Source organism: Chroicocephalus ridibundus, chromosome 2 (genome assembly GCF_963924245.1).
Source record: "Chroicocephalus ridibundus chromosome 2, bChrRid1.1, whole genome shotgun sequence".
Taxonomy (NCBI): Eukaryota; Metazoa; Chordata; class Aves; order Charadriiformes; family Laridae; genus Chroicocephalus; species Chroicocephalus ridibundus.
The window spans coordinates 158,986,614-159,118,338 of record NC_086285.1 but is presented as its reverse complement, the minus strand read 5'-3'; the positions used below and the strand labels follow the sequence as shown (position 1 = coordinate 159,118,338).

The following is a 131,725-nucleotide window of genomic DNA, read 5'->3' as shown; positions in this document are numbered from 1 at the left end:
GAAAGAGCTATCAGCATGCTAAAGCGGACAGTATAGCTGCAAATAATTTGAACCCAGGGGCATGGTAAACCTGAGCCTGCACTAAGGCGTGTTTACCCAAGGAAGTGCCAACATAACCTAGGAGAACATACCATAAAATTGCACCACACTGTCCCTCCCTTGCGCTATCACGGAAAACAGATGCCAGGATAGAAAAACACCAGGAGCTGAATAAAAAAGCTTCAAGTGTCAGAGAGTCCTGCTCAGCCCTACCTTCTGCTGCAGGCCATCTCTGCTTCCCAGCATTCCCTGGTCTCTTGCCAATTCCCATCAACAGCTGTGGTTTGTGGTTGTAATGCTCAGCATTTGTCTCCTCTTTCTCCTAGCAGACCTGCATCAAAGCTAGATGTGCAGCATGTAGCAGTTTGGGAGTCCCAGAACTGGCCTCCAAGCACGAAATCAAATCCTTCTTTACTCCTTTATCTTCCCCAAGGTCTGACACACCGCAAGTGTGGGTTTGGAAGTCTTCTGGGCCCTTCTGATGGAGTTTGTGAGAAAAGGTTATAACAAAGAGCTTTGTAACACATTGTTTTGTTTCTTTTAAAGAACAAGAAGGTGCCGGTAGTAAATCCAAAGTTGGATTGACAGCCCAGAAGCAGCCTAGTTACTGGTTTTAGCAGATAAAGCATTCACTCTACCGTGCTTATTCCCAGTTTCTGTGTGTATGTATTACTGCGGAGACTGCAGTTTGAGTAGGAGTGGCTCCAAGATGTAAGTGCGTGCCTGTTAGGAATCCCGCTCCTTGTTTCAGGAGGCCCCAGAAGTTCATTAGATGTTTAATAGCTTCCAGTCACTGCTGTGCTGGATGGACCTGAACTGGTGACCGAGAGGGGAAAGGTTCTCTCGCACATTTACAAACCCTGAGGCATCTGTTCCCCAGACACAGATTTGTCTAATTTCCCTAAACCACTGATGACCTGCCCTGAAATGATACTCTTATTCCCTTAGGAAATCTCTTGGGTTGATATCAAGTAGATAGTTATTTTTGGGTTCTTTCCCAGAGAGAGTGCACTGTATTGCTCTGAACCCTCCACACCAAATAAATACATCATCGGATTGTAGTAAAGGTCCAAAAAGCTTTATTGAAGGGGAAACAGATTATTAATAATTAAGGGTGGTTCACTGTATTGTTTTTGAGCCAAGTAAAGCTAATAGAGTTTTTTTATAGCAGAGATAAAAGTGTAGAATATGGAGACTGAATTGATTGCAACATTTAATGGCCGCATAAAAGTCAATTAATGAATTGCAATGGTTAACTCTGCATTAAAGTGAAGCATGCAGCTCACAAGCAATGTATTAAGCATTTTTAGAGACTACAAAAAGCAAACAGTCAAAAAAAAACCATACCCAAACCCCTTATTAACTAGTAAATGCCTATATTATTTTCTTTCCTGAGATGGAAACTCACATGACCATGTTTTTAATTCATTTATCGCAGAGCTCTGAGTGCATGTATGTGCGTGTGCGCTTTTCCCTTAGAACCTTTCAGGATTAAATAAAGCCTTTACATGAAGTCGATCAGTGATTAATTCTAACAACATTCTCTCAGGGCTGCCTGCGATTTCTCGTGGCAGGGAGGACGGTAGCGCAGAGAGAACAGGCTTCGACAGATGCCTTTGTAAGAAAGGTTCTAAACGAGGAGAGTTCCAAACTGCTATGTGTTTCAACTGCCCCATGTTGTTTATTATCTACCCAATTACAGTTTCCTAATTTAAAAGTATATTTTCTATTTCTCTGCACTAACAGAAGAATGTAACATTGAAAAGAGAAGACAGAATCATTGGGTGGAATAGCTGTACTTCTGGAGGATGAGGAAGGTTTTAAAATGTTCGTCACCGAACAAATTATTGCAGAATAAACCTGCAGCCATTCCTTCTCACCAACGGTCATTATATTGCAATGTCGTCCCTTTGCAGCCTTCCCCAAACCATCCATTTCTTTGGAAACCTTTGTCCAAGCCTCAGTCTGACACAAGGTCTTTTCCTGCACTGCAGTCTCCTACTCCGCCTTATTTCATGGGAGCCTTTCAGTCTTCCAGTGGGGACACATGCCCCCTCTTTGCCATCTGGCCACATTCAGGTCCTCCGAGTGCAGTCCCCTCTGCGCTAACCCCAAGCATGTCACACTCATCTGCAAAACCTTTCACGAGCTCAAGGCCAGAGTCTGTCATCCGAATGGTAGTGTGTTATGCCTTAGGACAGAGGTGACCCCATTAAAACCATTTAGAAGCGTGCGTACTTAGGACTGTCTCGCTGCGCTTATGTTTCTCTCTGCTCCCGTGTGGTTCCCCAGGCCCTTTCATATCCCTGCTTAAGCTGGTCGTCTTTGAGCAAACCACAGAAATGTTACATTCACTACATCTGCCGCTACCGTCCTTTTAAAGTAAAATTCAACAGATAAAAAAATTAAGATTTAACTAATAATGGGAACATAAGGGGAGCCTGAAGAAGCAGGTACCATTTGCCTGTTCTTGGAAGAGAAGATATAATTTAAAAATATAGAGTTCTGTGAACAGTGTAACTAATGAAGCCTAATTTTCTCCTGATTTGGGTTCTGTGCGTTCTGCATTTCCCACTGGAGCTTTCTCGGTGCAAAACCTCCAGGTTCTCCCTGTTCCCAGCTCTCCTCTCCCCTGCCATGCTCCCAGTGCCTCTGCTGCAGCTCCCCCCCACCCCCACAAGTCTCTCTCTTGCATCTTGCCAGCTGGGCAAGAGATGGTGTGCAGGTTATGCATGCTGGTTAGTGTCCAGCATCGTAAACCAGATTTCCAGGGGAAAGCGGGCTCTACGTCCTGGGCCAGGGAGAATTGCTACCTGGCACAGGCCAAGGGCTCACAGGCAAGCTAGAGCCTGCTCTGAATGATCAGCCTACAGGGGAGCAGGCAGTGGAGATGCTGAACTGCTTCGGCTTTTGTACTCAGATTAGATGGTTTAAGACTAGCGTGGTGACTGCTGCAGGACATTGCATTTTGCCACGTGGAGACACCTCACTACAGTGGTAGAAAACCAATGTGTGCAACTGATACCAGTATTTGTGTTTTCCTCTCGTCTTTGACTTAGGCTGGGAGCTGCTCAGAGCGGGAATTGCCCCAGTGTTTCTGTGAAGCACCATACAAATCTTGCCAACTTAGTTTTTTATGTATGAAGTTATTGAAGTTTGACATTATCACTTTAGGCACTTAGAAATTATCAGAATGGGAGGTACCACTGACAGGCTACCTAGTCTTCTTAGCATCATACAAGAAGTCCAAGGTCAAAAACATGGTCTGAGCTTCTCTGAGGTACAGCTTAGGACCTCACAAGAGAAGATTATTTTGCTTCTTTCCGCTTTTTAGCTTGTTCACTGTCTGAGATAGGAATCATTTAGAATATGGATTATTATTAAGGAGTATATAACCATATATTAAAAAAAACCAAAACAACACTGGCTTGTGATGCGTTCCTGTAGAGGCAGCATGGTCACAGTGGGAAGCTGCTTGTTCTAGTCCTACCATTAATATAATACACACCTAAGCTCTGACTCCAGGAACCCAGATGTCTCAACTGGGACTGTATCCAGGTTGGTGTAAATAAGCACAGAATGTTTCCCAGCTCATGCATGGGGTTTATCAGCTGGACATAAAAATACTATCTTTTAATCAGTCGAGTAAGCTCAGAATAAGTTTAAGTAATTGCAATGTGTAATGTCAGCTTCGCTCCTTTTTCTTGCTAACTGAATATTAAACAGCTGCATCTGGTGCTAGATTTAGTCCTAGGTGCCATATTCACGTGCAGGAAAAAGGATGAGAAAGGCGTCTGGCGTGCAGTGTTTCAGTTGCTCAGCAAAGGAAGTGTCTAAGTGCACGCCTAAACGCGCTGTTTTATGGCAGCCTTCATCTGCACCCAGTCTGTCCCTCGCAGATTACAGCATGGGGAAAAGTCCTGCCTTTCCATTTCCTCTTCTAGCAAACTCTTCTTTGCAGTTAGAGAGACGTTTGCTTACGCAGTAAGGGCTCTGTTTCTGTCCTTCTAGCTACCCAGGCTTCTTAAAATGATCACTCCCAAAGACTTCACTTTGGAAACCAAATATACCTACCATGCGGGTGGTGGGTGACTGGGAATTTCTTAGCCCACAGAAAAAAAGTGCTACATACACCCTTCATATGTGGTCGCTGGATGGTCTACAAGAAAATGTGTGTTCTGATGGGGAAGGGTTTCTTCAAAGTTCTTTACATTCAGCAATGGGGTGCACTAAAATTGTTGTAATATCTGCTGCTCTTTGGAGCATATTGATGGAATTGCATGAAGGTAACAGTATAATGGGATACAGCAGATGACTCTATCATAACAGTGTTATTTTAAAGAGGTAGATATAGTTGGTGAGCCAACAGCTAAATCATAGTCTTATTTTTCTCATTATTCAGTAGCTTCAACATCACTTAGATCACAAAGAAAGATGAATTTGGTTTATAGTTGTTCAGTGAATGTTGCAAAACGAGCGCAAGTTTTGATCAGCTAAACTGAATTCTGGTTTTCGGATGGGAACAAACGGCCAGGTCCTTTCAAACCGAACTAGTGGCGCAAGGACAGAACAGTGGCACCAGTGACGCTGCAGCCCTGTGGGGTGTTGAGTACCCTTGCCTCACCGTCGTCCCACCAGAGACTGAGGAACACATCCTATGGGATGCAGCCCCAGGGCTCGGCTTGTCCTTGCTCATGTCTCATCCAGTGATGCCTAACACTGCTGTTCTGTGAAGTCCGTGTTTGTTCACTGAATTTTGAAATTGTCCCGAGACTGACACTCTCCAGAGCCCTTCCCTGAGGTGCTTTAATTAACTTACCTATTCCCCCACTGAAAGATTGCAATATCCCCTGTGATCTGAAGAGGAAACTAAGTACCGCCGTAGCAAAGGAAACAGCTGAGACAAAGTGAAATGGTCTCTTGACAATGTCCCTTGGCAACACCTAGACACAGCCCAAAAATCACTTATGAGCCGAATGCTATTATGAGGGTTTCTAATAAATGAATTAGGCACTTTGGGGAAAAAAAGGAAAAAAATAAGCAATAAACAAAAATCCTCCAATGATTGCATCTCTACAAATGATGTGATCAAAGTAAAATACCAGTCTCATGCTCCTGAGGTAGGCAGAATTCTCAATGAAATCGATGAATATTTGTTTGCATCAAGGCAGCACAATTGCATTTGCTCAAAAAAAAAACCCAAACCCAAAACAAACAAAAAAAAATTGGGTTCTCTTCCAGAGAGTAATGAAACAGTCTAGCCCTCTTAAATATTGCCTGCCCTCTTCTCTGAAACATTGATTCTGTCCATTAACTGGAAAACTATCATGCTGCTGATTGATCTGAATCATTTTTGGCGGGGAGGGAAGAGCTTGTGAGAATGAGAAAGTTCCAGTTCAGATATATGGTTTATTCTCCTACTGTGCTCCTGGTGGTTTAGTTTTATAAACTGTCTTGGCTGAGGGCTAATGGGGGGTGAAGCGAAACTCCTGCCACTCTGCATTGCCCCCCGATTCTGCAGCCTCCCCTGACTTAGTGAAGCCCTTACTGAAATGCACCAGCTGCTACCCGGAGTAAGTAAATCCAGTGACACTGAGGAGCTTTGGGGACGAAAGGTGCCTTTCATAGGAGCAGAGGTGATGACCCAGCACCTGCTGAAACGATGGCAGCTTTTCCGCGACACTGAGGCAACCTCTGCCGAGGAATGGCTGTATCTTGGGCTTTTCCTCACCCGAGTGCCATGAATTCGGAAGCACAGCCTGTGGCCATGACCTCCTGAATTTGGGAATGCTGGATTATTTCGCTCGCTTAGCAGGCCGCTCACCTCTTTGCTAGCAGCATAGGTTTTACCGCTGCAGTTGCTCAAAGTACTTCTCAGTGCTGTGGCGTCCACACTGTGGTTGCTGAAGAAATTCTGTATTTCACAAACTTTAATACGCGGCTTAAAGATCTCGGTGTCTAATACCATGTGCTGCTCTATTCTGTAACAGGTCTACTACTCTAATTTATCTTTCTGTTTTCCAGTAGCGATAAAATATGATTAAAATAGCTGTAGTTCCTCTTTCCACCTTCCCTTATGCTTACTGGTCTACAGTCTTCTTTCTAATGCAGGCTTAACACCTGCCATTTTCTCTTTATTCCTCTTTTTGCTTCCCCATCTCATACGGGCGAGCTGTACTGTTGAGGAAAGGCAGCAAAATGTGAAAACAAAAGAGCTTTATATTGTAAAACCACCATTATCTTTGATCACCCTCCAACACTGAACCCTCCTGCGTCATTTGACTTGGAAGAAGCGTTCCATAATGGAAAGCGTGCTGCATCTATTAGCAGCGACGCCCCATGTGAAGCGGCCATGCCGGTCGTTTGCAGGGAGCAATTGCATCAACAGATGAGCGAACTCGAAAATAATCTCAGACTTTGTAGTGGCAGAAGAGGAGATGACTAATGTAATTAGTCACGTGAAGTGACTGGGGCACGGCACGAGGAGACGGCAGACTTTCACCAGGTCTCTCAGAGTAAAAGAATGAATTTATGGAACACCTCAGTTTCCCCTCTGGCCACCTAAATATCAAAATGACCTTTTTTAGGGGGGAGGGGAAAAGGAATTTTGAGATTGCGAGTGCCTGTCTCCATGCAAGTATAAAACATTGTAATTGTTTGGCATTATGGTATCTGGAAGCACTTCAGGCATCCTTGTAAGCATCCAGGGATTTGACCTTGGCTTTTTGTTTTGTCTGCGCTTTTGGAAATTTATGTAGATCATTCGTATTTTGTTGCAACTGTTTATATTTCTGAAGAGCTGTATTTATATCAGAGGATTTGTACTATTGAAAATGAAAGCCCTAAAGGGCACTGTAGTGTGAATGTGACTGCCTCTGCAATCCCTCATCTCCTAGCCGTGCTCTCGAGAAGGTGGAGAAATCTGGAAGGGCGAGGGCAAAGCCTGCTCTTAGCTTTATCCGAACTGAAAGGTGCCGTGAACCACAACAGTGGAACAAGGGATCTCTGCAAAGCTGCCTCTCTTTCCCGTTCTTGAAATTTTGCTGTAAGAAATCTCCTCTCTTTAGAAATTAAAAAAAATATATTTAAATAAATCTTTGGGTGTAGGATGCTTACTTTCTATTTTCATCCATGTAATGGAAAAGTTGGTGGTGTCCTCCCCCCCAAGACAAACAAGGCTGTTGTCAGTGGAGAGTGCGCCCCATTGTCCCCACGAAGTACAAATGGGAGAGGATGAGGATGACTCCCTTTCCTCTTTTGACTTTCTCCCCTAGGCTACCATTAAGCTTAAAAGTAGCCCAAGTACTCTAACTGTGCATGGCACCTAAGGGCGGGTTTGCTTCTGTGGTTTTATTTACCTGTCTGGCCATCTAGATATAAAATAAAGTCATCTTTTGTCACTGGTATATACGCACATGTATACAGTAGGTATACATCCAATAGTACATTTGGAGCTTAATAATCTTTGCTCTATGAAAATGCTGTGACCTGTTTTCTTTCCTTGGTGTCAGCTATACCTACCTGGTACCAATATTCCTACTAACAAAACAATCCACAGGCATTTAGCAGCCTAAGAGCAGTTCTGTTCTGTTACCACTCCTTTATTTTATGACACTAGCTGGCAAATATAATCTCTAATTTTGTTTTCTGTCTTTATCGCAGTAATAATCTGGTAAAATAATTTTCTATTCAGAAGAAGCAATTAAGAAATTAAACGTGAAGGCAGAACTAATAGAAAATTGGTGGGTTTTTTAGTCATGCAGCATTTTCCAGAGTGTTCCATAATTTTTTATGCTTCAATTATTATGTGGGATGTGGATGTCTTAGTACGCAGCTGCTGTGAAAGCACCGGTGATGCTCTAGGTCTGGGCGTTCTTACTTCTGCTTCTGAGAGACGAGAGATCCAGATCCCTGGTACCTTACAATTTTGGAAAGCCCTAAAGAGTAAATATTATTATAAACCTGCTTATGGTTTCAGTAGGAAATTTTCCTTGTCTCACCCCAAGCAGTTTATAATGTTATGAACATCAAAGATCGTTGATCCCCGAGGCTGGTTGTGTGGTTTCCTTAGCTCTGTGTAACAGGACCAAGTTCTGTAGTACGGAGGTGAGAGCCCCCAGGTTTGTCTTAAGCCCACACGAGTAATTCAGTAAACTCAGAGCGCAATTCTGCTTCCCTGGAATTCAGTTCAGTGGGACCTGGATCACTTCCTGCCTGGCACATGGACTTTCAAAAGCCTGCAACTTCGGAGAAGGAGATGTGGTAGTGACCTGCCATCATCTCAGGTTCATCAATCTACAGTTCAAGATTTGTATCTCCTAGTTGCAAAAAATCCTTTCCGCAGCAGAAGTGGGAAGTCATGTCAGGCACTGAAGTTCAGCCAACCCACTTACACAAATCAAGCACAGGCAGAACTGGGACTTCTTCTGCCGTTCTGCCCAAGCTGCTTTTGTGAAGACCTCGTTTTGTATCTTCTTGGACATCTCCCCTATTTGCTCCAATCTACACAAACCTCTGGGAGCCTCCCAGGCTTTCCTGAGCATCCCCCTTCCCTCCCGAGCTGAGGGCAGCAGACTGTTTGGTACGTGGTGTTCCAGCCCTGCTCTTGCCTGGATGTCACCCAAGGACCAAAACTAAAATGTGGTGGCTTCCCTTGAGTTCACCAAGCAGGTTTTGCAGCTGAACTAGATTTGCAAATGGCTTCTTTTATATACCCGGATATTCTTTTTATCTAGAATACTTTAAAGTTATTAGTGCAGTGAATCCATATATCTTGAATCCTACCACGTTACAAGAGGAACTAAGTTCATCACTTTAAGTCAACATATATACAGGTATGAAAATAAAAAGAAGAGAAATATGTTGACATATAAATAAAACTCTGAGGTCCTTTCCATTTTCATTCTTTGTCTCAAAGTGGCTTTGGGGGAACTTGGTATTCACTAATATTTGTCAGGGATCAAGCTGGTGTTTGGCCTCTGAAGAGAAAGCAGGAGAAGTGGTCATACTTTCAGTTGGTTGCTTTACCTCTTTCAGATTGAATAATCACTTTTGCCAATGGTAACGCTCTACAGCTTGAGGCTGTGAGGAGTTCTGGTTTGGCTGTATCTGTATGGTCCTGCCCGGCTACTGTCCCGCACGGTCTGTGAGCCCTCCTCAGGCAACCCCCCGCCACGGGGTGCCAGCCACCCCTCGGCTGCAGAAGAACCGTTCCACAGGAGGGCCAGGCGAGACCTCATGGCGAAACATTGAAAATCGCTGCCTAGATTCCAGGTTACTTTAAGAACAAAACAAGCAGAACTTTTAATGTTTTCTTTCTCTGTGTATGTATAATTTTACAAAAGAAGCCAGCCCCAAACAGAGTTATTTGTGCTATCCCTCTGCTTTGGCAAATATCTCCATTCCAGGAGTTCAGGGTGTGCGAAGGGGCAGCGTCATGATGCCAAAATCTGGGAGTTACGATACAGGTGAGGAAGAGGTGAAACTGTCATCAATAGGGCGTGCACGCGGAGAGGAAAGTAAAGTCTATGAGATGCCCTTAAAATATCATTTGGTGTTTCTTAACACATTTTGCATATCTCGTACACATTCGGGGGGATGGTGAGCTGCCCCGGCTGCCAGAGCAGCAGGACGTGCTTCCCACCGGGGGCTCTGGCAGCACAGGGCTCACCAAGGGATGCAACTTCCCTTTTTTTTTTTTTTTTAAATTTTGCTTGGATCTTGCAACATGATCCACCTGGAAAGAGATTTATGGGCGACTTTCAGCCAGCCCTGCGTTCCGCAAAGAAGGAGCCTCATTTTCTTTCCCATGGCGGCTTTGCCAAGAGCAAACATTTAAAAACCCTGAACCAGGCCTTAAAAAAAATATATATATATACACATATATAAAAATCACACAACTGGCTTAAACAGCGACCCATAATGGTATGTTAGTGGGTTTATTGAATTGGTAAGGAAGGCTGGGGAGGCGGCAGAAAAATGGCCGCCCCCTCCCCGGCCGCCCCTTTAAGTAGCCTCACCCCCTCGCCATCTCACTCGCCCGCCCGCCCGCCTCTGTTTCGCTCCCCCGCCCCTGCCTGAGACACTGGGAGTCGAAGCAGGTGCATGCGCAGTGCGCTGGCAGCCCGGCGCGCTTGCGCAGTCACCTGCCGGCCGCCCCCCCGCCGGTACATCCGGGTCACCACACGCCCGCCCGCACGGCCGGTTCCCCCGCCTCCCCCCTCCCCCGGCGCGGGCGGCTCCGGCGCTGTCGCCATCCGCGCCCTCCCCTGCCGGGGTCCGGCCGCGCTGCTGCTGTCCCTGCCTCCGGCCCAGCGGGGGGAGCCGGCCGGCGGCTCCGGCTCCCGCTCCCGTCCGCATCGCCCTCCGCGGGGCTGCTCGGTGAGTGTCAGCTGCGGGGGGGCCGGGCGGGGTCCACTCAGTGCCGGCGGCGCGACCCCCCTTCCGCCGCCCCGTTCCCCCCGGGGCCCGGCCTGCCCCTGAGGGGACGGGGCTCCGCCGCCCCGGCTCCCATCTGTTGCTCTCCCCGGGCCGAGCCTCCCCTCAGCCCTCCGCAACTTCTCCGCCCTCCCCGTCCCCCCGCGGCGCCCGGCGGGGTGAGGAGCGGGCTGCCCGCCGCCTTGGGGCCGGGGGAGAAGCGGCGGCCGCTGCCTCCCTCGCCTGGGCGAACCACGCCGATTGCCTGGGACCTGCCCTCTGCTAAACACCCTCCTCCGGGTTTCCCCCGCTTCCCCTCACGGCGGCCGGCCGGAGGCGGAGGATCCGGTTTGCTCCCCCGGTGCAAGTGCAGGCGACTGCCCCGGCCACCGCGGCTCCACCGGCTTGTGGTGGTGGCCCGAGGAACGCGTCCCCCCTCCGCCGGGCTGCAGCCGACCTCCCGTGGGGCAGCCCCGAGCCCCCGGCCCCGGCGGCATGCAGGTGGTGGTTGGGGACGGGGGAGAGTCGGAGTGACAGTGTTAATGGTTAACCGGGGGGAGGGAACCTCCCGAAGGGACATCTGTGGTCCTTCAGACTGCAGCGAGTTAAGCAGAATACACAGATCGCTGCAAATTTGGCGTAGTTAGGGTGTATCCCGCAGTTTTGTGAGCTGTAGCTGTGATGCTGGGACTGTGATTCCAGGTGGGGTTCAGCAGCTGTAACGGGAGGGTGTTGTTTCTAACCTATTCATTAGGTAGCTGATAAAAATCAAATTTTAATTGGATTTTAATTCTCTCCTGTGCAATTCAAGAATAAGGACGCGTGCAACTCAGTTCTATTTTCTTGCTTTTTAATCTGGTATCATATCTTACGTGGTAATAAAATACAAGAAGTTTCTTCACAGAAACATTTCAGATATCAGAGCAAACAAGAGAGTGTGTGTTATGAAGCTTCTTGAAGGGTTTTTCTTTTTTCTTTTCCTGTTCCATTGCATCAGCATCCTGGATCCCAATGTCAGTGGCAGTATGACAGCTGTCTTTCTGCTGTGGTAGTGGAGTCGTACGAACATTTAGAATCTGTCATTCTGCATTTCTGATAACATAGTGCGGAAGTGCAAGTGCTGATTAGCATGTATATTAATCCTCACACCAGTAAAACATTGTCTAGATTGATTGAATAATCCGTGTTTTCCCCTATTTCCTCCTATTCTATTCTTATAAACTGCAAAGTCTGTTTTGTTCAAACTTTTTTTTCCTACTTACACAGGCAGTTTTCTTTCTTTGTGCTCTGACTGCTTGGACTTTAAATGTACTTGTCAATTAATTTTGTATAGTAGGTTCTGGCAGATAGGGGTATTGGACAGGAGACACTTAGTAATTAACCTGAGGCTGCTACTGTCAAGGTTGGAATCTGAGTCCAAACATAGAAGGTTCCACCTGACAGATGTCTTTGCTTAGCAAGGTATGTTGTTAGACTTCGCAAAACATACCTTCAGTTCTGTGTGGCAAGTTTAACAGTGAAAACCTAAACTGTGTGAATAAGATACTGCTCTTTGAAATAGGAATGATTTTTGTCTGGCATACAGAGTACTCCACTGTTGAAACAGAAGTAGAAGAGTAGATAGCTTTTTATCCAAGTCAAACTGTCAGCTTTCGTATTGCATACGTTACCTGTCAGAGAGTAGGGGCCATAGGGAGAAGTGATCCCAGAATCTGTTTTAAAATATCACTATTAAGAAGTACCATGGTTGAATGAAAGTAAGGAATGGATTTGATCTGTTTGTTACACAACTTCCATTTGTCATCAGGTGCTCTAGATTTTCTTCATTGTTTGGAATTTAGCTGGGGCCACCTGAGGTGAGGATTATTGAAGAGATTGTCTTTGAAATTCTCTGCCTCTTCATATAAAACCTTTCCTGGGAGAACCTTGTTGACTGTGGAAACATGATGTTAGCTGGTTCTGTTCTTGCATACATAACTGTCCTGACCCCTTATCTGAGTTTTGTGGGAGTCTTAGTGTCTGGATAAAGAGCAGAAGGAAATTATTTTTTATTGTATCTTAGCAGAATGATTAATTTTGAAATTAATTGAATGCGAGAGCTAAAATGGTTTAAGGACAGTTATGTGGGGAGCTTAATTCAAGGTGTCTGTCACCAGACTTTTAATGGTGGTTACTATACACCTGGAGAGAGACAGAAGGGTAGGGAATATTTATATTGCTAACTGCTGACTTAGTGAGTAATACAGGAACAGAAATTGGCTCTGTCATTTGGAAAAGCATATGTAGGGGCCACTTTGGATCTGTGTAGCTGCTTAAGCATGGTAAACGTAAATGCAGTTTTTTTCCTCTCGCTGTGTATCTAGAATAGAGATACACAAACAGCCTGCAGTACTTCTTTTTCTTTTGTTATTGCCTGCCAGCTGGGGCATAGATGGAACTAATGCATACCCTGTAGTAGAGACAGGCAAAATTAAACGTTGTGTGCAAGAAGTCAGATTTGGTTTTTAAGCAGTCATGTTTGCTTGTGTGTGTTGTTTCTGTGTTTTGGTTGTTTTCTGGTTTGGGTTTCTTTGTTTTTGTTGTTTTTTTTTTTTTTTTTTTAAGAAATGGTGCTACTGTAAGTCAAGGTTACCACCTTTGCCTGTTCTTCTGAAAAGCTTGCTTTTTTATAATTACACTGAGAGTTTTATTCATTGATGTAGATTGGCTTAAGTTGAGAAGAATGACTCCTGTCTCTCAAGGTAAAGTTAACTACCCTAAAGTATATTATAAATCAATTTTGTGAGACTTACTCATCATAAAAAATGTTTGAAACTACATCTTCAAAGCCAAAATATTTTGAGTGTTGTCAAATTGCATCTCATGGACTATCAGCTGTCAAGCAAATGTGCTACAGGCTCCCAAGTGAATACATGTACTGAATCCACACAAGGTTTGAATGTCAGTGCTAACTCCTGTGCTTAGTACCAGGATGCAGAGAGTCATCCTGGTAGTCATTTTGGTCCAACTGAGTCCCTCCAAGTCTATCAGCGTGGCTTCAGAGGTGATGAGAGCAAGGGGACTGGGAATATGAAGGAAGCTGTGCTTGGATTGGAAAGAGTTAAGTGCTGGGGAACACGAAGCATCGGCACTGCTTACTAGCTGTGGCACCTGAAATACATGCATCAATTAGACAAAGATTTATTTCAAATAATTCTCCAGCTGTAAATGATGGCCAGTTGTATACACCTTTTGACATCTCTTCTACTCCCATTCATTTGCATGTATCAAGAACAGTTTTAAATAAATGGATGGTCCTCTTGCATACCTTGTAAGTCTTCCTTTAATATTAATCTATGGACATAAACTCTTTACTTAAGTGTATTAGTATTTTCTTCCCTGTGATTGTGGAAAATTTAACATCTCTACCCAATGTGGAGAACTCTACTTTTCATGTGTATGAAGACAGGGGCTTATCTGATTGCCTTTAATTTCAGGATCTCTTCTAAATTCACCTCAATTTTCTCCCCTTCTGTGATTCAGGAATGTTCTCTCAAGTACCACAAGTTGGCTGCCGCAGCTGGCAGAGCGTTTCAAACTGTCTAAAATTTGCTGAGAGTAATAGGCTCATATAGGCGCTGTTCTACATTTGCAATTCCAGTGCTTACTGGAGGTATATGCACTGCCATTATATAAACAGCAGAGCTTAACAAAACCCAAAACCAAACAATGATCAGTTTTAGAACTGACTAGGTAAAGCTGAAAGTATTTTTAGTTACAGTACTCTCTCCTGTGTTCCCCGTCTCCTGTGGTTTTAATTGCATTTTCCTTTTTAGTAACGGCATTTTATCTTCTCTGTCATGTGAAAGCCTGATGCACAGAAAATACGTTCACTGTGGGAATAGTGAAACTGGTTACAGACAGCATATTGAAAGGTGAAGTAAAATGGTGCATTCTTTTGCCTTTCACTCATGATAATTTGAATTTCAAGGTAGTTGTAAGACAGTCGTAGATGTGAGTTAAAGGCTGACAATGTCTTAGCTTGTATGTGGCTTATGAACTCTTGCATCTGTTGTTACAGCCTTTGTCATCTGGTTATATTACCGTCTTCAGGTGAAACGTGTAGTGATTTATTTCTGGTTAATTCTGGAAATGTTAAATACTGTCCATGAAATTGATTTGTAAAAGGACTTTTGGTACCCGACTTCTTTCTGAGTGTTCTTTTACATTAGTTTTCAGCACCCACAGAAACAATTTTTACATTTCTAGTACATAGACAAGTATTGGCTAGTTTGTGTGTATCAGGAAGGATGGTTGTTTGCCTTATTTGCAAAAGCCTAAAGTTCTAGTATTTCATTTGGGGAAATACTAAACCAAACCCGGTATTCTTTTTACTACACAGAATTGTTATGGGCCTGTACGAAAAATTGGACATGAAGTATCTCTATACTTATGTACAATCTTCAAGTGTATAAAACTAGTTTCCTCTAATAATGTTTGTATGGGAAGGTTTATTTTTATTCTTTTACTCCTGTTCAGTGGAAAAGCTCTATGGTTTGTGGTCTTGTTTACTAAGTGTTTGGCTGATTCACTGGTTTATATCTACAGCACTTGGGATTCCCAGGTGGTCCCTGTGCAAATAGTATAATTGGGTCTGGGACAGCTTAGCTTGTGAGATTGAGAGCGTTCGGTTTGGTGTGGCTGTAGCTACAGAAATAGCATGCCTTGCAAAACAGCCCTTCCGTCTGCCACCCACACCAAAACCTAAAGCTTGATCCTGTAGGCAGTTAATACCTCTGTCTGGAAGGCTGATTCCCATCAGCAAGCGCTTTACCTGAATCGGTGACCACCAGGCAAAAAAAAAGTTTTGTGTCAGTAATCACTTTATAAGTAAGAAAGCGCAGCAGAGCACTGTCCCAGATACATTTTTAAAAGCACTTTTTACTTCAGGCTGCGGGGCGTAACCGTTCCTGGTGGCAGGAGGCTGTTCTGTGAGCAAATTCTATTTAACTGGCACAGTTCAAAAGACTTAAATTCAGCCATGAGGCAATTCTGGTTCTCCTTCAGTACTAGATGATTAAATTAAATGGAGTGTTAGCGTGAGTAACTTTTTCTGGTGTGCTATGCAAGGTAATAGATGAGTTCCTAGGAGCCCTAGTTGTAAATTAGCTGACTGGAAAGCCCTGTTTCTGTGACTAGTGGCTCTAGCAGTTGTATAACTTCAAAAGTTAGATCTAATTGTGTATGCTTCCAGTCAGGTGTGGCACTGGATGATGGCTGCTTCTCTTTTTTATTGTAGCAGTCTTGAGGGTAGCATCCTCACACGGGAAGGGAATTCTTGTGTTTTTGTGTTGTACAGCAAAGGTGTTTGTTCTGTCTTTTGAAGCACAAATCAGTTTGACCTTTCTACTGAAAAAAAAAATAAATGTAGTTTTCTGAATTCTAGCACTGCTAGTCTGGAAGAAAAAAGCTGTAAGAATAAGAAATTGATTCATAGCTCTCGTTTTTTAAAAACAAAGCCTTCCTGTTTAGTGCCCCTGAAAGTGAAACTTCTCAGGTGACGTGCATTCTGGGCATGAAAAGGCAGTTCATTTCTTTTTGTTATATTTGCACCTTTTATGTGCTGAGGCATACGGTTATATCCTTCCTATTTAAGAAGGAACGGAACTGTTCCTTCTTAATGTGGAAGTGAAATATGTAACCACCAGAATGCATGAAGTTTCATCTCAAAGATAAAATTGCTGACCTTTTATATCAATGAAGATCATACAGACAAGGCAGAGTGTTATGTAAGGCTTGCTTCTGGATAGCAGTTAATTGATTTAGAGTTGAGATTTCCTGCTTGTGTTTAGAAGTCTTACATGGGGAGATGTGGGTTTGTCAGCTGAACAGGCAATTGAATTGTAATGACAGTTTTGAAGCTTTTTTTGCCCTGGTACTTCTTGTAGAAGGTCACTTGCTGCATGTTCCCATGTATAACTGGCTCGTCGTATTCTCCCAAATGCTAAAACAGTACTTCAGATGCTTTATCTGTTCCTGCCTTTGCATCTCGGAGTTCAGAGATGAATTAATTTCTTAGCAGTAGTAACAGAATAACAGGACCTAGTTGATATCTCCTAGCTTGAAGTTCAGGGGATGATCTTACAAGAGCTTTTAACTAGTCTAACAAAAGACAAGTTGTTTTCTTATCTTTTCTGAAGTTTCTGGTTTTAGCCACATTCAAACTTGTTATGGAGAAACTCTCAGTTGTTCTGTAACTGTGACTTCTTAATAAACACTGGGTAGAATCATGTTCCCTGTGGGGAACTTCCTGTAGGTGGGGCTGGCAGTAAAGTCTGGTAAATAGCAGCGTAAGTAAGAGACTATTGATTAAGATCTAATACTTTGAGCAAATAATGTTATATAATATTGATGTTAATATTGTGTCAGATTTTCAAAAGAATTTCAGTCAAACTACTTCAGTAGCTGCCAAAAGTGAGACTTGGGAACAGATGTTGTAACTGTAGTCTTAAAATTTTTTGACAGCTCTTCAAATAGCTCTGGTGTGTCTCAGCTTTACAGCAGAGTGTTTTTGCAGGGCTAATGCCTCTTGCTTTGCTTCTCTCTCTGTCCCTAGTCCAGAATGGGCCTCAGTTTGACCCCATTTCAGTCCTATGAAAACTCATGCTCTAATAAACATGTATCCAGCCAGGCGGCATGGGAGAAAAAACAGGTTTGGATGGAAATGACAGCTGAGGTGAGGAGTGATGGTAATTAACTAGGAGGAGGAGCAGCTTACTTTGAGCTGAAAGCAGGGAACAATATTAATTAGAATCTGGGACTGAATTGGGGACAAGTTGTTAAAAAACTATCAGGGCGGTTGGGAGCCTGTTGGCTGTGTGGAGAGTATCGGTCAGGTACTGAGGGAGCGTGTCGGAATGGTGCTGCCTCTCACCCAGCATCTCGGCGACATCAAGGGAAATGGGGTCTTGCTGGACAAAGAAAATATGGGGGAGAGAGCTGACAGGGGAGAAGGCTGGACAGAAGTAAGAGCAGAAGCTGGGATTTTGTAAAGAAGGCAGACAGGGCGGTTGCACAAGGAAGTTGGGATGGTAAAAGTAGAGTCAGAAAAACCGTAAGGAAGGGACTAGAGTGAAATAAAACATTCTGAGTTTTGTCCGTTGCCATTAGTAGCCATCATGTCTTCACTGCTGTAGCTTAATGTGTATCTCTAAGTGGTAGAAATGGGTGTCATGAGCAAATGGTTCTGATTCTGGTGATATGCCATGTAGCTATGAGGATGGAGTGTCTGGGCTTATTTCCTAGTTAAGAGTTTATACTTGTTTTTTTCTGTTAGGCTGCGAAGCAGTGCTTAGAAGTAAAGAAACTGCAGAAAGAAAACAGCCTTGAATATTTAATTGTATATGCCGTTTCTTCCATTAGGACCCTTGCTTTATCCTCAGGAAGAAGTGGCTGGTGCTAGTTTAATGAATAGGTACTTGGTAATTTGTCTTTGTTGCCTAATACCTTACCATGTGCTTGCTAGATTGCTCCAGAGATGCAATTAATTTCCTCTTGGATAGTCTGGTACTGCTTTCTGTGCAGCTATTTGTTATCAGAATGGTCTGGTGAGATGAGGAAATGGTTTGCTTCCTATTTTACACATGAGGAGCAAAGGCATGAAGAAGAGAAGTTCAGCTAGTTTTGCATAGTTAGAAATGACTGGAACCTGAGTCTTTTTAGACTAGTTTACATATTGCAGCCACATCCCCATTGAACTTGCTGCTTTTTTCTTACTATTGCTCCATTTTAATACTATATTTTAACTTCACAGTTGTTTCTTATGTGGGTTTGCAGTCTCTTTGGACGTGTAGCTACCATAACTGAATTGGAGAACATGGCAATACTCAAGGTCGTTCTGTTTATCACGGCATTTCATTTTTGTTAAAAAGGCAAAGTTATTTCTGGTTTCTTCTTGTATAAATATGTTACTTGTTCAGAGAAATGAGGAAGGATTAATTCTGGCACTGTGCGACTCTCAAGAACTCATACTCTGCTATTAGTAACGCCCGCAAACTTTTGGTATTGATGTAGATGGTGTTTCCTGCATTCCTTAGCTGTGCTGCATTCACACAGCTTTAAGGCCAAACTAAAAGGGCCAAACTGCCACATGTTGTAAAAAGACACCTATTTTTAGTGTTTAAATCTTATTCATAAGTCGAAGGGGTGGTGCAGCTTTATTAGTGGAATTGTGGGCAATGAATTCCTTTCCCTCCGTTATGGTGAAGGAAGAAGGAATGAGCTGATTTTTATTTTTCAGTTGGGACTCTCCCAAGTGTCCACATTGCTCTGATTAGCCATTTCATTTGACTGATAGTTCTGTCCTGCTGTAGCCACTGGAAGGGAGGAACCATAAGCTCTTTCTGTTTTGTGGAGCCTTGTGGCTTCTCAAGTTTCTCTTCTAAAGAGAAACCATTTCAACCACTCTAAGAAGTATAAAGCTGCTGTTTCTTCTGTCATTGGAAGGAGGGGTAAAAAGCCTTTGCTACTCCATTGGATTTTTTTTTTGAGGGTTTCTTTTTTTAATCCTCTTACTAGCTCATCACTCAAAGTTTTTCTTGGGACCTTCTGTTCAAGAGATACCATGAATGAGGCTTGTGCTGGTTAGAAAACTGTATAGTATTTAAAAAAAGAAAAGAGTGTTTACTCCTGGGTAAAGAAAAGAACAGCAGCCTCTGCTGATGGAGCTGTGGTTTTTTGCCTTTTCTTGCCAGGCCTACTGTGCTGGCTTATGTTCAGTTAATATTTGGCTGATAACTGTGCAGCTAGCAGCACTAGGAACACTTTTGCTCTAGATTAAATTTGGTGGAAACTTGCTTTCTCTTGGAAGCTTTGCATTCATTGGTAGCAAATCTCTTTTCGGGTTTTAAGGTAGAAATTTTTCTCCCGTGCTAGGGAGGGGGAATGATCACAGGAGTGCTTTCAATCTGAAAAGCCAGTCTGTAATCTGGGTTCCTTAGAAGTACAGCTGGCTTCTGATGTGGTACTGGGTATGTGACAAACACTGCTGTTCAGGCTTGAGGAACTTGCACATGGAAAAGGACACATAAACAAAGATTTTAAACAGCGAGAGCCTCAGGTGCTGTTTTCTGGCCTTATGTAGGCTTTTTATGTGTTTAGTTATGTGATCTGCCAGCTCTGCCCACCTTTACTTTGGTGGGTGGATTTATGCAATTAAAGTATCTCCAGTTCAAGTAAGAATTGTAGTGACACTTCATAAAAGAACATGAAGTGCAACATGCTGAAGCATAGTTACGTGTGGGTGAGTCAGGAGTAGCAGCACTAAAAAAAAAAAAGGAAGTACAGTCATGATAAAACTTTGTTTAAAAAGGAGAAAAAAAAAAAAACAAACAAAAAACCAACAACCAAACACCAGCAAACCAACAACCATCTGTCTCCAGAGGATGGGAATGCAATACGGTGATATAGTTTGTATCTTATAATTGCTCTCTGTGTGTATAGATTTTATATGTGTTAGTGTATGTATCCATAAAAACACATCTCCGCCCACGTACTTGCATGTGTGTCCACGCACTGTTGAGTATAGTTGGCTATATCATATCTCAGTACAGTACTCACGTAGGGCAGTTTGTATCCCAAGCAAACTTGAGCTGTTGTAGAATCCACATGTATTCTTAGGAAACTAGTATTTTAATTGCTGGCCAAAATACCGAAATGATTTTCAAGCCTCTATTTTGGTATACCAGTGATACAGGCTTTGCTTATGCTCTTGTTCCATCTGTTGAGGGCAGATTCTCTCTGCCAGGGGACAAGCACACATGCACTTGCTCATCAGGGCACGCTATGTGCTGCTGACAGTTGTCAGGAAATAAAAAATGCCGAGTACAATATAGTTCACTTTCCACAATGTGTTGGCTTTACAGCACTGCCAGAATGAGTCAATGCTGCTTAATTTTCTGCTGTTGATGTATATGCAATAGCTTCAGAAAAAGAATTAAAAATCTCACTTACTAACTTCAAGTAACTTGTGTTTAGCTCCACAATTATATAGCTTTAACTTCCTCAGAGAACATGTTGTCTTCGTTCTTAGTATTTTTGCATGTTAAAAAAAAATTGCAAGCCAAATGCTTTCTTTAAAATGAAAAGCACAATTGTTGCGCTTAAAATTGGTCTGTTTCCTGGTTCTGAATTGGAGTGTTAGAAAAAGACAACTAAATGTATTTACTGTAGTCCTGGTAAAATGCTGTTCTTGGCAGAAGGATTGCATGTTTCACTTTTATCATGTGTTGTAAATAAGCACAGATTTGATTTAACAGGTGAAGATATTTCTTAATAACACAATCATAAGAAAAATAAGCTATTTTATGTTTGTACTTAAGTGCATTTTTTTCCAAGGACGGTGTTCAGTCTTAATTTGAGCTTGTGCTACAGCTCATCTTTGGAAGTTCAGAGAAGGGGGGGGAAAAAAAAAATGAAGACAGTGAGTGAAAGCCTTGTTAGATATGCCTGAATAGTTGTCTTCGTATTTTAGAAATACCCTGATTCTTTAAAGTACTTGTGTTCTTGCGTAGTTTTTTTGTTTGATTCAAAGCTGGTTTAGTTAAGGTATTCTTTTTTTCCCACTTGCCTTAGGAGGCCCGAGAGTACCGATTTCTACACTTCATCTGCTGCCCTTCACTGAAGGAGGGCACCTCATAAAAGTATCTTTTTCTCTCATCAACCAGTTATTGTGTGTAACATCATCTCTTCCTTACTACTGTCAGCTGTGCTCTGCTTCGTAAATTGCTGAGACTGCTATTACAGGATGAGCTTGTAACGGAAACACGAAGGCTGTGTCCTGCCTGTGAATGCTGTAATAGAAGTCACTGGAAGGTAGGGTTCATGCTCTTGTTCTATGTCTGATCAGATAGTTTTGCTCTTACTGTTCTGTCCTTTCTAATCCTCTTTTATTTGGCATTTATGTAGAAAGCTCTTCTTGCTCGAACTACAGGAAATACCTGGCATAGGTAACATTCTTTGTGTTTTCTTTTGTTTTGACCAGCCATACTTTTCTCTGCTTTATTCTCCCCTGAATACTGGCAAAACGAAAATGTTTAGAGTAACCGCTACTGGTAGCGTCTAATTCGGTAGTACAACAGCTCTGGTTGTTATCCTAATGCTTCTTTCATTTAGCATCATTAATACTTGTAATCATCTCTACAAAGCTGAGGCTAGAACTGCCTGAAAAGGAAATTGTTTGAATTTTCTCTCTGGATTTTCCTTTTTTCTTTATTCCTCCCCCCACCCCTCCTCTTGATGGAGCAGGCTGAGGGATCCTGAAAGCATGTTCCTTAGGGGTTGTTCTTCAGCTCTGAATGTGGGGCCAGTTGGGCCAAAAGTCCAGGTTTCATTTGAACTCCGCTTTGGAATTGGAGATGGCTTGTTGAACAGGACATGGTGCTTTTTTTTGCCTGTTTTTTTCCCGCCCTTTATGTTGTGGTTCTCAGGGTTTCTCAGTACTTGTAATTGGACCAGGCTGCGTGCCTGTAGTAGTTTGGTTTTCTGACAGGTCCTGCTTTTGGGTGTGAGTAAAGTTTACAGTGCAGAAGCAAACCTTTACTCTTTGTGAAGAGCCATGAGCACTACTTTTATCCTTTTCAAAACAGTGCTTCCAGAAAAAAGCATAAAAATCTCACTTTTTCAGTGAAACTGATCTTCAAGGTCAATACTTTAAGCTTTTCTACTATCATTTGAGCAGAAGTCGTAAATTCAACAGCTCCTGTTTTGTTTTTTTTTTTTTTGTTAACTAGGATGAGTAGTGTTTATCATAGGCTGAAGATAATAGCTGCTGAAAGATGCAGCTCTCATTTGTCATTGTCTGTTACTGCCTGAGACTTTTAATGGCATACATTTCTTAATTATATGGGAGTAATTCTGAAAATATGACTTGGCTTCTGTAGTTTGTCTTGAACAAGTTTGAAAAAGGTGACCTTCTTTTCTCAGACCAGGGGGGTTCCCCTCCTCCTCCCCCTCCCCTCCAAATCTTATAGGTTAATTATGAAAAGAAAACCTTTTGGGGAAGTTTCTCTGACATGGTAGCTGTGTCCTCAGCACACAAACTTAGCTATTAGGTCCTCCTTTGCTCTGTCACCTGTGCCAAATAGTTTACTCTATGTACCTTGCAAAATGGCACTGATTTAATCTTTACATAGAAATAGTATGGTCATGGTTTTTAAATATGCTGCATTGTTGTTTTGATAGTTAGCTAGACTTCAAAGAAACAATTTTGGAAAATATTCCTGAAAGCTACAGCCTCAGAACTGTCCCATGCTTAATGAGATTTGCACCTTTTACAGTTGACTTACGTGGATTAGTTTTATCTAAACCTGTGTTTATATAAAACTACAGTACGTATTGAGATTAAAACAGTCTGTCAGGACCTTTAGCCTATCCAGAGCGGAAAGGATGAACGTGTGTTGTCTAGTCTGTTTGCCTGATAGCAGGGGATCAGTTCTGTCTGCTTATCATAAGAGAATTACTACATTTGCATTTGTCTCATTGCCCAGCTTCTGACTCAATATTAAATACTGCATGCTACATGAGTTGATGTTTGTTTCGGAATCTGATGGACGGAGTATGCAGTTGAAAGCTGCACTGACAAAACAACTGTACTGGCAGATCTGGGATGTTGTTTCATTATCTTCGACTGAGGTGCTCTAATTCCAATTGCTTAATTGATCTGATCATATAAATGTATAACGTAGATGATTTGAAGAGGTCCATCCATTTCAATGTGACGAAATGAACTATAGTAGTATGTTGCTTAAGTAGAGGTGCCTATCTAAAGCTCGAACTTACTTGTTTTAAGTTTTGCCTGTCCCAGCCTGGGTACTGGCTGGGCTGTGCGAAACAGACTTGGGAAACAGGTCCTGATTTCAAACAACTTGTGGGGTTATAATAGTTTTAACCAGGGAACTTACCCATGTTAACCCAGTTAGTACAACAGAGGAAATAAGGCAAGAACTGTTTCTTCTGCTGACAGTCATGGCTCAAAATATAATAGGATAAAAGCTTAATTTTATTTAAAGTGCTAGAGAGACCAAAGGAAACAAATACAGATCTTAATTTTATACTGAACTTGCTCTTTAGGAAAGCATTGTCTTTAAAGTTAGTTGAACTTCCTGCTTTCTCCCATGTGTGAGGGCTTGGGGTTTTTTAATACAGTAATTTCAAGGATTTGCTTGCACTTATTCACTCCTCATAAATGTTAAAGCCTTTCATTTATCTCTGAAATCCTTTGACAAAGTTGTCTGGCTGCAAAGAGCACCAGATTTTGCTTCTAAGAGGAAAAGAGGTGTGCTGTTCTCTTCTCTGTCAGGGCAGAAGATGAGCCAAAGAATTGAACTGTGGCCTGTGTCAGTGCTGTATGTTCTCTTGAATGCGAGGCTTCTCTGTTAAAGATTTTTTTTTTTTCTTTTAACATGGTTTGTTAGCTTTCTAAAAGGAGACCTAAGGATGTGACTCAACCTTGCAGAAGGAAGGAAACATGAAATGTAGGCTGTTCTCCTGTTCTGGACTTACAGAAAACCTTTGTGGAGGGCTCATATTGTTGTTAAGTAAATGTAGAACCACTGTACCCTGCATGGAAAATAGGGAAAATATAACTATGAGTGAGTGTTCTTGCCTTTATGAAAAAGGCATTGTGGTTAATGACATCTTGTGTGTAAGTAAAACAAAAAAGCAACCTACGTCCTAATTTAAATAATTTAAATCCAAGGGAGTGCGAAGTCCTATTCTTCCCTTCCCCCCCCCCTTTCTTAGGATGTGGGAACAAAATGCTGTGTATCCGTGTTCATATGGGATGGGAGTTTGAGATGGTGGAGTCAGGTTTGCTGACGCTGGTGTAAAAACAAGTGTTCTCCATTTTCATAGCTGCTTGTATTGTTTTGTCATTTATAGGTCTGAATATGATGGTTTCTACCATTTCTTGATGCAAAATGGATTTGTGCTCAGTACAAATTCAGAAATTGAAGTGGTGAGCATCAATATTAAACTACTTGGTTTATGGTAGTCCTTTTTGTCTCAAAGTAGTGGGCTAGCTAAGGAATAGAGGACGCAGCAGCCAAACATTTTTGTCTTTTTTTCTATTTGTTATACAGTTAGTGTTTTCTATATTCATACAAAGATATCTTCTTAATCATCATACAGGAAGGGTGAGGTATTTTCCCCAGACAGGTGTATGGGCAGTCTAATGAACTAAAATTTATAACAAGTAAAAACCAAACAACAACAACCTAAACAAATGCCCAAAACTGACACCCACCCACATGAAAAAACAAGAGTAAAAGATGTCATGAAAACTATTATAATACCTAATACATACATAAATAAATATTATTTATAATATTTTTAATAGTTATATTAATTATATAATTTAATATATTTCGAATCCTTATCTAAATACTAAAATATATTATAATACCTCCCCCCAACTACACCCCCACTTCCTACTGTACCCCTCCCGTCTCTAGCTCACCCCTGCTGTGGGTTTAATCCCATTTTCCCACCCTAGTGCTGACTGCGAGAGCCCTTCGCTTGCTGGGTGGGTTTGGAAAGGTGCTCTTTCACTTTTCCCCCCGCTTTCCGAGTCTGCCAGGCTGGGGCGATGCTAAGCCGGTCCCCACATCCCACCATGGCTCCTGGGGCCCCATCCCGATGGTGTTGAACTGCTGGAGGCTCAGGAGTGCGTTGGAGGTCTCGGGGATGCTGTAATCAGGGCTCAGCAGCTCTGCCGGCAGGGAGAGCGAGCCGATGTTGCAGGAGATGGCTCCGCCGGTGCCACCAGGGTACCCGGGCATGGGGACGCAGCTGGGCCCAAGCTGGGTGACCAAGGAGCGATCCACTGGCATCTCCTCAGACAGTGGAAGGTCAGCTGCTGGGTGCCGCATGGCTGTGGTGTGGGCGTCAGCAGAGCGGCTGAGGACATGGGTGCCTGGGGGAGCGTTGGTGCCCGCGGCAGCGGTGGTGTCGGAGAGGCTCAGCTGAGCAAACTGCCTCACCATATCCTCGTACCTGGGAAGCATGGTGGCAGCACCGGCGGGGCTGGGGCCACCGCTCTCCCCTGCAGGGTGGATGGGGCAGCACCCAGCAGAGATGGAACGCCGTGGCCAAGCGTGGTGGTGGCCGGTGGAGACAAGCTGGTGGTTGTCCACGGGATATGGGAGACATGGGGATGGAAGCAGCAGCCACATGGAGCCACCTGCAGACCTGCATGGGTGAGTGGGAGTCACGCTGTGCTGGGGGGACCCTCCAGAGGCACCCGCCAAGGTGGCCCTGATCACTGATGTCCCCCAGCTCTGTGGCAGGCACTCCCTGTGGGGTGAGCTGCTGTGCCAGGGGGACAGGGTTGCAGACGGGGTAGGAGACTCCCTTCTAGGAGGTGAAATGGGACAGATGGCCCCAAGTATTTGGGAAATTCTCTGTAAATTGTGTTTACTGGGCACGCGTCACCCAGGGGCAGGACACAGATGCTGGCACAGGATTGCTGAACCCTCGAGCCAAAAACGCCGGGGGGCAGGAGGTGCTGGGGATGCTGAAGGTGCCGTACCTGTTGGGGACGCCGGGGGTGCCCGGGCCGCAGGGAAGGGCTGCTGCTGCCCAGACAGTCGGCACAGGTTCTCTGAGCCTGAAAGAGAGACGGGAGCGATGGCCAGTGGTCACCTCTGCTCTTGGCCCAAGCGCATCCCCAGGCTGCAGGGGTCGGGGTCGATCCTTACCTTGAGGGTAGAAGGTTTTGGGCTGGAGAAAAGGCTGCAGCAAGCAGGGCATTGGTGGGGCTCGGGTGCTGTGCAGTGGGAGCCGCAGTGCTGGCTGCTTCGTGGCCCGTTAGGTCTGTTGCCTGCTGAGGACGGAGGTTGCTGGCTGTGGCCTTTTGTTTGGGGATCTCCTAGGAGGTGCTCCCAGTGTTCCACCCTGCCCCGACCAGGCTCCCCAGTGCCTCATGGGAAGGGGAAGGGTTAAGGGGGGCTGGGGTGTCCCCTGCCCCTCCAGGCAGCTCTCGGGTGCTGTGGTTGCAAACGCCCTTGGTCAGTTCCCAGGGCTGTGGTCTCCTTGGTGTCAGTGAGACTTGGTGGCATGAGTCCCGCAGCCCGAGTGCTGGGATGGAGGGCTGCAGGCTCTTGAGGAGCCTGGGGGAGGCAGGAGAGGTGGAGGTGTTGCACTAGCTGGAAGGGAGAGGTTTGATTGCACGGCCCTTACAGTTAGGGGTGATGTGGTTGGGAGCCTGTAGGTGAGGATGAGGGGGATGGAAAACAAAGGAGATGGTGTAATGGGTGTCTATTACTGATTGCCCAGCCAGGATGCTGGCACTGAGGAGTTCCTGTGTAGGCAGTTTAGAGCAACCTCTGGATCGGTAGCCCTTGTCCTCAGGGGAGATTTCAACTTCCCAGACATCCCCTGGGAATACCACACTGCTGTGACAAGCAGGCCAGGGAAACACTTGAAGTTCGTGGAAGACGATTTCTTGTCACAAGTACTCAGTGAGCCCATGAGGAAAGATGCCCTGTGAGACTTGCCGTTTGTAAATGGAGAAGGGCTCCACGGTCCCCCACAACATCGTTCTCTCTAAAATGGAGAGTTGGATGCGATGGGTGGAGTATTTGGTGGATAAGGACTCGGCTGCAGGGTTGCATCCAGAGAGTAGTGGTCAATGGCTCAATGTCCGGGTGGAGATCCATGATGAGTGGTGTCCCTCAGGGGCCTGTATTGGGACCAGTGCTGTTTAGTATCTTCATCAGTGACACAGACAGCGGGGTTGGGCGCACCTTCAGCAAGTCTGCGGACGACACCAAGCTGAGTGCTGCGGTTGACATGCTTGAGAAGTGGGTCCCTGTGAGCCTCATGAGGTTCAGCAAGGCCAAGTGCAGGGTCCTGCACCTGGGTCTGGGCAAGCCCCGGTATCAATACAGGCTGTGGGCCAAAGGGATTGAGAGCAGCCCTGCCGAGAAGGACTTGGGTGTATCCATGGATGAAATACGGGACACGAGCCAGCAGTGTGCACTTGCAGCCCAGAAAGCCAAGCGTATCCTGGGCTGCATCAAAAGAAGCGTGGCCAGCAGGTCAAGGGTGGTGATTCTGCCCCTCTACTCCACTCTGGTGAGACCCCTCCTGGAGCACTGCATCCAGGTCTGGAACCCTGAGCACAGGAGAGACCTGGACCTGTTGGTGTGAGTCCAGAGAATGGCCACAAAGGTGATGAGAGGGCTGGAGCACCTCTGCTATGAGGACAGGCTGAGAGAGTTGGGGTTGTTCAGCCTGGAGAAGAGAAGGCTCTGGGGAGACCTTGTTGTGGCCTTTCAGTACTTAAAGGGAGCTTATATGACAGATGGGGACAGATCTTCTAGCAGGGCCTGTTGCAATAGGACAAGGGGTAATGGTTTTAAACTAGGAAAAAAAAATAAAAGGTTGATTGAGACTATAAATATAAGGAAGAAATCTCTTATGATGATGGTGGTGAAACACTGGAACAGGTTGCCCAGAGTGGTGGTAGACGCCCCATCCCTAGACACATTCAAGGTCAGGTTGGATGGGGCTCTGAGCAGCCTGATGTAGTGGACGATGTCCGTTGCAGGGGGATTGGACTAGATGACCTTTAAAGGTCCCTTGCAACCTTTACCATTCTGCGACACTCATTGGTAAGTGATGGGTTGGGAAAAACCTGTTTTCAGATGTTTTTCTGGTCTGGTGGCTTATAGTCGTTATTTAAGACCTTGTTTTACTAACCTGTTGTCTCAAAGCAAACTTGCGATAAGTACTAGCATCCCCAAATAGTTCCGACAGACTGTTTTGTTTAAAGATAATTGGGAGGCCTATCTTCATAGTGGCTTTGTATTCACAAAGAAACCCAAACCAAAACTCTAAACCCTATCTTAGTTTAAAACTGACATAAATTGTGTATGTAATTGAAACAGTAATTTGGAAAAAGTATTTGTTAATGACTTTTTCTATAATTTAAAAGAATTTCTATTGCTGAGCAGCAACTCTTTGTGCGTATGTGTAAAGATGAGCAGGAAATGGTTGCTGTTCCAACTGTACAGCGGATTATTGTGCTAGCTACTGTTAAAATAACTGGTGTAGCACTATAAATGGTATCTGGGGAAATGAAAAAAATTTTACATATTCCAGCAAATTCTTTTTGCCGTTATCTCTGTTGTACACTGAGAAAGTTTTTTTTTTTCTTTTGTATCTCATTATTCATTAAGCACCATTTGATTAGATCTGACTTTAGATGGCTACATTTACAATTATCTCATGAGAGTGGACAGTATTTTTCTTCCCATGATATAGCTGGAAGCTATGTTAAGTAGGAGGACTAGGCTAAGCTGTATGAAAGATAGGGTGGAAGGTTTAAAAAAAAAAACCCAAAACAAAAAACAAAACTCACTGATAAATCTCTGGTCTGTAAACTCAAAAGATAAGATGGTCTCGTCGCATGAGCATCATGTTCCTGGTGACAGAACTGAGTTTTCTGGGAAACTTCTGGATACTTAACGATCTTGGTGCTGTTACAGTCTTTAAAGGATAAGGCGAATGGGAGATAAATCTTTGTTTATTCTTAGGAGTTGGGAATGTTGAATAAGAATGCAAAGCAAAACTGAAATCTGTTTGAGTATATAACAGTAATGTGTTGACTGACTGTCATGCTTTGAGTTGAGGGCTGTGCATTCTTGGGATTGGAGTTACTCTGGAGCACGATTATTTGTAAAAATGGTAAAACCTTCAGAGTAAGAGAAGGTTGTTGAAAGTCATAGTTGTGACTCTAACATGCCAACAAGAAAGTTGAGATTATTTTTAATGGTTAGATGGAGGAAAGCTGTAAGAGTATATGAATATTAAATCCTGCGAGTCCTTGACAAGCAGAATTCCTCTGTTGTAACACAGAAGTTGATGGAAGTTTTACTCCAGTAAGAGGGCAGGCTGCTACCCAACCCATAACTACAGCTGCTTTATAAGAACCAGTTACAATTCTCATTTATAGTGTGGCTCTGTATTCGTGGCACAACAGCCTTCCCCCCCTCCCAATTTTTATAATGTTGATTTTTTTTTTTATTTCCTTTCTTGCAGCTACCGTTTTTGTGTTTTACAGCAGTAAAAGATATGTCTTCCTGTCTCCCCCTGGGAGATAATGGGGACAGGTGATAAAGTGGTTAATATTACCTCCTACCACTACCTCTGTCTAGTAGCTGCTTCTAAGCTTAAATAAATTTGTAGCAATTCTTGTCAATGGTTATAGTTCATTATGTTCACTTTCAATTTCAGTTTTTTAAGTGTGTATATCAAGGCTTTTCTTCTGAGGGTATCAGGCTTGTGAAGAAGCAGCAATAATTCTTACTAATCCAACTTCGATAAACTGCCGTCACTGACAAGTTACTCACGGGGGGCCTGAAAGTCTTACGTCCGTACCTGTCTTATGAAATTCCAGCATCTTTCCTGCTTTTACATGGTGTCTAAGGGGGGAGAAAAAAAGCTGGTAATTCATGCCAACTGATATTTCTTTTCTGGGAAGGGGAGGGGAAATAGGCATTTTCAGGTCTCATAACAGAACGGATCTTTAAGCTAGGAACCACTTACTGTCTTGCAAATACCTTTTAAAGGATGCCCTCCCATCAAAGTTGTGAGGGCAAATGCTTTAAATAAAAAGTTTGGAGATAAATACAATCCTGTGATCTTTGTCACAAGCAATCTCTGCTGTCAGTATGAATTCAGAAGTAACATGGGATTGATTGCCTTGATGCCTGCCTTTGAATTCTGTGCATTTGTGCCAGTTTACTTAATATTAGTTTTGTATGCACTTTAGGATATAATGGGACACTCCCCTCCACCTACAAGGAGGTATTTCATTCACCCTTTTTCTTTGCAGATGCTTGTTCATATATGTACAACAAAATTGCTGTTACAGTTTGTATGCTGTCTCAATGTTGAAAGCATCCAGGAATGGCATGTCTTGATTTTTTTATCTCCTTTCTGCCATGGAAAGGAACAAACTGCCAAGACTTCTCTGCCAGTAAAGAATACTTTTCTGCATTTCTTTGAGGACAGCTATACAGAGACTGTGTAAATTAAAGAATGCTTTAAAACCAGAAGTACGTTATTCTAGATGGATGGCGCAGATATTAGGTCTTGCTGAACTTCCCCTTTTAGGCTGAAAGCCTGCCTGCACTTAATCTTAATACAATACAGCTATATAAATTAACGTTTTCAATAGTTCTGAGTTTGGAGATTTATAAAAACAGGGGTGGTAGCTGCAGCTACTTCATTCTCCCTAGCACCTCAGGTAAGGTCATAGTTGACCTCATATTTGAATAATTTGCCCACGAGGCTTTGAAGAAGGACTCGCTTCCATATGCGGAGATTTATCCCAGAATTGTGTTATTTTGGCTTGGTGTCTTTTCCTCAAATAATTGTAGGACTGTTTTTTGTTTCCTAACTAAACCGAGCCTCTGAAACTGTTTGCGCTCTGCCTTCAGAAATGGAAAAAAAAATAATCTATGCATGGGGACAGGTTTTGGTTTCTCTAACTTATAATAGTGTCTGTTTTAGTCTCTGAGTATCTATTTTGTAAATAGGGAAAAGTAGACTTGTTTAGAATTTTGGAAAGCAGAAACAAAGTCTTGAAGGTCAGTCACTTCAAAAGTGTTCATTTTTCCTTAAAATATCCAGTTACGCATTTTTAAAGGGTAAACAGGCTAGAAGTAAGTTTTTATTCTTCAGCACAGGGCTTCAGGCTAAGGAAAAGACTAAAAGCTACAAATTTGCTTGCTGGGATTGGTGTTTATAGTAGTGACTTTGGACTGTGTTGCAACACTTCTGACTTCTTTACTGATTTGAATATTTCTGATAACAACGCTTGCACATCAGAGAAGCCTGTGGAGGGTAAGTGTGCGACTTGATGGCAGATGAGATTTGCTGTTGACAGGTTCAAAATTGTGAACAGTGACACAATATAACATTAAAACCGCTGCTAATTCTTAAGCTTTCAAAACATTTTATTAAAAAAAACTTGTGGAACTGATTTCTGATAAAATGCAGTGATAATTTTTTTTGATTAAAACACTAAACTATTATGATCACAGAATCGTAGGGGTTGGAAGGGACCTTCAGAGATCATCCAGTCCAACCCCCTCTGCCAAAGCAGGTTCACCCAGAGCAGGCTGAACAGAAACATATTTAGATTAATTTTGTGTAAAGAGAGATGGAGTTGTGTAGGGTTCTTTGCTTCACATTTTATTTCTCCATTGGAAATATCTGAAGTGGTGTAAGATTGGAAATGCGTGTCCCATATTTAAGCATTTTATTTACTTACACAGTTGTAGCACACAACTGAACTTTGCACATAAAATTGATAGTATGAAATATTAATTTATTTGAACCCAGGAATTTCAGAGCACTTTTGTGTGTGTGAGGCAGCGGCTTTGTGGGAGCCCTGGGTACTCTAGAGTACAGTGACTGTATTGAAAACCTTTTCATCAACAGAAGCATTCAGAAGAGTAGAATAGCTCAGGTATACCCATCAGCGGACTGGTCTAGCTCAGGTATACCCATCAGCGGACTGGTCTAGCTCAGGTATACCCATCAGCGGACTGATCTGTCTCTCTTTTTTTTTTTTTTTTTTTTTTTGGTCCCTGCCGGGACTTCAGTACACTTCTCCTTTTCACCTGTGTGCCTTTTGAATGTCTATGTCATTCTGTGTAAACATGATTTAATTCTACTTGAGTTGGGGGTTTGGGTGCTGGGAAATGATCCCTTTTTCCATCTTCTTGCTCTTACCAGTGACATAGAGGTCTGAAAGAAAGCAAAGTGTGAGTATTCTGCCTTTGGCCTGAGAAGTGTGGGCTTATGACAAAGTAGAAATAGCTGCAGTTGGGAGGAAGTTGGGAGTCACTGCCTTTAGGTAGTAGCTTTTATTGCTAGTAGAAAGGTTATAACTGTTTCCTGAAATAAATCTGTTTCAGTGGCTTGGCCCTGCCCCAGTGTACCTTTTTGGAACAGTGATCTTGACATAAGTGAGGGCTGAAGCAGCTCTTGCCTATTATGGGCAGAGAGCGCAATGGCAGAAACTAAATGTCTGTAAAATACTGTTTCATAATTCCTTATGATAATCAAAATTTGACAGTATGCGTACGGGTTTTATGGTAACAAAGACATTGTTTCCTTATAGCTTAATTTTCTACTGTGTGTTGGTTTTGTATATGTGGAAAAGCAGGGAATGAGGCTCGGAAAACTGCCTTACAAATTCAGCGTTTCTCAAAACTAGCATGAATTTGTTCCTGTCAGTGTCCTTTGTGTTCGGTGCAGTTTTCCAATATCAGTAGAGGATGTGATGTCATCTAGGGAAAGTTCTATATCCCTAAAGTTACGAGTTTTGAAGCCCCTTCATTGCAGAATGGTACGTTTTATTTGGAGGTTTCAAAGTTGGCAAAGAAAGTGCAGCTGGTAATGGTCTCTGCTATCTATTAAGAATGTGACATGGAACCCAGAGTTAGAGAGAGAACACCTTTCTGAGCTAGGCTTGTTTCCCTGCCTAGCTTCTTGAGAAAAGTATTTTTCCGTGTTTTTATAAATTGCTTGGTAACTTCTCTGTTACTGTATGCGTTGTCAGTTGTGTCACAAGTGTGGTGTTCGTGATCTTGGAGAGTACTCTGGCTGACCAACAAACCAAGAAGCTGGTTGTACCCTTCCAGGGGTGGTTTATTCTTCAGACTCTTAGTATATAAGACAGGATGGAATTTGTGGATCCTGTTAATGGCTTGAGTCTAGCTCTACATCGTCATCAACACCACAAATTTATCTTTAAATCTAAGGTGTCCCATGAGAGCAGTTTTTTCTACAGATTTAAGTACACTTAGAGAATGAAAATTGTACTCTTACATTCATTTTTCATCTTAGAAGGTTGTCCTAATGTAAGTTCATGTTGTTTTTTAATGAGTACGTAACTACATTATGTCTTGTGATGCTCCTGTATAATACTCCATCAATAACCAGTGTTGCAGTTGGTTGACCCGAATGAAACTTGTTCTCGTTTCCTCAAGCATGTTGTGTTTAATGTGTGTATCTTTTCCTTTTATTATGTTTACTTGTAACCTCTGTGAAAGGATGACTTGATCAGCAATTTGGGACATCTGCATGATGTTTTTTTGAATCAAAATAGTCCTAATAAAGGATTTTATGGGTAGAATTACAATGCAGATATTGAAGTGAAGTTACGGTTTGTTATGTCCAGGATTAGACCAGACTATCTCAAATGAGTAGTTGGGCCTTACAGATAATAAGACATTAAGAAGCTTAGGTTTTCAGCAGTAAAACAATAGCATCCATTATTTTTCAGGTTGAGGCATGAGAGTTTAACATGAATATCTTTGCCAGATGGGAATGGCGTATCCAATTTTTGGAGTCTGCAGTGCTTCAGCCACTTCTGTTTGTAATGTGAAGTAGTGCAGACATTTCAGAGACATGCTGCGTGTGTGCTTCACCCAGCGTACCCTCACCCATTGCCTGGAGGGTCGCTAAAAGGCCTCGTCTAGGCTTATCTCCTTCAAGACTGATCCAGTGCCACCCTTACTGACTCTTGCTGGAGCAGAATTCAGAGACTACACGCCTAGCTAAAGTCCTGCCATGCTTAGTGTTGCATGTCTTGTCTCATTGCAGATAAGAAATTGAGGTACAGCTGTGTTAATTACCTGAAAGCAAATAGGAAGTCTGTAGTTAAAAACAAGGATCAAATGTGCGTTTCTCCAGTTACTGCAACATTAGACTGAGTTTCTGTGGTTGCGTAACTGCTAATAAAACATGATTGTAAGATAGCAGCAAGGTTAGTAATTCCCTGTGAAATTCCCTCCTTTAGTTTTTCTGCAATGATACAGTGACTGAAAGTGTATCCAAGTGAAAACCTTCCTTTCTTTCAGATCTGGTAGATCTCAGTCTGAGGTTTTTCTAAATACTGTTTTTGCTGATATCTGTATTTTTAAGCAAATAACTGAATTTCCACAAAAATATGGGAGGAAGACACTCAGAAGGCCAACATCCATTTCTAATTTGGGTGATAAGACGTTGGGTAAGTTAATGTTTGTCTTGTTATTAAATCTTTGAAAGCCAGATTAATTTTTATTGAAAGAAAAAAAAAAAGCCTCTTGGTCAGCCAGAGGGGTTTTGCATTGTTCTTTATGAAATTGGCTTGCCCGTTTTAGTATGCTTTCTGTGCTGTTTGTGACAGTACCATAAGGCAAAAGTGATTTTCTGGTTTAGCCACAGTGACAAGCGTATCTTTATTAATGAAATATATTGTTATGTAAGTAGTCTCACTTCCTCTGTCTTGTTTTTGTCATATTCCGATATTCAAAGTTTGCTGGCAAATGTCTGCTGTGGTGGAAAGTTCCTGCTATAGGAGGTTCTGCTGTAAGAACACCCATAAATCATCCAGTTCTTTGTCAGTGTCTTTGCTACATGAGATGTCCCTGATAAATTCCAGAAGTTCATGAATGGCAATGCAAATAACGCCATAGTAGGTAATGTTTGTTCTAGCCCGTGCTAGGCATGACAAGTCTCGAACTAAACCCTGTCTCTCGTGGAAGTTAACCACCTTCACGTACTCTGAGACTCCTGACAATGGAGATGACACAAAAGACTTCTGGAGTTGCACTGGGCGAATCTGAGGCCAAGAAGGCTTTAATCAATCCTGTTGTAGCAGATGATTTAACATCTCTGAGTGCTCTTAATTGTGTGTGTGTATAGCCTTTTCCTGTCAGCAGCCAGACACGTATGCGGTGTACAATTAATCTGTCCATCTGTACTAAATCCAACACGCCCTGTAGGCACTGAATCATAGTCCTTGTACAGCTCTGTAGGCACTGAATCATAGTCCTTGAAGAGATGAGTACTATGGCACCACGTGATAGATCCAGCTTCTTCCTAGAAGGCAGGTATCTATGGTGCATGTGCTCACGCTGCACTTTATACCTCTTGCTGAGATGGAGCTTGATTTTTTTTTTCTTTTGGGGGGGGGGGGGTTCGGTTACACAATTCATGTAATGCTTTCTGAAATGCTTGGGAGTCTCTGCATTTCGTTTTGTTGGACCTCATATGTGGCACTGCCTATGCTCTGGTTGCATGCTGTGGTAAGGGCCCTGTGGGTTTCTCATGAAGAAGCAGCCTAAAGCACGCTCCACCTGTAGAGCAACTCTCTTGTCACATGGTTTGAAAGCACTTTGCTGATGGAGTCCCTGATCTAAATGTGGAGATTGCAGGATCCAGGCACCTTAATTTCAAGTCTAGTTACACTTACTAGGACCACTTATGACTGTTATTCTATTACTCTTGAATATTACTCCTCCATAGGGCTGGAGCACCTCTCCTGTGAAGACAGGCTGAGTGAGTTGGGGTTGTTTCAGCCTGGAGAAGAGATGGCTCCAGGGAGACTTTATAGCAGCCTTCCAGTACCTAAAGGGGGCCTACAGGAAGGATGGGGAGGGACTCTTTGTCAGGGAGTATAGTGATAGGATGAGGGGTAACGGTTTTAAACTGAAAGAGGAGAGATGTAGATTGGATATTAGGAAGAAATTTTTTATGATGAGAGTGGTGAGACACTGGAACAGGTTGCCCAGACAAGTTGTGATGCAACCTGGTCTAGTGGGAGGTGTCCCTGCCCATGGCAGGGGGGTTGGAACAAGATGATCTTTAAGGTCCTTTCCAACCCAGACCGTTCCATGATTGGTCCTATGACTTTGTCTTAATGCCTGCAGGTAGGTGCAGTGCTTGCACTGAAGATACTCTGTTTGCCTGTGCTTGCATTCCCTTGCAAACGTGATGGTGAGTGGATGAAGGGAAGCTGTTGTGTACGCATGTCTCTTGTTGGAGTCTTACTTACGTACAGCAACTTCGTCTACTGGAATTGTGCTGGGCATGATTCTACAATGTGAATTTTATATTATTATGTGGACTTCATGTAATACAGTGCATCATGTATGTATTTAACTTCATTTTTGTGACTGCATTTCTTCATGGAAAATGGTACTGCAGAATCTGTTAGTCTTCCAAGTAAGTCTTTGTACTGTTACAGTAGCAACAAACCTTTGGAGTGTGACAAGTCTGTAGATAAAAGTAGGGGTTTTCCTACTTGACTGCTGTTCCAGGGTAAAGTTTGATTTGTAGAGGATGAACTGACTCCCTTGTTGCACTCTCTAGAACATGTATGTGACTATTTGAATGTTGGTGTTTGTTATTTCACTTCAGCAGAAAAATATAAGACTTGTTCTTAAATGCTTCGTTACTCCAAATATAGGGTAATATAGGAAAAAAATGTTGTGCTCCTGTTTTGACTGAGGTTGTAATATGCACATTAAATGTAGGGAAAAATGCCTCTGGAGATGATGGCATCTGCAAGTACGCTTTGAACAAAGATCTTGTGCTTTCTCAATGCAGACCTAAATGGGAGGATGTGGGAGTGTAAGAATGGCTTAAAGTTCATCAGATTTCCTGTGTAAAAATAGGAGTCCAGTTGCCTTTAATGTCTCTGTAGTGAGAAGCGGATGTAAAAGCTGAGATAGTCTGCAGACAACCTTCTGGGGGTGAGACTTCCTACTCAAGGTCTCAGACATAAGCTCTGCAGTATCTTTTTTTTTTTTAAGTAAATATTGGATCCTAAAAAGATCATTCAGACTCTTTAAGCTAAGAGCTTAAGCTATTTACACATCAGATAGAGAAAGTTAGGTACTGTAAACATGGCTAAGAGCTAGAAGTAATGCCTGCCTCTCTGTGGGCTAGATAACAAGCTTGTCTAAATCCAGCTGATTAGGAAACGGGGAAAAAAAAAAAGGATATATTGACCAACTCTGCAGATCCAGAGCTTCTGTCTTCTCCCCCTTCAGAGTTTTTAAATGTCAGACTCTTTGGCATAATAACCTACTGATTGCAGCATAAGGGAAACTTAAGGCTAATCTCTGTTTGAGGAGTCTTGAATTCAACATCTACTTGTGAGCCAGGCTGGTGCCTTGCTCAGCTGAAGCTGGGACACTATGAATAGGGGCTTAAGGGGTGGATCCAGGAAAGACTTAAGCACAGAAGAACCTGGTGAGAAGGAATTTGTATGGAGTGGGAAAGTCTTTATGTTTAGTCTTTGCTTACAATAGATCTTTGTCCAATTGAAACCTTAAACTGTTCTTGGAGTTGGGATGTGCAACTTCTGTCCTCTCGTTACAAGCCTTAACTTATTGAGGAGTTCATGTAGATGGCTTATGCCTTTAGCCATTAAAGTAGGCTCTTTGAAAGCAGTCCTGCTGGTCTGCTCGCTCTGGTCATGCAGGGACCTTCTTTTGTTATGCCTCTGTAGAGAGCAGAAAAATCAGGTGTGGTGCGATGTTCATTCCATGGGTTAATTCCTCGTTTCTACAATGGAACTCAGTCCCTTGGTCAGGTGTTGTGTATCCAAGGAGCAAACATATATATTGACAGAAATCTAGGGGCTAAAGATAAGTGGCATCTGTACTTCAGAATGAAGAAATCTTCCAAGTTGTGCCCGTTTCGCTATATGGCTAAAAGTTTTTGAGTCAAAGCATACCTACCAGTAACTTGCTCCTGACATAACGATTGCCAGAATTACCGGAGCTCTTGCAAGGATTGTGCATTTCTGACCAGCTTTTTCTAAGTTACGTGTTCTAAACTTAATTGCCTTCCTCCTTTGTATTGTGTCAAGAGTACCCTCTCATCAGGAGTAGGAAAAGATTACTCCTACTTCAGTCTGTGTGTAACTGTTTGTACCTGCCCTTTTCACCCTGCTGTGGAAACCTGTACCATAACTGATCTGGAGAACATCATCTGTGTCCTGCCTCTTCATCGCTGTGTTGAGTCACTCTGAGGACTTGAGTCACTTTCTGAGGAGTAGCTCTAAGGAACTGAAGAAAATATTGGTTATGTTTTTTTTTTTTTTCAGTCCTGCCTCAAGTATATTCTTGTCTATCCATAGTTAAACAGTCTGTCTTATATTAGAGTATTCAAATGATGGGCATCATTACAGTTCCACTTCCACGTTTGCCTTTGAAACAGAGGAATATGCTCGTTGTATGGTTAAACGGAATAGGTATTTAGCAGTTTCAGGTTTTTTTGGTTTATACAAGAGCTACATTCTTCGTACTGCTGCATTTACAGTAAATGTAGGCATAGGTTAAAGCTCTAAGAAGCTAGGTAAATGAAGGCTTGAAGGTAAGAAATGGTCTGATGGTAGTCAGAACTTCTGAAGTGTGAGCAAACTCCCCTGGATCTAGAGCACACACTATTACCAATTGTAATTAATAAATAATAATTGAAAAAAGCTGATAAGGTAGTCATCTTCTGTGATTCAGTCCTTCTGTAATACTTAAAGTTATCTTGAAAACCTGCGTTTTTAACAAAAGTTGCTAACCCGTGCAACACTACTGAGCTCAAAATGTCAAGTCCAGTGTTTGAAAACTGAGATACGGCACGAACAGGAGAAAGTGTTCACAGTTGGAAATCCTTTCTGTGACTTTGGAGTAATTAACAAAGGTGAGGGTGACAGAGCACTGGAACAGGCTGCCCAGGGAGGTTGTGGAGTCCCCTTCTTTGGAGACTTTCAAGACCCACCTGGATGCAGTCCTGAGTAATGTGCTCTAGGCAATCCTGCTTTAGCAGGGGAGTTGGACTAGATGATCTCTAGAGGTCCCTTCCAACTCTGAAGATTCTGTGAAAAGCTGGTCAGTGTTCTGTTTGGGAAATTACACTTCAGTTAATGCATTGTTTTTGGACTGGTAATACTTGAAACCTGTGCCAAATGTTTACTGTGGGGACAAGGGAAGGTTGTGAGTGAGTCTTTTCCATCTCTGTCTTTGCATCTCTTAACTGGACAATATTCATGTACACACAAAATTAGCTTCTACTGCATGAACGTGTTTTGTTGTTTTTGAGCTCGAACTTGTAAAGAATATCATATTTAAGTCCTTGTAACTGATGTTGTTCGGGTGAATGAAGAAAAGTAATGATTTGATGTTGCAAATGGTCTGGGTATCTCTTGAGTGCTATGATGTTACCTGGAGACACAGCTGGGTGGTCTTCTGGAAGCAAATACTTTTAACTTTTGTAATGTGTTGTAGCATCATTGCGATTAACTGTATGATGTATAGTTGAAGCTCGAACTATTGAGTTTTAGTATCATTATTCTGATCTTGAACACTCAGTTTCATTGCTGTTCTGAAAATAAAGGAATGAGAACTTACTTCTTCAGCTGTCTAGAATAATTACTGGGGATTTTTTAATAGTTCTCTGACCACCAATTCCTCAAATCACAGGAGAATTTCTTCTTTCAATTGAAAACTAAAGTATTGGCAATATATGTTGGTAAGGGGAGGGGGGGGGAGTAGTAGGTATCATTTTAGTGAGGATAAAATTCTCAAACAAGTATTTTTGTTTTGTTTTTTTGACATGGAGCTATCTGTGAATTCTGATATTTATAGGTTTTCCTGTCTTTGTAGGACACTGGATGTGTTGCTTTCTGCCTCTTTTTTTCATTGCTGCCTTACTATGAAGAATAGCCTGGCAGAAGCTCTGCAGGGATTACTTTGCGCAATTTGTGTACTGTCTTCTGTCTGGCAACAGAATTCTTCATAAGCTACCATAAGCCTTCTGACACTTAGTTATCTTTATGATTTTTTTTGTGTACTTGTTTTGTATACTCCGCTTTTCAGATCTGTCTTAACCTGTTGATGGGCTGTTGTCGCTAGTGTTCTGTTGCAGTCTGTGTTGGGGAGGAAACATCACCTTAAATCCCCATTGCTGTCTTTTCTCTGCTTTCTAGGCTTTGCTAAACACAGGCAGAGATGATGTGTGTAACGTGACATTTTAAATGCAGTTCATATCTGTACAGCAGTGTTGGGTATATAGGCTCCGTAGAGCTACTCCTAAAGGTACTTTAGACAAAGCTTTTGAGTGGAAATAACTTGCGTATAAAGTTGTGAAATCTACATTTCTCTGGGCTTTTGAAGAAGCTGAGTTACCTATCACAGAGGAAATGAAACGGCATCTCGGACCACCCCAGATGGTCGCCTTGGTAGCGTCCCTGGGAGGCGAGTGTCCGACTGGGGTGATGCAGAGAACTGGAGCGCAGGATATTGGGTCGGCAGTCGAGGGCTTATGCAGAATTTAAGGAAATGCTTTGACCTTCGTTTCCCTCTCCATCTCAGCTGGGATTTATCCCTGTTACCTGCTGGTGAAGATTTACAGCCAGGTCCAAGCCGGGGCTAACCTGGGCTGTGAGTGGCAGTTTTGCTTTAATGGTGGGAAAGGATGGAAAATTCCTTAAGATAACTTGAAGCCCCTACCTAGAAACTTTTGTATCTGGCAATAACGACCCATTTGCCACAGTGTTTCAGCAAACTGTCTTGCATGGAGTATACTGACTCTCTCAGTAAAACCTGTGAAGCTCTGTGTCACTGGCTTTGCCACTCTTTGCTGAGAACGTAGCTGTTAATAAATTTCTCAGGAGTGTTCTTCCTTGTAGCTTAAATGAGTGCAAAACTTGTAGGCTTGGGAAGCAGCGACTGTGATTCTGCCTGTTGAAACTTGTACAGTAGAGAAAAATGAAGACCGTGCGATTCACAGAAGACTCTTTATGTCTTTATGGCTAATATTTTTCTTGAGCATGAATTTTACACGGAGAACAAGATTTAATCAGGTGCTATACTTCAGAGTTTAATTCCACCTTCCCCTTAAGTGACAAAACTAATGAAGTAAGGGATGGTTGCTTAAATGAATAGCTGAAGTCTCCCTAATTTACTGGGAACAAGTAGGTTTATTGTCTGCTTCCTTCTTTTGAACTCATCATCCTACAAAGCTATGCCAACACAGCGTGTGGAGGGCAAGCAAGGATATCTTCTGAGAATGAGCTTACTCTTCGTTGTTTACCTGCTATTCTCATTAGCCTGTCAAAGAAACAGTGTTAATTTACTCCACAAACGCCTATTGAAGTAAAGAAATGTAATATTTGAACAAATATTGACTGAAAGCTAAGTTGGCAGCTACTTAGTTTTTCTCAGCTGTGTTATTTATACTGTAGGTTACAATTTAGGGATCTGTTATTTAAAAAGAAAGAAGAAAAAAAAGTTCCCATGACAGGTTTTGTCAACTGAACCGGATTAATCTAGATCACGTATAAGGAATTGTTGCTTTCAAAGCTGGGGAGATCTTCCAAAGGGACCACAAGTCTGCAGCTTTCTGCATGTGCCCCCACTTGGGCACCCCTGTCCTCTCGACGTCTAGTGCTGCCCGGTGGCTCCTGGCCAGTGCCTCGGCAGCAGCCCAGTTCCTCTCCAGTTCTTCCTGTCACACCAGACGTTATTCTTTGCCCAGCGCTGGCAGATCACATAGTTCCTCTGCACGTGGATGTTTCCACGATCCCTCCAGCCCACTGTACCTACTGCTGTGTTGCCACATTGACTTTTCCCATCCAGAATTGCTACGCAGCTGTAGCTGCTGGCACTCGCTTCCCTTTCTTACTTGAAGGCTATTCTGCAGGATGTCAGGGAGGAACTACAGCATGGGAGATGCTGAGCAGCCGGGAGAGGGAGCAAGGCAGAGCAGCGTGGGGCTGGAAGGGCAGAAGTGTCTCCAGCAGGTTTAGACACCGCTTTCAGTGAAACAAAATCCTGCATGCAACTTCAGGTAGTTATGAGGAAACTTAAACATTCAAATTTGGCAACAAGGTGATAATGTGAGTTGGTGCAGTGAAAGTGCGGCACAAGTTTTCTGTTTAATGAAATGATCAATCATGCTTGAAAATCATCTGTTCTCTGGTACTGAGTAGGAAGCTTTTCGTACTGTAGCGTAGCAGGGTAGAAGGAAGTATTTTTGTTGAGCGTGTTGAAGGAAATTGCACATGTTGCAATTGCATAAATGGTCACTCAGCCAGCAGAACTTTCAAATCCTGTTACCGGGCTGCAGACAGTGATGGTGCTGCTGCTCAGCAGCTCACCAAGCCGCGTGTGAGTGTGACACCTTATGGCTTCCATTCAGAACGTTTTAACCGAATCCTTAACATTATACAGTTGCTTGGCAGGAGGACCATGAGTGAAAGGGACTGAAACAGTGTAGTGGAACAATTGTTAAAACAAAGCCTGGGCTTTACCAAAGTGAATTCACTTTACCAAACTGAATAAGATGCCTTGGATGTTTTTTAGATTTCCCTATGTGCAAGAGAGTAGTAGTGCTTCACACAACAACATTTGCAGGAAAAACACCCCAACATTAATTTGCCAGGCGCCTGCTTATCTTTAGATACTGCCTTGAGACAAATTGGCAAAAGTTACTGTTGACTAACATCACTTTTTTTTGTTTTTATTTTTTAACTGTTGCAACTGTTTGCTTCAGTGTAGCTGCAAATAGGATCCCTTAATTTTATTTTATTGATTTTATCAGTAATTCTTATGGGTCCCTTCCAACATGAGATCTTCTATATTCAACTTGTCAATTAAATTTTGCATAAAAACTCATAGTCCTTGACTTTTCCTCTCCTAGCTGTGCTCTTCAGGTCGCAAGGTTCTCTTTTTGTTTTGGGGGGGAATGGGTGGTATCTTTTGATGATAGTTTTCGCTGTGACTAAAATCCCCCCCAACCTTGATACTGCATAGCTCATCCCCTTCCCTCCACTTTTCTCAAGCTGGAGCAAATAAGTAATACCGTGGCCTTTGTGATTAGAAATTTCACTGCAAAGCAGCATATTTTTGTTAAATGCTTGTTAATCAGGATTATCTGATGCAAGAGGAGCTGCTGAGAGCTGATTGAATACAAATTAACACTGAATATTTCATGCCTCTGGCTGGATCTGCAAATATCCTTAACATGACAAGGTTTTTATATTTCTAAACCAAGTTTGTGCTAAAAACAGATGCGTTGCAGAATGTGCTTGACTCTGCTGTAGAAGCAGAAAGAAAATTGTAGTACAAAATGGGAAGATCAACTTCTTTTAAAAGAACCCTTGAGATGTGACAGATTGACAGGGTGGATTCTGGTACCAGGAACAATACTTGAAGTAGGAACAACAGTGGTTTTACTGGAGACAGGTTAAGTGACGACACTCAAGTATTTAAATCAGCCAAAATCCCTGAAACAGAAGCCGCCTACAAAACCCCCAAATGGAAAAGGCTTATGGACCTTTTACCACAATAGAAATGTGTCACTTTGGGCCAGTTCATCATCCTATTACTATACAAAAAAAGGTTTGCTCTATAAACCTGCTCCAAATGAATGCCTTCAAATGCTTGCAGTAGATCTCAGTGCCACGTTTCCGTAGGAAATACTGTTCTGTCTGACCACACAAGTACTAATTTGCTAAACAAGAAACTTAGTTTTGAAGCAGGAAATCTAAGTAATCCTAGAGTAAGTTCAAAAAGGTAAAAACTGCCATTGGCCAAATTTGTCTTTAACTGATGAAAGCTGCAGCAATTAAGCATTTTTCCCTGTGCGCAATAGATATGACACTGTAAATAAAACTTGGACTGAGACCTACTTTTTCTGCTGCAACTGTTTGTAATTTGTCTCAGTAATGCAGAGATGTAATGCTCTATTTTTATTTTTTTTTTTGGTGCTATAACTGTGTAACTTAACTCAGTAACGCTGAGATGCAATGCTCTGTTTCTGATGCTTGTGATCATGGATAGCTGATGGCCTTGCTGACTCACAGAAGAGTTTGTAAGGATGCCTCTCCGCTTGCTTGTAATGTCACTTCCATAAAATCACAAGTGTGTTTGAAATCTGCATGTTTTATTTGCATTCCTAAAGAACTATGTAGGTTCCTTATCACTGCAGGATTAACTTTGACTTACCCCTGGTACTGGCTTGTGTGATTGAAATACTGTGTGGTGTTTATGTCTAATGGGATTCTTATGTTTGTTCAGATTCTGAAGACGAGCTGCGACATCAGCAATCTGAGGAAGGGAGTTCTCTGTTAAGACTGCAAGAAGATACTACCAACTGGTAAACAATTCCTTAGGTGTCTTTGATTTTAGAATGCTTCTTTTCCATGATGTTTTAGGCCAAGGAGTAGAAAGTATTTTGATCTGTTGAAAGCAAGAAGTAGTTCACGCAATAATTTTAGGGTTTTTTTAATTAACCGTAGCTTGCCAGACAAAAGGCTTGGTAGCAGTGGATAATGTGTGGGTATTTAAATTGGAATACAAAGTGATTAAATTTCTGCTCTCACAGTAGGGAAAAAAAAGACTAGCCTTTTTTCTGTAGTGGGACCTTAAACATTGTCTATTTGCCTTTTCTACCAAGATTAATACAACATGTCTGTACCTCTTACTATATAAAGACTATTGGAAGTCTGATTGTGTGAACACTGAAACTTTAAATCTGATTCTTCAGGGCCTGGAAAGAGAGAGAAAAAAGGAAACTAACGAAATCTAGTTTAAAAGTTGAATGTGGCGAAGCATACTAATTTGAGTGTGCAGGTGCTTTGGAGGATGCTTGTAATTATTCTATGGGTGTTTGAGGCATAATTTTCCCTGAAGATAATATGTGATGCTAAAACTGAGTTGTATCATAATTTACAGGCGTTTAAAGTTATCTGTAGGTTGCCTGTAGGTTTAGAATGGTAAAAGGATCGTCAGTGAAGAGCTATGACGACTTAAAGCAGTTTACCAGCATGTAAGTTAAGATGTTGAGCTGCACTATTACAAGGCAATCACAAGGAAACATGAGAATTTAATACATCTGAATGTGTCTTGACATAGCTAAATCATATGGCCATTGATAGTAGGTACCAGATTTACAGCTCTCTTCTCAAACACTTTGTTGTAAATGAAGTAGCAGTCTTCAGTATGGGGGAAGACATCCACAAAGCTGTAAACTAAACATGCATTTGGATTCCCTCTGTGCATTCAGATTCCCTCCGTGAATATACCTTGCTATATATTATCTATAAAGCTTGAATCCTACCCTCCTGTTTACTGCTACCATTTGAGATACAGGGCCAAGTAAACTTGTGTCAGGAGAGAGTTCTTAGCCCAGCATGGGGTTATGCACCTGGGTCCAAGGATTGTAATTATCACAATTATAACATTGTAATTACCTGATAGTAATTTTTAGGTTAATATACATGATTATGTATGATGTGAATAAATAATGTACACTTGTCACTAAATTTGAGTGCATAGCTTGCCCCGTACAGAAAACTGTAAAGCTCATTAGCTCAGTAGTGAGGGGTCCTCCGTCCATTTCCCTGCTTCAGCTTCCTTTCCCACCCCATCATCCCCCATCTCTTTTGGAGAGAGAATTTTGTCAGGATGTCCGTGCTGACTGAAACTTGGTAGTTCTAGAAAGTAGCTGTTTGTCTGCAACTTTGTGGTAAAGTATTTGTCTAAATTCAGCATTTCCTTTAGGACCAAGCAGTGCTTCTTAGCTCAGGGGTAGTGCTGCACAAACTTGCTTCCAGCATTGACTTTGGTCTGGGAAGACATCAGCTGAGAGCCCACTGAGCTCTACCATGTTTTGGACCTGACCCAGGTCTCAGCTCAGGCCCCCGACTCTGGGAATACACCGACGAGAGAATGAGACACGTGAACATCCCTTGGGGCAGAGCGTGTCCAGGTCTTGCTGAGGTAGAAATATTAAGCCAGCTGGACCTTGGTCTTAAATATGTCTTAAATAGCCATTAGGGCTTATTTTATCCAGGTGGTATTTCTTTTAGTTATAATGTTTCAGCTGTCCATTATCACAGACACTGTGATATATAACATTATATGACATTACGGGACATGTAACACTTTAGCGTTTGCCCTATTTTTCTTGTATTAGCTTTTCTTTTTCATTACGTTAACTTACTTGTATGGGATTATTTTTCCAGAGTATCAGTCATTCAGAAAAGATCTTGATAATTATCTCCTGGTTTTGCGTACAATCTCTGATAATTATTCATTCCTACTTTATAGCGTTATCTCTCATATGCAGCTTGCACTTGGCTGCATGCTTGAAGATTTAAAAATCTTTCCATACAACTTAAAATTGTTCCCTTGTAATGATGATGGGGAGAAGTTTCGAGCAAGCTGATTAACATGTTGTGGAGTCCCTGTTCCAGAACTGATATTGCAGTGTTTGTGGATTAACAGGTTTTGCACTTTGTGCTAATTTTAATAAATATGAAAACACCTTCGTTATTATGTTTGCAAAGTAGAAGTAAATGCATACCTGTCATTTTCTTATTAATTTTGAGAACGCTTTGTTGTGGCTTGTATAGCTCTTATAAGAGCTTATAAGAGTTATTTGTCTGACTGACACATCTTTAAATGTCCTCCTTCCTTACGAGGAGGATCTTTAAAATCTCTTAGCAAATCCCTTAATATGTGCTAAATTTAAAAGGAGCAAGAAAGTTTGTATCCAGTTGTCCCCGTAGCTGCCTGCCTACAAAAGGTTAGAAATGAAGGGCCTCATTGGGAAGAGATCCTGTGCTGAGTAAGGCCATGTTGTATATCTTACGGACTTCTCTATGGCTTCGACTCTCTGGGAAGTTTATGTAAAGTCAAATGTGGTGCAAGAAATATGAAGTAAGGTTCTGTTTTGTTTTGCCGAATGCTAATTGGAAGTGTTGAAGACCAGGTTAGATGGGGCTTTGAGCAGCCTGGTCTAGTGGGAGGTGTCCCTGCCCGTGGCAAGGGGGTTGGAACTAGATGACTTTTAAGGTCCCTTCCAACCCAAACCGTTCTACGATTCTATGAAACGTTTCCTCTATTAAACAAGAAAATAGGTGTTAAAAATGTGCAGCTTTTAATGCGTGCTTTCAGAGGGACTTTTTTCATTTGGGGAAACCTATATTACCAGTGTAAAAAGTGGTGAAGTTACAAATGCTTCTGAGCAACTTGAAAAGCTTTTTCTGCAGAGTCTACGAGATACCAACAGCAGGGTAATGTGGGAACCATTGAGGTAAAAGAATAATCTGTCACAGTGAGGTTGCATACTGTAAATACATGAAGAAAAATGAATGTCTTTCTGACAACTGAAACCACTTTTACTTCCCATTTGTGCCACAAATTAAAAACAATCTCTTTTGGTAGTGTTGCTCTAAATATATTGCTGTACATTTGCCTGTAAATTATATTTGCAGTTCCGCAGAGCTGCTTGAATTGATTTGTCGTCCATGTGAAAGTGGGTTTGTTGAAATGGTTCTTAGTGTATGGAGGTTAAGTACTTTTTGGGGTTTTGACACTCACTGTGAAATATTTTGGTAGAAATTCTGATCATGTTACTGATGTTCTGCCAGCGTCCGTTTATTTTGTATTAATGCTGGTATCTAAGGCAAGAAAGAGGATGAGCTGACAGGCTGGGTTTTTTAGGCCAAACTGAGCTGTCTCTCATTATGTATTTTTTGTCTTGGGGCTTGTTTAACGCGGCTGCCTGCGATAGCATGGGAATAGATTGAGGGGCTAAAAGTTTTTGTACAATCCTGTGTTTGTTAAAGTCTAATAGTATGTATTAGAAAAGAATGTAAATAATCTGCCTGTGCTGACGCAATGTAATGTGGTATCTTTTCTCTCACAGGGGACATAAAATTACTTAAAACCTTGAATGAAGATGGTAATAATCTGTAAATGATCAGTGACAGGCTTTTTTACTGAAATCAAGCAGAACTCGGTATAGAGCTCTTCCAAAATATCCTTGCTTTATATGCAGTGGTCTGACTGCAACAGTTCATAGAGTAAGTTTAAAAAGAAGCAAGTTTTGAATCCGGTTTCATGGCTCATTCAGTAAACTCTTCTGTTTGAGGCTTCAGCCGTGCCCGTTTGTTTATGAAGGTAAAGCTGCTATTTTTCTCCACCTGTAAACAGTTGCTCAGGACAACGTGAACTGTTTAATTCTGTTTGTCCAATGAGCCTTCAAATCAAAGACATTTATTTAAGGGTTGTTTTGACTTTTCAAAAAGTCACTTTTAAACAGACTAGCAAAATATGTAAACTCTTCTCATCAGAAAGACATTTGACCTGAAAATCTGTGCTTGTTGAGACAGGTGACTGGCTTTTCGTGTTATGTTTTAATGTGGTTTGTTCTATTAGGTTAATGTCAGATGTTGCGTATTTCACTTCCTGACTTGCAGAAGGACTCCTAAATACTTGGTAAAGGACGTTTCTAGGTTTTGTTGGAGTTTTTTTTGTTACTTCTAACTCTGTAGGGATTTGGACTACTAACATGTCCTTCAGATCTGGTTAATGTTCAGCTTGCTGCTTGACCACATAACTGCAGTTTTATTATTTAGATTCATAAAATATCTCAAGTTGGAAGGGACACATCAGGATCATCAAGTCCAACTCCCTGCTCCTCACAGGACTACCTAAAACTAAACCATATGACTAAGTGCGTCATTCAGATGCTCCTTAAACTCTGACAGGCTTCGTGCTGTGACCGCTTGCCGGGGGAGCCTGTTCTACTGGCCAAACACCCTCTCATTGAAGAACCTTTTCCTTACGTCCCATCTGAACTTCCCCTGATGCAGCTTGCCTCCTTTTAGCTCATTGTGGGATTAATTTTGGAAATTATCAAGCAGAAATAGTGTGCAGCTGTTGAGACAGCATCATTAAATTACAATGCAGGATTAAGACCTTGTTATATGGCTCCTGTTTTACTGTTGTTTTACCCCCCCACCCCCGACTATTGGACAAAGCTGTTGAATGCACACAGTGGTCCCCAGGAGCTGGGCCCAGACATGCCCATGGTACATCTCTTACGTTTGTTATCCTGTATTCTGTAATTTTTGTGCATGCTTCCATCTTAAATGCTACCCAATAAACACTTGAGGTCACAGGTTAAAGCAACATGGTTAGATTCTTCCTCCCTGGACAGCTAGTGATTGATCCAATTGTCTTGAGTATTTCTGTTCATCATTTTTACTGTGACATCTAATCACCCATGTTTTCCTTTGTATTAAAATAATCTCAGACTTCTGCTACTGGAGTGTTACTGTTTAGCTGGTCTGAAGAGATTCCCTTTTTTCCTTCATTGCCCCATCTCCCCCCTTTTTTTTTTTTTTTTTTAATTTTAGCTGAAATGGTTATTACAGATCTTTCTGTGTAGGTGGAGTGCAAAGCACTCCTGGTAGAGCTGGAGGTGTTTTCAAGAGCCTTAGTGCTATGTGACAGTTACTCTGGCCAAAGCAGAGGTCCTCTGATCCTTCTCAGCAGAAATTACTGCTTGTCCCAGGGCTGTGTCATGGTCACTCTGGCACAGCGTTGCCTCCTGGCTCGTGTGTGAGTTATGATTACGGAGGAACTGCCTCTTCTGAGACTGGCTGAGTGGGGTGGCCCTAGGGGCCTTGGGGGCAAGGAGTTAAAGCAAACTGCTTGGGTATCCCCTACAACTGCTCAGCCCTTGGGTCTGTGAGAAGCATGTGACAAAACTTACTGCTGTTGTTTCTGAGAAAGGGCTTTTCAGGCTTTTTAAAAGCTAGTCTGTGTTCATTGGAATCTGGAATAAACAAGCCCATTGCCTCTGAGCAGTAGAGATGCTGTCCGTGAAGCTCCTGTAGCTCTAGTCTAATCAGTGTACGTCTAGATTCATTTTGCGCTTTTACCTGTTAGCACATGAACTATGGCTTCAGCACTTAATTTCTGATACTGTTGAGGAACCAATTTATGGTTAGAACTCACTAAAACAAGTAAAAAGATGGTTTAGGTGGCACATTACTCTTCTGTGGTTGGCTTCCTTTCATGATAGAAGTTCCTCTCCGTTCACGTGACCCAGTATAGTCCAGAGGAAAGTGGTCTACCCTGAGCATAGAAATCTAGATTGTAAGAAAAAAGGACTCCTCTGTTTAAGCGTTACTGAATAGGGCTATGGGTCTTGAGGTTGCTCAGAGCTGATAATACACTACTAATAATGTTGAATGGGAAAGCCTTTTTGACCTTTTCTTGTCTTACTGTTTTTATTACGCAAGTGGTTGAGTATTGCTGCAAACTTCCTGGGGCAGGGTATGGTTTCGTTTCTGTTACGCTGATACTGAGTCAGAACACTATCTTAAACTTTGCCATATTCCTAAGAAACTATATCATTTTTGTAGCTTAGATTAAAAAAAAAAAATAAAAAAAAATGCTGCTGAATCATTTAGTTGGTATTCAGGAACACTTCACAACTGGGTGTTAACAGTGTAACATGAAAGGAAGCAGCATCAACTGCGGAAAAATATCAGTGCTAAGTAGTCATAGGGAAGTTAAACATGCAATAAGACAGCAATGTAATTTATATATTATAATGCTGTAAGGGCATGCAACATCTCTTCCTAGCTTAGGAAAACATAAGTCCTTTAAGTACTTTTTTGAGGAACGAAAACCTGAATGCTATGTAGATCTTCAAAGTTCTGTTTGTGTAATATACCCAGTACTGAATCACTTCAGGATTTAGATTTATGGAAGTTCAAAAGAAATATAGGAGATAATATCCTACCGAAATAGCAAGTTCAGTTGTTGAATAATTGACTGTTAGTCACAGGACTCTGCTTCAGTCATTCTTGCAAGCTCTTTTTTTTTTTTTTTTCTCCAGTAAAACAGGAAGTTGTGTAGCCTGGACTAAAATATCACAGTTCTCCCCCCACCAAAAAACCAAACGCCAAAACCAAAAAAAAAACACCCCCAGATGAAACAATCCAAAGAAGTCTTGTCTCTGTTTTCCTACAAGTCCTTATTTGTCTTTGGTTACCTAACACTTAATATTCTCACTTATTTTGAGAAACGGAAAAGTTATTTGGAAATATTTAAATTAACTTTCTGATTCAGTTAAAAAAACCCAACAACCTTGTACTTGGTCTTCAACTTGCAGCTTTTTTTTCCTAAGATGCAAAAATGAGGATTATGATAGTTCATTTTACTGATTCCACTAAGCCAAGGTAATGGTTTGTTGTGGAAAACTTACCTGTAAGTGGATGAAATACAAGTTTTCATGCTGCGTATTAGTCTTGTATATGTGTGAGTATCCTCTTACGCCATACAAGCTTCTCAATTATATGTGGTTTCCCCTCTTTTTTTTTTTTATGAAAGGGGTATGTGTATATAACCTTGTGCCCTTTTTGTTAATCTATAGTGCAGCATCTAAACTTCCTTGAACTATTTCCTTCAAAGCAAACCTGCTGGCTCTTTGCTACGTTCCTTTTGAAGCCAAATCTTCAGAGTAAACTTCAGAGGAACTGAAACAGAGCTTTGTGGACCTCGCTTGGAGGATGCAAGTAATTCGTTGTACTCCTAACTTAGCATGTGGAGCTAGACATCTAGCGTCGCTGGATGTTTGGATGCACAGTATGAAGACCTGTATGCCAATATAGCTGTGAAGAGTGAGAGTTATATTGGCATAAATGCATTTTAATCTGTGAATGAAAGACGAAGCATAATGTGCTTTTGGCAGGTGTCTAACACTGGTCGAGAACCGCCAAGAAATCTTTCATGTCAGATCACCCTCTCTATTGTTAATGTATAAACCTAAACCACAGGTTTGAGTGTAGCAAGTAACATGAGATATTGTAAGACAGCATTAAGAAATTATATAGGTTAGGGAAAGGCTTAATATAACAATAGACTTTTAAGGTGCAACTTAACTTCAGGAGAGTAAGTAAAAATGAATGGAGAAGAAAGATTTGAGATGAAGCTTTCTATAGCCAAAAGTAAAAAAAAAAAAAGGTGGTTTTATAGCAGGCAACCAGCAGATTTGCTTTCTTATAAAGAACTGAGGTCGCTTTGCAGTAGTGATAGACTACCTTTGCATAGACTTAGTCTAATGTTTGGTTTTTGCCATACAGATAGAGCAGAATCTTCTTTTAGAATCACTGATGTTAACGTTGGAGTTCATATCCATTTAGCATTAAACCGTGGGTTCATCTGCAGATGCCCTGAAACTTCCTTTGAAACATGATCTTAGCTACGATTTATTTTTATAGCTTAGCCATCTGTTATTGTTACTAAAGTAAAAATCAAGTTTTATTACTAAACATTTCTTAGTGTTCTTTTTTTATTACCCACAAGATGTGGGATGTATTTAACTTGTGGTTCTGTTTTGGACTGGGCTTGCTTTTTATGTTTTAATGTGTGCTTCTAAGAGTAACCAATTTCTGGAGTGGTTTCCTCAAGCTTAATTTCTAGTCTGTAACTGGAACGAGGGAGCAGGAGTGTCTAAAAACTGCCAGAGGAGTGTAGCCTTTGAGCTAGGTCCTGTGCTGTTCTGCAAAGGGCAGTTGAGATTCATGGACGGAGAACATCCACGCCGTAGCCCACCTGTGGCTGGCACAGGGTTCAAGTTGGTGATGTTTACCAAGGGAAGTCCTAGTGCAAGCTTCAACTTTGAACAAGCAATTTAAGCGTTTGCTCTTTAAAAGCGACAGAGTGCATGGTGTTTTGAAGACCACTACTAAAGCCTGGGTGCCTCATACCTCACATGGAGTAGATGAATCCTGTGCAAGCTTTCATAACGCTTACAACACTTAATGAAGGAATTCTTTTTGAAGTTCCCTGGTGAGTTGAGGTATCGATCAAGTACACAGAAAGTAATTTAGATGGGCATTGCGAAGTTGTTATCAATTCTTTCTTATTACCCAATCTTTTCTGTTCTTAATGGGCAGAAAAACCTGAGTGTTGGAAAGCTGCAGAATCACCAGTCTTGTAACAAATCCAGACTGACAGTTGCTGACAAGTCTATGCTTGTGTGTAGAGGTTTCTTAATTAGTTCAGTCAGGGTTGGGCGGAAAACACTGGTTTCGTAGTGGAAGTTAATGGTTAGTTTTTCTCTTCTGAAATCTGTTTTCATGTACTGCCGAGTTAAGCAGCATCAGTTCAATATGAGGTGGATGTTCAAAACACAGAGCTTATTCAGTGGTTAGCCAGTTATTTTATTTTTTTTCAAGTTTCGTTATGTACAATGATGCCAAGTTTACTTAGTGCATCTTTTATATTTGGGTACCATTTGACTCGTGTCAACTACAGCTTTTCCTTTGACAAACTGAACGATGCTTGGTTTTGTTGTCTTCTGAAAATGAATAGCTACAGTTTAGATGATTCACTGTCCCTCTCTAATGGCTGTAGACATCTTTCCCCATTTGTTTTCCAGCTGTTGTGACAGTTCTTTAAATTGCAGTTGTAGTTGGCCTGAGATGTTAGCGTATGCTTTTTCCTTTTTCTGCTGTGGTGAAGTTAGGCTGCGAGTGAAGGGAGGGAGTGTGTGTGTAATAGAGATTCCTGGGATGGGACACATTAATCTTTCTGCTGTTTGACTCCATAAAATGGTATAAAAAAAAGCTAAACAAAATCCGTGAGCTGTTAACCCATTGAATAAAAGGTAACTTTCCTTCCTGGAGCTGCTTTTCTTTGTAATATCATGTTAAATACTTGTCTGCCTCAGAATCACAAGCAATTGAAGAAATGCTTGGTTCTGTATTATTCAGTGTTTCACTACCTGTTAAATTATATATGTCTCCTCTTGTGCCTTTTGGTATTCTTCCTATATTGATCTGCAGATCCAAACCTTGAGAATCAGTCAGAAGGAAGCTCAGATGTTTTGCAGATCCTCTGTACTAACAGAGAGAACCCAAGTGATGCACTCTGAACCTGACAATAGGCAATTGTTCACTTAGATACTCTTACGTCTGAATTAAGGTGCATCCAGAAGTGCAAAAATTAATTGTGTAAAGAATCCAGCACATTATTAACTTCACATCTGGCACTGTTAATGATTGATTATTCCCCGCTGTCTGCCAGAGATCTGCAAGTCAATTTCTTATCTGTTTAGACAGCGTTTTATTATATTGCATAGTGCTAACCTCTAAATTTAAAATACCATGTGCTGTGCAAAAATCAAATATCTCTCAGCTTGCCGGTATAAACCAAGTCGATAGCATCAGATGTGCTCAGTCTGATCTGTTTTGCATGAAGGCGTGCTCATCGCTACTAAAAGATAGGAATCCCGTTCATGGATGTTAACACCTCTTTGCCTGTTATTGATGATAGTCCAACTGACTTATAATTCTCAGCTTTCCTGGTGGCTTCCCTTTTGCCTAATGGCTCCACTGGGCCTCTTCTCTCCTCATGCCCGTATGACAAGAGTTCTGCAAGACTTTGTTAATAATTCACTTTCATTCATTGACGCCTTCAGGACAAGCTACCTGAGCATCAGCACACACCTTTCCTGTAGGTGGTAAGCGCTTGTGATCATAAGAGTGTTCTGTCCAGAAAAATGTAAAGAGCTGTGCAGTTCTGGGCTTTTTTAAAATAATTTTATTGTCTAGAAATTTAGACTTTTCTGTTTTGTAATGAACTAATGCTGTTAGGAAACATTTTTTTAAAAAGTCCCTAGCCTTGATGCTATATCGTGTGGATTTCTTGTCTGTTACTTTCTTTTTTTTTTTTCTGTAGTCTGGTCATTCTAATGTATTTGGACTTCTCCTTTTTGTTTATAGCCCGCTGAATTAAGTTGGACTCCCACCCAAAATCAGCTTAACCAGAGCTCTTGACTACCCCCCAGAAATACCTATTTCTAGGTAGAATTTTTTAACATTCTTAAATGTTTTGCCCTATTTGATTTTTCTTTCACTTTTTTCAGGAAATCAGCTTTTTGAAGTAGTGTTGGGTCTAACTTTGGTTTCAGTTTCTCTATTTGCAGTACCAGTCATGTTCTTCCCTGACCTGCAGGGGACCAATGTTTTCCAGTCAGTGTTTGATTTTTTTTTTTGTTGTTGTTGCTTTGTCTCAAAGCACAGATTGAGCAGCCTGCAGTCATGAGGAGGGGAAAAAAACACTTTTTAAAATGTGCCTAGGAGAATGGGTGAGTTTTAGGGAAGCTACAGTAGTTTTTTACAAAGATAGTGCCGTTAACTATCTTTGTGTCCTGTGAAGTAGTTATTGTCCTGGAATACTCACTGTTCCTTACTGAAGCCAACTGGCAAAGGAAAAATAAGGTGCTACTCAAGCTTAAAGAAATCCTGGTCAAGGGGAGAAGCCTCTTTGAGAGATACATACGCTGGAAAAAATGGAGAAATAAATTTCCACAGTTGTAACAGTGTCGTCGCCTTTTTGCTTATGTTCAGTTCGGTGGGCTGCAAAGAGTCATTCTCATGAGAGTCTCCACTCTGCTGCTTGCCCGTGGTGCTGTCGATCTTCAGAGCCTTCCCAAGCTAACGTTACACTACTCTTTCCTGTGAAGCTTTATGAGATACTGTAGTACTCCGTATCTTCTCCTTTAAACTGTACTATTAACATAATTATTTAACGAGCTGTAAGATGGTGGTTAATAATGTGTATAGCAGACTGAAGCTGTCTAAGAAGGCTAGTTTTCTTCGTTAAGCAAATGGTTTTCAGTGGTGACCTGAAAGTGCCTTCTCCAGGAGGTCAGCACGCAAGCTGTGAATTTTTTCAAGAGCTAATTTGTGTGGTTGAATTAAGAGTCTTGTGTTATTCTCTTTTTTTTAAGTTTGTGTATGCAAAGTGAAATGCAAGATAAACCATTTGCCACTGGTATTTAGTGTAGCTTTGACTCTTTAGTAATTAAATTTATTGTGGGATATGTGTTCTTATGGATTATCTAACACCAGCAGCCTTCCTCCCTAGAAAAACATTTGTTGCCAAATAATGGTGTTCCCTATTTATTTTGTACACCTAGAGATAAAACACAGTTCTGCATTCTATTTTTTTAGCGTATTTTTTCAAAAGTCACTTGTGGCATGTAGATCCAGAACTACATTTATGAAGTAGATCCAGACAAGTAGTACAATGTCTAGAACAGATGCTAGTCTGCTTTTGTAAGATCACGTAGCATTACATTTAAGAACTTTGATGCAAAAGAATGAATTTTCATAATCTCTTTTTCTTTTAAAACAGCCTGGAGGCCAAGAACAGAGTGCAGCACTGGCTGTAGGTAAGAACTGAAACTTAACCTGTTTGAAAACTCTCCTGACATATAAGAAATAAAAATTTAATATGTTGAAGGGCAGAAAATGGGAGTGTGCTGAACACTAGCAGTTTTCTCTTCAAGAACTCCTTTCCCCCCATTTGCTTCTACAACTTCTGAAATTTCTAGTGTTCACTAGGAAGTCTTGATCTATAACCTAATTTATGCCTCTCTGTGGTTAAAGATGCTAAACCAGGTTGCAGCTCTTTGGTTTGTTGCTTGCACAGTACCTCACCGCACAGCCTGGTAATCACTTTGAAAACTCTTTGCTTTAGCGATGTGAAGAAGTCGCATTGTTTCAATAAAGACATTTTCAGTATGCACAGAATAGAGTAGCTTGGCCACATTTAAGAATTTGTCCCGGAAGATTACGCTTAAGCTTCTTGGAAGATTTGAATGAAGAGATAATGTTCAGGTGATTTTTTTTTTGTGTGTGTGTTTTTTTTCTTTCTCAGTCTCTTTACTAAAAAGTTACTGTGTGACTTCAAATCTTCTCTGAACCAGATGCCTTATGCCAGAAACCAGTACTCTGGACCGGCTTGTAAGTCTGAAGGGGTAGCATATGCCCATGTGAAGGTTTTAGCTTTTAGACTTATTACCTGCTAATTGTCATCTAAGCTACTACATAAAGTGTGTGGGTTAAACTTCATGTTTATTGTGCTGTGCCAGCATAGGTAACTTTCTCCTGTCAGATGGGGAAGGCAATGCTACCAAATGTGAGGTAGGATTTACTTTTCTTCTGTTTCTGATCAATCATCAAAAAGCTCTTTGAATTCTGGGGAGCTGATTAAATTGATTTGTCATCACTTTTGTTGACAGCAGTAGAAAACACTTCCAAGTGCTGTGTCCAAAACTATTAGAATACCCCATTCAGGAATTAAGAGTATGTGTCATTATAAATGTGTTACTAAAGTAATTGTCCTTTATTTTAGTGCATGATTGATGTATTAAAATACTTGTTTCACAGAATTGCTGGTTTTTGAGGTTTATATCCTATTTTGTCATTCTTAGGAGAGTTTATGGCAATGCTGGGTCAGACCAACAGTCCTTCTACCCTATGGTCTTACCTCTCTGGGGTTATGGAATGACTCTAGGAAGTGGGCAAGCATACAGCAGTACTGCCCAAATCTACAATAAACTAATGGAAGAATATCCAGTGCCAGAAGTACCTTTTCAATTTTGGTAGCCTTTACTTCCGAAGTCAAGGATAAGTGTTTAGTAAAGTTGCAATTGGAACAAGTGCAAACTTTTATTTACAGCGTTGTGTGTATTTGTGAAGGATACGTTATAAGAGTCACTAAAGTGAGTCAGACCATGGGTCCGTTTAGCCAAGCACAGTCTCCAGGACTTCTGCATGTGTGTGCTTGATTTTGCTCATCCTTTCACACCCCCTACTTATTCCTCTATTAGAATGGTGGTGCTGCTGCTGCTCAGGAAGGTGAGAGTCATCCAGAAAAGCTAGCAAAATTCAAAGGACGTTGCTGGGAATGGTACTGCCTGCAGGAGGAGGAAGGCTGTCCAGCAAACAGCTACAGCATATGGCAAGAAACTTCTGTTTTCTTTGAGGAAACTGTGAATCAACAGTAATTTGGGTATTGAAGGGAAAAGGTTTATAAACCAAGGTGGTGGTTTATCAGCCCTGAAGTTAAGGTGTCTGACTGCTTTTCACCTTCTCCAGCTGTGCTGAGACAAAGTAGCTGCCAAATGCTTAACAGCATCTTAAGCCAGCTGAGACCCACCAGTGTGAAGGGTTTGAAGGGACTGGCAAGAGCCCTAACAAAGGGCTACCCTACCAAAGCAACACTTTCAGTAGGAAAGCACCAGTAAGGTAACAATGGTAAAGATCTGGAGACTGTTGAAAACTTTGGTTAAGCTTCAAAGAATGCGGCAAAGCTAACTAGAGGTCACCTTCTGAATAAGGTGAAAACTTGAAAAAAGCTCAATATCCAATAGAACCTGAACCTTCAAACATGCACAGATGCTTAGGGAAGAGCAGGAACAGGGAGAACATGTATTGGTGGTTCTTCTAGGATGTAAGTATTTTCAGGTCAAGTTTTCTGAGTCAGATGTGATTATTAAACGTATTTAGTATTCTTTAATGGCTTTCTGTTCTGCATGTGTATATGTTGGGTTGGTTCCCCCCCCCCCCCCAGGAAGTGGTGGAAACTCCTTATGAGATGAGGTTGTAGAGTTCAGTGATGGACTGGTGCAGGAAACTAACTGCATGGTATTCTGCATACTTGCCACTGATCTTAATGAATTGTAGGTTGTATATCACTAGAGAGTAGCAAACGTTCGTCCATATTTCCAATAGGTGGATGCAAATAAACTGTCTTATGATATCTTACACTTACAGGATACCTTTAGTTTGATTTTTAAGATTAAAAGAAAATTTGAGGTGCGTTGGATGGGGTAGAAAATGAGATAAAAGATAATCAGATTTAGCACAGCTAGAGGAGTCTAGGCAAATGTGGTCTGGGTTTTTTTAATTGTACGCTTGCTTTATAACAAGAAAAACTATCCGAACTCAATAAAAGTAGTTGCTACTGTGCTTCGTGAGGTGTCTGAAGAAGTAACTGGGAATAACAAAGATGGCAATAGAAACTTGTTCTTGTAAGAAATCTCGTGTGAAACTTTAAAGAAGCAGACAACCATGTGGACACCAATTTTATCCCCCCTCCCTGCCTCGTGCCTGTCTGTTTTGTTAGTGTTCCTGATAACAGATGGGATGGGAAGGAATATCATTCTGCTCGTCATCTTCTGTTGTACCATCAGTAACTTGATGTCCTTCGTTAGCCTTCTATATTCTGCAAACACACTTTATCTGACTGGTGTCTCAGAAAAAGGAAACTCCACAGAATAATCTGCCCTTCCAGCTATGTGCTTTGGAAGGCCATGGGACTTCCTTTCCTCTTTGGTACTTCAGGGGTGGTGTGTCACTGAGTTGAATTTGCAGGTAGACAGTCAATGTCAGGTTCACACACACAAGGGTTGCAGTGTAGTACTGTGACATTCCGAAGAAATCCCTTGAGGTAGAATATGTCAGTGAGTATTGATATCATAGAATCATTTATGGAATGATTCATGGAACCTTCATAGGTTGGAAAAGACCCTTGGGATCATCGAGTCCAACCGTCAACCCCACTCTACAAAGTTCTCCCCTACGCCATATCCCTTAACACCACATCTAAACGACTCTCAAACACATTCAGGGATGGTGACTCCACCACCTCCCTGGGCAGCCTATCCCAGTGTCTGACCACTCTTTCTGGGAAGAATTTTTTCCTAATGTCCAGCCTAAACCTACCCTGCTGCAGCTTGAAGCCATTCCTTCTTGTTCTATCGCTAATTACCTGAGAGAAGAGACCAGCACCAACCTCTCTACAATGTCCTTTCAAGTAGTTGTAGAGAGCGATGAGGTCTCCCCTCAGCCTCCTCTTCCTCAGACTAAACAGTCCCAGCTCCTTCAATCGCTCCTCATAAGATTTATTCTCCAGGCCCGTCACCAGCTTCGTTGCCCTCCTCTGCACTCGCTCCAGCGCCTCGATATCTCTCTCGTATTGGGGTGCCCAGAACTGGACACAAGACTCAAGGTGTGGCCTCACCAGTGCTGAGTACAGGGGGACAATCACCTCCCTCCTTCTGCTGGTCACACTAGTTCTAATACAAGCCAGGATGCCATTGGCTTTCTTGGCCACCTGGGCACGCTGCTGGCTCATGTTCAGCCGCTTGTCAATTAGAACCCCCAGGTCCTTTTCTGCCAGGCAGCTCTCCAGCCACACTTCCCCAAGCCTGTAGCGCTGCATGGGGTTGTTGTGGCGCAAGTGCAGGACCCGGCACTTGGCCTTGTTGAAGCTCATACCATTAGCATTGGCCAATCCGTCCAATCTATCCAAGTCTCTCTGTAGAGCCTCCCTATCCTCATGCAGATCAACACTGCCGCTCAGCTTCGTGTCATCTGCAAACTTGCTGATGATACACTCTATGTCCTTATCAAGGTCATCAATAAAGATGTTAAACAGAAATGGTCTCAACACCGAGCCCTGAGGGACACCACTTGTGACCAGCCGCCAGCTGGATTTAACTCCATTGACCACCACTCTTCGGGACCGTCCATCCAGCCAGTGCTTGATCCAGCAGATGGTATGCTCATCCAGGCCATGAGCCACCAGCATATCCATCAGCCTGATGACTAGATAATTCATCATAATATTGGTAGTGTAGGATTTGCAAGCCAAGGCACTTGAAGTGGTGCGGCAGTTCAGAGCCAAACTAAAAGAAAACACTTTTTTTGAGCAGTAGAGCGCGATGCGGATGCTTGTACTCCTTGTCCTAGCACATTAGATGGCAGCATTGCCAAGGCTGTTTGTCAGAGCCTCAGTGCAGCTTCACCCAGCTGGGCTACTGAAATGTATGGGAGTCTGAGTCTTGTAGATGGGATTTCAGCTATTTTGAAAGAAAACAGGTTTCCAAATAAAACTAGGCTGGCATTTTCATGTGAAGTGCCAGCTGATCAATTGGACTAGACATTATAGGGAAGTTAAGGTTTGAAAAGATTTTTTTTTTTCCTAGCAGTTAGATAAAACTTGCAGGTTTGGGGTTTTTGTTTTGTTTTTTTGTGTTGTTTTTTTTTTCTTTACAGTGAGATGAAAACCTAACAGGAGGAGGACTTATCATACAAATCAATGTTACTGTTGGGTTGGGGTTTTTTTTTTTTTGAGATAGCAGTTTGACAGCTGTTAAATTACAGGCTGAAATGGCTGAAATTGCTGAAATATGAAACTTTCTTGGTAACATGGTAGTATAGCACAGTTTTAATAGTCACACCATCTTTTGTAGAGTAAGAAATGCTTTTGTAAAGCAGTCTGTAAATCTACTGCATCTCTTGTTAAATGCTTTTTTGCATCTTTCTGTACGTGACAAAAATAGAATGTCCTCAGCTTATTTTGAAAAAAGGCAGACTTTAGCCACTGTTTCCATGATAATGTCACAACGTCATGGACTAAATGCAGTGTTTGGGCTGGAAGGAAATTGCTGGCTGTCAGAGTTGCAGGGCACTAAGACGGGATGAACACATCTGTTACAGGCTTCCCTTTCTCTGGCAGATCAAATTGTAAGGTGGTGACCTCTGTTGGAGGATTTACAGCACTGCAAAAGGCTTTTAAGATTGAAAACTTAAAAGGAGAAAGCAAAATGTAAAATGCATTTGAATGTAAATGTCCCTGAACTAAAAAAAGTATTGTGTGGCTTGTTTTTTTTTTCTGATGGTTGCAATGTAATTGAATTAAGAGCACTATGCAGAATTAAGCTAGAAAGCATGTTGAACTTGTATCGCTCTGAAAGAGGAAAGCATATCTATTTTCTAGCCCCAGATTCACTTTTGGAAGAATTGTGCAGTTACTAGTTGAAGGGTAAATCAGAGCAGATTTTTGGACCATAGTCTCTCCCCTTTTCAATACAAGCTCTGTTTTAAAAATGAGAGTAATCCTTCCAGACAAACTGGGTTTTATTCCAGACTTGTGTGGGCACACTTAGTTATTTTATTGTAGCTCCTGTCAAATAAGTTATTCAGTGTCAGCTGCGCCACCAAAATATTCCCGAATTAACAAGGCTTTAAGACTGCCTCTTCTAAAGGAACTGTGGATTCTTCAGTGCCTTTCCCGTGATTTCCTCCAAGTGGAAAAATGGACTGAATAAACACTGACCTGACCGTACTTTACAATGCTGGTTTTGAGGAATGTAAGCCTTTTTTCACTAGACTATTTTCCCTGGCAGGCCTCCATTTTCCTGATATGACCAGTTTTGAATTCGGTTTTGTTCAGAAAGGAGACTTTATTGATGATGTGTGATCTCAAAAAAAGTAATTCCAGTTTCAACTAAAACAGTTTATTGTACCAAAGTCAGTTTAGCCAAAAAGAACTGACATCAGAGGGAGCTTTAAACAGCTTTTAAGTAGCCTGAATACTTACTTTCTGATACAAAACCATTTTCTATCTGGCAGTGTAAATTGTTCTTACACTATTCAGATAAGATATTGATGATTGAAGCCCCAGAAATTCAATGGAGTAGTATTTCTTTCTTTTTTTTGGCTTGCATATCTTTTATTATGGTTGGTTTGTAATTAGTAGTTTGTGGAAGAATAACCACTAGGTGTCAGGAGTGGAAAGCAGTGCACAGGTTTCTGCATAGGTTTAGACTGTGAAGTAAGTAGTAAAGGTGCATCTAAAAACTGATGAAATCTTACGTTTGCTAGAACAAATTGTTCAGCAATGAACGAAACGGTGTGTTTTATGCGGATCTGGTGACTGGTGTTGCACTTCGTGTATGTGTTTGATTCAGCAGTTAGATGTCAGTATGTGAACTGATTCCTTTAATATTAGCAACGTTACTACTGCTGAGTCCTGAAAATGAGACCAGCTTATCCAAAATTTGACTTGTTTAAGCTAATAGCACCGAGCGTCTCCTTCCTAAATCTGAAGCCGATAGCTTCCATGTGTTGGTCTCTCTTCCAGACTATGAGTGTAACTACTGCTTTTTTTTACTATTGCTCAATAATTATTTATTGTCTGGGCAATGTATTTTATTACTTCAGGATTTTATTTAATTGAAAGATCTTTATTAATTTAAGCACCAATATCAGTAGTAGGAACTAGAACATGTCAGAGGACATCTACGCTTCTCCAGCACTATTCAGAAGAGAAACAAATGTGCATTAGACTAGGAGAAACGCGCTTGGATGCAAGGAAAATATTACGACTTTCTGAAAAGCGTGATTCCCACAATGTAGTTTACAAGCCTGTTTCCATCTGCAGTGCTCTCCAGCTTTTAAGGCTGAGGGCAGATATATTCTCACTGCTCTTGAAGCTGAATGGCTTCGTCGGGAGAGAAAATGACACTGGATCCAATCAGCTCTTGCTCTGTGATGCCGTGTGTTGCTGAGGGCTGCCCTGGATTCAGCTGATGTGGGCAGCCACCCATTCACTGGTTTTGGTTTTTGTTTTGTTTTTTTTCTCTTTTTTTCTCCTCCCTGTCCCTGGCTAGATACTACAGGCAGAAAATGTTCAGTAAGCCTTGAAACAATTGCCAGGCTGATAGGATTGTTATTCTAGAAAAACAGTACAGGGAGACGTTCAGCTAGGGGTTTGTTTATGTAGTAACACTGTAAGTGTTATAGGGCTGTATTATTATGCTATAATGTTAGACTTTTTAATGCTATAAGTGTTCACTTACTGTTTTACCCAAATACCTCTGAATCCCAGGTTTATGCCACACGTATGTGACTGACTGAAATTTTAAAACTCAATCCCTGGAAGAAAGTGTTTGCTTTTTCATTAGGTTGAGCTTCCCATATAGTCCCATGCTTAACTTCTTCCTCCAGACTGCAGAGCGTGGATATGAGGTCTTTGTGGAGTGCAGTTTTCATACTCTGAATGTTCCCGTTCAGTCTTAAGCTTCCGGAAAAGCAGTCTTGGGAATAGTGGATGCTTTTCCAAAAGGTGAGCTGATGTTTTCGTGAAGCAGGAATTCTTCAATAGTCACAGACACATTTTTTTAATCTCTTTATTTAACTGGGTTTTTTTGGACTAGTTTGAAAGCACAATTTCTTCCGATAGAAAAAAGCAAAATTAAAAATGTCACCTGTGAACATCTTTATAGTATTTTACCTTAAACAAGAGTAAGTTTTCCAGCTACTCACCAGTTGCAAGCAAAATCCTTGTTAATGTACAGTTTTGCTTTCAGGTGCAAAGGGGGAGATTTCTTTGGTGCTTGGGTGAATTTAGTTGCATCATGTATTTCTATTAAATTTCCCCTGGGCTTAGCTTAGGAAAAAAACAAAAAACTAAAATGTGTCAGGGACGTTTTCAGCATGAGGGGCATGCGTGCAAGACTTGTTTTGAAAATATGCCTTTGCTTTCCGCTTGTCTGATCATGACACTACACGCAACATCATACAACCCCATAAGGCTGTAATGGGCCAAATCATTGTAATCAGATGTGGCATTCCGTATGTCTTCCTCTGCAAGTAGGTCAAGTTCAAACCATGTTCTTGGCTCGCACTCTGATTTCCCATAACCTGCTCCACGTGGCTTCGTGTATTGTGCTGGAGTACAGAGCATGCCAGGAGGGATTTTGGGCAGCTTCACAGGGACAGGCAGTTTTTGCACAGAGACTGGGGGGGGCGGGTTTCTACTCTGATTTTATGATGTTGGATTAATGTCAAGAGAAAACTTCAGTGGTCTAAAGTGTGCTTTTACTGAATCTTACACTGTTCGTTTACCTAACGAGCCACCTTTGGACACTGCACTGTGAAATCTTAAAATCAACAAGACCCCTGGGAGAAAAAACAGTTTGCAAGTTTTGTAGTGTACTATATTCTGAATGAGAATACCAAATAAAATTGGTCAGAGGTTGACAGTCTGAAGCTGTGTAAGAAAAAATAAGCAGTGACCTAAACTGTACTTAAGGCTGGGCATGTGATTGCAATATGCAGAATTCTTCTTGATAAGGATTTCAGCTTCAGTGTAGATTTTGTTCCAGTTGCACTGGAACAGTTGTGGGTCAGTTTACTGCCCACAAAAGTCACCTCCAGCCAGTGATCCAAGTTAGCTGTTTGGCTGTGGGACAAAGCCCAACTGCAGGATATAAAACTCGGTCAGTAGTAGTGGTTGCCGTTGGCTTTGGTCTTTGTGCAGGCTCAGATCTTTCTTGAATCAGGGCTGACTGATGCGGCGGTGTGCTCAAGGAGGATGCAGTCAGTGCTGGAAGATGGCCTTGACTGGGCAATGATAGTTCAGTGTCGGGGCTGGTTAACTGGAGCTACACCTGACTTTTTGAAACAGTAACTCTACTTACTTCAGCTCAAGTTGTGGACTTTCAAGGAAATTGAGAGTGTGCTTGGTAAATCAGTACTGACTGGTCATGCCACTATGGTGGTTAATTATCAAGATAAGTCTTCATAGAGCTACCAAAATCTATTCTGGTGATGTTTTTGAAGGGCATCAGGTACCAGATGATGTCCCTGAAGATAACTGTAACAGCTAGTTTTGCAGACTGTTTCTTTTACATGCAGACCGTCATCATCTTTAATATCAGAGCCAGTAACGGACTTTCATTCATGTGTTCTGGACCCAGCAGAAACACAAATGACAAGCCATCTTGAACAAAACAAGTATCTCTAGTAAATCTGGACCTTTCAGAAGCCTGAGGTGTCCGTGAGCTCCGTTGCTTTACTCTGGATTGATCCAGGTGTCCTGCTGCCATAGCAGCCTCTCAGAAAGCTCAGTGTTCATTTTTGCCTCTCTAGGGCTCCACCGGTGAGTGCAACAGGTCAGCTCGTCTTCTGCTTAGCTATACATTTTGAAAGGAAAATAATGTAGAGAAGTGTAGAGCCATCCAACCTGAGCCATGGCATGTTGACCTGTAGCTGCTTCCACGCTGCTGGGGAGTTCCACACTGGCACCATGGTCTTCTTTGTAGAAGGCCATCTCAGAGCTCAAGAAACTGGTGCTTAGCTTTGCCAGAAGAGTGAATTGCTGTGTTGGATCTTGCATTCATTGCCTTGAATGCTAAGGAGAGAGAAAACGTCTTCCCAAAAAATGCTAGATGAATTATACCTTTTCAACTTTTTGTCTGAATGGAGTTTTCAAGCTCTCTTTTTAGCCTCTTAAAATCTTTTTGGGATATAACTTGGAGGAATGGTCACTCTCACAGTTATCAAAACCAGCAAATCTTGCAGGTTTCAGAAATACCTGAGATCATTGAGTAACTGTTAAATTCATCTTGATACAAGTTTAAAAAAAAAATTCTGGTTTTGTTCAGCTTCTGCTAGATTTCCACTCACTCCATAAAAACTGAATGTATGGTGAACGTTTTGCTGCTAAGAAAGCAAATGTGATTGTGTGTCTTGTATGCGAAACTGATGTGACTAAAGTTTATCAAGATTGTTTTCAGTATACTGAGTGCACAAGGGAAGAGGTCTGTTACGAACTTTATTATGAACAAGTGTTTATGCAGCTTTCTGTTCGTGTAAATTGAAATTTATTCCTATACCGCATGTTGTCATCTTGTTGCTGTCATAGTTGAATTAATCCAGTCTCCTCATCTTGAATTTCTCTCCTTTTCTGAGAGAGGCTGTTCACTGAACTGTTACTATTAGATCAGTTCCATCTTCTGCTTGAATTTGTTTCATATCTGCTGTTTCATTGTACTGCCAGACCTTTTATTGTGCTTCTCTATTTCTTAAACTCACTCCCAGGAAAGAAACGATATATTTGTATTAGCAAACTTTTCTGAGGGATGAAGATCTGAATGAAGGTATTTGTATTGCAGGACCGAGTCCCTGACCCCTTATTCATTTTAGGATGTGGTAGGGATTCAATTAAACAATCTCTTCTGCAGTGGCTATGTGCTCTTCTGTAAGCTTATCTTCAAATATTTGGAGCCTATAAGCATGCCCCTACTCTGACCTTCAGAAGTAACTTTATCCAATATTTAAACCACATGCGTGACCCTGTAAACTCTTAGGAGACTGGTTAATATCAAAACAAAGGCCAAACCTCCATAGAGGCATTTCCTTGAGGTAGTGAAAATACTCAGGTGGAGGAGGGGATGGTGCGGCTGAAGAACTGAAGCATGGCAGTAATTGTGGGTGTAGTTCGAGTTCTCTTCAGGCAGTCGACACCACTCGCTGCTGTGTACTTGCTTGTTGGTTAACGTTGGAATCGAGATATGTAATACACTGCTCTGAGACTGAGCTTTGGTTTTTAAAGCTGAATCTACAGACTCAGTCACCATTAGGCAGCTTGCACTTTTGGCTTTTCATTGTCCCTGTTAACAAATAATTGTTTAAGAATGCCTCTGTATCTCAGCTTTTTCCAGATTATGAATGTCCTAGTTCTTGGGGAATGGACTAAGTGGCTTTTTCAGTCCTGTGTTACGGAACATGCTTGTGAGATACAGAAAAGTAATTTCTCTGCGTCCTGATGTTGCTTGTTTACACAGCATCGATGCACGTATAGCATTTGAAGAGTTCACTTAGCTATGGAATAGAAAGCTCTGGAAGAGCTGCCCTTTTGAAAAAACACATTTTGATGGATTAGTTTTTGAGATAAGTGTCTAAACTGGACACTCCCTTAAATACTTCCTTTAAAACTTCCTTAAATAACGAGTGTTTCTCACAGGCTCAGAAGTCTGATCTGACTTTCCAGAGAACTGAGTTCCAACGCTTAGGAAGCAGGACTTGCACTTTTTGAGGGTTCAAGGAGAAAGCTGAATGTGCAAAAAAGCAAGTGTGCACCTAGTGATGAGGCTCTGGGTGCAGAACCCGCCGTGATCACTTGGCTTACACTCAAAGTCGCTTTTCTGAACATCTAGACTTTTAACTGTTGTTCAGTCATTCTGTAGAAGTTGTTGGAGCACGGGCTAATGTAATTAGTTGTTGGAGCAAAGACTGAGTAATTTTCAATGATCTGGGATTAATTCCCTCTTCCTTCTCTGCCTTTTGTTGATTGTGTGAGTTATTGCTGCACCTTGTGGATCCTGAAAAACATATCGTTTGCTTTTCCCTCACACACCAGTTGCATTTTTCTTATGGAACTCAAGAAATGTGGCAACACAGGCTCTGAAAATTCAAATTTGAATCTAAATGTCAGACTGTTGATGGCTTATTAAATAATTTGAAATCAGATTTTCTGGTAATGTCTTGTATTTGTCTGGCAGCAGCACTCCAGTGAACTCCTGGTGCTTCAGGGCAATGGTTCCTAAGTATGTTTTCAGCCTCTGTGAAACATGGGAGGGTCCTTGAAAAAGCTGCCTTGTTATGAAATGCAATTTTCATAGTCCTACTCAAGGTATTGATTTCTGAGACTTATCGTAACATTTGACATGGTTTCATTAATTTATCTGACCCGAAGTAATCTAATGACTATTTAATTTTTTTTCCACTTTTCATTTCTTTTAGCTGGGATGCGACAGCAAACATAAGAAGAATTGTTGAAACCTGATTATCTTCTGTGTTTGGAAAAGTCTGACTTGTGTTTAACTTGTCACTTTACGTGATTTGATAGGAAAAACTGTTCATTGGCCACAGATGACTACTACTAAGAGGCTTTTCAAAATTTATTTTGGATTATGGAGAGATAGCAAAAGAATCGGACTTATGATGACACCAGTTTCATTTGATGGTGCTTTTGTCATAAGCAATAATGGCTTTCTTGGCTATGCAATGACGCAATTGCTCAGTCATCATAAGTAACAGTTCTTTAAATGTGTCAAAGAAAGATGAAGAAGCCAGAAAATTGGATCTTTATTTTTGTCAAAGCTATAACTCTTTAATTCTTTCAATGATCGCTCCTCCGTGAGGAGGAGAGGAGCGGAAATACGCCATACAGTGTGCACTTTCTACTTCTTACCAGAAGGTGATGAATCCACAGTGTGCAAAACCCAATGGAAGCCCAGCTCCAGTGAGCCCCAGGCGTCTACTTAAAATAGGAAATGGTTATTGGAACTAAATTATTTTGCCATTTTTATTTTTAGGTTTGCTGGCATGGGTAATCTCATTAAGGTGCTAACCAGGGACATAGACCACAATGCAGCACATTTTTTCTTGGATTTTGAAAGTAAGTCTCTCAGCCCTTCACAGCTGGTGCATTTACAATGGTAACAGCAGGGTTGTTGATACCTGCTGCAGTGAAGGCTAGGGGACTCAGTTGCAAATCTTCAAGTTGAAAGAGTTGCATGTGTCTTTTTTCCATTCCTTTTTTTTTTTTCTTCCCCTCCAGTAGTAGCCAAGCCACCATCATGCTACTGTGTAAATTTTCATTCCTTGTGCTTAGTCATTTTGGGTCTCTGTGGTCAGTGATGTCCATCCATCTGCCTTCAAATCATGTAATCATAAAAGGAAAAATTCTGTCAGTATGCCATAGTAATCTGTGCTGAGCAGTTGTTGACTGTAATCCTATCTTGTACAAAAGTGCGTACTAAATCATTCCTGATCCTGGTTTGGTCATTCATGGCGCAGTCAATGTGCGTTTTTTACATCCAGAAGTCCAAAGTGGAATTGTCTGAGCTTCCTGGATGTTTTGGGCACCTTGTGTAAAAGATCTGTGGCATACCTGTGTTCTCATTTTCTGCACACTGAAATGATGTGACTTGATGTCCTTTTCTATAATGGCTTTCTGACAAAATTATAAGGGCTGACAAAATGAAAGCTCTTTCCTTCTGTTGTCCCATCAGGTAAAAATCTGTAGCATGGCTACCATGTTAGTGCTTGCAAATATGGTATTTAGCCCTCAATGTGGTACTCCTGCTCAGGACACTGCTGCTAGGGTGTACCAGGACAGAATTAGTTACTGACAATGCCTTCAGTTGGGGTTCTGCCCTTTTCTTGGCCGGGCGGCTGTGAAGATGTTGGTGACGTAGTCACTTCTTACAGGCAAGCTGCATTGCATCTCTGGGATCACCAGCTGTACATCCCCAAGGTGGGGGTCTCCCTCCACCCGTCAGGGTGGCAGCCTGAAGGACGGGTTCGTGCCTGATGGAACTCTCTGGTCTTCTTTCCCCCACTGCTTCAATCAACTATATTTGGGCTGTTCCTTCTTATAAAAAGAAAATTTTCTTTTCTCTCATTCTTGTCTTGGCAGGTACCTTAACATGGGGAACCTTCTAAAAGTTTTGACATGCACAGACCTTGAGCAGGGGCCAAATTTTTTCCTTGATTTTGAAAGTGAGAAGATGATTTTATATATCTATTACTCTTTGCCTGCAGTAGACTGCATTTGTCATGTACTAAATGTATGTTTTCACTTTGCCATCCTTCTAACAGCTTTGCATGCCTGAGCTATGGATAATTGTTCAGCAAACTTCTGCAGAAAGCAATAATCTGTTTTAAAATAACTTCCATTTCTAAAACCTAAAAACGTTATTTCAGGGAGGGCTTTCAAATTATATTTCACTGTTGGAATCTGTTATGGTTCTTGTTTTAAACCAAAATTCTGTCGTCTACTCAAAATTTTAAAAAGAATTTGAATTATTTGAATACTTGCTGAAATTGCAAGGAGATACATGTGCCTTAAAGGACGAAATGAAGCCTGGTTCTGAATATGAAACCTGATTCTTTTTTCTTCACTTCCAGCGTGCCACTGAATAACGCTGCGTATACAGATTGACTCGCAACAGCTATTCATAGCTCTCCGGCATTATCACGTTATAGGTGTATATGTGAGCCTTATTTGATTTGGCATTGAAATTTGACAGTTAACCTCATCCCTCCTTAAAAGGAGGGCTCAGGGTACAGAGACAAAAGTGCTTTTGAACACAAGAGACGTATAGCTTCGCATCAATGCCAGCTGTTCTGGAAGGTTCACATATTATTAGTATTTCTGCTTTTACTTTTTGTTGCATGATATAATATAGCCTAAGAATGGCAGGTAAGTGTTGTTGGCTGCTGCTATGCATGTTTAATTACTTTATTTTGAAATATGCTATTGCTTTACTCAGCTGCACACCAGCAAGCGTAAAGTAAGAAAAGTAATGTTCAAGTGCGTTTTGACTGTGTAATAAAATACAGTGGAATAGCATAACAAAAAAATGATGAAACATTGTGATATGGATAATTAGAGATTCATTTTGTCTTGTTTTCTTCCCTAAAATTATTTTTCAGTTGTATTTGAAGAAGCAGTAGCAATTGGTTATATTAGTTCTAATGTGAAAGTGAATGCTTGCAGAAATATGGTTTTGCTTTAATGACATTTAAAGTTACAACTCTTCTAGACCCTTATGCTGTACTGTTGATGTTACCAATTGTCTCTTCTGAATATATTGTTGTTGAAAGATGGTAGCTGTAAATATTCTCCATAAAGGGGAGATAATCAAGGACTGTGTTCAAAAAAATGAGAAAGCAAAACTTGTTTAAAATGACTTCAAATCTCACATATCATGAGCATAGGTACGACTCAGTGAAGTGGGGAGAACTGGTATGGGAGAACATTGGAGTTGTGAAGCTCCACCTTCATCTGCAAATACCGACCATTTAATAATTGGACTAAATTGAATTCAAGTTAGCAGAATACAAGAGACATAATTCCAAAATCAATTGCAATAAAAATTGGCTGCTATTTTTTTTTTTTAAAAAGCTATCAATTTTGTTTTAAGATGCATGTTTTGAGCATGAACAAGATTTGGCATGAGAGTAAGCAGGTTGCTGACATGAAATGTTTACATATGCAGTCAAATTAAGTGACTTATATTATGGCTGAATTGTTAGACTGTTCTTTATTCGTTTTGGACCCTGTCCTGCGTTTGTTTCTGCTGCTACACTGTGTATCCCTGCTTCTTTCTACTCCGTCTCCGAGAGCTTGCCTTGACAGGATCTTGGCTTTGACACAGTCAAGATCTTTCTTCAAGACTTGGCACTTAATCTCGTGATACTTAACATTGTGTTTTTATGTGGAAGAGCAAGTAAGCTCTGTATTAGAAACAAATTTGCCAATTCTGTGTTATGGCTGGCCCAGTAATACACAGTTTGAGGTCTTTTGTTCTTAAATCCATAGATATCTTTGTAGTGAGCAAGCTAGTTAAATGTCTCTTGCACGATACTATAAGCAGCTAAAAATCTAACATCCATAAAGCTTTATAGGGATACAAACTTCAAATTTAGAAAAGCTTTATACTGGTTTCTAAGATTATTTTTTTTCAGATATTTATCTTGGTGCTAGATTAGAGTGATTTGTGTGACTGACTATCAGAATACATGCAAAAAATGGCCTAATAAATCGTATAATGGGCTGTTGGCTTTTCTTTGCCTTAACGTTGGTTAAGTTTGTTTTCTTTGGTCATTCACTTTACCTATTGGAAACAAATAGCTGTCTGAAGTATTCTACTAAGGTCTTTGCAGTGCCACTGTAACATAAGCAGAAGAAAATGCACAGCTCTGTAAGGACAGCGTTGTTAACATAAACCAGCCCCCTACACCGTGGGAAACTTGCAGCTCAACTTTTGCGTTGGTGTCACTACCGTCACCGTGCAAATCCTTTCCAAATTCACAGATTTGAATAGTAGCTAAAATGCAGAGTATTTTTTGGTTGCAGATGGTGATCTCAAGCCAGCGCTGAAAGTATTCTGCATTACCTCCAAGGAACTTGGCTAGGTTTCAGAGGAGCCACAAAGATAGCATTCTCCATCGTAATGATGATAGAGATGAATAAATTATTTCATCTCCAGCAGTCTGGGATTTTTCTCTCCCTTGCTTGTTAGTTTTGTCCCAGCCAGTTTCGGATGACTTGATGTGTTCTTCCCTGGGAAAAATCTCAGTTTAAATTGTGTTTGCTGTGCAGTATAAACTTTTAACCCCAAATTTCTCTCCCTACTAGTTCTGTAGGCTAGCCAAATACTTTTTTTTAATAGTCACTAAATGTGTGTGTTCCCCGCATGCAATATGTTGTCATACTCCCATAGCATTTAGTTTGTATAACAGCGTTTGTATATTGTTTCAAGTCTACTCTCTTGTCTTTAGTACGTTATCGTGTGAGCTTTCTGAACTCTAAATGTGTATTGCATCTAGTGTAGTAACGTTCTGATTAAATTTAAAATTAATTTAAAGATGAACTCCCTATTTACTTGAGGGACCTTGGTCTTCCCTTTTCTTACTATTGGCTTAAAAATGGGATAGTAGCCCTGAATTAACCAGGGGTCGGCTCCCTTGGCAACAGTATCAAGCCTCAGAACACTTCGGTGGGCTGTGCTGTGCTTACCAGGTTTGTTCTTTCTATGGGAAATGGTGCCGGGTGAAGGCAAAGCCTTGTCATAAAGTTGTGGCAGGAACTTACATCCATGGAAGGGGAAAGGGAAATTCCCTGAAATTGTATGCCTCCTCCATGCTGTTCTTTGGGTGCCTGGCAGTGCTGGCTGCTTTTTCTTAGCTGTCAAGACTAACACCAGAAGTACAACTCCCTTTCCTGCTCTGTGTGCTCCACGCTGAGGAAAACCAGTTCCACAATTAGTGATTCTCAAGTGAAAGTCCCGTAGGTCGAATCCTCAGGTCCCTACTGATGTGTGGGAATCCCACCTCCACCTGGCCAAGGTTCCAGCAGTGCTTGGGAAGAGGAACCTTTCCCTCTTTCTCAGTCTGTGATGGGCTTTCAGAATGCAGTGCCCTAACCAGCTGAGAAGCAAATAAGCCCATTGCTCTGAGCCAGCCAGCACTAGGCTTGAAGACCTTCTGTATCGTGCCTTTTAAGTCTATCCTGATGCATCCTAAATGTTCTGTGAAGCGAATATAAAAAGAATTTAGATTTACTTTTTAAATGTGAGCTCTTTTCTAGGTGCAGAAGAGTTACAGATGGGACAAATCAGGTTTACACCTTTCTTCTGTTGGAGAGGACTAGGTGCACTGAAATGAAATACGTACCAAAAGAAATAATCCAGTGCCTACTGGATTTTAAAACATGTATATTCATAAGTCTCTTATAATCAAAACAAAAAAAGCAAAAAAACACCCCACCAACATGAATTAATTCTAAACCATTTTTTTAGATTCCCCGGAACGTTTTTAGGGTAATAAAACACGATAGTTGGCTGATTACATCTTAAGTGGAACACACTAACAGAGGTGTAGGGGCTGGCGACTTGCATAGCCAGCTGTTCAGTGAAGACCACGTAATTTGTATCTAGAAGACGATTTTCACTTCTAAACTCGGAAGGTCATAGTACATTACATCTGTTCTGTTAGTCAGTGTGTTTTGAAGGGAGGAGGAGTTCTCCTGGGCCCTTCTGCTGTTCCACCCCCCCCCTCAGCCCCATGTTAAAAAAATGAACTCTCCTTGCTAGAGAAGGTAAAGAAAAAATGGCATGAAAAATTGAATAGGCAAGAGATGTGCTCAGTGTGAGACAATCCAAGTGGCAAGTCTTGACTGCATTATTTAACAACGCGATCTGTTATGCTACAGAGCTTCATGTTTTAGTCTGTACTTCACTATAGCATTTCATGTTTGTGCATGAACTGCTGCCAGTCAACTGGTGCTTACCTGTCTGCTCTTTTCCCTCATTTTTTTTGTCTTCATTTCTTATAGCAGTCTTCAGCAGCTTTCAAAATTATGAATGTGACCTTTGTGATGATCTGAAAAGCACTGGCACTTTTACTCGATGCCTAATCAACATGGTGCTCTTAAACTTTTTTTCTTTTTTAAAAAAAAGGAGTGACCAGCTTTTTTTTTTTTTTTTAACCCATGCTAATTTTTGATGGTTCTCAAAATATCACAGTTAAACTGTTGCAAGGTCTATATTTAGGCATATTTGCTAATAACACCCACTCTCTATGCATTAAACCGTAAAAATAAGTATTATGCAAAAATTACAGCAAAATCCAGACAGGCAATGCATGTGAAACTTATTTTTTCCTAATACAAACTTCATTTTCTAATTTTTTTTGCCTAGTGTGTAACACTAGGATATTGTGATTATTGTTTTTTTCTTTTTAATGTAAGTATGTACCAAACTACCATCGCTGTTGGTGGGAGTTATACATACGGATCATAGAAAGACGTTTTCCAGACTCCTTAAGCTGCGCAAAATCATGAGGATATATTGTCCATAGATAGTTTTTGTTCGTCCCTATAAAAAAGATCTATTGTTAATACCCTGACTTTTGGCATTGGAAATCTTGGATTAAAATATACTGATATTTCTTTCATAACATATTTTGCCCACGTAAACAGAGAAGTGTGGGGTTTTTTTTCTGTAAGAGTTTCAGAAGCAGCTTCAGTAACTAACTAATATTTTTTTTTTTTTTATATTGGTCTAAAAGGAACTAACCTTATAGCTTCCATCAGAACTTTAAAAGAAAAACTGATCTCGTATTGGGTAAACCAGGTCTGGGATATTTGTAGTAGGTGATTATTTTTAAAGGTTAAAACCTTTTGTTGATTCTTCTCAAAACATACTTCTCATTGAATGACATTTCATGAAACCTGTATGTGTAGTGCTTTTGAAATTAATATCAAATATAGTTTTGTCAAGTCGTTAGCTAATTATAAAAAAAGCTGAGAGACAACATATATCCTTAAAGAGGGGGGAGAGAAAAAAAGACAGCAAGTTTACGCTGGATCTTTTTGTTCTTAACTCCGATTTTGCAATTAGTACAATAAAGAATATGTTTTGAGAATTAAATATATTTAGAAGTAAAAGATACAGCTTCTTTCCCAACCAGTAAAAGGAGAGGCAGGAAAGATGGAAAATAATCTGATGCAATGTTTCTAGATAAAGAGAGATGAACACCTCCTGTAATACCTGTGGTGAGCGTGGCTTTTGCGTGCTTACCTACGTCTCTTCCATTGAGCTTGTACTGCGCTCTAAGGTGAGATCGATACAATAGTTATAAAGATGACTTCTCAGGTTTTCTTCTCCTACTCGATTTTAAATAAGTCAGGAAGGATGGATTCTGGGTGAATTTTTGGGATGCTAAATGAATCTAAAAGACTACTAAAATAAATGCAATTACTTTCTTGGAGTTCCTTATACGCTGTAGTAACTCTTCAGAAAAGGAAAATTCTTGATGAGTTGCTGCATGACGAATTTGTCCCGTAGGTGATGGTGTGCCTATTGAATTCCATATTGTTGTTTAAAAAAAAAATATATATATATTTAATATGTTCTACTGTTTAGATGCCCAACCTACAGAATCTGAAAAGGAAATTTATAATCAGGTGAATGTAGTGTTAAAGGATGCAGAAGGAATACTGGAAGACTTGCAGTCATATAGAGGAGCTGGCCATGAAATACGAGAGGTGAGCTAGAGCGTTATGATTGTGCACAACCTGTGGTTGTTCATTGTCTGATCCTAACCAAATGCCGCTGGATTTTAACTTTGCTTGCAGGAGCTGTTTTGGCAGAGCATGTTATCTATTAAAATTGCTGTCTTGAATTTCTGCTCTGGAATGTTCCTTTTTAACAGTGAAACAGATGTCGCTTGTTTCAGTAATATTAATGCACATGTGTAATAGCAAATGATGCTTCTCAAACTCTTTATGGAATTGTTGCTATTGATTTTCTTTATATTCCCACATAAGCTCTTACTGAGTTAGTGGTGAATTTGGAGAGAGTGTGGCATGACTACAATGCAATATTGAGTGGTGTCGACATCTTTTTTTTGTACGCTAATTGGAGAAGTCTGATGTGTGATAATCCTAACACAAAAGACGTCTCATTTTCAATTCCTTTTAATTGGCTTTTATTTACTAAAGTAGGTGTTTGGAACAGAAGCAAAGTTTCTTTACAGCATGCCACTCCATTTTTCATTTACCTTTAAGAAAGGGTGGAATAAATACTCTCTCAACTCCCTTCCCTTCTTCCTCAGATGCAGCAATGGGGTTACTTTGGTCCTAAAGTGAGGAGTTACTGTAGCATACTCTTAAGAAATCCTGGTACATAGGAGGGGTCTCTGCTCACTCACTCTAGGTGAATTTGAGATACTCAGAGCCATTCAGCTTTAAAGTACCACGAGTTTTTATTCAGTCTCTGTTGAATTCATAAAGTAGGTTTTAGGAAGGTAACTGCATCACATAAAACCCTTAGGAGGGGAGATAGCTTATTTGTTCTTCAAGGAAGGAGCATGTTCAGGGAGAGGCCTCTGCAACGAAGCCTGCAGCTCCCATGGAGAAAGAAGAGAGATGCTCCTGAGGAGGAGGTAGACATCTCAGAAAGGAAACTTCCCATGGACCAGAGAGGAGTGTGCTGCAGCTCACAGCCCAGGGTTGGCCAAAACAGATTTTGGAATCAAGGAGCTGACTGTGAAGGTGCAGCAGGAGAGTTACGAGCATTTTTATTTCTGTTTTCTTTGTAATTTTCAGTTGGTAAGTGGTATAGTTTCTATCTTAAAAGCCTGGAGAGACTGAATTTAAGGTTTTATCTGTCTGGGAAGCTTACTGTAAAGGCAAGGTCTGTGCATATATACCTCAAAACTGTGGTATATACCATGTCTTGGTTGGTGCTTTATGTTGTTGGTTAGGCTTAAATGTTCCTGCTGTAATATTTAGCTTGAATTTCACAGCAAATTCGTTTGATTTTGTTTTTTTCTTTGCAAATTCAGAAATTGGTGATAAATAGCAACATTAGGATGAGTCTTTGATCGCTAAACTTTTTGCTTGGAGGTACTCCAATGAAGTTGTTGATTTTAATTAACTAGGTCTGGTTATGTAAATTTTCTTATTTGATTAGCTTTATTTTTAACAATTTCTTTACACTTTCTTCAAGTTGTTTTCATGTTCAGGATACTTATTGTTCAACACAGGTATTTAGAGCTTTTTGGAACAGACATGGGTTAGTACAGGCTTGTCTCTTAACTGGAAGCTTCTCAGTAGGTAGAATTTTTAATTACTATTTCCTCAAACAATTGCCCAGCATAGATTTTATATTTTTCAATACTGTATCAGTTATTCTTATCTAAGTATATTTATTTCCTCTCTTTCTCTAATTTAAGGCAATACAGCATCCCAATGATGAGAAGCTGCAAGAGAAGGCATGGGGTGCAGTCGTTCCACTAGTAGGCAAACTAAAGAAATTCTATGAATTTTCTCAAAGACTAGGTAAGTGGAATGGTATTAACTCGGGGGGGGTTGTCTTCATTTTTAGTAAATTTGGCATATTCAGATGTGATCACATCTGGGTCAAGGTCTTGTTAGATCCTATTTATATCTGCATACTACCTTCTTGCATGTGAAAGCAAACCTGCTTCAGTGGATACCCGGAGGAGGGAGAGAATGTGGGCATAGTTGTCGTCCTCTTTCTCTACCCTCTTTAGTAACTCTGGAAAGCACCAACCAGCAGATTGTTTTGAAAATTAGCAGACTAATTTGTCGGGACTGAATTCTGATAATGTTTCTGATACCAAGAATAATGAAAAGTGACTATATTATTCCTCCCCCCCCAAACGCTAGAAATAATTTGGTCTATGGAAACGTTTGGTCTTGGTTTATGCAGGTGCCTTCATGCCTCTTACAGCATCAGTCAAGTTGGATTTGTGTCTAAGCTGATAAAACCTATTAGAATTGATTTGTTTTATCACAAACTACTTGTTGTTACCTCGCTTTCAGGCAGTTACTAGCATAGCTCATGAAGAAAAGGTATTTGTGGTTCAAAAAATAGAAGCTTTTTGCAGGCAAGTTCTGCTTTGTTAAAGAGGTGAGGTATTTTTCTCAAGAAAATGAGTAGGAAGTTGGATTATAAGTTTATCGTAGAAACAAATAGAACTTGACTTCTGCTGATAGGTGTGTACCTCTTGAATTCTGTGTTATCTTAAACACTACAGTCTGCTAATACACATGATTGAAATATATTTTACACAACTGTTGCAGACAAAGCTTGAATAAAAACTTTTCAGTAAGTCTTTTCATGGCTGTCAGTGCTGATTAGACCTAGTCTTTACAGCAGTTTGTAAGCAAATGTGATAAGTGGCACATAGAAGTGATTCATCAAGCCCCTTTATTATTAATTACCATATACTTTGGCAGATGGATGATTCAGGTCTAGCATGCAGAATATCAGTCAGCAGAGATAGAAAAAGCAGGTGCAGTTGTATGTTGCAAAATACTCTCCTCTCATTTAAGAGGCAGGATTGCGAGGTCTGTTGGGAGCCCTGACGAGCACTCCGTATTCACCAACGCAACACCTGGAGCGAGAGCAGGCTCTTGCTAAGCAGTTTGCAGAAATTCTTCACTTTACACTCCGCTTTGATGAGCTCAAGGTAAGAACTTGTAATTTTGTACACACAATGGCTAGCAAAAAGAAAAGTTTACTGAAGCAAGGCAGGTTGTGTTCTGTTGTAGAATACAGCATGTAGTAGATAACTCGGGTATCTACTGTGCTCGGTTTGTTCATGTGACCTAGAGTTAGATTAAACTAGAAAGCAGATGAAATATCATATTAGCTTTAGGCACTTGTTATATTTCAGTTCATATTAATCATGTTTCTTCAGCTGAATTTGGCATACCTCTTGGGATAATGCTGCTGCTGCTGCTTTTAGTATGTGTGCATCCATAGTCCAGCTATTTTCTTGCTAAGAAGCAAAGAACTAAGCTGAAATGATATTAATTTACGAGCTTGATCCTTGGAGTCAAACTAGCAGAGCCATTTTCTTTCAACCTACTAATCTCAAACTCCTGTTTGGGAGACTACTCCTTCTCTTGTTAGATCTTGTTCTGAAAAATCAGAGAATTTAACCAGAAAGTTTTACGTTCTACGTATCGCTTCTCAACACGTGACAGGCCTTTTTACTTCAGAAGGCTCTCAGTATTATATTTCATGAAAACTTGTTCTTATCTTTTTCTTAAGGAGTTTGTCACAACTTTTTTGCTTCCGTATCTCTGTAGATGACAAATCCTGCTATACAGAATGACTTCAGCTACTATAGAAGAACTCTGAGCCGTATGAGGATTAACAATGTCCCAGTAGGTAACCCTTAGATGAAATGAAATGTGATCTTATACTACCACAGATCTTTTCTCATGTACAGAACACTTACGTTCTTTTTTTCCTTTGATTTTTATAGGCAGAGGGAGAAAATGAAGTAAATAATGAGTTGGCAAACAGAATGTCTTTATTTTATGCTGAAGCAACGCCAATGTTGAAAACCTTAAGTGATGCTACAACAAAGTTTGTGTCAGAGGTAAAAATATAAATTTATGCCTTGGATAGTGTACTTCAAAGCACTGCAGGGCCAGAAATCACGTTAGAACACAAAACTATTCCACTAGGCTTCATCTGGAATCTAGAAATTAAACTTTTTTTTTTTTTTTGAGCCTTAAGAAACATAAAACATCTTTCTCAGATGCCATAGAGGTTAGGGTGAGTTCAGCTGGCCACCTTGTGGATGTGTCGCAGAAAGTTAATGGATAGCATTACAACACTGGCAGCGATAGCTTTCCCCAAGGAGGGAGGTGGGAGAGGTGGTGCATTTCGGTGGTGGTTTACAGCAGAAACTTCAGAAAATTGAAAGGGAAACAGATTCATTCTCTGTGCTTGAAATAGGGAAGGGAATTGAAATTTGTAGCTTCCTTTTCTCCTTTCCAAGATGCTTTTTTTCTGCTGTGTGAAGTCAAGTATACTTAGGTTATTGCAGAAGAGGGGAGGAACCTGAACTGGAAAAGTATTCCAACATTTAGACGTATCCCTATGTATCCATCACTACCTAAAATAAATATTAGTCACTGCAAATATTGTGCTTGACTTCTGATAACCGTGATGATTTCTGTCTTACATGCAAAGAATGCACGCTATTTTATAATAAAAAAATTGCACGTTACATGATTAATACAAAGAGACATTTGTCTTTTAATATTTTTTCCTAACTTCTGCTTTGCACTTAAAATGCCTTGAGAAAAATGGCTTCTTATTTTACGTTTTAAGTCTTACTGTTGTGCAGATGCATGTATTTGGCTGCAGAAATTTCTGTCTTTAAAGAGCAGGTCAGATGATACCTTTAAAACTTCCAAAAGTCGAAAGTGTTAATGGTGTATTTCTTTAACTACAAAAATGTAAGCAAAACTCATATGGTAAACTCTGCACTGTAAGTCGCTAAACTTTATTGTGACACTTTTAAAATCCAGTGTGAGGTTACCCAGTTGCCATAGTTGTGTTGATGTTTTTAATTCCTCCGCATTCCCATGCCGGCAGATCACTGATTCGATTTAGCTTTTGTAGTATAATATTTCACAATAATTGAATTGGAAACTGTTTATCTTCTGCAGAATAAAAATTTACCGATAGAGAATACTACAGATTGCTTAAGCACCATGGCTAGTGTGTGCAGGGTCATGCTGGAAACCCCGTGAGTATAAACAGTGTCTGTATTGTCTATTGAATCATCTCCCTCTTTAAGACATGACTTGTGATGCGTAAGGTGAAAGAAATATAATGGGGTCATTAGGAGCTATGGTGTTTTCTTTTTACCAGCTTAACTATTTACCTTGACACGAAACTAACTTGTCTCATTTTGCTGGCCATGCAAATCATGCGGTCTACTTTTCTGAACATATTAATATTTAAAAATAGAATGGCTATGAAAGCTAGACAGCCTCTTGGCACTCTTTATAAATGGTTTTCTCATACATAATTCAGGAAAATACACTATTTGAGCATGATTGCCTAGAGCCTCCTGAAAGAGAGGTTATGGGCCATGCGTTGGATGGTACCTCCTTGCAAGTTGGCTTGGCCAATGGCTGTAACAAAATTCCAGCGCCCCTGTCTGGGGAATTATGAGATGACTTTTAGGCATGAAGGCAGTCTATTGTCTGCTGCAAGTTTGAGAGGCGCTGGGAGTATGAACAAAAAGTCAAACTAAACTGTGGGGGTTTTATCTGTTTCTTCTGGGATCTAAATAGTTTCCCATTTGTAAAATTACTCAGGCATGAGGCATGTCTTATTTAACTAAGTTTCTGCCCAAATACCACAGTGCGTTTGTTTTGGAGCACGTTGAGCTCCAAACACTTATATTCTTATCCTACTTAGGAATGATCTGTCCCATTCAAGAAGGTAGTTAAGCATTTTTCATTAAGCTTGGGGTTTTTTTTGCCTTTTTGTTTTTTCCCCAAGTCAGAAGCTTGGTTTGCGTGTGTATTAGAGGATGGCAGGGAAAAGGGTAGGAAGCATTGAAAGCAAAGTTAGTATGTATTGTTTTAATATTTTTTTCTAAAAAAAATTCAAATGCCTGAAAAGGTATAGGAGCAGGGCGCTATTTTAGACTTGAGAATCTTTGGTAGTCTCCAGATAACTCTTTCTAAGCAGTGGCCTGACTTACATGCAGGTTATTGAAAAGAAAAAGAAAAGTCTCAAAAGTCTGTGGGTTGGTGGATTTTGTGGGTTTTTGTTTGTTTTGTTTTTTTTCTCTGAGGGTTTATAGTAGGATTTTTCTCTCTAATCTTATTTCGGGCATTACTAGTCATCTTATGTTTGATTAATAATAATCTGTGTTTTTAAATTACAGTGAATATAGAAGCAGGTTTACAAATGAGGAAACAGTATCATTCTGTCTGAGGGTAATGGTGGGTGTCATCATACTCTATGACCACGTGCATCCGGTGGGCGCTTTTGCCAAAACTTCAAAAATCGATGTAAGTTTATTGTTACTAAATAATCTTTTGAGTATTTATATTGTGCGTAGGCTCCTTTTCTGTCCTCCGGGTTCTGGTAGCAGATGTACGCTTTCCATTGATGCTAAATGGGTAGTGGTAACTGTTAGCAAACCATATGCATAAGTAGTGAGAAATACAAACTAAGCCTTCAGCAACATAAATGGTCATTGTTAGGTCATGAAAAATTTGTCTTGATGGAATTCAGACGGTGTCTTGAAATACTTGTGAACAGCGGTTGCGTTGAAAGATCCAAATCAGAACGACTGGAAATAACAATGGCATCTAGCTTGTTCCTCACCATCTGGTGAAGAGCTAGGTTCTGGGTTCACCACCCACCGGTCTTCACCTCTCTGCTGTTGTTTGGTAGTAAGTCTATGGAATACGTGCTGTTACTCTGTGCTGCTTCGTGGTGGTTTCAAATGGACTGTTGTCCCATTGTATTAGCGACAGAGGTTGTCATTATTTCAGTGGCTGAATGTAATAATTCTTAATGGATTTATGATAAACAAAGAAATTTTTTTGCTTGTTTACAGTTTAAGGTCAGTAGAGCTTGATATCGAAGTTGCATTGTCTAAAGCCATACAGATTATTAAGTAGCTAAGCCATTCTGCCATAGGAAACTGGAATACTGAAAGCTTAATTCCTTTCTAATATCAAGAGAATGTGTTTACACTGCTGCAATTTTTAAATACTCTTTTTCTTTCTCTGACAGAGTATAAAACACTTTTGTAAACTTAGAAGGTATTAGCGTGAAAAAAACCTGTATTTTTTTTTTTAACTCCTAGATGAAAGGATGCATCAAAGTTCTTAAAGACCAGCCTCCTAACAGTGTAGAAGGCCTTCTAAATGCTCTCAGGTACTGTTATTCTTTTATTTGAAATACTTTTATGTAAATTTTCATAAATTGTCCAGGGCGTTTCCTTCAGCAGCAGGGCATTCAGTTAGTGGTGCAGGTGAAAGGTGAGTGTGGCTATTGCAGGCTGCTTTTCCAGTGCGTTTTGAGAGAGGGATGGGGGAAGAAGCCACTGTGTTTTAAAGGCTGGGTTGGAAACTTGCAGTTGTTCACTCAAAGATAACTTTCTGCGTACTTTTAACTGCATGCAGGCTAAGAATGGGTATTACCCCTTTTGCGTGACAGAGTAAACATTGTACCTGAAGTTAAAATTCATGACAAAGTGTAATACACATGGTAAAAGCTAACTAGAAGTTAACTGTGATCACATCTACTGACTGACCTACCAAACCAGCAGCTGCAGCATCTGCACTGGCTTCTGCCAGTTTACCAAAGAAATGGCTGGATTAGTTTGCGTTGGCCGTATCCTCAGTTGTCTGTGGCTTGACCACAGCTTGGTGATTTTATTTATTAAAAATAGAATATAAGAGTAGTTTAATGTGATTTTCTTTTGTTTGTTGCGCAGATAGTTTCAGCCATGTAAGACAGGGTTTTTTTGGTATGTAACTAGAAATTGTTCCTCTTTAACAAAGTATTTACAGGGAGGTACTTAAGGCGAGAGTCTGAATGTTTTTTGCTGTAGAATAGATGAGACAAGATATTGCCACGTTAATTGGAGAAGTAAAGAAAAATTAATAATTCTGTACACAAACCTAAAACCTGCTAATTTGGGTCATAAAGCTGTATCTGTAGTCAGGAACACATTCTTTGTGGGTGTCCAGCATCAGAGGAGCGTCAAGAAGTGCCAAAACGTGATAGGCGGATGGAGGCTTCGTTCTTGTCCTTACATGAAAAAGTATTATATTACTTTGGTAACAATTAACTGTAGCTGTGTTTTGTTGTTCATACACTCACTTTGAAATGTGGAAGTTTTAGTTTGTCTTGCCTGAAAGCGTTGCAGTTATACATTGTTTTTCTTATTTGTAATGAAACTACTTTAACTTCATTTGCCCTCTTTTTTGTGTTAAGATGTGGTAAGAAGTGAACTAATATGGTATTATGAGTGGTTTCACTTCCAAAGTTTTTTTTCAGATTATTAGCTAAAGGGAAAAAATATCTGGGGTTAATTTGAGACTTCCTGTGGGTATTTTCATGCCTAAATCCCGTTGTTGTTCATCTCTGACCTCCTGTATGTGATCAGTCTTTGAGATGGTGATCAGGAAAAACAAAAGCTTCCTGAGGGAAAATGCTACATTAGCATTTATTTTCTGACTAATTTATTGTGATGGCAGCTGCAAATGAACATTGTTCTCTGCTGGTGCCCCATTTTTCCCCATCGTGGTTGACACTTAGTAAAGTACCTGGAAAACGTAGTTCAGGTTCTCAATTTGTTGTGCCTTAGTTTGTGGTTAGTCGTGTGTAAATTCGGTCTGTGCTGTCGTGCTGTGACCTTCCAGCACACCAGCCCTTTTCATGCCTACATACTTTAACAGTCCTGGTTTCATACGTTCAATTACTCGATTGGGTAGGATATTTAAATATTTTAAAATCACTTTTGGAATTGTTAGGAAGCGATGCAGAGGTGAGCTGCCATGTGCGTGCACGGTGAAAGCAGATTCAAGGTGATGTCATGGGAAATTGATGTCATGAGAAATTAAGTCAAAATCTTAAGTCTTTGATTCTGAAGGAGTGTTAGAAGCTATCATGTTTTCTCAAGAGATAGATAATGTCTTAAAAGCAAATGGAAGGTGGTATGGGTTTTGGAGGGACATCAGCTGTCTATAATTTGAATTTCATAAAATATTGTAATCACGTTCAGCTTTTTCACATGGGAAGAATACCAAGTGCAATAACTTTCTGGGATTTTAGAAAACCTTATGCCTCTTGTTTGTGGAGAGTATAAATTATCAAAATGTGTTGAAATCTATATTGATATTAATTTCCAAAACAAGTCATATATTCTTCAAGTGAACAACTAAAATGTCACTGCAGTTGGGGATAACAATGGAAGTGCTAATTTAACATGTTAAATTTAAATTATAGAATAAGTTTTTTTCCTTACTTTTAAATTAGTCAGGGAAGGAAGATAGAGGCAAATGAATCATACAAAGAAGCCAGCACTGAGGATATACAGTATTTTCTTTTAAAATAAGAGATGACTTAAGTTTTTTGTAGTGATTTAAAAATGAGCTAATGTTCTAGAGAATTTTGAAGGGGGTGGTGTCAATAAACACATGGACGTACTCTTTAGTTTTAGCAGCACTGTTAACTCAGCTGAACAGGAAATTAGGTTGAAAAGCGATTAAATCCAGTCTCATCTGGGGGATCTTAGAAAGGTTTGGTCACTGGAAGTTCTGGAGAAAGGTTTCTGAAGCTGTGTTTCATTTGAAGATGTTTCCTGCGGACAGAGATCTCAGAGTTAGTCTTAGTGATAATTACCTATCCCGTGTGAGTGATTACCTATCACAACATGAGTTTACGGTGAAATAGCCCGTGAGCACGAAAGCCAGCGTCCAGCTGAGGCTTATTTTGAATGCCCTTTGGTTCAAGGCTGTTGGGTTATAGTTCTGATTGATAGTAGCATTTTCTGATCGGAACGTCTGACTTACGTACTTGGTAACTGGAGTGGGTGATGATCAGTGGCTGAGGGTTTAGCTCTGCTATGGTCAGGTTGAGCCATAAACAAAGAAATTAACGTATTTACCAAGCCGAAGTAAAATATAAAATAGCATCTATGCTCTTCTCAACTTGATTTTTATTTCTGTGTTTAGGTACACAACAAAGCATTTGAATGATGAGACTACCTCCAAGCAAATTAAATCCATGTTGCAATAACAATTACCTGGAATTCACACCTGCTGTAGACAGACAGTATTCTGCAATGACTGAGATGCACAGATTATTTTTTTTTTTTTTAGTGATTGCAACTACTATCTCGTTCATTCTTGCTTTTTATTTTCTCTCTTCCTGTTTACCCTGTTTTTTTTAATCACTTTCTTGTTCTTAAGTAAGCTCAGACTTCTTTTCTGTGCCAAATCAATGAAAATTATCAATTCTGGAAAGTATTTCTACTTTTCAGAATAGCCATCTTAAGTGGCAGCTAATTATGCGTTGCATTTGGATTTCTCTGTACTGGGGAAAGATTTGTGACTTGAACTAAATATTTTTAAACTTGTGGTTTTTTCTTTTTTTGAAAAACTAATATTTAATATTGCTTCTTCTGCATGGCAAGACTGCCTACTTCTGCTATTTAAAAATCCCTTGATGACTTCATTTTCTATTGCAGCTTATTTTCATGTGCAACCATGAGGAAACTAAAAGCAGATTTGTTTAAATTAACTGTGTTTGTACAAAATGGTACCCAACACAAAGGTTTTTTTAAATGAGTAAAAACTGTTTTGTTTAAAAGTTACGTTTGCATTTTGACTCTTTTTTGTAAGGATGTATGTTGTATGTTTAACCTTTAATAACTAACGTTAAACTGTGGTGTGTGCGTAGCAAAATTACGTATGCATGTTCATGTCAAATGATTGGCTGTGGATAAGATAATAAAATCGGCTTTCATTTTTCTAAGTGTGGTTTGATTTACCAGTATTTTGAGTGAGATGTCTTCGTGCTCTTTGGATTTTTACAAAAAAATAAATTTATAAATTTTATATAGTGAAAACTCTGCTGTTTCATTACCAGTAACCACTAGTCTAATCCACTGATTTAAGCCTGGCGTGTTTCAGGGTTCTTGCACTCCGCTCTGTGCTGCTTCCCTGTCCCCAGAAATGTCACTTAGACGGGATTTGAGGGGATGAGCTGTTGTCCAGTCCATGTAGATCCCAGTGGACGTGCTGAAGAACCTGCGTCTTGGCAGGGGGAAATAGCTCACTTAGGTGTCACTAGTATAAGCGATAGCTTAGAATCTTAGGGTACTGGGATGGATGGCACTTGATGGTTTAAACAAATGCTCTGCTCAAATTAGCCAGCCTTCCTCGGCTGTGAGCTGATGGGACCACCCTGTAGCTGTTGTAGGTGGCAGGTCTTCTCCTCGTGGCGCTGTGTCTCTGAGTAACCGCTGTTGTTGCTTTCTTATGGGCCTCGAGTTCCGGGCACAGATGTGTCTCTGGGGGAAATGGGTCCACAGTGGCTTGTGTGATGCGTGTCACCCCTCACACACAGTGAAGTGTGCCACCCCACAAGCCCTGGAGGTTTTTCTGTGCTTCTTTAGTACCAGCCTGCTTATATGATAGATTCGGTTCTTAAAATTTCATACAAAGCACCCAAGTAGTGGAAATCTTTCTCTTAAAGTATCCTTTCCTGCATGTATCTTCTGCTTATAAACCCCATCAACGTTCCACTTTGCCAGAAACGCTGCCTATTTCCTGGTAGTGTTGCTATGGCTGGAGCAGATCTGGAGGAGAGGGAGATCCTGAAATGGCTTGTTGCAGGTGGAGTTGAAGTGTTCCCAGGCAAACATCTTATTCTGGGTGCACCATCTTCTGGCTGCTTCCTCCTGGCTCGCAAAGGCAAGGCCAGCGTGTCTTCTCCAGCAGTGACTCTTCAGGCTGTTGCTTCACTAGAGGGGTGCTCATCCTTTTATTCATAAGGTTTTTTTTAAACTTACTGTTGTCTTTCCATCCCTGAAAAGGTTTACACCTCTGAAATATATGTAAATAATTAACAAGGAGTAGTTTATGCAGTTGTGGTGAGTTTATAGTTGCTTGTGGTGTCTCAAAAGTGTGTCTGCGTGGAAGCACTGCAGTGTTCACGGGGCGCTGCAGACACCTGTGTTAACAAGCCCTGCGTGAGGCAGGAGAGTGCCCTTCCTGGCTGCGGCGATGGGGTTACTTGTTTCTCAAAGCTTTAAGACATGCCTTTGCGAAGCAACTTCTTTTATCAAAATAGAGAATTAGCCCTGAATTACCAGGCTCTTCGCTCTTGCTCTTTCTTTTGGTCTTTTTACTGGCCTAAGCAAAGTTGTTTGGTTTGGTTTGGTTTTTTTCCTCCCCTCCTCTTCCCAGTGTGTGATTCTGCTGGCTGATCACTAGTAGCAGCTCTCCAGCTGGGGGTGGTGAAGCAAGGACTAAAGCAATCCTGGTATAAAGTTCATGCTGTCAATTTGCATGTGAATTTTGTAATGAATTGCTATCACATGGGCTACTTAAAAACTGGATGGTTGCATCCAACTGGGTACCCTGCATCTGGGGCAGCGCTTTGCTTCCCCCCACTCTGATACTGGTTGTTCTCATCCTTCTGTTTTAGTACCATGGTGATAGAAGGGTGCCTGGTCAGCAAATCTAGCCAGGTATCATCTGACCCCATCTCTTGAATCAGAGCAAAGCTCTGGTCCCTCTTTGTCACAGTGGGTGTTTGTGGAGTTGTAGGGGGCAGAGGCGAAGTCATAGAATCATAGAATGGTTTAGGTTGGAAGGGACCTTGAAGATCATCTAGTTTTAAGCACCCTGCCATGGGCAGGGACACTTCCCACTCGCCCAGGTAGTCATCTAGTTACTGTGGGGGTGCTCTACAAGACTTGGGCAAGGAGGAGAATACATTTTTCAAAGTGCTGTAATTATTTTACCTGTGAATGCTTGAGCATGTGGTAGGCTGGTAGCAAGTTACATGGATTTGGTGTGTTATGAACGTGTTTAGTGAGGTTTCGTCTGTGTGTGTGTGTGAATGGTCCTGGAGCTCCTGGGGCCACACTCACCTCCAGCCTTCCTGTGGCTGCCCTGCCCAGGCGTGTCTACATGTCTCAGAGTTACATCTACAGCACCATGCAAGACCCTTCATTTTTCTTTTGGTAAAGGCTGGAAAAGCATTTGTCTGATACATATGGAAATGCTTTGGCACTGTCTCATCTCTTCAATGTGCTGCTGCGATTAGAAATCATAGGATCGTTTAGGTTGGAAAAGACTTTGAAGATCATAGAGTCCAATCATTAACCGAACACTGACAAAACCGCCCCTTAACCATGTCCCCAAGCCCCATGTCTACATGTCTTTTACATACCTCCAGGGAAGGTGACTCAGTCTGTTCCAATGCTTGACAACCCTTTTGGTGCAGAAATTATTCCTGATATCCAATCTAAACCTCCCCTGGTGCAACTTGAGGCCATTTCTTCTTGTTCTCTTGCTTGTTACGTGGGAGAAGAGACCAACCCCCACCTGGCTACACCCTCCTTTCAGGTAGTTGTAGAGAGTGATAAGGTCTCCCCTCAGCCTCCTTTTCTCCAGGCTGAACAACCCCAGCTCCCTCAGGCGCTCCTCATCAGGCTTGTTCTCCAGACCCCTCACCAGCTTTGTTGCCCATCTCTGGGCACTCAATGTCTGTCTTCTTGTGAGAGGCCCAAAAGTGAACACCGTATTTGAGGTGGGGCCTCACCATTGCTGAGTACAGGGGGACAATCACTTTTCTCGTGCTGCCGGCCATGCTGTTTCTGATAAAAGGCTGGATGGTCTTGACCATTTGGATGGCTGCTGGGACCTCAGTTTGTGCAACAGAAGTTGGAGAAACTCAGGTGTATTTGTCCTCTCCCCTGTAGTGGTCTGCTGTGAACTACAGCAGTCTGGTACCCACTGCAGGCTCCTCCCTGGGGACCTGCATTCTCTGCTCACACTTGAGCCTTATCCAGAAGCCAACAAGTTGCTACAGGGGTCGGAAGTGTCAGATAAATAAGATGAGGACTCACAAGCAGCTGGTGATGAAGAAGTGGGACACTGGAGAGCTGCGCCTTCTCCTGGCTCCTGCCATGGGATTCCTTGTTAGTGACGGCAAATCCCTTTTGATCCCTGGGTGTCTCTGTGTGCTTCTCCCCTTCCTCGCCGTTCAGGGTGTATCGCTGACGTCCCCATCTGCAGAAGCATGGAGGGCTCCTGCTGCAGGTGACATCTATGATATGTCCTTTTTGGCTTTGTTTCTTGCTGGTAACCACGTACTCGGTGAACTGACTGAGGCAGAGAGGAGATGACCTCTATAGTCATGGGAGTTTAAGACAGCGCCAAGTCAGAGCTGGCCTGGCAAGAGCCTGTATCTGGCCTGATCTGTGGCCCGTCTTTTCCCTGGATGCAGGCAAGGAAGAAGCTGAGCTGCTTACTTTATCCTGGCTCCCCGTTGTCCCGCATTGCGTGATTTCAGCTTGTGCCCATTGTGTCAAAGTGATGCTCAAACGGTGGCCAAATGATGGGCCGGTGTCCAGGCTTGGGAAAGGAGTACATGTGCGCGTCCAGCTCGTCCCACGTGGCTGGAAACAGACCCATCGTGTGAAGGGGCACGTGAGACCCGTCTGATTGCAGGGTGGAGAGAGATGTTGCACTATAAAGCTGACGTCCCCATAACCGGCTATGTGACCCCTGATCAGCGTTGCTGTAATTAATAGCAGTAGGGGACTGCGTTTGCCTAAAGACTTGAGCTTAAGTAACATGGAAGTCTTAAAATCGAGGAAATAGCCCAGTTAAGCAATTGCCTTTATCATCTTTAGCGTCCGTACTGTTGCTTCTAAGGTGATATCCTCTGCATTCAGCACTGTGCGTCTTTGAAATGGCTTGTAGTGCCTGAGAGGGACATGCCACTTCGAGACCCGGGCTGGAGATGCTTTCTGCGTTTACCAGCTGATGGGTGGCAGTCTGGCTGGAAAAATGATGATTTAATGCCACGGGAAGGAAAGTTGGCTGATGTCACGAGGAGTTTCCTAACACGCCTCTTACGCTGACATAAACATCTTGCAAGAGAAGTGGAAGAGGGTGGCTCCTTGGAGACTTTTAAGCTAGACTGAATAAAGGGCGAGAGGTGCCCGTTAGGAAATGTTGTTGCTCCGTGGGGGGCCGGCCTGACCGACCAGTCATTTCCATCTTAAACTGAAGCTTGCACTGGAAATTCTGCTTATGAAATGATCCTGCGTAGGCAGTTTGGGGTGTCAAAATTCAGAAGCTGGGAGGCGTTGGACCAAACCGTCATCTGCAGAGCGTCAATAATAACTAAAAATATAACTTTGGCCAGAGTTGCGGAAAAGGCTTTCTTTTGTATTGCATAAACCAAAAAACGCTGCCGGGAAAGCTGCCGCATGGCAGGGGAGAGAAACCGGCTCTCCTGAAGATGGCAGTGATGCTCTTCTCAAAGGAGCCCTGTGTACTGGCTGAACGCCACCGTTCTTTGAGAGCGACTGTCCCACCCACAAACTCTCCCTTCTGTAAATTACTGCAGTATTACTTTTCCCTTCAAAGGCTCGGTGATCCATTGCTCTCTTTATTTCTCCCCTCATTTCGACACATTAACACAACTTACTTCATGCTCTGCCTTCGCAAATGAGGAACAATTGATACCGCGCCGTAATCGCATGTCTGCTCTCAAGGAGGGAACTCGTTTAAAAAACAAACGGCCCCAGACCCCAACGTTGTGCCTCTGCTGATCTGCAAGTCTCTAAAGAATTTTGAAATATGCTGTTAATCAAAAGCTAATTAAACATTTTAATTAGCTTTTGCAAGGTGGGTTGGGGTATGGAAGGCACTGTCTGGGTCTTTGCGGCATGGGAAGCTCTTGCTCGGGGAGCGGAGCAGGTAGAGCGGAGCAGTAGGGTTTCAATCAGTCGCTTTGCTGAAAGACCTTCAGCCTCGAAGGCGCCATCATCTTCAGCCTCTGTCCCCCTTCACCCGTGGCAGAGAGCGCACTGCCGCCTCAGCGAGGCTTTGGGGACGATGCTGTTTGCAGGGGCGGCATCAGCTGCTTTCATCCAGCCCCACGGCTGCTCCGTGCTCGGCAAAGGCACGGCCCCTTCCCACGCTTTGGACTCCACTATTCCCTCCCCGGGTCTGAGCCCGGGCTCTGCAGCCCCGAGCAGCCCCCGGCGCAGAGCGGCCTCGTCTGAGGCTCGGATCTGGAAACCCTTAAAAGACAGCTCTGCTGGGAGAGCGAGCCCACCCCATCTGCGCTGGGGATAGGCTTCTTCTGGAGTCTGGGGGAGCCGGAGATCAGACCATGGGAAATTTCTGTGGGCTGAAGCTCGAGCAGCGTTTGCAGCTATTGCTGCGAGGAGCGCTCTGTGCGGCTGTGTGTGTAGATATTATAGATCTCTTAAATAGCCCACTGTGCCACTACTGGCAACGCTGTAATTTTACAATCAGACCTCTGTTGCAGGTAAGGGAGGAGTTGATGTTGTGCACTGCAGTGATTTCTTCAGTCTGCTGCATCTCCCCCCACCGCAGGCTGGGAATTTGGCTGCATTCTTTCACAAAACCGTTTTCTTTTTCCTGTTTTGTTTTGTTTGGTTTTGTTTTTTCTTTTTTAGTAACATCAAAAACAACAGACGCAGCTTGAGACTACGTCCAATGCAGAGAAGTTTCTGGGGTCTGGTTAGCCCGAGGTTAGGAATATCCCACACTCGACTTCTCTCGTAAAGGAAGAGTTTGGCTCTCCGAATCCTCCCCCCGTTTTCGGGTCTGAGCAAGCGGCCGAGGGCTGCTCCGAGCCTCCCGGGGAGCGGCTGCGCGGGGCTGTGTAAGGGGATCGGAATTTGGTCAGTCTGCGCCGCTTCCTCTGCAGAAAGGCGCTGGGGATGGAGGAGGGCTGCCCGGAGCTGAGCACTGGGATGGTTTTTGGGGCTGTGCCGGAGGAGTGGCAGTGGGTACCAGGGACGCTGAGCACCGCTTTGGGTGCAGCCTGATGCTTTGATAAAACAGACAATGCGTCAGCATCAAGGAGCAGGGTTCTGGAGCCCAAACAACGTCTGTGTGATTAAGTCACTGATGAGATTCGGGGCACCCTTTTTAGGGTGATTTTTATGCAAGGATCATGCATATGCTGACAAGCACGGGGTGGGCTGTAAATGGGGAAAGGAGGCAAACTTGCATTGCAGAAGTTTCTGGGGCTGCTAATCGAATTGCATCCAGAGGCAGAATCTTCCTTTCCTTCTTCAGGAGCGAGTCAGTCACTCAGCAGTCCTGTCAGCTCTTCTAACCAACAACCCCTTGCCAAAAAATGCCCATTCCTCAGCAGGCAAACAGCATCAATGCTCCCCGAACCTCAGGTTTCAAACACGGGGTTTGGATCCAGGCCAGGAGAAAGGGCTGGAAACACTTTAGTAGCATCATTGGAAGATCCATCACCTACCATGACTCATACCAAATGCCGCTTCCCGTCCTGTTGGTGTCCATTAGTGCTGCTGACCATTAGGTGCCATCTCGCTGACATGGAGCGTGGCAGGAAAATGCACGAAAATCATTTGACGTTTTCACAGAGGGGTTCACACAGTAAACAGCAACAGCAAACAGCCTGCCCAGGAATCGACCTCCTCCCACTGACTTCTTTTGATGTCTGTGTGCAACCACCAGAGGAACTCGTCAGGCGGGCTCAGTCCTAGTGCAGGCGCTGCAACGATGGCAAATCGTGTTGCGTGCAACGTGCCAAAGACGGACCATCCCTCCCATCGTGCCAGCTCGTGAGTGTGCGTGCACAGCCCCAACTGGTTTGGAGATAGTGGCACTTCATGGTGGCATCATCAACGTTGGGTGGTGCTGCCATCGCATCCCCTCCTCTCTTGTCATGGGACTGACTGGTCTGGCTTGGAGTGCTTGTGCTTTCCATGCTTTGATCGACTCCGTGGGCTTGGCAGATCCTAGAGAAACCCATCCACTCCTGTTCTCCTCCAGTCTCAGCCACGGCTCAGCAGTGCCCCAAAAGGAGCCAAACAGGCACATTGACTGGGCATCTCTGCTGAGGCTCGCCTGCTCCCCGTATCAGCGCTAACTGACCTCGGCGGCTGGGGTATTGCTGCACCTTCTCCGTGCAGAAGGAACAGATTTACCCATGTTGAGACTATGGCGGCAGGGTAAACCTGGCACTGCCTGCAGCACGTGGGTGGTTCTCTCTGGTAGAAAATGATGCTGTGTGTCGCTAGACCAGCGCCAGCTGCCCCAGCACATCTATTCTGGCTCCTGCCCTGTGTGCTGCTTCCCCGTGGCAGTCCTTATCTTACACCTTCTCCAGGGGATTTGTGGGCCCAAGCCCATAACATCTAAAACATCACCAGATGTTGGGGACAGAAGTTTGAGGTTGACCATTTAATCCTTTGGTGACCTGCTACAGCAAAAACAAACACCTTTGGGCGGGAGGTGAAACATTCTTGTGTTGAGGTTGTGGATCTGAGAACCAACATCAACCTTTCCAGCTGTAAGAAGCATCTTTTGGTCCTGCCCAGCTGCTTCCCCAACAAACTACTCCACAGAGTCCTGCCTTGGCAGACTGAAAGCAGAAGGGATGATAACCTGGGAACACAAAGGCACGTATGTCGTGAGACATCTGTATTAAAGGACCCAGTCGAGGTTGGAGAACGATTGCTTTAGACATTACAAAATGGGTGGTGAAAATAAGTTTGGACCTGTTGGAGTGGGACCAGAGAAGGGCCACAGAAATGATGAGAGGGCTGGAGCCCCTCTCCTATGAGGACAGGCTGAGAGAGTTGGGGTTGTTCAGCCTGGAGAAGAGAAGGCTCCAGGGAGACCTTATTGTGGCCTTTCACTACTTAAAGGGAGCTTATAAGAAAGATGGGGACAAACTTTGTCTGTGCTAGAACAAGGGGTAATGATTTTCAACTAAAAGAGGGTAGATTCAGACTAGGTATAAGGAAGAAATTTTTTACGCTGAGGGTGGTGAAACACTGGAACAAGTTGCCCAGAGAGGTGGTAGATGCCCCGTCCCTGGACACATTCAAGGCCAGGTTGGACGGGGTCTGAGCAACCTGATCTGGTTGAAGATGTCCCTGCTCATGGCAGGGGGGTTGGACCAAATGACCTTTAATGTTCCCTTCCAACCCAAACTGTTCTATGATTCTAAGTTTCCCTCAAATTTAGAATGAAACAATGGATGCATCCAACGCTATATGGAGGGAAAGAGAGGTAAAGCGGGCTGTATGTAATAATCAAAAGCGTCATTAAATTGAATAGATCATATTGTAAATCAATAAGTGCTATGGTCTTTACTTCTTTTCTTTATACAGTTTATCTGTTAAGGTGTTTGAGCTTGGGTCTCCTGAGGTGGGAAGCTGTTTTCTCATTCTAGCTTTCTTATATGCTAGAAAAGTGCTCTAACAATAATTTGTGTGTGTGTGTATGTACATATAAAGTGTATATATTATGTAAATAAAAACCAGATGTTTGTAATGGGCAAACTATTAATTGCAGCTCCTGGCCGGGGGAATGGGGGAGGTAGCTATGGTAATGGTTTGCCCGTAACAAAACATCTGATTTTATATAATAATATATTTCTATAGTTTGTGTAGAAAATCTAACATTTGTAGCAAGCAAAGTATAAGTTACAAGTGCTTTTCTAGGAATTTAGGAGCTGCTAAGCTCGCGCAGACCTGCGAGCCGTCTAGCCCAGGATTTTGACAATGACCAGAACGGGGCGGACTGAGGGTGTTCCAAGAAACCCTGCAACAAGCAGTTAGGTTATCCCTTATCTCAAAAGTTTCCATTCCTCCCCTTCCCTCTGTAATTAGAGCTTAGCTAATGCCTCAAATCACGAGAGTTTACATCTTTCCTGAGACTTCATTTCAAAAATAACTTTAAATATTTACTGCTGTAACTCTGGTCATGCTCATTACTCATTGAAATGTCTAATCATGGTTGGAGTCTTGCCAAGGTTTTTGTTATCTTTCAGCTCCATCCCATTTTCCTGCTGCATGATGAGCTAAGGATGGGAGAGGACAGTGACTTGTAGAATGACCAAATAAAGAATGGTAAGAGTTTGGGGAAATTACTGGAAAGCAACAGTTTTCCTATATATGGTTTTTCCCTTTCATGTAACTTACTGTAGCAGGAGAAAAAAAGCAGAACCACAGGCTTCGACACCACATTTTGGGATGGTTTTCCACCCTGATAACGCTATGTTGATGGCAATCCCAAAGCGTGCTGCACAGACCTGAGCCCTCCTGATGGGAGCTGCGATGTGCAGCTGGGTGAGCACCATCTCAGGTTTGGGGGGTCCAAGACCTTGGCTGGACCAGCCCCTTCCCATTGCCTTCCCTCTCCTTTTCATGCCCCAAGGGCAGGTCTCGAGGGCAGAGCTGCAAGTATTGCCCCGCAGGGAGCAGACAAGAGGACCGCTGATGACCCAGGCATGGAGATGCTGAGGATGTGGGATTCTGGAGAGCCTAGGCACAGCACGCTGGGGAACTTGTGCCTTCTGGGCAGGTAAGTCATGCCAGCAGAGGCAGAGGTGGCCCTGGTGGGTGACCTAGCCAGGTTTGGCGTAGAGGTGAAGCAGAGTCAGACATGGAGGTGAACATCACGGAGATGCACAGTGGGATGGGCCATCCAGTGTGCCTGGGGATGTGGGATTTTTCTGCGTGCATGCATCCAGCAGTTGTTTTTCTGGTCAATCAGTAGCCAAATGACATTCTAGTGCTGATACACGGTACCAAAAAAGGCCATGGCCACGTCTGTTTTCCCTGTGAGCCGTAAGCTGTGACCCTACATAACAGGTATCTGAGAGCAGCCTCATTAAGGGGTCAAGGTATGAAGTGACGGTGGTTCACGTGCAAAAGGAAAAAGCACAGAGCTTTTCGGAGACGCCTTGGTCCCTCTGGGATTAGCCTTGTGGGGTCCGAAATGGTCTCTCTGCCAGACATGCTGTTACTTGGATGAAAGGAAGGCCCTGGGGAGATGAAATAGGGTCCTGCTGGGATGATAACCTCATCAGAGGCTCCCTGTTTGGAGTTAGTGATGGATGAGATCCTGCTGATAAACTATCTGCTGTGATATTATCAGGATGGATCTCAGTGTTAAAAGCTGGTTTGATGTAGTGGAGTTTGGTTTCCTTCTCACTCCTCTCACAGCGGTAAGACAGTGACGTTTAGCTGGGATAAATACTCTACTGTATTCCACGGTATGGCTTTTTTCCCCCCCTCATTTGTATTAATAGCAGGCATTATTATTAATGTATTATTGTGTTCAGGAGGGAATTGTGAAATTGGCAGTTGAGGGCCTCTCTTGCAAGAGGGAAACGGCTTCTTCTCAGGCTGACTGAATAATTAATCTTGGATCCATCCTTTCCCATATCTCCCTCCATCGCCAAAGCTGCTGAATAGAAGGGAAAAGAAATTTAATCTGACTTTGAAAATTCAGTAAATAATCTATTCACTATGAGGGAGGCCTTACATTTGCTCAAAAAACCATAGGCGCTTTCCAGTGTTGATGGGTGGATCTTCAGAAAGCAAAGCAGACTGCATCTTTTTAAAGATCTACTAACAATATCAGCGTGTTTATTTGTGTACAAGTACAAATCAAGGTATTTCAGGACTTCTGGTTTAAAGATCAAGCCCTCATAGTGCTAGGAGCTGTAGAAAGAAATAAGAAATAGGAGAGTTGCTGCTCTGGTGGTCAGACCAACATGATTAAAGGTTTACTGTTGGGATGTAATGTGGAATAGAAGAGACAAATTAACTGGACTAATCATAAAACAAAGTAAGCTTTTCAGAAAAGACAATATCCAAATTCACCTAGCTGTTGTCTTCTGGTCATGACTTAGTGGTCCCCAGGTGAAATAGCCGTTGTGGCATGATTTAAAGCAGGGCAGTGTGGCCAGGTAGCAAATTTTGATGGGAAATCCCCCCCTTTGCCAAAAAGGGGGAAAAAGCTGCTTGACTCAGAAAAGTTGAGTCTCACAGCTCCCGGAGGTGAGGAATGATCTGCCAGATGCCTTGTCACCTCCCGGGCTGCCTCCCCGAAGACCTTGAAGGTAACGGCAGACACCTCAGGTCAGCGCTGCAGGGGATGCTCGACTGAAGCTGAGACTATTCAGGGTGGGTTTTTTTTTTTTATCCCATTTTAACTATTGCTTAAAATCACACTTATTCTCCGGGCTTCGGTTATTGCTCTAGCAGGCAATTTATTCGAATGAGCAAATAGCAGCGCACCCTTTTCCTTCAGCTACAGCTGATTCAGATCCTATTAGTGTCTCTGACTACTTGAAATTGCTCTTTGCGGGATGCGTTGCCTGGTGCTTTCCTGCACGCCAGCGATAGGGGCTGATGCGGTTGAAGTACGAGGCTCCGGCCTCCATCCCCAGCGCTCCCGACAGAGAGGCTGAGGTGGCACATAAACCCGTCCTCATGCATTTAGATGTCTTCATCAGCAGAGAGCACCATTTGGGAAAGAGACATTTAAAAATCTCTTTGTCGGGTTTATAGGTTCTTTAAAGCCACTTAGTCATTTGATAGCAGGTTAAAATTAGTCCATACAAGATGAGGCGTCAACACAGTCTTTTCCCAAAGCTCCTTATTAGCATTGATTTTTCAGTCAGGAGAAGAGTCGAGTAGTGGAAGATTAAATTAATGATACTGCGGTCTGTACGGTTTGCCTGGAAATGCCTGGCCTCTTGCGCAGGGACCTTATCGTGTGGTTTTCCGTGATACAAAACTTGAAGATTCATCAACAAGAACACAAAAAGGTCATTCCTGGTTTTAGGGTGTCATTTTGACTGGGATGAAAACCATTTTTCTGCCCTATCTTTTATTTCATTAATAGTCAGTGGTTGACATGACATGAACCTCGTTATTCAGAACTTCATTTAGATAATCTCTTGGTGATTGTGGTCTTTGGAGTCATGAGTGTACTTGGAAAGAATATGTTGATTCTTCAGAAAAATCCAGTAAGAATTATCCTTTTTTTTTTTTTTTTCCTTTTTTTTCAAAGCCACGTGTGAGGGAATGCTCTGCAAAATGGTGTGCTGGAAGGATGGGATGCATTCCTAGTCCTTGTGTCTCATTGCTTGGCTGATGCAGACAAAAGGGCTGATGCAATTTCTGTTGAAATTAATGGGACGTTTTCCCCTGGCGTCGGCAGGCAGCGGAGCGGTGTGATGGGAGGCAGCAGCCTGGCCGAGGCCAGGGCGTGCCCTGTCCTCCTTATGCTCTTGGACAGGCAAGGATCCATGTGTGGGCACCCTGCAGTGTATGCTGGAAGGAATTAGTTATTAAAGAGGTGAAGATAAAAGGGTCTAGGTGGTAAGGAGTTCCTCCAAGCACCTTAATTTCTAGCAAGTCTTTTTGTCTTGAACTAGTCAAACCTACCTTGAATGATGCTGAAGCAAGAGTCCCATCTAAGCTCTCTTGATAGAGAGTGAAAGGAGACAAGTGTGTCTCCAGTTTATACAATTACAGAATGGTTTGGGTTAGAAGGGACCTTAAAGATCATCTAGTTCCAACCCCCCTGCCATGAGCAGGGACATAGTCTACTAGATCAGGTTGCTCAGAGCCCTGTCCAACCTGGCCTTGAACACCTCCAGGGATGGGCCATCTACCACCTCTCTGGGCAACCTGTTCCAGTGTTTCACCACCCTCAGCGTAAAAAATTTCTTCCTTATATCTAGTCTGAATCCATTCCCTCTTTTAGTTTAAAACCATTACCCCTTGTCCTGTCATGACAGGCCCTGCTAAATAGTCTGTCCCCGTCTTTTTTATAAGCTCCGTTTAAGTACTGAAAGGCCACAATAAGGTCTCCCTGGAGCCTTCTCTTCTCCAGGCTGAACAACCTCAACTCTCTCGGCCTGTCCTCATAGGAGAGGGGCTCCAGCCCTCGGATCATCTTCGTGGCCCTCCTCTGGACTCGCTCCAGCAGGTCCATGTCTTTCTTGTGCTGAGGACTCCATAGGACCATTAGGTTGACAAAGTTAGTATCTTTCTGAAGGTATCTCTCTTCTCCCTCTGACTTCAGGGAGAAGCTAGGTGGCCATGTTGTGTCAGATCACTCCTGTTTTTCATTGCTGCCTTTGTCTGAAGGGCCACACTTGAACCAGCACAGGTGTGTAGAGCATACTCCTGGCACGGATACCTGAGTTGTAGTTGTCATCAAGACCAAGGAGGTCACAAAACTCTGGCGTAAATATATCCTAACATTTTCCATTTTCTTTTTTTCTACTTTGGAAGCAGCAGGGACTGGATAGCCTGAGGTCGGTGTACCGGTGATGTTAGGTGATTGGACCACAGAGCTCTTTTGAGAAAAATCCACAGACCAGCTTGTTTTGCACCAGTGAAATCACCAGAACTGTATTCTTGTGCAAAGCTGTAATTACAAACTTCTTAACTGAGAAACAATGATGATAAAAAATTAGTCATGAGCTTTGTCTGACAATTGACAAGTCACCAGCATTCTCCATAGACATTGGCAAATACCTGCTGATAAATGAAAAGTCCTTTTTCAGTTCGTTTGCTTTTCCTTGAAGCATTTCACAGACCATTTACCAGCACCTTGCAGCCCATCTCTTGTTGGCCCATATCTTCCAGCTGCAAACCACTGGTTTAGCAGATATTTGGGAATTGGACCTATGCATCCCTTGGGAGGAGGATCCCAGAGCCTATGAAAGAACTGAGCTAACTTCTTTGAAGGAGCAGGCCTGAAGGTGACCATGGAAGGACTGTAGGAAGGAGCCAACTCGGTTCATTAACTGTCAGTGCACTGATGGTGTGCTGAGCCCAAAGTGGGTGGTGGCCTCTCTGGAGAATTAAAAGGAAGGAAGGACTGGAAATAATGATAATTTCCCCTTTTCCTTATTTATTTTTGCCTCCAGGCTCTCCCTTAGAGGGATTATGCAAGTTTCCAAGCCCAAATTTTGCATTGTTGAAGAAAAAAAAAATAATAATTGTTCCAAATGTTGTTTCTTGGGATCCTAACGTGCCAGGCTGGAGTCCTTGAGGAAGATGTAACCCCCTGTCTCTGTGCTTCATTAGTTCTCCTTCTGCCTCTCCCCAAAACCATGTGTTCAAGCACTGCAGGAACATCATGTCATCGACGCTGTAGCAGCCAGTTACTTTAGCCTATTTGATGCCATCATTTCATAAATCAGATCTGAAGACGACACTGGGTCATTCTGTCCTGACTGAAGTGATTAAGTAGATCTGTGCTATTAACTGCCGTTATCTTCTGAAAATGTCAGACTGCCTGCCAAGATCTTGCCATGAGTTAAATAAGCATCTGCTGGCTGTGGATTCTGACTCTGGAGTGGAGGCGATTGTTCGTCACTGCGAAATTAAAACCCACGGATGGAGCTGCCACCTTGGACCACCGGATCCTGCATCTCGCTGCCCCTCGGTGTTGTGATGCTGCACAGAAAACTCACGTGCCCAGCAGCTTTGTCCCAGCTGTATGGGTTTTGTCCAGCTGAGATACCACGTAGCTGGTAGTTGTTCCCTAGGGGGTGTGAGAGAAGTTCTGAGGAAATTAAATATTATTTTAAATTTTGATGTGCATTCACTGTATTAATTCAGTGGCTCCCCCAGACATCTGGCAAATGTTGTGGCTGTGTCTGAGAGATTTTGGAGAAGGAGCCTTGGCGCTGATTTTAAATGCAGTACGAGAAAACCAATAGGAGAAGAAATTTCTGCTTTCAGGAGGGAGAACGTTTGCAGCATTGCAAAATGGCATGGGGAGCTTTTACTGCAGGCTGAGATGGGATTAACACCCCTGCAGCGGTGTTTTGAACTCCCTCCTGGTTGTCTGGAGGTCGTTCAGGGCCTGTCCCCCCCCCGCCCCCCCAGCCGCGGCGCTGCCGGCCGTTAGCATTCTTCATCCACAAATGGATGCTGGCTCACACGGCGGCTCTTTAATGGCTCCCTTTAGGATCTGAGGACGTAAAGCATTAGGAGTGTTGTAATAAAAGGCACTGGGGATGCTTGGTAAGACAAAGTATTAGAGGTTTCTTTCTGCATAAGTAGTGTGTGTGTGTGTATATATATATATATATGTATATATACACATATACCCACGCTTTTGCTTCAAGTTACTGAATAGACAGAAAGTCAGGGTTTGCCACCCTTTCCTAGCTTGGGGAAAGACCACTGATGTCCCTAACACACGAAAACACAACTGATGCTGAATTTTGTGTATTAGTTTTTATTGGTTTCTTAGGACTGTTTGCAGCCATATGAGGACGCTGCAGAGGTGCAAACGAAGAGTCTTTGCAACAGAAATGCCTTTTGCATTGATAGTGGGAAGGCAGGAAAGACTCCCAGCTTCTCTTTCTCTTGGCTTGTCTTCTCTTAAATGTTATCTTGGCTATTGCACTAAACCTCTCCGGACCTCCAGTTGACTTTGTCGCTACACCAGGAATTCCTCTGGTGCTGGGAGGCCGCAGGAAGCAGACCAGACTGGTGGGACAGCAGGAGAAGGACAATTTGTGTTCTTTGGCTGGTGCCTCTGTCCTAACCTGTCACTGTCCCAGGATGTTTGCTATATTTACCGTTAGCTTTGCTTCCAGTGGAAGGATTCGAAACTGTGGGTATTTGGGAGAGTGTGTTCACTTGCAGGGGGTTAAAGGTCATTGTCGCGGAATTCCTGGCTGTGATTTAATGGCAAGGTGCAGCTTGGTTTGCTGGATTCAGCTTCTTGTTTGTAAGGGTGTCTGCCTCAGCAAAGAAAGAATACCTCTAGGAGCATCACAGCAAGAGCGTCTCCGCTTTAGAGGAAGTAGTGGCCGTGGGAGCTGGGAAGGATGGGGACAGTAGCTCCTCCAGCCCACGCTGTGTTTAATGGGGGTCTCCCACACGAGCCCTACAGGCCCCATCTCTCCAGGCGAGGATTTTTTCCATTTGGGAAGGTAACAGCACCGAGCTGTGCAGGACACATTTTTTTTCCTGCTAACTCAGTGCTGTGCGGGGAGAATTGGCCCCTTGTGGGCTGGTGTCGGTGGCTACAGGCGTTTCCCCTCTCAGCATGCTGCCGCCATATGGACGCAAGGACACACGCCGCTTTCACAGCCGGCGCTTGTGCTGCAGCTGGCTTTTTTCCCCTTTAAAGTTTTGATGGCCTGAGATAATACTCAGACTCAGGAGCAGTGTGGCAGTGATGATGCCTTGCTTGTTGGCTGTAAGAATTTATTTGCTTGTTTATGACCCACCCTTGTAATACCTTAAGCGCAAGGTCGGGGGAAGAAAAGATTAAAAAGCCTATTTTACAGGCTCATGTAAATAGCAGGGTCATCAACAGCGTTGCCCCAGCAGGATGCTAGACCTCAAATTATTCTATGTAATTTTGAAATAATTTCCCACAATAGGAGATAGATAGTTCAAAATCAGATAATTTTCAAATGTGTTTTATTGAATTTTTGCGTAACTTTGTCAAAATTCGCAGGGAGTGAAAACGGTCGTGCCACATCCTCAGCTGCTGCAAACTGGCACAATGCCACTGAAGCCAAAGGGGGAGCGTTAATTGCCATCAATTGAGTATTTTAGCGCTGTGAAGTGGTGAATAGGGGACAGAAATGGTTTCCCCACATGCCCCATAGCGAGTGACCCACTGTGTGCAACTTCTGCGTGGCAGGTTTATCATTTTCTTTTGCTACTTGGCAGTTTCAGTCTAACCCCTTCTCCCCAGTTATTCCTGCCAAAAACGAAATACAAGAAACGAGTCAGGTCTCCCTCCCTCTGGATGCATCTCAAAATCCCTTGGAAATAGTGTTACTGCATTCTAGTAATAGTTGGCATGGATTTTTTCCATCCATGGCGTATGGCTACTAATTATGGCCCTGCTTTTCAGGCAGTTGCAGAGGGCTGCCGGAGTCGAGAGCGCTGAGCATCTTAAAGAATGTAATTAATCTCCATCACAATTTGGGGCAACAGATGTTGTTTTGTGAAATATTACAAAGGACCCCAAAGTTCACTGGGAGACCAAGGCACCCTTCTCGCGTTAGGGGTTTTAACAAAGAAGTCTATATATAGACGGTGTGGTTTTTTCCATTTTTTTTCCCTCTTCCTCTGGTTTATCATGTACGTATCGTGTCCCCTAAAGTTCCTGGAAAAACTTATTTCTTGACCATGGAATTACTTTTAACCATGCATTTATTTCCTTTAAGACATCCACCCACCAATTATTTTTTGCTGCTTCCTCCCCTCAATTTCTTTGCTTGCCACAAACCGACTCATTTCCAACCTCTAATATTAGTGATATCCAAGGATAAGTCTGAAGTTGCTGCAAATTTGTCAGATTTTCACTGATTTCTCTGGGGAGAAGGAAGGGAGAACGTTCTGCATGAGCTGTGAGTGTCCTTTAGCCTCTGGTATGAGTAAAGGTGCTTTATGTGAGGCCAAGCACCACGGTGATGGAGCACAAATGGGGCTTGGAGACGTAGGTACAGAGCAGGGAGCAATCGGGGCTCAGATGCCAGGACCCTGCGCTTTACCTACAAGGCTGTGTTGCACCTCACCTCAGTGACAAGTTCTCACCTCTTTCATACCAAAAAGTGTGCTGTTGAAGGGAAGAGCAAAGCAGCCTCATTGGCTTCTTGCAAGCTACCAGTGTCCTACACGTGAGATTGGTTGGGCATATGATGGGGAGAGGAAAAGCCCTCAGATGAGGTCAGGTAGAGGGTGAGGCCAAGGGAAATCTGCTTTACTTCAGCCTCTCTCACCTGGTTGATCTGAGCCACCTCTATTTCAACTGTTTGAGAGTTTGCGACACAGTGAAATGTTGTGTGAGAGCCAAAAGTCCGTCAGGTGTCTCTGGTAAGGAAAAGCTGCAGTGGTTGCATCTCCAAGCTTAGGTTGACTTGGGGACCCACCAGAGTTACAGACATGCTCAGCTTGGTTTGCATGAACGGGTGAGCTATTTTGCTGCATTCAAATTGTGTGTATACTGCATGCTGTGGATGAAGAGAAGGCAAGTCGTAGTGGATTAAATTATAGCCTTTTCACGTGCTTTCTTCCCTCCTCCTGTCCTTCCCCCAAACCAGGAGTCTTTTTCACTCTCCTGGCCTTAACTTTAGCTCTGTAGGACACCAGCTAAGGGAACATACTCACTTTGTATGGTGAATTAACGAGTTCAAATGGTCACCCTGCACAGCAGAGATGTGTGGGAAAGAAAACCTGTGTCAATGTGAAACATGTGTGCGCCTGTCCAGGGGACGAGGCGTCTGATTCATAAATCAATGGCAGGGAGGTAAGGAGAGATGTGTGGGTTTGGTAACAACTCTCGGAATTAAATGGTGCATTTTACTCTTTTTCATCTTTGGTATCCCAAGAAGATCATATTTTTGACTTTTATATTTTTCTCTCTGGTGCTGACCAGAGTTTAAAGCATCCAGAAGGTCAGCGTGTTCCCGTTTTGTGTCATCTTGTGATTCCCGGTGATGCTGTGTGCACGTGAGCACTGTCAGGATCTGCAGGGTACGTGTTCAGGGGAATGAAGGAAGACCATAAAAGCTGTCCGAGCTGTGTCTCGCCTGCCTTTTTGGGCTGGTCGACTCCTTGGAGTGTGTTAATGCTCCAGTGAGGAAATTCAAAAACTGCTTATCTACGCTGGAAGCATTTCCAGCAAAGACACGCAAATGTGTCTTATGAGAGGACACAGAGAATACATTGTCCTGCTTATATCAGTTGCCCCTTTAAAAAAGACTAAGGCTGAACTTGTAGTAGCCCTACATGCCAGGCAGGGAGTTATCCCATCACAGTGAAATGTGCAGCCTCCCAGGAGCGCCTACATACCCAGGTGAAGGCAGCTCTCAGGGATGAGGTTAATGCGTGTCTGAGGTCCAAAAAGAGTTTTGTGACTAAGCCTGTAGTTCGCAGGATCTCCTCTTCCCTAGCATGGTTTCAGGTTGGTTATTGCAGCTGTAGCAGGTGTGGAGGCAGAGGTGAGCCCCACACCTGGGGTGCTGACCTTGCCCATGGAAGATGGGAAGAGCTGATCTAGGTCAGAGAGAAAATAAGTGGAAAGAAACCTGCCCATTTTGCCAGAAGATGGCAATTCCATCTAATATTTTAGAAATACCTCCCTTTTTACCCCTGCGCTGTCTACGTTAGCAGTCTCCGAGCGTTGTCTTCTGGGCTGAGGGAGAGGAAGACTGTGCTGAAGCAAACTGCACTGTGCCTTCTCCCACACCGCAAAGATCAAGCAGGTCCTGCTGAGAATCTGCAGTTCCTGTTTACGCCATGCATGACATTCCCCATCCCTTCAGCACTTGTGGAAGTTTCTGCGGCTCTTCCTCCATAACTAACTCCAACTGGCACAGCTGAGACATCATCAAGATGAATCCTTGGAGAGCAGCCAGCTCTTGCTTTTATTTTGCACTTGTGTTGCTGATGTCAAGCCTTTGAACAAGGCCTCAGGCCCCCGTTACAGCACAGGGCAGGCAAACACAAAGGGGGGGTTCTTGTCTTGTGGCTATGACAAGAGTCACAAGATCTCCAACGTGATGCCAGACTGCGAGCGTTTGTTGTGGTCCAAGCCACCGCTTATTTCCTCCAGTTGACGCAAACTTGTGTCAGTCCTCCTCGGTGGTTGAGCGCGTGCGAAGGGAGATGCAAACCTCCCCGGCGTTTCTCCACTCATACATGCGCACGTGTTTGCGCAAACCCAGAAATGACAGGCTTGATTCAAAGACGACTGGGTGGGGTTGGTTGGTCCGTGGGCTGCCGGAGGTCTGAACCAGGCGCTGTCAGACTGGAAATCTGTGGATGGAGATCTGGAAGGAGCCTGGGGTGTGTAGCACCTCACGTCGCTGAGACCAGCGGAGGCTGGATCTTAAATTTCTCAAGCCACAAGCAAGAGCTTCCTGGCAAGAGCTGAACATTTGCCATAGACATCTGTAACAGATGTGGGAAAGAAATAGCATGCTCTTAACTAGCCTATGATAATAATCATAGCCTTGGACATAAATACCCTCCTGCCAGTGGTTTCCAATGCAATCGTTTACAAGGCGGTCAAAGCAGAGATTAGGCTTCATGGCTGCATGACATTGAATTTGCCTCTTGCTCCGCGAGGAGAAAACCCTTCCTGTTGAATGGTGCCCACAGCTTTAGGACCTATATACTATCTACTTGCTTGTTAAGCCGAATGATTTAGTTCTCAATACCTCAGCAGCCTGTTTTCTGTTTAATAACAGCACTCCTCTCTGATCTCTGGTGTTGATGTAATTTGCAGTGTGTTTTTGAGGGGCGCAGCCAGGGCAGGACTATATGGGAGAACAGCAGCGTAAGAGCCGTTGCTGACTTGCACCCCCTTACTGAATGTTTATAGTTGAAAGTGCACCTGCGTCGCACGTGCAAGGGGATTTATCATTTCCAGAATATTCTCTAGAATTTACTATTTTCCAGGTGACGCTGACCTGTCCCTGACATTGTACGGCTCCTTGGAAGCAGCACCCTGTTCCTGGAAATAAAAGCAATTCCCACTGATTCAACTGGTGCAGGAGTAACAATATATACAGAAAATCTTTCTGGTTTGGAACAAAAAAGTTCTTTTTTTTTCTCTGTGAAAACAGGAAATTTAGTACATGTAAGTTCTTCCAAAGGAGGTTGATTTCTTTTCTTTTGTAATTTTTTGCTATCTTTCCATGTAATTGAAACTTACCTGATGGTCTATAATGAGGTTTTCTAGATGCTACAGCAGTAATGACATTCTCTTGGGGTTATTGTGTTCTATACAGGCAGGAGCACACAAACTGAAGTTCTTCCTTGACATCCTGAGCAAGGCATGGGACAACTTTAAAAGGCTATACCTAAGCTAAAATATTTGGCTGAGATATTTGGCTCTGCCACCTGCAGCTGTGGGGCTCCTGTGCAGAAGGTCTCCCTGATGCTGAAGTGGATCTGGCTACGTCTTAAATGGTTTTTCCAACAGGAACCTTTGCTCTTATATTTGGGAGAGAGTTTTTACAGAACTAAAGCCCCATATGCTTTGATTTGCCCTTATGTGAGTTGGAAAATATGAGTAAAATTATTGTAAACATTTTCCTGCCAGATAGATAGATTTTTTTTTTTCCCCCTCTTACTTTAAAATATTGTCTTTTTATTTCTCTAAGTCTCAGATCTAATGCTTGAAATAAATGTATTTTTTGTCTGATTCCCAGAGGGTACAAAAAAATAGATTCTCTGCTATTATAAATTAATTAAATTACTGGAGTGTTACTGCAGGTGCAGAAAGCTTTTCTCTGCCTTCCTAACTTCTCCAATCTTATTACCTGGCATGACAAATTTCCTACAATTGACCTACCAGCTTTCCAGCAGCTAAGTATAAGGCCAGCCGTTCTTCTTCGCAAAAATCACCCAATCCTTTTTTAACATGGAATTAATGAAGTGATGAAAATTTACATCAGCAGAGGATTTATCACAGTATTTTACACACAGCCTTACTACTGAATTAAAGACATTGAATAGTTCTATAAATACCAAGTATTATTGATAATCCAGGATTTGAAGTCTTAATTCTGCCACTTTGTAGTTAAACTGGTAGAGAATAAGTAAAAAAGAGAGATTTTTTCCCCTTTAGTTCAAAATATGCTTATTTTGTCGCTCCAGTAAAGAAAAATGATTACTTGCAGCAAAAATTGTGATCATGCTAATTGGTGATCTAAGAAATCTAAGGGGTTTAGGCAGAAGGTTTACACTGTATGCAATGAAAAGATATTCTGGTATCCCTAAAGCTTTCCTCCTTCATGTTTGCGTTTGCTATACAGAGGAGTCAAGTGTCAAATGCCACTATGCATACAGCCAAATGGGCAAATGAGTCTTCCTCTTGTCTTCTTCACTGACCCTGAAGTCTTTATTTCAGTTTAATAAATCATAGACTCATAGAATCATAGGGTTGGAAGGGACCTCTGGAGATCATCTAGTCCAACCCCCTGCCAGAGCAGGGTCATCTTAGAGCAGGTTGCACAGGAACGCGTCCAGGCGGGTTTTGAATGTCTCCAGAGACGGAGACTCCACCATCTCTCTGGGCAGCCTGTTCCAGTGCTCTGCCACCCTCAGGGTAAAGAAGTTCCTCCTCATGTTTGGAGGCTGGGGGCAATTCATATGGCCTGACACCTGGTTGATCATCTGTATCTTGAAGAACATGAGTGTCCAGAATGAAAAAAACCTGTGTGGTCATTGAGAATCTACTCAGGAAAACTTGACAGCCCCAGAAATAGCATTCATAAAATATATACTCATCAACTGTTCATTTTTTTGGTTGTATAGATGGGTGTTGTGGGGTGTTGCTATTGCACACTATTCCCAATTCTTTCCTAGTGTGCTTAAAATAAACACCTCACCTGGGTTTGTGCTCTTACCATTGGATGTAGGCAGTGTCTGTGAAGTAATCATTGGAAGAGAGTGAGTGAGAGCACATAGACTGGGCTCTAATTAAGCCAAATCAGGAGACACTGAGTGCTTCTGCACTAATAAGCAAAGCCAAGTCCCAGATGTCATGACTAAACTCTTTCTTCTTGCCTTCTGCCAAGCAGCGAGGGCATATCTGAACAGTCCTGAGAAAATACTGTTCCCTGAACTGTGCCCAAATGTCTCCTGGGAGGAAGATGGTTGGCACAAGTGAAGCCACATAAGGGAGCCCATCAGCACTTCCATGGTGAGGGCAGTCATGGTTCAGTGCTCAAGCCTCTGTCCTGACCAGGGTTTATTTGTCGGTATGGATGTAAGCTTGCTAAGCACAAATATTTTTGGCCAGAAAGCAGGACTGTTGAGCATTGCGGTCATGCAGAATTGGTGCATGTGTTCAAGGGCTTGCTTAAGAATGTACTTAGATTTTATGACATGCATTTCTGTGTCCCTGGGAAGTCGTTCAAGGTCAAGATATGGACTGCTTCTTGGTTCCAGAATGATGCTGATATGACGCCTAAACATGCTATACCAAAAAAGACCAAGTCTTTAATATTCAGAACTGAAGGATTTGAGCTTTTTCTTCTTGTTTTGGGTTAGTGGTTCAAAAGACAGAGGGACTGAGAACTGACGTCTTCTGCCTTGGTGTAAAATCCACCCATTCACCTCTGCATCAGGCTCTTCATCTCTGAAACAGACATGAAAGCCGCCTCTACTTCAACAGGTAACTGGAAGGGATATGCGGGTGGAACTGCTTATGGCAGGCTCCTTCCCAAACCCCTTCCTGGCTCCTGAATTTGTAGACTCACTCTCTGTTGGCAAGTCACTATTCATCATGATTTCATAGGAAAACAGGAGATGGGAGGGCTTTTTCCTGTGTTTTTTATCTTCCCAACTACCTACGAGCAATCAAAAGTAGGACATACATATCTGTTTAAAAAGGCTGCTGTGGACTTCCTTGGAGAAGCACTCCTGACACTGGGCTTTTGCTGTGTGCATGTGCAAATCCCCCACTGTAAATGGTAGAAATGATAGATTTGGGACACGAACAACTAGATCTCTAATAAAAGTGGGTGTTGAGTGCCAGCGTCAGGCCAAAGCCACATCCTTTTGGTGCTCTTCTGTTCTCTTAGCACCTAGATCTGACCTTGATCTGAACTTAGCATAACTGCCCCGTGCTAAGAACTGCCTTTCTGGGCCCCTGGTGTCAGTACAAGATATTTCCATAGCACAGTGATAGCTACATGCAATTGTGTAATCTTTCCAAGCCAACAGGGTCATCCACCTTGTGTTGCTAATGACTGTTACACTCTTAAAAACAAAAAAGTGTACTGCAGACAAACTCTGAACGGGACGATCCATCCCGTCTGCTGCTGGCCCCATGCAGACTGGCTGTTGAGTGTAAACAGGGCTTATATGAAAAGGATCTCAAGACTACTTGTGGCTAGCAATGCTCTGAAATGGTGGATTAAGGCCTTGGAAGGAGTCTTCCTGGGCACATCGTCAAGAAGAGCCTGTAGTGGATCCACTGATCTCGCTTCTGCTGTCACAAAGCAGGAATGCTGAATGCTGATCTCTTGGGACTGGGACACAAGGAACAAGGGTTAGCCCACAAGGAACTACTTTGGGGATTTGCAAAGGAGAGGTGTGAGCATGGATTCATCCCTTTGCAGGACCTGAAGAGACACCGGCACACTTGCATGACCTGGTGCCGCAGGGGAGTCCCTGCGTGTCCCAGGGAGGAGAAGCTGTGGCTGCTGGAGAAATGAGGTTGGAGTAACAGGCTTTGGTGTGCTCTGAGTCTGGTAGGATGGCTGGGGGAGCAGGCTAGAGCGTTTTTGCCTTGGCCTTGTGGCACGCCTGCCTTGTGCCTCGAGATTGGTGGTGTGCTGGGTATGGCTGCATTCTGTGTTCATCTTTTGCTGCTGGTTTTGCCTCTCTGAGCTTGAGGGGAGACATGCACGAGGTTAGGTGGTGTGCCCAGCCATTTGACAGCAGTCAGATTACCGGGCTTGCTCCAGAGGAGGTTCAAGGTTCAGACCCTTGGATTCAGGGACTCAGGGATTCACAGACCAAATCCCAGGTTGCAGGTCATCCTCCACAGTGAAGCAGCTGCAGTTGCCTGGACTCTTTTTTGCAGGCTGTCTTGTTCTCTCTAAATGCCGGTGTTCCTTATTTTTAATTCAGTGCTGCCAGGAAGTAACTCAGAACTAAGCATACCATTTGTTTTCCTTTACCTTGAATTATCCAGCTTCCTTGGCCATGCCTCAGCCTTGTTTAGCTCATGTGGGTCTCCTCAGTCCACCTCAGTGGTGGTAATGCTTGGTGGTGTGGTGCAATGGTTTGTATTGGTGGTGATCAGGCTCTGAGGCAGGTATGGTGAAGGCACTGGGGTTAATTCACACAACCAGCACTTGGAGTAGAGTGTGTCCTTTGAAACACACTCACTTTGCAATGATATCCATGGAAAACACCCACTTGCCCTCTCTCCACACCACTAAGAAACTGGAAGCTCCTTCTGTGCAAAGGTGAGAAACTCCTGCTGGCACCCAAGAGCCCAAAATGAACAAGATGGAGTTTGCTGCATCAGACGGGGATGAGTGCCTTCTTGATTGCCATCAAGAGAGCCTGGGAGGGCCTGCCAAGAAATTTCCCTTCTCTCTTGTTTATCAGTGGAGGAAAGACAGACATGAGCAAGTGCCTGGATCTGGAGCCCAGCTTGGGCCAAATCAGGACAAGGGTTGAGCTCAGATCCAAATTGTTCTCACTAGGCTTTGGCTGCCAGTGGTGGATATCTCCCAAGATCCTAAGGCTGCACGAGCCTTTTGCAATCTTGGCTGGAGATCTAGTGGAGATTGTTCAGCTTCATGCTGGTGAAACAGGCCCTTTTCTGAAGTGAGAGCATAGAATGCATTTTCTGTAAGTGTAGACACAGGTTTGGAGGAGTAAGGCAAGAGAACATTTTAATTCAGGGTCCACTCTGGAGTAGTAATGAGCGGTGCAAATAGTCCAAGAAAAAGCTTAGGCTGGAAATAAAAATGTTTGTTTCTATTGGAGAAAGCTGCTCTAGAAGAGATTCCTAGAGGAGCAATGAGCTCATGGGCAGATTTTCCCAGAGGTGGCTGTGGCTCCCCTGCTGTTACTGCCTTCTGAAGACTTTTTAAGCAGAAGACTTTGTACAAGCGACATCCTAGGGTGGACAGCTGTGACAGCAGTGGATGGTGACCATGATCCAGCAGAGATGGATCTAGGTCTAGGCAATCAGGTAGGACGGTGTGGATGTGAGGTATCCTCCAGCAAAGTCACCATCAGTAACATAAAGAATGAGGCCGTGTTTTGCGAAGGGAGAGCGTTGGCTGGCTGTGTCCATTTGCTCTGTGCTGTGGAAGAGGCCTGTGCACAAACTCAAGTGTCCCCTGGTGCACTGCTGGCCTAAATTGCGTTGTTTTTTCTGCGTAGTCCAAGACCTACACACTTTGATGAGTTTTGTTCCTCAGAGGTATCCATTTTTTTCTCTTTGGGGCAGGTTTGGTTCATTTCATGCTGTAGGTATCAGTGACATGTAAACTCCTCCCTCTCTAACATACCCTCTCCTGCTTGGTTTTATGTTTCTTCAGCATCATCACCATTGAGGTGAGCTCTGGCTGCGTGTACCTGGCAGATGTAGTTTCCCCAGCTGTCTGGCTTGCTTAATCTGCTGGATAAATGCATTGTCCTCGCACCTTTGCAGTGCTTTCACGTCAAGTTCTCCAAAATTATCACATGGTGCAATTGCTGAAAAGACTCTTCATGAGATTGGGATCTAAAGCCCCTTTGAGTGGACAAGGACTTTCTTGTGAGGAGATTTCCTGGCTCTATGACTGTGCTTTTTTTTTTTTTTTTAATTATTTTTGCCAGGTTGGTGCACTCCTGTGATATGATCAAGCGGTTGAAACGTGCCAGTCTTGAGCTTTGTTCCAATGCTGTAGGGTGTGCTGGGAATCTCAGGGCACAGAGATGTAGAGATATAGTTTCTTTTCACCCCCAATTTGTCTTGATGCTCAAATTAGATAGGTTATGCTTATCCAGAAAAAAGGAAGGGAAGAGGACAGGGGAAAAATGGGGAAAGGAAAGGAGAAGGAAAAGAGGAAAGGAGAAAGGATAAGGAAAAAGAGAGGGGGGGAGGAAAGGAAAGAGGAAATGAAAAATGTTTAAAAAAGGTGGGATGGTTTTCACCAAAACCAGAAATTTGTCTGACTGATTTACTGTTTGAACGTACCAGCAGCTTTGCGAATCTCATCCCGATACATTCGTAGTGTTTACTATTAAAGTGCATGCATTTGATTTTACAAGGACTATAATTTATTACGTAAAAATTCACTTTACATAGGGTTAATTTTCTTAGTTCGCCATTTCTGCCTGTGCATATCGAGAGACGGGAGCACATATCGCCCAGTACAGGGGCACCAGGCTCACCTCTGCATGGGTGCTGGTATTGCAGAGCTGGAGTCCAGCCTCCAGTTTAATCCTGGGGAGTCCTCTAAAGGACTCCTGCCCTTTTGCGTCCAGGTAGGGCGATATTTGCTGCCACCCCAGGACACATGAAAACCTACTGAGAAAGTCCTTTCTGTAGGAGTTAATAGTTGTTGTTATTTTTGTGTTGGGGTGGTGCTGTGACAAGATGCTGCTGGGTACCGAGGGAAGGGAGGATGATGTGGGAATGCACCCATTTGCAGCATTAAATAATCTGGATTATTATGGGGGGTGCCTGGCATTGACTGTGCAGGGTCTCGTGCATGTTCCTACTGCCTCAGTTTCTCCGTGTTCCTCAAATAAACAATCATTCTACCTACGAATGCATGGGATTAGAGGTATTTAGCAGCATTAACTCATGGTCTTTGTGAGAGCTCCTTCCTTCTTCGCCCCACCCCAGAGCAGTTAAACCTTCTCTCTGCCAAAATATAATAAATTGCAGGTCTGGCCCCTAACGATTCCTCGTCCGGGAAGCTCGGGATGCGGGCGATTTATCTCCCAATGATTAAACCTGCAGACAAAAAAGGGCGAATTGTCTGAACTAAATTACTGCCCATGCATTATTCAACCGGCGGTGGGGAGCTCTGCGCCGGGAGGGGGGACGACAGGCGGAGGCCAGCAATCGTCACGGCCCTTGGGTGGGTTCCCGTGGGGTGCACGCCCCACTTCGGTCCCCATCGTCACCCTATGTCCCCCCCTGGGGAGTGGTGGGGCTGTAGATGGCAGCAAAGGCTGCGGGATGGGAAGATGAAGTCGGGGCTGGTTTCATCAGCTGCCAGGGGCTGGGGGGGGCGGGTGCATGAACGATGACCGGAGCTTTGCAAGGCAGTGGGAAGAGGGAGAAGAGGGAAGGTGTTCAACCCACTGTTGGGGCTGGGAAGAAGACATTGGAGAGGATGTGTCCTCTATACAGGAGGGAGGTGACAGGAGAACGCTCTGCATTAGTGTATGTTTAACGTTAAGTTTGACTGGAAAGCCCGCTGCCCTGTCCGGATTATCCAAATCCCATCTGTGCATTTCCTGCTGTTGGTGCCCCTCTGTTGGCCCACATACAAGGCTGGCGTGGCACAGAGCAGCCCGGAGGTCCTTGCCTCCTCCCCAGGCTCACAGGGACCTGTCTGCTGCTCAGGGACATGAGGGGACAGCAATGAGGGTGCACCAAATCATCTCTCCTGCTGCTCTGTTTTGATGGTTGCTAAACAGTTCTTTTTTGCCCAGCTTCAATTATAGTGCCCAACGTGATATGCAGATGTTAAGCTTTTGGTTTTAGATGCAAGTTATGGGGTGTCCCCAGCCTCTGTGGCTGTTTGACCCTTGTCTGCTCCATTGGACAAAGAGTCAATGGGTGGGACGTGGTGCTCTGGGACGAACTCCCTCATATTTGCTCCTAGAAGCAATGCAGAACCTAGTTGAGCCTGGGCTAATGATCAGCGTGTCACATCTGGCACACGGGGCTGGACAGGACTGCTGTTAATGCCCATCCTGCTTTGGGGGTGAGCTCTGCTGGCCCTCCTGACTGATGGGGCAGCTTTGGTGCATTAACCCCGTACTACCCTTTTCCCTGGAGCGTAACCAAGCTGGGAGACATCTTATCCTTTAAACTCACAGGGCTGAGAGAAGCAGGTACAGGTATACCCAGATGAATGCTCTTCAGATGTTGGCCTTTCATCCTGACCCAGACCACGGTGTCCCTGGCACTGCTGCTGGAGAGCAGAGGGAATTTACCCACTCGGCTGCTCCTTTTCTAACCCTTCCCTGGGCTTTCAGTTGCAATGCCCTAGAAAACTGATCAGGGGCCAGCAAGCGTATTTGATAACAAGAAAAACTGTATTTTCCTCTTGGACAATTCAATGAAAGATCCACATTCAGTCTTTGGCAAAATCACCTTAAATCTTTTCCTTTCGGCTTCTTCTAGCTTTGCGTGATGCAAGACTAGGGCAGGGGGTGTGCGCAATGGCTAAGGAGTGAGCAGTGCAGTGCTGCTGGATGAAATAACATTACTTGGCAGGCTGAAAATCTGAGTGCAAGCCACCTTTAAATGGTGCCAACTGGTTATTTTGAGTCTGGGAAATAGGCAATACCTCTAGGGTGCTAAAAGTTCAGGAATTCTCTTTATTTTGATTGCACATACATAATAGAGAAACCAGTGCCCTCTGCTCCAGCAAGATGTAAGCAAGTGTTGAAAAGTAACAAGGTCCTGGCTGATGTCTCTCCACAGTGAAATGCATCTTCTACTTCCCAGTCTCAAAGTATGGGAAAGGGTTTTGGCCAGTGATCAGGATCAGAAAGCTTTTCATCCCAGAGCAGTGAGAAGCACTGCCTGGATGTGGGTGAATGTGCAATGATGATGCTATGGGAAGTAGACCAGCGCGCCTGTGCCAGGGATGGATGGCAACTCCAAATGGCTGCTCCAGTGCAATGTGTAGCCTCATCCCCTGTGAGTCACACCTGCCTCATACCCAAATGACTTCTTTCCCTTGGGCAACCCTTATGTGGTGTATCATGTCACTGAGTTTCATGCAGTTACAAAACCCATCCTAGCTGAAAATGGGCAAGAAGCACTTTGGGGTCTGTCATTGCAGCTCATCTAAAGCAGCGTGACAGGGTCTGGTGGTCTCACTTACATCATTATCTGTCCAGGCTTACAGGAACTGTTTGAATTGAGGGTAATGTGAGGGCTGGTGAAACTGGATGGATGCAATTGTAATGTGAGAACAAAAAGAAATGGTATTGCGCCCATCAGCTTTGTTTCATGAATAATAGAAATTCCTTGTTTGCAGGATGTGGGGCAATTGTTTAATTATCTCAGGGCTTGCTGGGATTATTTTTCCTTTTTCACAGAATCATTACAGAATCATTTTTGTCACTTATTTGAAAGCAGCATGTTTAAAAACAAGGTTGCAAGAGATGAATCAAGTCCGTGGAACCCTCATGCCCCGTCCTGGGGCATGGAGCTCCACCAACAGTGACCCCCAAGAGCCATTCCCCAGGGAGATCACCCTTCCCATCTCCATGGCCCGAAGCCGCTGTGGGATTTATGTGCTTCTACTCGAAGGGCCTTTGAAGGAGACAGCGAGCGCTAAGGGAGAGCTAACAAACGATCCCTCCTGCTCCTCCTTGCCCTCCCAGCAGCCTGGGGGCCGCGTGACTTTAATTAATCAGGCGGCTCACGCAGCAGCGCTGACACAAATGGCACCTGCTGTCGGCCTCTCCCACATAAGTGCCGGTGATAAATGGCACGGGGTGTGCTGGCCAGTGATTCCAGTTGGCCGAGCAGAGATGGATGCTTGTGTCCCAATCTGTGATGGACGAGTTAATCATAATGAAGAGTGAACGTGGAGGGCAAGCAGCTCCAGCCTGCTCTTCTGAGGAGGGTACTGTGGACCAGTCTGCAGAGAACCTTTTCCAGTGGCTTGGAAAGGCAAAGAAGGGACCCTGTTCTCCCTTGCATGCCAGCAGTCGGGTTTGATGCAGGTTAGTCACATTTTAGAGGATATTTTAGGTACCTGTGTATGGGAGGCTGGTAGCTGCTGCTCATCCTTAGTCCTCTCCAAGTGCAATGTACCGTGAGTTCCTCTCCCTCAGCAGAAATGTCCCGGCTGGTGCCACCAGGAGTGCAGCTCTGCTCCAGGCTGTGGGAGGTGGTGACACGGCTTCTGCCATGACAGTGTCTGCCAGGTAGGGCTTCAAGATGCGTCTAGATTCCCCAGAAGAAATGGGAACCAGATATATCTTCAGATCCTGCTCACCCAGAGGATTTTTCATGGTCCTTTTGGTACCTCCGAAGGGAGAGAGGAGTCTGGGTTTTACAAGTGCCCTGAACCCCCATTGCTCCTCTCCCTGCCAGAATGGTGTCACTGTGAAACCCCAAATCCCCATCCACCATGTGTATACCTTCTAGGACAAGAGATTCTATGAACAGTAGTGTGACCCACCATAGAGCATGTTGTGAGGTGATGCAGCAAGGACTGTCTCTGTGCCTGGAATATCAGAAAAAGGGATAAATCCATCAGAGGGCTACGTACTCTTCCCTGTATCTAGCCAAGGAGACGTGCAGAAAATCTGCATCAAGCATCTGAGTGAATCTCTGTGCAATTCTTCCTGCAGCACCTGAGCTCTGCCATCGCTCTCAGTGACCAGTAACAGTAAAAATGTTTTGGAAGGATCCAGCACAGAGAGCACTTAATGCAGTTGGGCAACCTGGTCTAGTGGGAGGTGTCCCTGCCCATGGCAGGGGGGTTGGAACTAGATGATCTTTAAGGACCCTTCCAACTCTAACCATTCTATGACGTGCCCAACTCTCCTTTTGCAGAATTGTTTCACAGGTATCAAAGATACTCAGGTAATAGGGTATCTGTTGGTGAAAATGACATGGGGGTTGGAGGGAGTGTGTAGTGATGAGGCCAAGAGTGGGTCCATTTTGCCACAGCTGAGCTCCATGGGATGGGTCCTGCCTATGGTGCAAGGGACTGGCCAGGGACTGTGAAATCTGGAGCCCAAAGCCTCACTGTCTGGTGCTCAGCCTGGCTGCACGCAGACTGCAAAATCTCTGCTGTCTCTCTCAGGCCTGGCCTACCAGATCAAAAGATCATCAACAGTTACCACCAAGGGATTCATTGGAGCCTTCTCCAGCGGCCAAGGAGAGAGCTTTTAGTGTCTGCAGTGTTTTGTTGACTATGCTATGTAACTGAAAAATTGATATTTGTATTGTTATTGACTTCTCCAGGATGATTTCAGCAACCCCTATTAAGAATCTCATTCTTGAAGTCATTCTGTAGTTATTAAGAGTAATCTTTATAAATGATGCTCTGCTTCTGCATAATTTCATCCAGTTAATCTTACTTTATCCGCTATGATTTTTGTTGTGTTTTTTTCTTTTTTTCATGAAGAAATTGGGGCAGAGTTTCTTGTTGTTTTACTAAAAGAAGACCCTTAAAAACCTTCCAAGCATGAACTTTTTTCAGTCTGTGCTGAGCTGCATGCTTTAAGACCGAAAATACATGTTTCTGTCTGAAATTTTTGACAGTGCAATTTGAGTGTGGAGAAGTGTCCAGTCTTTTCTCCTCTGACAGCTCATTGTACAGGTCTGTGTGTCAACGCACCATATGGGGACATTACTCAGACTGGGGTCACCAGGGCGACCTTTACTCATTGCTCTGCCACTGAGCTGGACATGCGGGGAACCAGAGATGCTGTCTGCATGCCAAATGAGATCAGTGCTCCCGATCTTCCCTTTTCTCTGCTTCGGGACCCATTGATCACTGTCAGTGACTGTCTGATGGGTATCCCCTGAAATAAAGCCTTTTTCTGTTGCTTGCTGTCCAGATCCCACGAAGGGGTGCAAACTCCTTTTGACTTCGGTGATTTTTGGATCATTTTCTTTGAAAAAGAGAAAATAAAATACATCATTAACTCTGCCCCAACCCCCTGAAGAATTACAAATAATATTAGTGAAAAAAAAAGGTGGAGTTGACTCAAGAACGACTCGTGCTGCTCTAGGTATACAGCACAGGTTTTGGTTAGCAATGCAATTGACATTAGAAAGCAGAGGATCGCATGGTCTGCAGGCGGCGAGTTAGCCCGCATCCGTGGACCAGCTTGGCTCTCCTGGCTTCTTCTCAGACTCCGGCTTCTGGCTGCTGTCCAGAATGGGGCACAAGATCTTGCACTGGATTAAATGTTTCACATCTCCCCATCCATTCAAAACAGAGAAAGCCCTTTCTTCCCTCTTATTGCTCCAGGCTAGATGTTCTTGAAACTCAAAGTGCTGGGTGTGGGCTGCACAGAGTTTTACTGTTAACCTTCTTTGTGCCGATTGGAGCTGAAGGAAATGTTGAGATATGTGGGGACATACACTCCAGGGCATTCCAGAGCTTTGTTACAGTGCCCCCAAATTTCTCAGGTTTCTGTTCTCTTTTGGAACTTTGGACTGCTGACCCTCCTAGAGCACTGCTTCTGGTTGATGCTGGTGTCCATGGGTGCATAGATGACCCTGCCATCTCATAGGTGACTCCTGAGCAAGGAGTTAGAATTGTAGGGATATCTCTCATTTCCAGCCTGCATCAATGCCTTCCAGACAGTGGTCAAATCTTCCCTTGCAAAGTAGAAATGGAAAGTGGAATGAGATGGTGTGGTTTGCTCACTTTTCAGTGATCACACGTGTTTTCATCCTAGGGTACACCAGTCCTGTGGAGCTACGTTAGCAGCGTTGCTAGTGTTTTCAGCAGAGACACCTTCATGTGACTTGACTGTGGAAACTGAACAACTCCTTCAATCACTGTGGTGTGTCTAGGGGCAGGAATTAAATGACCACTGATGCGGCTTTGTTGCACCAGTTTCATGGGTAATCAAAACTCTTCATAAGCTACATGGGGGAAAAGTTAAAGGCACGATTGATCCTTAAATAGCTGAGCTTTTTTCATTTTCTAGAGACCTCAAAATACTTAGGATTAATGTAACTCATGAGTGTAACTAGACTTTCCCAGGGTATTCCCTGTACCTTTGGTTCCCACAAAGCACATTATAGTCTTTTCCCTTTGGACCACTTCTAAAGCCTGAGACCACTGTAAAGACACTTTATAAATCAACCCTTATGCCCGCGGAAAGATAATTTAATACTATGGCACACTAACCTTTTTGTTCAGGCACTGCCACCAGAGCCGGCTTAATGAGCTGATGGAAAATTCTCCCCAGGAGAAGGAAAAGGTTTGGAGAGTTGAAATAACTTGAGCAGATTCTTCCCTTTGTCAATATGTCCATGAGTCACAGTGAGAAGAAAGGCACTGCCAAGACTTCTTTTCACCCAGTGCTTCCTGACCACTCAGGTGTCTCCTCTCCTTCAGGCTCCTTCTTGTTCCTTCTAGGAATGTACTTTGAGGATCAGAAGATCTGACACGGTGCTGCCTTTGCTATCATCTCCTGAGATGTGCATAGCATGGGAGTGAAAGATCAGTGTAGAAACATTACTGGTTTAAACTGGGAACACCTACAGAGCCCTGGATTTCACCTCTTTGTGTAAATCCTTGTGCTATGTCAAGTCCCAAGCAACAAACTACCTGTGTTTGTCTTCAAGGACTCTCAGCTTTTGTATTCCTCCAAGTTCTCTATTTGAGACACTTAGGTTTGATTTCACTGGAAGCGTTCAAGGTCAGGTTGGATGGGACTTTGAGCAATCCGATCTAGTGAGAGATGACCCTGCCCATGGCAGGGGTGTTGGACTAGGTGACCACTAAATGTCCCCTCCACCCCAAACCTTTCTATGATTTTTGGTGGGTCTAAGCATCCACAGGTTCTGCTACTGCTTAGCCATGTACTTTTATCCAAATCCCCTTTTGCAACACATTCTCCCCAATTTCAAACTCTGGTAGAACTGTGATTTGGCTCTGCTTATACAAAACCTACTATAAATATACAGCTGCTCCTTTGCTTTCTCCCCAGTATTTTGACTTTATTATGTTTCCCAGACGCATACATTTTAAAATCCCTTGTCACGTTACTATCAGACACAGGGGGAAGTACAGACTGCTGCGTTAAGTCACATAGCGGCAATGAGCCCGCGCAATACTCAGTGATGCATGGATATGCCAATTAAGAATGCATCCTACTTGCACAGTCTGGATGCTTTTCTCCTTCAGAAGGGTCTGATTGTTTGCTTGCAATTATTTGGTAAGTCTAATGAGGCTGAAAAGAGGTCAAATCACCTGTAAATGTCTTAGAAGTGTGGAAGCAGATGTGAATCTGTGTCTGCAAATTTTAATGTTCCAAAGACTTCAAAGTTAAACAAAACAATTTCCCTGGAGTCTTGACTCTGCAGACTGAATATAAAAATAGTTGTCTCCTAGTCTGCATAACCTTCGGGACTCTGGAAAGAAACTGCCTGCCAGAATCAAAGACTTGTTGCGTTCAGTCTGTCACTTGTCAAACCCAATGCTGTCATTTTGGAATAAATACTAATATGCTGATACTGCTGTTCATTATGCCCTGGCAGTAGACATCACTGCTGGAAAAAAACATGGGGCTAATGATATTTTACTTTGGCCACAGGTGGTTTCTACTGAAATTAGTGGCTAAGCTTCCATTGATTTTCCTAGAAGAACCAGAACTCTTGCATGTGTTTACCAATCACAGTAAACCGTACTTTATGCAAGACTGAGGTTACAAAGATTGTGGCTTCCTACGCTCTGTCCTGGGAAACCTTCCTATCCCAGAGAGATAAGCGGACATACGTGAACCTGAACCCCTCTTTGAATCAGCTCTTCTCTCACCTTGGGAAAGCTGTGGTGACCTGAGCTGGAGAATAAGCATAAGTTAAGTTGAGTTTGCCCCTTTAAAGATTAAAAAGGACTTGCCTTTTTAATGTTGCCTCTTATTACATTATTAGTAATTATTTGTGGCATTGTTATACCTTTGTGAGTTTGTTTTAGGCATGGAATAAACATGTAGGTTATTGACCCTCCAAAAAGCTTAGCTCATAGACAGACAAGTGAATAAGCAGACATTAGCAACTCTAGTTTACAAAGACAGATCTAAGCACAAATTTAGCAAGACCTCAGGTTGACATATGAATAACATGAAGCATGCATATAATCTCCGGGGCTAATCATCAGTGTCAGATTCAGGAGACACCAAAGATATTCTTTTTCCCAAAGATTCTTGAAAAGATTTTGCACTAACTTTCCTTAAAATCAATAAACTCTAGCTATGGAGCATTTGAAGATAGGGCTGGGTAACCAATTTGTTTTAAGTGCCTTTGAATTTTGGCCTAAAGTAGCTTTCCTAATGTCATGTTGGGTATTTCTGGTGGGACTGGTACAGGAATCCAAATTCCTGCGGTCTCATTCCAGTACCTTACAACTTCCCGTCCTCCCCTTACTTTACACAGGTATGAAATGGAAACACTTGTACCCATTCAGCGTCCTTCTTGGAGCCTTGTAGAACTGCATTGCACAATGTTAGCAGAGTGCCTGGAAGATTTCTAGTTGAAAAAGCATGGTATTGGAACTAACACCTTTTTTTCTTTCTTCCGCTTTCTGTTTTTTTTTTTTTTTAAAAGAGTTATAAATCTACTTGCCAAAGTCACATCCTTCTGTGGCTTGGTCGTTGGTCAGTTCCACATCAATGTGTTCATTATATAATATGCTGATGTGGAAATTGCCGGAAATTATTGCTTCCTATTACATAACTGTTGCTGCGTATCTGATGTGTTTTCTGATGCTCAGGGGAACAGAAAGAGCGGTGGCTCTAATTGCTGTTGCACTTTTTGCAGACCCTTGACTGTAGATCATCATTATCTTTTAATAGTCGCCCAACATGATTTTCTTGGTATGTCCCAGGTTTTTCTTGAAATGGGTTTATGTTTACAGGTTCCTTTACTGTCCCTATGAAATCAAAGCTGGTGATGGATTTTTGCATAGGTGTGCTGGAAGTTGTGGAGAGCTAGATCCCCACATTGCACAGAGATCTCAGGTAATGGGATCAAGTAGCTTAAACCCAGTGTACACAGGGCTCAAACATGCAATGGAGACATGGCAAGTGAACCCGCTGAAGTGTAGGAGCTGAGTGGCTGTAGCTCTCCACAACCCTCAGGGCACATGTTCTTGACCTGATGATGAGGTCAAGTCACTTATCTTAAAATTTGGTAAATAACATGAAAGTTACATTATATTTCCACGTATCTGGAGATAAGCAATTATATGGACAGTCTCTGCAATTCACCTGATCACTGATAACTAATGAAGCCACTGTTTCTCAGCTGCGTGCACCAAGCCCTTGGTGATATTAATACCCGATAGGGTTACTGGCTTCTGTGAAGTGGTATAACGTCAAGGTTGTCACAGTGGCAGCCCATGTTCTCTCTTTTAATGTACCACAGAATGATTATACAGCAGCATCAGACCGAACTGTGCCAGTGGAAAGTATGATAGTTTCGTATTTCAGCAAACTGAAATCAGAGTTGCGTGGATAAATTTGAGTCAACTTTGAAGTTGTCAACCTACAGTGTAAGTAATGAACCCAACCAGAGCCTATGCAATAAACTGGTGGCACAGCTCATAGCACATCATCCAGCAAACACTTCATCAATCAAACACACCATGTGACTGGTGCGTATCATTTTGGGAAGATGGTCACAACTGATTTTAACTTCTCAGAGGCAAATAATCTGCTGCATCTGAACAAATATAACACGTACATTTCCAGTAACAAGCAAGAAAAATAATTTGCTGATTAGGAACTGTTAAGTGCTCTTGGGACATGTTGAATATTAGTGAATGAGCCTAGCCAAAATTCAAGACCCTTTATAGTAGGTGTTTTATAAACCATATAGAGAGGACAAAGACTGTCTGCCCTAAATGACTTAAAGAGTACATAGAATCATAGAATTGTTAGGGTTGGAAGGGACCTTAAAGATCATCTAGTTCCAACCCCCCTGCCATGGGCAGGGACACCTCCCACTAGATCAGGTTGCTCAGAGCCCCATCCAGCCTGGCCTTAAAAACTTCTAGGGATGGGGCTTCCACCACCTCTCTGGGCAACCTGTTCCAGTGTCTCATCACCCTCATGGTGAAGAACTTCTTCCTAATGTCCAGTCTGAATCATCCCATCTCTAGTTTGAATCCATTCCCTCTAGTCCTACCATTACCCGACATCCTAAAAAGTCCCTCCCCAGCTTTCTTGTAGGCCCCCTTAAGATACTGGTAGGCCACTATAAGGTCTCCTCGGAGCCTTCTTTTCTCCAGACTGAATGACCCCAACTCTCTCAGTCTGTCCTCATAGGAGAGGTGCTCCAGCCCTCTGATCATCGTCATGGCCCTTCTCTGGACACCTTCCAGCACATCCATATCTCTCTTGTTGTAGGAGCTCCAGAATTGGATGCAGTGCTCCAGGTGGGGTCTCACGAGAGTAGAGTAGAGGGGGAGAATCACCTCCCTCAACTTGCTGGCCACGTTTCTCCTGATGCAGCCCAGAATGTGATTGGCTTTCTGGGCTGCTGGTGCGCACTGACAGCTCATGTTGAGCCTCTCGTGTACCAGCACCCCCAAGTCCTTTTCTTCAGGGCTGCTCTCAAGCCAGTCACTGCCCAGCCTATATCGGTGCTTGTCTTACATATAAGGTAAGACACTGATGTTATCTTCTGCTATGGGCTTGTGGCCTATTGCTTTGCCTGGCCCTGGTTGCTGACTGAAAAGGGCCTCTACTGCCCATGTGTTTTGCAGTTTGTCAAGTTTGCGCGGCAAATCCAACATACTTCATTGGAGGGCTGTGTGCATGCTTACGCGCACAGAGCTTTGATGCTTCAAGTGGCTCTGCGGGATGGGGTGAGTTGATACAGCAGGTAGACAGAAAGGGAAGCACAAGATCCAGGATGGGCCAGGAGATCAGGTTTCACAACTCATTTATCACTCTGCTATCAAATTTCCTACTGAGAATTATACACTTGAGATCAACGTTAGAAAGCAATTAGTCTACCTGACTGCTGTTGGAAACACCACTGCTGGTATCAATAACACAAGTAACTTCTTTGTATTTAATATCAAATTCATGTAGACAGAAGTTACTTTTATTTCTGTTTCTTCTAGTGAGACGTAGTTTAAACTGAATCATAATGCAGAACTTGGTGCATCTTTACAATAAGAACCCCCTTTCCATAGAGCTGAGAACCTGTCTCAAACAGTAAGGTCATGAGATCAGGGGATAAATCCAGGTTGGAAAAGACCTCAAGAAGTTTCTTGCCAAACATCCTACTCAAAGAAGGGCCAGCTATGAGATCGGACCGTGTTGCTCAGAGCTTTATCCTCTTGGGTTTTCAATTCCTCCAAGGATGGAGAGAGCACAACATCTCTAAGCAGCCTTTTCCAATACTTGGCTGTTCTCCTGTGATTGCTTATTGCCTTTTGAAAAGTGTATTTCAAGGGCGTAATTCTGCTTGCTTTCCTCAGACCAGCCAATCCAGTCACTGCACCTGGAAAAAGTGGACAGATCCCTCAGATTTTAGGTAAGGGACAGAAGCGTTTGGAGTAACAGAAGTAAGCAGGAATATTTGGTAAGCACTTAAAGAGCCCATAGTTGAAATCAGGGACGTCAGGAGCAGGAATTAAGAAAGTATCTGAGAATACACTTAAGGGGGTTTTGTTAGAACTAAGTGGTAGCTTTTCTTAATTTTTTTCTACAATGTTGACAATTAAAAAAACCCCAGATTTTTAGAGTATTCTGGAATGTACTTTTTTTTGTTTACCTTCCATTTTTACGGGCATTACAGGTCTGAGTAAGACAGTGAGTTGTAGTCAGGGAGGGTTAAGATGTGGTTAATGTGCTAGGTCAGGTGAATAGTGTATCAGTAGTCATCTACTAGTGACTGTGATGAAGGAGCTGGGATCACATCAGTGCCTTGCTAGTGATTTCTGCAATGTCTTTGGGCACGTTTTTTATTTTCTCTTCAGTTTCTCATGCAGAAAATTATGCCGCTTACTTTCTCCCCATATTTCTCGTGTCTATTTAGAAAGGCTTTTTGACAGGTAGTATCTCTTGCAACGCTTGTGTGAGGAACCTAACACAAAGGACCTTGTTCTTGGAGACCTCTATGTCCTACTGTTGTACAAATAATAAATAGAACAAAGTGCCACACGAGTGCATAGCTCATGCTGAAAGGATTGTTTTAAAACAAATATTTTTTTTTTATGGTTGATTTTTTCCTCCTTTCATACCTGAACTCTGTGTGCTCCAGAGGCTTCCTCTACTCCTATCTGTTTTTTTCCCCTGAGTGTATCAGGAGGGCCATTGTATAGGAAAACCTCCAGTCACTTTCTCTCTCACAAATCTTTCCTTTGCAAGTGCCTTAGTGAAAGTGAGAGAAACTGCCTGGCTGATCCGTTGGGATTTATAGACATGCTCCACTGGGTCGTGGTTCCTCTCAACTATTTTTCCTGGGCTTTTCCTGGCATACTCTGATTGCATTTTATCTTAGAGCCAAGAAGCAGAATACTTGTGCTGACTTCTCAAAATGTTGCCAAAATCTCCGTGTAGCAGAAGGTCACAGGTGATCTGAAAGAGATGGCATTTAGCTGGGAAAGTGCCCACCAAGGCACAGGTGCCCAGGACTCAAGGGCTTAATCCTCTGTGATAAGATTTGGGAGCTGCTTTGTGGGGAATGAAAGGAGGAGGACTCCTCACGTCTTGCATTTCTTCCTGGAATGTTACAGCATCATTTCCCAGACTGGCTCCCAGTGCTGCAGTGAGAGTAAACACAACATTCCAACAACAAAACCTGTTGTCAAATGCGTCTGTGTGAGGAGTACTGAGGTAAGCTAGCCTCCCTAAGCCCCTTGCGAGTGTACAGAAGATCATCCTCTTACGAGACTATAGTTAGAGAATCTTATAAAAGTATTGTAGGTTTTTCTTCATTATTTTCACCAGAGTTCCCTGGGTTTCCACCAGTATATTGCTTGAGCAAGTCATTAATTTTGCAAAACAGGGTCAGAGGGTTATACATGCACCTGTCTGTGGAAAACATGAGGACCAGAGATGGTGCTGCTAATTATCCAGGTGGGGTTGCTTATAGAAATCTTGCCTTGAATAATAATATTTTTTGTCTGCTCCTTCTTAATTTAGATTGTATTAATTGTTCTTGCAGTGATAATTAGTTACATAAAGACTGGTTCGGAAATAAAAATACTTTTAATGGTAGGCTGCAGTTCATCTGTATGTAATCAGACTCCGTATAGGAATTATCAAGTCTGATGACTACAGTGCTCAAGACTTCATTTAGAACTACTTTAAATTTATGCCGATATAAAGCTCATGATGGTGATGGGATAGTTTATGGGTCAGCACCTGATACTTGATTGAATATTGAGTAATACCTTATTCCAGGAGATGCACTATTTCCTTCAGTCAGGTGTGAATGATAGCTGCAGTGTCACATGAAGTCATGTCTTAACAGCTGCCTGTCATTTTGCGTAAGATCCTTATAATCTTGATCTTGTTTTTCCTCTATTTAGAGAAATTCAATTGAAAAGGGAGATGCTGTGCTAACATAAAAGAGATTTTGCCTCTTGATCATTCTCAGTGTTGTCTACAGCCTAATGCATGGAGGGAAGCATTATGAATAGTAGAATTTAAGAAATCCAGTTTCTTATGTGTTTGTCTATCGGAGGGCATAAGAGGTACCATTTCTGTGGATTCTTGGTATCTAAAATAAATTACTGCCTATTGTCCTTGCAGTCATTAATAAGTTTTTCTCCCCTACTCAGCTACCTACATCCAGAAAATCTGTAGGAATGCAGCGTCTCTGGGGTTGCTATTCCTTTGCCACATTTGATTGATGCGAATTGACATGTTCAAGCTATTGGTGAAGGGCCGTCTGACAGAAAATATTGTTATCCTAAGCCTCTACTTATTTAAGGAGACAAGTTAGAAAGAAATATAAACTTTGGAATTAGATTTTTCAAACCAAGTGGTTTAACCCTTTCAGCTGTAATGTCCGGTGTATGGGTGACATAACATTTTCTACATGGCGCTCCTGATTCAAACCAAGGGGAATATTAGTTGTTTTAAAAGAAATCCAAGCCTTTCTAAAATATTCTACCAACAGAAAACTTGGAAGCAGGTGCTGGGTTAGTGACACTGAACTAGAGATTGGAAAAGACCTTTGATAAGACTATGGCTCTTCTGCCCTAACTTGTATATTCCCTTCTGCTGAAGCCCCAGCAGCAGCGCTCGCATGGGTGCAGGTGTCCTGCTCTGTAAGAGCCATTCTGGCTGCAGACACTGAGAACACAACTGGTATCTCCTTCCTGCTAAGTGCACGCGATTACCCTGTGAGCAAAGTTCAGTCTCACTTCTGTGAGCAACGTTACTGCAGAGTTGAGTGTAGCTTTTCAAGCTGGGTGTTGATGAATATTTTCTGTGTCAACTGATCAAGCGCTAAGTGACAGAGAGGAGAGTTTTCAAGGGAAAACATGCTAATAAGCAGTGGTTGCCAGGATATTATAAGGCTCACAGCTTCCTTAACAAATCAAAAAATGTCTTGTCTTTTCTTTCATGCTCAGTCTTTGAATGGTAGAATTTTAGTTTCATATCACACCAACACTTCTAACAACAGAAGTAGAGTCATTGGCCTGACTGAGATTTTGATCACTAGCCAAGCTGTTTAAGCATTTTGTTTACCTGTAGTTACCAATTTCTTGAGAATGGAATGACTCAAACACAGAAAGCTTTACTGCAATAAAATAAGAAATTAAGGCAATTCAGAGGCTCCTGTGGAATCTTTATGACTGTGTTCTTATAGTTACTGTCCTTTAAGGCTTAGCAATATTTTGTATAGCCTATAAAGTGTGAAAGTTAACTATGGAACACAAGGGGTGTTCTACTTAAAACTGTAGGAGAATCCCAACACAGGCAGGTCTGGAGTCAAAAGGAGAAATGAACTAGAAATACCCATAACTATATTAAACATGCATTGGGTTGTAGGTGGAGGTAGATGAGGCTTGTTTCACTTATTTATTCTATTTATAGTGTGTATATGTCCGTATATCTGCATTTCTAACATACACACATACTTTAACAGAAAAGCATGCTGCACTGATGATTACTAGGGCTATGCTGGCATTTTTCAGAGATGGGCTACAGGAGGAGTAGCCAGAAATAGGGCAGTGTTGAATAAGGTTATTACTTGGTGCAGAAATGTGGATCACTGGAAGGCAGCAGGACCAGCTCAACTCCACATGCTTTGCTCTGGGTGAGGGTGGGTCTTGATGATTACCCCAAGGCTGCCCCATCTGTTGGCTCTAGGAAGCTCACATCTCTATTAGCCTCCATTGCAGCTCTAAAGTACTTTGCTTCTGTGTAGGACTCTCTCAAGGAATGAACAACTGTTGTATACATTGTGTTTCAAAAAAACACCCTGTCATCACTAGATCTGAAAAATCCTGCAGCTTTGAGCTGTGTCACCCATGGGGCTGAGTCTCTGTCTATGAACTTAAAGTGTTTCACGTCCGGATTCCTGCTCACAATCGTTTGTTCAGGACCTGACACATGGATTTTATCTTAAAACCTGCAGTTGCCACATTGATTTTGTGCAACAGTTTCAGATGTCTGATTTATTTTTTTTTTTCCAGTATTCCATCCGGCTGGAATTTGACTGCATCATTTTAGCACTTTTCTTCTCGCAGTTACACGGTATGATTTTGCAATTTGTTCAGTTTTGCCACTCTGTTGGAGACTGGTGAGGTTTTTTCTCTTTTACAAACAGGCAATTTATGTTTTAAAAAGAAGTTCAAATAAAGTAGATTATAACTATGGTACACAGCCCAACAAAATAAAATCATCCTTTGGTAAATCTGTGTTTCTCTCAGCTTTGTCATAAGGAATCTTCAAATTTTGCTTGGCTGTGAACAATGTCCATATGTAAGACCAGTGCAGTAGTGATCTGCTGTATCGCGTTTGTAGGTGCCAGCTGTTAAATGATATAACAAGATATGCTGGTTGTCACTTCGAACAGAAAGCACTCTGGAGCATTTCTCCGTATTTCTCACAATATCCGTAAAAGATTTTTTTTATAGCTAGGGTAATGTTTCTCCAACCATGAAAGTAATTAAAGAAAGTATGCCATTAAATATAGTTTGTTTCCAGAGTGCTGGAAGGGCAGCCTCTGACGGATACCGCAAATACATATCTCATATCTTTATGATGTTATTCATGAAGGTATAATTTTGGTTTGAATCGTGGTGGGTTTTTGGGTTTGGGTTTTTTTTCTGTTTGTTTTGGGCATGTGTTTTTTTTCAGAAAAGTATTATGAATGAGCTTACAAATACAAATTTTCCTTTAGAGGTTTGAACAAAGTATGTATTTAGAGCAGGATTTGTGTGACAAGTGTCTTGCATCACACAAAGATGTTTGACTTCATTCCCCTTAAAAAAAATCTGAAGAATCAAGTGTCTTCAGCCAACCTATCATAATGAGTTTTGGGAAAGTGATGGGCAAATAATGGCATGGTATATGCAACCACACATGGATATTCACACTGACACATGCTTGAAGACACAGATGGTGGGACTGCACACATATTGTTTCCCAGGAACTAGGTACTGGCGAAGAAGAATGCTGTGCTGAGAAAGGACTGGCTGTTGAGATCGGCAGAGGAGTATTTGGAGAGCACAGCCTCATACAGACTGATGAGAGGAGTCAGGCTAAGCTAGATTTGGATCAAGCAGAAACAATATCCTTGATCTGAACTCATTCCTGGTACGACGCATTTGGAATTTGGGATCTAGACATGTGGATGGAAACTGTTACTTTTAGAAATATGTGGTGGGGGTGCAAGAAGGTGTGAACTTGGAAGGTGATTTTGAGAACGAAAATTGCTGAAACCTTGCTGACTTCTGCCTCATCTGTGGTATCAAGCTCAGCTGTCATGAAACCATGACTTTGTGTCACCCTATTCATGCCACTAGCCAAAAGTATTTTGGGCAGTTCTGTTCATGGTGGCCACATGTGCTGTTGTGGTGCATCTGAGAGACATGGGGGCATCCCATGGGATCACTCCCACCTCTCTTCTGTGCGGTCAGCTCTGCCTCCAGCCTGCCAACAAACCCACGGGTGAAATCGTACCCTCCTTCAGTGCTCGAGCGGTCAAACAGGAGGCTGTGCTTTGGCTTGAATCATTTGAGTGGACCAGTTTAGGCAGCAATGACCAGAGCAGGTCGGTTGGTAGATCAGAGTAGTGACTTCAGGCGGAGAGAGAGGTGACAGTGAGCTGCTCGGGGTGGGTCGGGAGAGTAA

At 42.6% G+C, this 131,725-nt stretch overlaps 1 protein-coding gene across 1 annotated transcript; it reads left to right on the top strand.

The window, feature by feature from the left end:
• The first annotated feature begins 10,143 nt into the window (after nucleotides 1–10,143).
• On the top strand, nucleotides 10,144–86,946 carry CYRIB (CYFIP related Rac1 interactor B). The gene is given in 13 exon segments (XM_063327534.1): nucleotides 10,144–10,195; nucleotides 10,198–10,419; nucleotides 44,361–44,439; nucleotides 70,005–70,087; nucleotides 76,021–76,142; nucleotides 77,834–77,939; nucleotides 78,960–79,096; nucleotides 79,722–79,799; nucleotides 79,901–80,017; nucleotides 81,099–81,178; nucleotides 82,334–82,460; nucleotides 83,267–83,337; nucleotides 86,145–86,946. Coding segments are annotated over 13 exon segments (1,338 nt in total). The 3' UTR covers nucleotides 86,209–86,946.
• The last annotated feature ends 44,779 nt before the right edge of the window (nucleotides 86,947–131,725 follow it).